Genomic DNA, 144179 nt, shown 5'->3' on the forward strand with positions numbered 1-144179 from the left:
TGCAAAGTAACTGTAAGTAATAATTCCCTACACTCCTCTACCAACTCGTCCTCCCAAACCCACAAGCGGCGTCGCCACTGCCACGCCCCCCCACCAACCTCCAAACCCAACTGGAACATGTTCCTAACCGTGACAACTTTGTTGACTGTCAAATCAAAAAGCCGTCTAAATCGCACACAAAACGGAACATTTCCACACCAACAATCACGCCAAAAGTCAGTCTCAGCACCGTCTCCCACCTGTCTCCTAACACCTGATGCAAACCAACCCTCTCATCCCTCTTCTATCCCATCCCTAATCCTCACTATCTCCCGCCACCAAGATGAACAACTCCGGCCCCCATCCTCCAAACCACCATCCGCCGCACCATACCTAGCCACTAACACCCTACGCCACAACCCATCTCTCTCTACTAACAACCTCCAACACCATTTTCCTAACAAAGCAATATTAAACTCCCTCAAACTCCTAACACCCATCCCTCCATACTCCTTCCTCAAACATAAAGAATTCCAACTAATCCACGTTATTTTTCTTTTATCCTCACTTCCCCCCCAAAAAAATTTATTTAACAAAGATTCAATGGAATAGATTATACCTGACGGAGCTTTGAAAAAGGAAAGAGCATAGACAGGTAGTGCAGTCAGGACAAATTTGAGAAGGATCAACCGGTCACCAAAAGAAAGGAACCGACTATGCCAACCAGACAATCTAGCTTTAATTCGTTTAACAATTGGCTCCCAAAACAATAACCGGCGCGGATCGCCCCCAATCGGAAGACCCAAATAGAGGAATGGTACTTTACCCACTTTGCAACCTAACACAGAAGCCGCTCCAGCCAACCAAGAAGCATTGATATTGATACCAACCAGAGAGCTTTTATGGAAATTTACTTTCAAACCGGACATAGCCTCAAACAGAACCAAACCAGCCCTCATTGCACGAACATTGGCCCAACTTTTATTACCAATTAACAGTGTATCATCAGCGAATTGTAAGTGAGACACCACCACAGAGTTAGCGCCACCCACATTGTAACCTGTAAACGTACCTGTTTCAACCAAAGCTTTCATCTATACATTCAGGCCTTCTGCTGCCAGTAAAAACAAAAAAGGCGATAGAGGATCGCCCTGACGTAAACCCCGTTCAAGAGGGAACTCGTCTGTAGGGCTGCCATTCACTAACACTGAAGCAGTAGCGGTACAAACACACTCTTTAATCCATTTTCTCCATAAGGTCGGAAAAGACATACTACCCATAACCTCATCAAGATACGTCCAATCTACGGAGTCATACGCCTTTTCAAAATCTACTTTAAACATTAAAAGCTCTTTCTTCGATTTTCGGGCCTCATCAACCACCTCATTTGCTATCAAGATTCCATCAAGAATTTGTCTATTCTTAACGAAAGCTGATTGAACTTCAGACACAACACTGCCAATAACTTGTCTCAACCTGTTCGCCAGAACTTTTGCCATAATTTTATAGAGGCATCCCACCAACGAAATGGGTCGAAAATCATTCAATGTCTGAGGACTGTCAACTTTAGGAATAAGAGCAATAAACGTAGAATTTATACCTTTTGACAATTTTCCATTCCTATGAAACTCTGAAGTGAACCGCAAGATGTCATCTTTCATCTCATGCCAAAAATTCTTGATAAACCCAAAGTTAATACCATCTGGACCCGGGCTCTTAAAACTATCACAATCCCACACTGCTGCCTTAACTTCATCCATGGAAAAAGGTTTTGTCAGTGTCCCCATTTCCCTGAATGAAAGCTTTCGGAACTGCATATTACCCAATGAAGGCCGTGCCCCCCTATCTGACAAAAAATGATTTTTAAAATGCGTGAAAACAGCTTGACGAACAGGATTAACGCCGTCTACCTCCTCCCCGTTTACCATAATCGAAGATAAAGAATTAAAACGTCTTCTACTTGCTAGAACATAGTGGAAATATTTTGAATTAGCATCGCCATCACGTAGCCAAATCAATCTCGATTGTTGCCAACAAATACTAGTATTGAGACGAGACAACGAATGAATGTCCGTCGAAATGCCATGCAATTCACCAAGCTCATCCGCCGACAACTCTTCTTCCTCCCCTTTACTATCTAGGGACGCCTGTCGTTCTTTCAAAGCTATAATTTTTGCCGGTAAATTACGAGTATTGGATTCGTGCCAATCCTTAAGAGCCATTTTGATTAGTTTCAATTTCTCTTTAAGAACAAATCCGCCCCATCCTTGAATCTGAAAAGAACTCCATTTTTCACGAACAAAATTATTGTAACCAGGCATGTCCTGCTAGCATTTCAACAACCGCAAAGGTCTCGGCCCCCAATTTTGTTCATCAACTGACAATAAAATAGGACAATGATCCGAGAGCCCCCTTAACTGAGCTACCTGAATACAATTAGGCCATAACTGACACCACTCTTCAGAGAGCAAAAACCTGTCCAAACGACTCATCGAACGCCCATCTCCTTTGTACCACGTGAACTTTCGACCACCCAGAGGTAAATCAACTAAAACACACTCATCAATAAAATCATTAAACGGTGCATAATCATCTGCAACCTGAGACCCTCGAACCGAACGCCGCTCCTCCGAGGATCGAACAGAATTAAAGTCTCCACACAAGCACACAATACAACTACCCAAGGACTGTAAACGCGCAGATAGTGATGTCCACAAAGTCTGTTTAGCTCTCTGATCACATGGAGCATACACATTTAATAAAAAAGATGTTTTAGTCCTTCACATTTTTCTCCGTTTGCCAAATAAATCCATCGGTGTTAAGTTTAACCCCAAATTTCTATAGTGGACAACATTAAGAGTGGTCCACCACTTATTAAATTTTTTAAGTTTAAACCGTTTGATCTATTTTTTTTAAAAGATGACCATTAGATTATGCGTGTCTATTTTAACTTACGGTGTACCAACAACAACTAATTTTTTCTTTCTTACTTCATCTCTCCATCACACAGCCACCAACAACAACAACAAACATCAACAACAAAAGCTTCAACATAAACATCAGATCATGAGCTAATGCAATTATAAACCAAACAAAGTTATAACCCTTTTTAATTAATTATTCATCTTCACAAAACCACAATCAGTTAGTGTCTTTACACAATACGAGCAGCTGCATAAATTCACAATCCCATAAATTACAGAATGAACAACAACAACAATTTGTGAAAGAGGGAGGAAAATAATGGAAATTGATCCATCTTCATCCCCAATTTTTTTCTTCAATCCCAAACACATGATTAACATATCTCTCTTCATCCCCAATCTTTCTTCAATTCCAGAAACAAACCATTCAAAATTCTAGATCGATTGAAAAAAAATTAAGAACCGAAAATTCCAGAAACCATTGAATCACTAAGTTGTTTATTCGGTGGAGAGTTAGGTTAAATCACCAAAAATTCAGAAACACGGGTTAAATCACGAAATCACTGAGTTGTTTATCTTCTTCTTTCAAATTCATACAGTCTCCAACAACTATTTTATTTCTGGGTTTAATTACAGTTGTTGTTGGTTTTGGGTTGACGAATTTATGGGTTTGGGAACAGAAGAGAGAAGGAAAAGAAGAAGGAAGGTGAAGAGAAGGAAAAAAAGATATAATTTTTTTTTTTGTATTTTTTAGGGGAATCTAATTTTTGTTGTTGTTGTTGTTTCAATTTTGGAAGAAGAAGAACACGTGAAGAAGAAAAGGAAGAAGATGAAACAAATTAAATAAAACTAAAAAGAATTTATCAATTTTCATATTATTTTGATATTATTCTAGAAAAAAAATGTGTTGTTTATGAGTGAGTGATGAAGATGATGTTGAATATATGAAGAAGAGGAAGGAAGAAGATGAAGAAAGAGAAATATAATCCAATGGTAGCCTTTTTTTTTTAATCCAATGGTAGTTGTTGTTGGATCATTGTAAGATAAAGTAGTCATTCAGAATCCAACGGTAACCTTTTTTTTAAAAGATCAAACGGTTAAAATTTAAAAAAATTAATGAAGTCTATGGTAGACCACTCTTAAGGTTGGTCCACCATAGACATTTGGGGTTAAACTTAACAGCCAAGGATTTATTTGGCAAACAGAGGAAAAGGTGAGGGACTAAAACGCCATTTTTATTAAATGTGGGATCAAAATGAAAACATGAAATTAAATAAGGGACCAAACGATCTAATAAGCCTATAATGTACTACACATATGTTAAACACATTTCAACTATAAAATCTTTGTAAAGACACCTTTTATACAAGTTTTGGGGCATTATAGAACATACAAACTATTGATGCGCTCTAAACCATACAACCAGTAGGTGCATGTTAGACACTATAAACTGTCGGTGCATTCGAGACCATGCATAAATACCTAAACTGTTTTACACATCTAGATTGTACAATCAGACTGTGTAGTTTATGAATTATTTATGTCTATGTTGCACAACCCTAATGTTTAAAACACATTTTTGGTTCTATAGGTTATATATGATTCCAAATTGCACAACTCAAATGTGTAATTTAAGCATTATGTACATCCATATGTGTTAAACACAGTAAATTCAAAATTGGAGTTACAAAACCAAAATGCATGATTTGTAATTAATCAAAATATCTTAATATTCAAAATTAGTTATACATTAAAAATAACCAAAGTATCATAATATGCAAAATATGATAACCAAAACAACCCTAATATGTCAAGTTACAAAATAGGCATACATCTTAATTATTAGGAGCAAGTATGTCAAAATAAAATATACAAAAGACAAAACTAAAATTTTTACTCTGTCTCTCCAAGAAATGGTAGTATGTTCATGCCTCTCCACAAAACTAGAAGAACCACTTATACATTTCTCAAGATCCAACACAAACACACCTCTAGAGTTGATTATTCTCCCCTTCTTTCTAGAATTGAGTATTATTTTCATCCTCTCCAAACAAATCTACTTTCAACATTTCAAGCCTATTGAAAGTATTAAGTGTTTAATATTCATGGAACATTTGAAAGATAAACAAGCCTAGGACCTCGATGGAACTCTTTTGCCAACAAAAATAATTATCGTCCAGGTTGCACTGTGAGGTTCAAGTTTAACATGAACAATTGTTACCTATGTCATGTATTTTGAATTTAGTATAAGATTCCATCTTATATAAATGAATATTTAAATTTATCCTTTTGTAATGTAATTTGTATTCCTAAGTAAGTAATGAGTACCATCAATTATGTTGTATCCATTATATATGTTCAGATTCGATGTGTTGGTTATTTTTTATTTAACGTAGGGTTAACTGCATAAACCAAATCGAATATAAAACATCGCTAATCCAAACAATATCACAATAATATTACAATACAAAACAAAACATTATTAAATAACACATAGTACATCACGTTACAATTACAAGTCATAATAAAGTTACCTAAAATATTACAAGTACAACACTACTTATTCAACAACAACGGCTACAAACACATCCCAAACAAGATAACAAATTCCAAATAATACATAAAAATTCAAACATCCCTCTCCAGAAATTTCACATAGCAGTTGAAAGGATTGTTGTTGTAAATTTGAAACAAAAGCCTATCACCATCTTCCACATTACATTTCTTAACAAAATCATTCCACCCTTGCCCTATGTACCTCTTCATCTTATCACCACCTTAAAAAAAACATCACAATTGATATCTTTAATACCCGTAGAACACCATTAAAAATTAAAAACGCTTAACACTATAATAAGCATACATTAACTAATTAAAAGAAACTTGATTGCACTCATTTTTTAATACATATGGAATAGATCACTTGAAATATATTCCTAGAATATGAAAACTTTGATGAGATTTCAATCTCAAAGTTGTTGATGTTGATTTGACCAACTTTGCAATGGCCAATAGAGAAAAATTTCACATAATGGAGAAGGTTATATATAACACAAATTTCAATCGGTCTCAAAGTTTTTTATTCTTTTTGACTAAGGAAAGATATACTTAAAATTGAGGTTTGTGTGTTTTCAGAAAAAGATACAATTTAGAGATTTAGATGATGCATAAGGATCGACTTATATTCTTCAATTATTGTTGGGGACTATATAATAGTCTATTGATTCAATCACATAATATATAGGCAATATCATGACATGATGGACTAACACGTTAGATGAAAACATTACATGTCAACAAAATAATAAAAAGACTTTAAAAATAAAAAATAAATTATAAAAATTCACATAATGGAAGTTCAATTAAGGACTAAACTGTCCCAATTTATTTATGTGAATGACTAAAAGTTGTATATTTTTATTACGAGAGACAAAAATCTGGAAATTTTTCTTTTGAAAGAACTGAAATCAGGACATTGTTTAAGCATCTTACTATAAGTTATATTGTAAGAGCATTTTTTATTATGAGAGACAAATTCAGGGAACAAAATGAATTTTCATTCCAAAAAGAATGAAAAATGTTAACAACGGTCGTCCAAACATTCTTTAAGCATCTTACAATAAGTTTTAAATTTAGAAGACCGAATTTAAGTTTTCCAAATATTAAACACACAATTTTTAAAATTATATTTCTCAAACACTCTTTAAAATAACTTACATACCAACCACATCTCTTTGAATCAATCAAAAACTTATATGCAAAAACTTTTTTAAAAGGAACAAAACAATTTTTTTAGAACCTAATAAATAAAAGGGTAGATATGTTTTGGTTCCCATAAAATTTTCAAGTTTCAAGTTTTATTTCCTATAAAAAATTTCGTCAATTTTTGGTCCCGCAGAAAATTTCCGTGACAACTTTTGATCCTTGCGTTAAAGTAAAATCATGCATATCCTTCGAAATTTTGTATTATTTTTTAAGGTCGTGTTTAGTGCTTTATATATATCTCTCTTTCAAAAGTTTAATTTTTTTAACAAGTGATGAATTAAATATAAATTTTTTAAAAGTTCATATTTTGTTAAAAAAATTCAATTTTTTTGTAGAAGAGATTGTTATTATAATATTATTATAAATATCTCTGTAAAAATTCATAAAAAAAATATAAAGTATACACATGATTTTATTTAAAAAACAGGAATCATAAGTATTGGTAGAAAATTTTTGAAGGACCAAAAAATTAATAAGAACTAATTTTTTATTTTTTTAAAGGAATATAAGAACTAAAACTTAAAATTTTGAAATTTTATAGGACAAAAAAACATATTTAAATTTAGATTAAAAAATTTATTATTATTTTAGTAGTTGTCTTCTCTCTTTGTACGCTGAAACTCGAACATAAGCTATGATGAACTCAATCGAGAAAACCCTAATCATTCAAGCCAATCCTTTTTCCCTCGCTTTCTTCTTCAATCGAGAATTGAATGCAATGCATGGAATACCCATATCGTGCTTTCTTCCTTCCATTGGCGGTTCTCAACAAAATTCAATCTTTCGTTTTCCTCATGGCTAGGTAAACTTCAAAATTTCATTTTTAATCTTAATTTCTTGCATCTTTGTTTCAATTCCTATTGCCAGAATGCATAAGTTAGTCATTTAACAATGCTACATTTACTATATGAATGTTCAATTGCTAGACATGAGCAATAGTATTGTTGTGTGAATTCATATTCCATTGTTGCTATTTAGGTAATAATTTCATGTAACAGTAGCTGATTAAAATGATTAAATCTTTATTGAAATTTCAGGGTCTAGCTAAAAATGGGAAATTTACATGTAAATTGTGATGGTTAGAGATTGAGAAGTTTAGAGTGTGTATAGAATTGTATTTTCGATATATAAGACATCTTTTTTCATTGGTTTCATTTTTTAACTTTGAAAGTTGCTGAGAAAACCGAAACCCAATGTGTTTTTGTCAACTGGTTGTGATTTGGTTGTTACTATTAAGAGTCTCACATTGGAAGTGATGTGTATAAAACTAGTTTATATTTAAGTTTGAAAGTTGCTGAGAAAACCGAAACCCAATGTGTTTTTGTCAATTGGTTGTGATTTGGTTGTTACTATTAAGAGTCTCACATTGGAAGTGATGTGTATAAAACTAGTTTATATAAGTGGGAGCAGTCGTCACCTCACAAACCGGTTTTGTGGAGTTGTGTTAGGCCGTATGAAGCACGGATGCAGACTGACACGCCGACACAACTAATAATTTAAAAAAATCACATAATTTAGTGTAATTACAAGTGTCGGTGTCGGACACATGTAATCAACTACAAGGAGTGTCCGTGCTTCATAGGTTAGGCCCAACTACAAATTCTAAGATGATATTAGGTTTTCGCTATGTTCTGGGCATGAAGAGGGGTGTTACAAGCCCCACATAGGAAGTGATACGTATAAAACAAGTATTTATAAGTGGGCGCAGTCCTCGCCTCACAAGCCGGTTTTGCGTGGTTGTATTAGGTCCAGCTACAAATTCTAAGAGTTAGATTGAAATGTGTAACTTAAATATCCTTCTAATCTCTATCTAAGTCAGTGTTGCTAAATAGATCGTTATAGTAGGGATATAACATAGCAGAATTTGAACAAATTGCCATTGTTCTGCAATACACTTTTTAGCTTTTTAGTACAAAGCATTGTCAAATAATGGCTATAGCATTGTTAGTTGTTACATAGTCGAATTTCAACAAACCCCTATTTTTCACAATCTGCGATTGATAACACTAATTTGAATAAATATTGACACCGGTGAAATGGCTCTTTCTTGATTTTATAATATCATTCTAAGGAAGGTAATTAATCATGGCCGAGAAAATGAAACGGAACTCTGCTAATGACAATTGATTTTTTAATATAAGACTGCAAATTGTCAACTTGGAAAAGGAATTGAGAAGAAACGGAACGAAATAATTCTAAGGAAGGAAAGTAATCATGACCGTGAAGGTGAAACGGAAAACTGCAAATAAAAATAATTTTTTTATTATGAGACTACAAATTGTCAACTTTGAAGAGGAATTGAGAAGAAACGCTCCGGTTTTGTCAATTTAGTCTTTGTTGAGTTTATTTTATTTCAGTACCGGGTATATAAACTCATTCGTGCTCAGTAAGTGAGGCTTGGTTCAGAACAGCCACTTTCTAGGGTTAACCTTTCTCTCCGAAATTTTTTCATTGTGAAAGTTAAACCTATTTTCAAATTTAAATCTGCAAGAAAGGAACAATGAGCTCTTCTTCTTCCAGAAAAATGAATAAGGTAGTTAATTAAATTTTTCCGCCTGTGCACTTTTTATGTTATAATGAGCTCTTCTCTAATTTTATTTCCTTTATCAAAATATTACTGAAATTTTTTGTGAGAAGATTAGTGGCTATGTTGATACTGATAAGCTTTTTACTTTTGGTTATACTTTTATTCTGTCATTTGAATTTGATTAAGAAAGATTCTCCCTCTGGCATAAACTGAGAAGTTTGCAATTAACCAATCGTTATTATATGATATCTATCACATAGATTACATTCAGCCTGATTTTTTTTATTTTTTTTGGTTTCTTCACACTGTTTTCACTCATCATTATATATTTTATATGAAATATTCTTTTCATAAATGGTTGCCTGTATAATTATCTTTGAATCGTTCAGGAGAAGCCGAGTTCGATTCCTGATGGAAACAATTCTTGGATAGGCTTTACTTACCTCCCGACCGAACATATCATTTTGTGCTGGTGTATAATATATAAGTAATAATAGATTACCTTTATTTGTGATTGGCTCATATGTTTTGGTTTTTCTATCTCAATGGCGACATGAGTTAATGAAGCACCGAAAAGAGACAGAGTGTATAACATCTATTTCAAACGTATGCATATAATTATGCGTGAGGGTTGGAGAAAATGAAAACTGAGAAAAATTATATTTTGAAAGTAAAGTAATTAGAAAAATCAGAGAAAGATGAACAGTGGTGTGATGAACATTTTTTTTAATGTAACTCCTAGTATAGACTTTAATAACATGGTTTAATTTGTAGGATGAGCAAGTGGCCCAACCTGAAGTTCACCAGCCAAAGTGGCTTCAGGATTTTTTGGGGAAAAAGTTTTTCAGGGCATGTTCTGCTCATTCAGATCGAAGGAATGAGTTGAATATATACTGTATAAATTGCAAAGAATCTGCTTGTCAGTATGGTCTATCATCAGGATTTCATCATGATCACCGGATACTTAAAATTTATAAATATATGCACAGGGATGTTGTCTGCCAAACTGCTATGCAGACATATATAAACTGCTCCAAGATTAAGGTATTATACTATATCTTAGCTTGACTTTAAATTTGTGAATAATAAATGTAATTGTTACAGTCAAAAGTTGTGCGATTCACTGCAAATTTCTGTGCTTTTTGTGACTTTGGTTGCTAACCATAAGTTCTTAAATTCACTTAGAGAACTTTGTAAAAGATCACTACAAGTCTCTATTGTGTGTTTCATGAAATGTAACAAGAAAGCATAGTAGGAAATTGATTTAAAAGCATTATTTGTTTTCCTTTTAGATGTGTTGTTGGGTGATACTCTTTTATAGATATTTCTTTCTGTTAAAGTGGTGGTAGGAAAAAATTTGATATAGTTTATGGACATTAGTGCAGCATTGGATTATCAATACATGTTTTGCTAACTGTTAACTGGTACTTCTACATATATTGTCTTGTAACATGAAACCCAATATCTACTTTAACTCTGTAAGTGGTGTGTATGTCTGCCTACCCATACACCTAAAAATTTCTTACTGCAATTATGCTTGCATGGAAGAGTAAATAAATAAATGGGTTTAAGTAATTCAATCTTTTTAATGAAGTTGTTTTAGTGTCTGTATTTGATTCCTCTTTGATCGCAGCAATACAAATGCAACAACCGGCAGGTTCTGCATCGTCTCCCACGATGTGGATCAACATTGGATGATACATCATCATGCAGCTTTGGCAGCAGAAACTCAAATGGAGCTAACTCATACCAGTACTGCTCCATTGCTTGCAAGGTGATGACTACAATTTGACAATCATAACCATTTATTGTTCCCGTTCATTACACTTGTGAGTTCTGACATATAGTTATTACTATCTTATCATTTTTTTATTTGAACTTCCAGTACAAAGATATGTCAAGAAAGTCTGAAGATTCAATTCCTACTCGGGAATCACAAGGGGAAACTTCTGAGCCTCAAAAAAGGAAACGAAAAGGAACACCACACAGAGCTCCTTTCTTCTGATCAAAGAAAGTGTAGCGATATATATCTTTGCTGTTGTGGAAATTGTAGGGTGATACTTTGTGTAAACATGCTTTCTCATAATTCTATTTCACCATATTGTTCAAATCATTTAATAGCTTTTTTACTTGAAGGAGTTTGAGTTAGTTGGGGGTTGGAATAATTGGTTGAATAATGCATTTTGCTTAAACATATTAAAAGGAGAAATAAATTGTCATTTGAGATTGAATCAGGTTCTTTGGTTATAGGATGGTGCAGATCCTTGAAGTTTTGCAGCATTCTATTTTACATTTATGGTTATTTCCTGTTATCTTTAGTAAAATATCAATTCGTCACAACTTTTATCAAAGCTGCTATGATCTTGGAGTTGTGGGGAATTATTTTTGAAAATGATTCAAACGTTTAATGAGTTGATTGGTGGGTGGTGTGATAAAAAAAAAAACCTCCCCATATATTTTCATTCAAGTCTAAAGTAAAATAGTTTTCTCTTTTGAAATTGACAGTTGATTCTCTCTAGATTTACGAGTCATTTTGACATAAGAGCAAAGTTCCTAAATTGGGATTTGAATTTGTATGAGTTAATCAGTGAAAAGTTTGAATGTTTTCTGGTGGTGTTGCAAGTGTAAGCGAGTTGTCACCCTCAACACTCAATTGTGTGGTCATTTGCTGGTTAAATTGACATTGTTGTGTATTTAGAAGGTCCAAAAACTTTACCGGAGGTTTTGATCATTAATAGAGTATTCACTCACTACCACATGCTTTACTAGATTTTTAGGTTACTCTTTGATTCGTTGGACTTCGACATGTTATCACAAATTAGAGGTTGAAGACTTCAAGACAATCACATTAGCTACCGTGTGTCACCATTCAACCATTTCACTTGTCCCACGTGTCAAACATAGCCATGTCACCTTCCATCAACACAATTTTTGAAAATTGGCGTATTTAAAAACCATATTAGAAATTGCAAAACCCTAAACTTTTAGTAAATTAATTTTGAACCTAATATTCTTCCAAATTTTCAGTTTGGCTATGTACTTCTCCCATATTTGCAACTCTTCCCCTATATTTCAAAAAATTGCTAATATACCCTTACTCGGAAAAAAATGTGAATTTTTCCCAAAACATTTTTCAAGTGCCCAATTTCTCATATGTTACATGATTTCAACTTAGTTTGATCTTCCAAATCAGGAAGAAAAAAAAAAACAACTATTGTAACTGGAAAGTAACTGTGGTATGTGAATGTGCATGTGTAAGCAAAATTTTAAGTAAGGAAAATTTGGTATTTAAGTGTGTCCATTAGAGAAGTACCTATCTTTCTTGAGAATTTACTTAGTGAGTTATTTACAGTCTGCAACTACTATTCTCATTTCGACTTTGAAAAAAATGCCTCTAAGAAAACAGCATTTACATGAGAAAGAAATAGAGCTGAGGAGACAAATCCAACTGCTACTAGAAACTTTAAACACACAACTATCCCTATTGGAAGACAACAAGTCCAATTAGAAATGATGAACACCACATAACAATTCAGGAATAAAGTCACAAGACATTCTTGACATGAATATTCACAATAAGGTTTAATTGACTCACAAATATTTTGCCTCAATTCCAAATTGCATTTTCATATGAATCTCTTCTCTCTCTCTCTCTCTCTCTCTCTCTCTCTCTCTCTCTCTCTCTCTCTCTCTCTCTCTCAAGTAAAACAAAGTTCTTAAAGAATACACTTATTCCTTCAACTGCAAAAGTAATACATTTTGCCAAAAACCAAAAATTTAAAAAATGAACATTACAGCATTTAATCAGCTACAGAAAATGAACATTTCAAAAAATTGTGTTTACAAATTTTTAAACCAACAACAAGGTAGTGTACTATATTATGTACTTAATGAATCATTCAATATCCATAATACTCTAACAAATGAGTAGGCTCAGGTGAAACAAGAAAAGAATCAGCACAATCGACCATACCAAAGCTGCTAGATTCAATCCTTGGTGGCATAAGTGAATCACAGCATCCAGAACAAACAAACAAAGGTGGAACTGTCTCAGAATCATCTATTCCACAACATCTTGTATGCTGCCACACTTCACAAATATCACAAGCCACCATTCTCTCACCATCATCATCTTGTGCTCCACACTCACACCTCACTTTCCAATTATCACTTCCTCCTTGATATTTCAATGGAGTACACAAATCAATGCCAATTCCCCTTACAGAAAGCTTCACACCAGATTCAATCTGTCCAAAAATCACTTCTTCATCTTCTACATCCATCAATTCTTTGATATCTGTCACTATGAGTCTTTCAGCTATGCAATATGTGTCCCTTAATGCAGCCTCAGCAGTTTGCTTTAAGTCTCTAACTGTTGCATGCAATGGAACAGTTACAATCTCACCACAAGATGGCCCTTTTAAATCAGACTTATTCTCAACGAAATTCGGTTTCAAATGGCAAATAAATGTCAAAACTTGTTCCATTTCATCTCTCAATTTCCACTCTTTCACAAAGTGTCTGCAGTCAAGAATTGTTTGAACTGCTAATTCCACTGCCTCTGAATCTGGATAACCCAACAACACATTCTTGTAAAGATAAACCACATCACTGTAAACATCATTACCAGGCACCGAAGATGATGATGATGATAACGTTGATGACTCGACTTGAGGTTTATCTGCAACTGTCAATACACCATGTTCCATTTCAGGTGCTTGGTGCCCTTTTCTGAGCTCATCAATTGTATATTCAAGGATCCTTGAGGAAGAGTTAACTGTGCGGCGAACTACATAGTTTCCAACAATCACATTGTTAAGTGATTTCAGCACATAATCAAGTAAACCAGTATCACCAATGTGAAGCCTAGCTGCATCCCTCACATCTTGTCTTGTCATTCCACTAGAGCCTGGTTTCATAGCTTTATCCTCTTTTAATGCTTCCACAATCACTTGAGCTGCAAACTCTAATCTCCTTGTTGGCCACCTACTATCCATGTTAGCTACTGCAGTGCTGAATTTCTTATACCTAGCTGATTTTTCCTTCATTGTGAAATTTGATCTGCTACTTGAAAGTACAGGTTTGGATGCATTTCTGGACATAAATGCTGAAGTAGAACAAGAAGGTGAATCAGTATCAGAAACAGCATTAGGAGAAGAAAAAGTGACTGTCATTTTTGACACTGGTCTACGGGACTTGATAGTGAGCATGAATCTTAGAAGCTCTCTTATTGTGATGATATGAGTTTCACTCATATCTCTATAGAAACGAATCATTTGCTTGACATCTTTGTGGTACTTTGTCTTACTCAAATCTCTTACAATATCATCAAGAACTAATGAACCAAGAATTTCAATAGCTTCATCATAGTTTTGTTGTGTCACACCAAAGCTTCCACGGCAAAAACCATAACCCCACCTACCAAACCAAGAGTGACCATAAGCAACTCCATGAAGTAAGCGAAGATCCATTGACCTTTTTCTTGAAGCATCTTCAACTGCAATGTACCTACATTAAACAATGTAGCCAGATAAACATCAACTCATAAATACAAGAAATGCAACTATATACTACATACTATATGCTATAACTAATATGAATGATTTTTATCACCTTGCTCTAAGATTGGTGCAAATTCTGTCCCATAGATCCATGATTTCTCTCCCACTAAGAAATTTGGAACCACCTTCAATGCCATTAAGACATACCAAATGGCCATAACCATTGCAATGAATCACACCATGTAATAGATGACTCTGATCATCAAGAGCTTCTTCATTTAAGGGTTTATGCCACCCATCATCCATTGGGATTATAAAATGGTACCTTCTCTTTGATACAAAATGTCCACTCCAACCTATCAATCATAAACATAACCAAATCATATACCATTATCAATATCAGCATAAACCCATTTCAGTTTCTAAATTAATAACAGATCCGAAAATCCAAATAACAAAATAAGTTAAAGTAGTACAAAACATACACTTTTAACTAACCCTTTTCATAACAAATTAACATTCTTGGACCATTTTCACACACAAATCACAAGTTAAATCTACATTATAATAGGAAGGGAAAAAAAATCGAAATTTGCATTTGGAATGTTTACCAAATGCAATTCAGAAATCAAACTGAAAAATCCAAAATTGGTATTTGGGAAACAATCAAATTATTATCAAAAACCCTTAATCAAGACAACAAAATACCATTTTTTTTCAAGAATCTGAAAAAGACCCAAAATTCAAGCATACCCTAATTCAGAAAACAAACTGAAAAATCAATTCTTTTGCAAAATTGAACCGATCCAATTCAAGAGAACCTGATAAAGAAGCAAAATTAAATCATGCGTAATTCAGAAAACAAACAGAAAAATCAAAGTTCATGCAAAAGTAAACAAACCCATTTCAAGAAGCACTAAAAAAACCAATCCCATGAAATAAAAATCAGAACTTGAAAACGAACCTACACAACGGCAATGATCACAGAAAGGATGAGAAGAGTTATAAACTTCTTCTTCAAGAGCATAGAAAGGAACCATTAGATTCTTCTTTTCATGAATCAGAAAAGTGCACCAAAGAGGATTTCCCATAACCGTATAATCTTCAAGCTCACCAGCTTCTTGAAGAAAGAGTCGAACGTTTTCACGGAACGGACCTGAAGGTGAAATTGGACAACCAGGGTCAGCGAACGATTGTAGCGGGAAAATCTTCGTCCATCGTTTTCGCTTCTTTGAAGCGTCGATGATGGAGAATGACATGGTGGGTTGTTGTTGTTGATGGAAAAAATTGAAGAATTGATCGATTCTCTCTCTTTCATGTGAAGCTTCCATTGTTGGAAACAGAGCTCAATGGAGAGAGAGAGAGAGAGAGAGAGTGAGAGAGAGAGAGAGAGAGAGAGAGAGAGAGAGAGAGAGAGAGAGAGATTTAACAGAAAACTGAAAATGAAACTGATTCGGTTAAGCTTGTTGAAGACTAATTGAAATTTTAGTTTTGCGCGCGTTGAAAACCGTTAGGGGTATAAGTGTCCTTTCGATATGTTTTGAAATATTGATTAATAGAGGGAAAATGGGAAATGGTTATTTCATTTTTCTTTTAAATTTTAAATTGGTAAGTAGAGATGAAAAAAAAAGGATGATTAAATTGGTAAGTAAAGATGAAAAAAAAAGGATGATTAACTTATTTTGGTCCCTACTACATGCTACCTCACACTAGATTATTTTGGTATTCCCTTTTCTAATTATATGAATAATATTGAAATGAAATCAGACTTTTTTCAATTTAGTAAAAAAATTATTTTGATCTTTATCTTAGGAAAATGCTAAATATAGCAAAAAAAAGCAATATTATGAAGTCATCATGATAACTGTTTTGAGTTAAATAACACCACTACTGGTATGTTTCCACCGAATTCGAAATTAAAGTCAATAAATAGTGTTGATATTGAGTTTTGTTTAACCCCAATATGTGCGCTTCATGAGATTTCACACAATATCATTCGTTGTAAATGACATGATTCTTGTTCCCCATTCAAACTAGACACTCTGCCAAGTCATATTGCAAATTATCGTTTTCTTATATTTATTTGAGTTATTCTTATTTTAAAATAACTTCATAAATACGATCTAGAATAGACTCATAAACTTAAAATTAATCGCAATAGTTTGGGAAAAAGCACTCTTAAGCCCAACACATAAACAATAACTAAGTTTTATCCAACGAAGTAGGGTCTAATCTTATAACCCAACACAACCATAAATAATACACATAAGCTCAAGAATATTAGATGAGAGATTATGGAAATAATCGCTTATCCATTATATATCATTGTATAGGCCATGAGCTTATCATTCAGGCACACTCAACCTATTACCAAACTTGGATATCTTTACTTGAATAAAGTGACCATGCTCATCACTAAAAGCAGCATCAACATTGTTTTTCAACATAACATGTGTGATTTACTAAAGTTGGAAAATGTAGCTACTATCAACGTATTATTGGATGAAAACAAGAAACTCATATTCCGAGTTTGAATTTTAAATCCGATTTACTAAAAAGTTGAAAATTGAGATGTCCAATCTTAATTCAATAGTATTGATTTCTTAACTACATGTAATAAGTGATTTTTAGCAACTAAGTGATTTTTGACCGCTTCTATCTTTACTTGTGATTGTAGGACAACCAAAACATTGTGACATACTATATTTGTAGGGCATGCAAGGGAAGGTTGAAATCACATGCTTGTAGGTCAATTTCAACAAAAACTTATTATGATGCAAAACCAACTCCTTTAGTCATGTATGCTATGTAGATTAAGCAAAAACTGAGCTTACTTGCCACTATGATCACCAACCTAATAAGGGTTAAATTAATCCCTATGAAAATGAAGTTGGAATGCATTTTTGGTCTGTTTCATCTGGAAATGCAAATGATCATAATAGAACTTGTCGACATGTTTCTTCATTTAACTTTGTTGTGTGTACACATAAAATATCGATTTAACTGATATGAATGTCCTTGTTCTATTTCAAAATTTTTAAAAATGAGTTGAATGTAAGTGATATATATTTAGATATATTCATGACTAAGTGACGTGAACAATAATTTGAAGTTAAAAATCAATTTTAGAAATAAAAACTACAAATTTTAAATTTTAATTAAAATCAGTGCTAATCATGTCAAAAGTAATTCTATAGAAAGGAAAAAAAAAGAGTAATTATGTCAAAAAGAAAACTGAAAATTAACTTTAGAGCACTAATCATGTCAAAAGTAATTCTATAATATAGGCCTATAAAAAGAGTAGAAGAAGAAAAAAGAGAGGAACAAATTGTGCAATCATAAAGTATAGAGTACATGAGAGAGAATTCAAAAGGTGTGTATTATAAGCCACTAAGGGATGTTAGAGATTGTACAACTTTGGAGAGTAGGTGCAAAATTGATTTGTCAAGGGATCAAAACAAAAATTTATTTAAAAGGGGTAGGTGAAATTTTCAAAATTCGAGTGTGTTTGAACACACCCTTAGTTATAAGTGAGTTTACCCCTAAAAATAAAATCAGACATACTCTTGTACCCAAAAAATAAAATCAAACACACTCATATATAGTGTTGGAACAATAGTGTTAAACTAGAAAATTTGACTGAAGCTAAAGTATTACGAATTGTTCGTTCAACTTGAATCTAAATTTGATTTTGGTATAGGCAGATCCAAGGCCCGGTGGCTAGCCTGAGCAGTTGTCTGGACTCTGATCCAAAACTTTTGCAATTTCTTATGTAAATTCATCTAAATTTCTTATATAAACCCCTATAAAATTTTATGTATATTTTTTGTTGGGCAATTTCAATAAATTTTTTATTATTTGCTTGTAATTTCTTATGTTAACCCCTCTCAAAGTTGATTATTTGCTGCAATACAATTTATTCCAAACCCAAAGAGTGAAAGAGGCCTACATCTCAAAATTTGCAGAGAAAAAAATGTGTTGCAATTTTTTTTTGCCGAGGCTTTATAATAATCCCAACTCCGCCACTGATTCTTGGGTGGAATAGTTAATGACCAAACTTTACTTATCTTTCTAACAAACTTCAGATTATTAGGGTTCATTTTCTCTAAAAACCGGAAAGGTTAAAGCCAAGAAAGAAATATTCAATTTTGTCATAAAAAATATTCTTAATATTTTGCTGGCTTTGTTGAATTTTCCACTCATATATAGTGTGTTCCAACAACTTTAAAACATATTCAGTCCCATCACTCATATCGTTGAAATTCTAAAAAAAAAAAAAAAAAAGATATTAGAAATTATTTTGATACACGAGTTTGACCGAGAGTGTGAGGAGTTTTCAACAACTTAGTCATCACAGAAGAAATTTCATACAAGTTGCTGCATACACGAGTTTTGAATCTCTTTAATTAAGGAGAAATTTCAATTCAACATGACTATTTTATACCTTTAACCTGCATTTTGATTATAAAACTAGAATATTCTTTTTCCTTTCACTTTTTTAAGTAGAAATTAGAAAAGCTTTTACTTATAGATGTAGAAAAATGAACTGCAATTATAGAAGTATAAAATTGAGAGGTTTAATAATTATGCACTAACATTTATCAAAAATAAATATATGTTGATGTATAGTGATTAAATTCAAAATGTGTAACACAAAAAAATAATTGAGTGCATGAATGTGGAAATATATAGAAAGTTGTCTCCTCTTATTGCTTCAATTATTTCTGTTTGACAACAACATGCAATGGTCAATTTCTTCCCAAGATGCAAGCACGAGGAATCTTCCATTTGACTACCTTGCTAAACACGTTAGAGACTTTTCATGAAAATAATTGTCCAAGTTATAAACTTCCACTATAAATTTAGTACTCTACCATAGTTAATTAAATGACCAAAAAAACTTAAATTCTATATCCACTTTGATAATTGAAATTAATTTTTCCATGAATATCATCAAACTAGGAGTACTTGTTTGCTCAAGTTTACCCTTATACTTGAGTTGCTTTGTGGAGTCCATAGCTCAACATTTTGATACTTCTCAATCACACTTCACTTCAACAAGCAAGGTAAATATGATGAACAAGGAGAAAGAAGATGCATCAACCATTGCTAATGTTGCAGCCCAAAATCACTTTCGACAAATTCAACACTTCTGCTAAGAGAGTCTTATTTGATTAAACTTTTTGGGGTAATATGTAATATTTAGTAATCATATCCTAATTTGTACTATAGCCTTTGGAAATTTGTTTTGTTGGAATACACAAAATGGAAACTCATAACTGTCCTAATTTCCTTATCTTTTTTTATATTTATTTGTTGTAACCAACCATATGTGCTTTCTGCAATTTCCTCAGTACAATATTGGCACCACTCTACATCCTTTGCCTTCTCATACTCTATATATACCCCCCATCTTATCATATTTTTGCAAAGGGAGAGTTTTTAATGAAAATATATACAAAAAAAAAAAAAAAAAAAAAAACATTTTCTCATCTTCAAGAGTTAAAAAAAGGGAGTTTTTTCATTAATACTGTGAAAAACAAAATAAAACACTAAATCATTCCTTTGTTTACATTTAATTATTTCTTCTTCTTTTATAACTTTGGTGATCCACATTGTGTGAGCCTTCGTATCGCTCTAACGCTTTATTTTTCATATCTACTTGTTTTTTTTTACAAAGTTTTGTTTTTTCGCTTGGTTCCCCGTTTTATTTTTGCTAGCTTTCGTCACTGTAATTGATGTTTAATTAATTGATGTTACTTTTCAAACTCCTAATTTGCTATTTGGTAAAGGAAAATGGAAAATCTACATTGTCAGGGTGATTTTGTAAAGTAAATTTCTTACATTTAATCTTTGCTTCGCAATTTGAATATTTCATGAGTTGATATTTGTTATGTCTTTGTTGGATAATGTAAAGAGAAATTATATTTGTAAAATTATTTTGTGATAACTTTTGAAACAACTTTATTTTTCTCTTTTTTTATTGACCAAAATAATAGAAAAAAAAAAAGGAATAGAGATAATAAAAACCTAATATGAGTATAAAAAGAATTGTTCAAAAGTCGTCGGTTATACAAATATCATTTCTCTAATATAAAATACTTCCCAGCTTAGTGATGGCTTTTTTCTTAATTACACTAATTTTTGTAAAAAAAATGATGATTGAAAAAAAATCAATCAGTCAAGAACATTGAGAAAATAAAGTTGTATCTCAAATCTCTTTTATGATCATAGAAAATATGTTTCACAGTCATGAGATACTGAATTTGTATGACACAGCTATCCATGTTGCTTATGTAAATACGGATTCATACTTATTTGGTCTCGACAGACTGAAAATCATCTTGCTTTGATAAACCATAGGACTATCCTCTCATTTTTTTAATTTTAGGATTCCAAGATATATGTCAATTTTTTTACTTTTGTTTGATTTTTATAATATTAGTTGATTGGTCGGTTACTGCTTTCGAGTATTTAATTTTATTTTGGATTTTTAATCAATGTCAATGATATGTGTTTATTCTTCGCGCACAAGAGTTCCTAGTTGAACTCTTCTATTGTTAGTCCAACTTACTTTTCTCATATTGAGAGATCTTTTTTTTTTTGTTATTCTATGACATAGGTCTTCAATATATTTTAGGCTTAATTGGATAGATTTGGTCCTTATTTAATTTCTAAGTTTTATTTTCGTCCTCTAATTAATAAAAGTTTAATTTTGATCCCTTAATTTCATTTTCGTTTGCTAGCTTGGTTTCATTTTGTTAATTTTAACTTAAAATAGAGAAATCAAAATTGTAGAAAAAAGAGATTTTAATTATAGAAATGTAAACTTGAAAAGTTCAATAAAAAAAATTATAAAAGAAATTTAGGGTGAGTTTAAGATTGAAACAATTATACGTTAATAATATAAAATTTTAAATTAGACATCTAATTAGATTTCACTAAAGTATCATGTCATAAAATTATACACATAGAGAAATGATATTTATACAATCATTTTCTATCAATTTTTAAGACAACTTTCTCTCATACTCACATTGAGTTTATACTTTCTTTCTTTTTTTTCTATTACTTTTGTCCAAAAAAAGATAGAAGAAATGGTTGTTACAAAAGTTGTCCAAAAAATAAATGTAAAAATATCATTCCTCTGAGAATTTTGTGTATAATATTTTTACAGCTTTTATTTATGTTGATGCACAATGATTAAAATTCAAAATTGAGTGCATAGTAGTGAAAACAGAATGTCTTAATATTAGCTTAATTATTTACCGTTGACATCACCTCACCACAATGGTCAATTACTTAACATGATATATGCAAGCACGGGAATTCTTCCATTTTGCTTCCTTGCTTAGCACGTTAGAGACTTTTTCATGGAAACAAATGTCCAAATTACAAACTACCCCTATAAATTTAGTACTCTGTCATGGTTAATGATATCACAAAAAATCTTAATTTCATCCATGAATATGTTCAAACTAGGAGTACTTGTTTCCTCATGCTTGCCTTTGTTGAGTTGCTTTGTGGGGTCCATAGTTCAACTTTTTTATACTTCTCAATCACATTTCACTTCAGCAACCAAGGTAAATATGTTGCATATGAAGAAAGAAGATGCATCAACCATTGCTAATGTTGCAGCCCAAAAGCACTTTCGACAAATTCAACACATATGCTAAGAGAGTCTTATTTGATTAACGTTTTTGGGGTAATATGTAATATTTAGGAATCATATCTAATTTTTGTTAAATGATCTTGTTGGTTTTTTGAAAATTTTGAAGGAATCTTCTCCGGTATATCAATTATGTTGACTGTTGGTGTTTATATAAGAAAAATCAGTACTAAAGTGATGCTGAAGTTCAGAATCAAGTGAAAATGGAATTATGGAAGTAAATATTATTCTAACATTTGTCATTGAAAAAAGAAAAAGCTGGCTATGCAGTTTATATTATCACTTTCACTTGGAGCCTGTTTGGTTTGGCGTTGGTATACTCTTTCGCGCGTTCCAATGTGGTTTCAATGTGTTTCGAAGCTACAAATTGTAGCATTAAAGTGGACGCACGTTTGCTAAGATTGCAACGTGAAAACAAGCATCCCACTTATCTTAAGTTTTTGAACGAAACAGGATCTAAATCTATAAAAAAAATATATAAAAAAAAAAATTGGATTTTGCTTTTGTAAGAGTTTCTGAATGAGCTCTTTCAAGAAAGTTTTCTAATGGATTTTATACTTTTAGTGAGAGAGCTCGCTCTATTAGCATCGAAAATTTTATTCTTGCCATGAAAAATCACAAGCTCATCATAGGAATTTAACCACGTGGGACATTTACCATAACATTAACAAGATCAAATAATGTGCTTATTTCTAGATAACAGCACATTACAAGGAGGCAAATTATTATATGGCTATAAAAGAGCCATAATATGAATGCCTAATGCGTTTCATTGACTAAATACAGCTTCTGATCATCCTTAATCATGCTAATGTCAATAATTTTACCAGCATCTTCTGATAATATACAAGCGTCGCTGGAAAATCCTATCTGTTCTGCCGCTGTTATGATTAGCTCTTGAATGGTGTGTGGAATCCATAATACTATTCCATTTCTTCTTTGTTCTTTTGGATCCCACGGATGGAAAGGGAACACTGTGCACTTCTTTGGATGTACTTTATCTGAAAAAATGGTAGATTGACTTAAATTTGAGTTTACAGCAATATATGATCTACATTCAAGAAAAGTAGAGAAAAATGAAAAGATAAAAAGTAATGATAAAAGAAGGCTATTGCAACATATCAGTACCTGTAATTTCTTGGGGAAAAGGGAATTCTGTCAATTGAGCTGATTTTGCATCTTCCAGTAGCTTTATCAGATTTTTGTTTCCACTCATCCGAGCTTCATCAAGCGGGGTATTTCCCCATCTGTTTTGTGTGAAATGAAAAAGAACGATAAGTTTTGGAATGAAAAAGAAAAAACAATAAGCAACTATAGCGTCGGGCGTCAGGATTATAGTTGTAGTAGACACACGCAAGTGAGGATGCACACACACACAAACCTAGCACACTAGTGAATTAGGCCAATTTTAATTTTTCAAGTGAAAACAAGTATGAAAAGGTTCCCCTTCTTGGAAACATTAGTCATGTTAGTCTGAACATGTAAAATAAGAATCAATTACAGTACCTGTCTTTGGTAAAAACACTAGCTCCGGCTTCTAATAACAACTTTGCCATGAAGATTAATCCTTCAGATGCAGCAACGTGTAGGGGGGTACGATAGTCATAATCTTTCAAGTTAGCATCCATTCCATTTGATAAAAGCCTTTTAAGATAATCCGAATCTCCTCTTGCAACTGCTGAGCATAAAAAACTACCACCATCATCTATCTTCAACGAGGCCCCTTCTCTAACAAGTAAAGAAGCAATCCGATCGTGTCCATTCTTAACTGCTTCAAGTAGCGGTGTGTTCCCAAAGTTATCTGTGAAATACCACATTAGTGATGTTTGCATTACCTAAAATTTAAGTTTGATCCTCGAGGAATATCTATAGGTTGCTCAATTACCTTTGACGTTCATGTCTACACGTTCATGAATAAGAAGAAGTGTGATATCTTCATATCCTCTGCATGCAGCAAGATGCTATAGGAAAAACAACAAAGGTTCTTATCAGGCAATCATTTTATAACAGCACTTGTAAATGGCATGGTCAATTAATCACCACATCGTAGATGAAGAGGATGGAATTTATTGATAACACGACATCATAGTAATACATTTCAAGCTCCTTACCAGAGGTGATCTTCCATCATAATCTGTCTTCTTGGGATCAGCTCCAGCTCGAATCAAACTTTTTAGCTGGTACAGATCGCCATCAAAAGCTGTTCTGTTGACCTTCAAAGCAAGTTCAGATTCTAGCTTTCCAATGTGGAATGTGATGTCTGACTCCAATTGCTTACCTCTGATAGACTCTTTTCCCTGTAAAATATGAGATATTAGGTGTCTCATGATCAGAAAATAATAAAACTGTATAATCCCAAAATGAGTAACTTGGTACATCCATGGCAAGTTCAACTAGAGAGTAGCATGATGCATTTTTAACTCATGGTAGATTTGAAAATGTTCAACTAGAGAGTAGCATAATGATTACCTCTAGAAGGTTGTCCAATACTTTCTTCCCATCATAAAAGTATATATCTAGGATATTTGAAAATGATTGTTTGTCAATCCGCAGGACCCTACATAGTTCACAAACACGAACAGTATGTGGCTGAGGAATGTTGCAAAGAATAGATATTTCTCCAAATGAGCTGTTGCGCTCTAGAAGTGCAACAGTTTCCTCGGACCCATCATCAGCTATGCCTACTTCCTCCTGCATTGAAACAGTTTTGGGCATTCAATAAACATAAATGAAACTCGTCTTCTATGAAAGACTTTCAATGAAGTAGTTCTAAAATTCATACTAAAGTTGTTTCCTCTGTTGACCTACTGAAGATATTATGAAGCACATTCATAAGACTCTCAGAGATGCTATTCTCTTAAACACTTTTACAAGGTAATACAATGTAAACTTTGTAAAGTAAGAAAATTCAGCATTATCCGGCATGTATCGGGTAATAAAAGGGTATGAATACTAGTAGGTCTAATTCCAGTTACTCAGAAGCTATGACTAAAATCAGAAACCTGGAATATGAGAGAACATAGAAATTGAGACATTGCGAAGTGGTTGTAGAAATATAAAATCTTACCAGCACACCATCACAGACAAAATATAGTTGATCTACAACGTAACCTTGTTGCATTATAACTTCCCCAGGAAGAAAGAATTCCTCATGGAGCCTAGTAACCTGAAAGAACATAAAATATTATCACCTGACATTACACGTGCAAGAAATGATAACGGACGAGCTAGAAACTCTCATTAAACAAAGGTATCACTAATCTTATTCAGTATGCAGAAGAAAGGCCCATACTACCAAGTTCTTTTTTATCAATCCAAAGTTCGACCTTGAAAGTAAAGGTGGCAGTATCAAAACAAAGTTTCTATACATATATGAAATATTACATATGTATATACACAAACATATATTATACAATCAAAATGTAAAAAAAAAATAAAAGTTAAATATATGCAGGCACACATACATAATTATATACTGAGTGGTGGTGGGGGAGAGAGGATAAAGATAAGTGAGAATATAGTTTATTGGTGTGAAAGGAGGGTGAAAACACAGTTATTGTTAAGTAGGAAATAAAGACTGTTATTTAGATAGTTTGTCTTTGAACAATAATCAGTCCTATACTCCTATTCCTACAGTTTGTTGAGTAACAAGTGTTTGGATTTGTGTCATGTTATGTTACTCATCGTTTGATTTGTCGTGATCTACAAACAAACATATTTAAATTAAACATTCAACCATTACCCTGACTTTTTGCAAATCAAACGGACCTTTGAATTCTTTCAAGGATAAAATTAGTGTAGAACATTTCAATAGCGTAGAAAACAATAAATGCAATGGACAAGGGCACATAAAAGTTGAAAGACATTTCCGGTTGACGAAAAGATCAATGTCATCAAAATATACTTGTTTCCTTGAGTCTAAATAACAAAATATTTCATGTCAAAGAAAAACCAGCTAGAAAGTGTTGATCCCCTTAGTTTTAAGGTTTTAGATCAAGTCCAAAAAGCAAAAGAGAGCTTCCAGCTTTAGCCACCAAAAGTATAGATAATACTAATGTCATTTCATATTGATATATGGCAGGAAATGGGGAAAATATTACTTACAATCTGATTGATGAATTCTGAAGAGCATCCACTAAAAAGAGAAACGTTTTTTATGTATGGCGAATACAATGATTCGGATATCTGCAAAAGTTAATTAGTCTGTTACACAATAATCTACAAACCAACCAGATGCTTTCATGGAAAATATGAACAGAAGATGGCCTAAAACTCCAGCAGAAATTTTTCGCCAAAGAACAAAGATGAATTTTCTGAAACATAAGACAAATTTGACAGATATAACCAATAGAGATGAAACGTGGGGAAATTTTACAAGTAAAACCAACAAAACATGATTCCAGTAAACAAATATAAACAAGCATTGGAAGCAGGTGGCAAAGCAAGATATTGTAGAAAATGAAACAAATAGGAACAATAACAATGAGGATTTCCATAAATGATGTTTAAGGACCTCTTCTTTCTCTTATTACCTTAGATCGAATAGAAATGGGAATATCCTGAAGGACTGCAGCGTCAGTGTAGCTGCTTTCAAACTGCAAACGCACGTGGCCCTTTATTTGTTCACGGATATCCTTATGAAGTTTATTTCTATTCATATATTTCATCAAATCTGTCATCCTGTCCCTAAACTTTTCAGTCTTTGATCCCTTGACTATCAAGGCTGTCATGTTACCGATCAAGTAAGCACCAAGAACCATGTCAAATGAAACATAAATCATTATGAATATCATCTCCCTCAAATTTACTGCATGTATATCTCCATATCCTGTGAAAGAAAAGAAAGTCGCAAGCATGATACATTCAGAATAACTTTCCAAGAGTGATAAGATAGTATACAAACAAAGTAACAGCTGTGTCATGAACAAGGTTCACATTTCAATTTGTGTTGATATGTCTCACCACACCAGGACAGTAATTTCATAACAGATGGTGTTGTGATTTGGTCTGTGTGAAAACAGTGGCTGAGTTTCTTCTGCTTTATTTTTCAAAGCACTGAAACTTGAGTTACTATGACATTCTTATCAGTAAAATTATGTGAATACTAATGACAAATAACAACATTCAAGACTTATGCTTAGCAAGTGGAGTTGGTTACAAGGATTAAATCATCATAATACAACTTGGTTCTAAGTCTACATAGACCAAATGTTCACTAAGTCTGTTTAAATAGTTTCTCCAACAATTTTCTTCAGACTATCTCCAATCCTTTATTCAGAGTTTCTTTCAATTGTTTCCCAAACAAAAAGAGTAGAGGAAGAATCATTGATCCATCACATTAAAGATATGTCTAAGTTCTAAAATTGGCTACCAATTACCAGCATACCCCTCTACTTTTATCTATGCTAGTGACCAGCTATTTAAATACTGAAAGCAGACCACTCCCACTACATAGGTTGGGTGAAGATAACTAATGCCAGATAAAATTAAAATCATTCTGCTTCTGCATTATGAATTAAATCTAATTAAATTTAAAAGAAAGAAACCTACCGACAGTAGCCATAGTAACAATAGCAAAATACAACGATGTCGTGTAGCGCTTCCAAATATCAATTTCTCTGAACTTTGAATAAGCATAGTCACCCAGTTTCAAACTTCCTATCCATGTGTAGCCCTCTTGGGATTCAGGTAGTGTAGTAGCCAAATAGTAGAATATGCAGGCTGCTGTGTGAGTGCAGTAGAGTTCAACAACTAAAAGTTTCACAATCCGAGCAATAATGTAATTGACACGTATATCTTTCTCCAAATTCCTGAAAAATTGCACAACTCTCTCTGCCCTATATAATCTGATCCATAATAGGTACCTCACTTCCTCTCTCCGTCCACAAGCCTGTTCATAAAAGGTTAACCTAATGGTTAAAGCAAGATCAATGAACTAGAAACTTTCAATAATAAAGAACTTGCTATAAAACCAGAAGTCATGACAAAAGGCTTTAACAAGTTATTATAACAAGTTTCGTTCTACGTCTGTACCCTCCATGTTTCAAAACCACAGCCAACATTAATCTTAACTTGTGCTTAGCTAAATAAATTGCGCAGGAAGACACACAAGTACAAAATTCTGCCTTTTAATAACAGGCTTCGCAACTTGTGCAACAAAGTGCTGTATGCAACATGACTAATGATTAATATATACATTCTTAAGTTTGTAAACTTGTGAACCAGCGAAACAGAAACACAACAAAAGAACCATGACACATGTGCCATTGCTATGAGGGGTTAAACTATATTTGTGACTATAGGACACAAAAGAAATGCCCAAAAAGTTCTATCACCCCAACATAAAGTATTGTGAGAGACTATCAACAAATAGTTGGCCAATTGAACTGGACATTTGACTCACCTAACTTTATATAGATGTTAAAATGATTTAAAATCAAATCTAATCCCAGTAAAATTTCAATGGAAAGTTAAAGAAAAAGTAAAATGAGGATAAAGTTTCCTCTAATTCTAATAGTTGACATTTCATTGCAAACTGGAAAATATGCTAAAAGCCTTGAACTGCTGTGAAAGAAGAACAGGCATTATATAAATCATTTTTGAAACAATGTTTAGGATCATAGTAAATTATAGAGGCAATTCCTCAAGTGAGAAATGTATTCTGGAAATTTAGGTTTATCTGCAAGAAGTAGAACCTTGTAGATGAGGTCCCAAGGCATACATCCAAGAAGATCAATGACAAAGGTGGATTTTAGATACCTACAGAAAAGAAACAGGGAAGCCATAAATCAAATGAAAACAATTCAATATGCTGACCAGCATCCCATTTCAGCATATATCAAATATCAGCTATACACCAATAGCGGGTGCGGGGCCATGTTCCAGACTAATCCTATCAAATGTGTGACTCTTAACAAGAAATACAGCATAAGGAGAAAATTTACCGCAGAGCAATAGGAGTACGCTTGTAAACCATGCGATAGGTCTGACTATCTCTATAAGCAACAAAGAACTGCAAAACAATGTCCACAAGAAAAGCTATTTGTCCTACGATATCCAGTATAAAGAGATTCTCTGGCAGGCCACGAAAAAACCCAAACTCCATTGGGGTGAAGAAAGATGAGTATACTGCCCATAACAATATAAATTTGAGCCATGCACGATACCACCTGCATTGTTCATTAATATCAGCATCAACCAATTTAAGTCTTCATATATTTGAGGCAAGACATTTATCAATACTTGAGGGACTAAAGCAAGAGAGTAAACAAACTCAAACCGCACTAACAAAAAAAAAAAAAAAAACTCAAACCGTATCAAACATAGAATACAGAGTGGTGTTTGAAACAAAGATAATTAAAACATGACCGAACATCAAACTGGTGTACTCGTTGGTTCAAGGTTTAATGGTTTAACCGAGGTCTTGAACCGGTAATAATTAAATAATATATTTTATTAATTTTTAATATCTTATGCCAAACAAAATACAAATATTAAACTAAAAATTGAATATTTATAATTTTAGAATATCAAAACTCAAAATTATAACTTTATTAATTCTATTTCTACTTAAAGAAAAAAGAGGTACCACTTAAAAAGGATTGGTACATGCTTGTACCACAACAAGCTCACAGCAGAGTATACCATCACTCCCACATCCCAAACAATGGCACCCAGCATCTTACCATTGCTAGTAAAATATGAAAGGCAACAAACTATACCACATATGTGTGAGCTGAATTATATATGCTTTTATGCAACCCGTGGTAGTTGAAGCTCACTAATGTTATGGATCCATGTTGGCATCAGTGTCTCAATCAAGTAATAAAGTGTAAGCCTTTCAATATATGCGTATGCTAATTCTGGATAAGTTTCCAGAATGTCCATCACTTGCTGCATGTGGGGACGTGGGGTGTTACTTTTCAATTTCTTCATATTAATGTGATAAGGGTCGTTATTGTTTGTTACCATGCACATTTATATTTAACTAACAATCGTCAAGACCATAACATGATATTATTATCATTTCTACGTGTTAAAGTCCCATTTTGCTTAAAAGAGATAATCAGTGGATGAGTTTTTCGCTATAAATAAAGACTTTCTATAGATTTTTTTTTTTTTGAGGGAACTTTCTATAGATATTTATCAACAAAGAAAATAAAAAGACTTTAGATTCCTAGTATTAGCTAAACAAGTGAAATATTTGTTCTACAACTCCTGCCACAATATTTCTTCTATACGAGTAAATAGGCAAATTTATCCTTATATTGTAGTTCATTGAATATATTTTCTGTAGACATCAATTAATATTATTTATATTATCAGAAAAATGGACACTAACGTGACTTGTCTATTTTTTTTCCCCATTGTATTTCATTGTATATATATTTTAATTTAATTTCTTTGATTCAATTTTATATAATTTATGTTATCTAAACTTATGTAAATTTATGATTCAATATATTTTTTTTAAAAAAATCATTTAATAATTAATACTGTATAATCGTGTTATATATATAATGTCATGAGTGCTATTAGCATCTCCCTTACTATTTTTTTCAGAAAATCACACATCTCTTAATTTATCAATCCAAATATGAAAAATACTTTTTTTTTTTTCTCCCTGAATGGGATAAATAAAAAAAGAATATGTTTTTCTTAGAATAATTAGGTGTGAAAAGAAGCACCCAAATTTCATTGGTGGATTTTCCAAAGGTGACGCTACTATGTATTTTGGGCCAAAAAAGAAAACGGAATGCTTCTCATTAACGAGGAGAATTGTTTTTCTGACCCCTTAATGTCTCTCTTAGACCTTTAAAAATGTTCAGTAGATAGATAATTCTTAAAGGATATTTCTTTTTTAGTTTTAACATTTTTGATAGAAAACTCTCAAAGCATTTTTCAGCCTAAAGATATATTGAGGGGCCAAAAAAGCAGTTATTATCCACGAGTTCACCAAGGTGTGTAATATTTTGTTTTAAGAAGAGCATATAACTTCTTTAACTTTTAAAAGAATGTTACTATTTTTTTGCTGTTCAATGCATCTCCCAATCGGATCCAAGAGACTAATCTTATGAAATTACAAAGATCTATTAGACTGACTGATGCTTCTCAATAGATACCCTTCTATATACATCGAACAGAAATCTAAATATATATTTAAATGACCATATATCATTATCAACTTTGCATCTTGAATACGAAACATTTTGATTTAAGAAAGAATCATGTAGATCAAGACAAGACTGAGACATCTTCTTATGGTATATATTAATTAAAATTCTATACATGTCAAGTCATGATTAACAACAAGTGTATAAATGTCAAAATGGCATGTGAGTATTGTCTTCAATAATTAGTGTTAATTTTTTATAAAATAAAAATAAAAAATTATAATTAATGAACTTTTTTTTTTAAAAAGACGAGATGACAAAATTATTATAAACTTACAAACAATTGAAGGTATCGGAGTTCGAACCTCAATCATAATATTCGGTCTAACAATTTTGACATTTTATCAACTAAGCTATCACTTGTGGATAAAAAACTTTAGACTTTTTATATCTCTAAGTTGAGTTCTGAATTGTAAATTTTATTTTCTATGAAAATTTGGAAGGTTAAAATTTTATGACAACTATAATAAAAAATAAACTTTATTAGGATACTTTTATTTTTATTCTTAAAAAATATTATTATATTTATACTTTCGAAATTATAAAAAAAAAAAAAAAAAAAAAAAAATTATTGTGTCAGTTTGTAGTTTAAAAAAAAGCCATTCCCTCAAATATATTCTCTATGAATTCAGTTCATATATCCTATCCTATGAATAATAGTTCTACACCGTCAATATATCACAAATTATTAAGACTTATTAATTACACCGAAAGCTATCAAAATTAAACTCTAAATTAAAAATAATTTTTTTTTCATATACATTGTCGCTAAATCATAATCGTTGGTTCCCGTGAGTTTAGCTTTAAGTGGTAAACATAATGGATAATATATACAAAATCTAATATTCGAACCATGAAAATCACTGAAACAAATCATAATCTTCGACTCGATAAAAATATCCTAATTGTTTTAGGAAAAAAGTATTCTTACATATACTAACATTTTTAAAAAAATGCATTAACATTAAACTCTCATTAACAATTACTCATAAGCTTCCACTTTCACGTTTTGTGGCTTGTAATGGTTCATTACTTGGCCTCTGATTATAAATATTAAAAACCAAAGATCATTACCGAGACAAGATACGCCTGATAAGCCTAGTCATAGGAGCGATGAAAAAACAACGCAAAACAAGCGATCACATCACATGAATTACGGATACAGCCAAAGAATAACAGCACATATGCCACGTATCCATGTACTGACCCTCTTTCATTCAAACTTGCCGCCATTTCAAATCCATAAACTACCACCCAACCAAAACATACCAAACACCACCACCTTCACCTGCGAACTACTTACAACACTGGACATAATACTGACACATAAAAACTAAACTAATTAACTATACACTAAATAAATTTTAATTTCAATCACCTTTATAAGTAATTCATTGTGGATGAGTATTTTAGAAATATTTAAAACTCTAATGATGATTGATATCTTCTGTTGATAGTATATACTAATGATTTAACGATACCGATTAGATATTAATACTCATTGTTTTAATCGTAAATACAAAAAGGTGATGAGTTTTTATTTGTGAATGGTATCCAACCTTATTAAAAAATTTGATTCACTCTAGACCACTTATAAATTTGTGTATCGAAGAACTCACCCTATATACACTATTTAAATTTCATCACAATCAATAATTAGCAATTACCACTACTACTAATTTTAGTTAATAAACTAAAAACAAAACGGAAAAGAAAAAAGAGAAGTTAAATAAAGTAATTAAACTAACCTGTTAAGAGGATTTATAACGAATTCATGAAGAAGAGTTCGACGACTGAACTTTCTCCAACCAATCTTTAACCCTAATTCTTTCTCTATCAGATTGAATCTGCTTCCTCGCGATGATTTCAATTTATCTCGAAGATCCTGCACTTGGTACTCTCTTTCATCTGAAGAAGACGAAGGTGTCAAAGAAGATGATCCCGAACACGTGGCAGTTTGATTATTAATCCTGTTTTTCTCACCTTCATCCTCTTCCTCCTTCATCTTCATCTTCTAAGGATAGGTTAATTAATTAATTTCTATATTTCTGAATCTGGATCAATCTACGATAAGAATGAATTAAGATCGTGTTACGATTATAATGTGTATAGGAGGAGGAAATAAACGGTTTTGGATAAGAGCTAAAAAAACGGAAATGAAAAAGGATGAGATTAATGAAGAAGATTAAAGAGAATCACGAGAAGGATTTCAAGAAAGGTCACGAGAGAGATGTGTGAAATGAATTGATTTAAGGGTTTATGATGTGTGTGGATGGGTTTATGATTGTGAAATGAAAAAGAGATTAAGATTGTTGGAGAGAAAATTAATCAGAAAAACTGTACTTGGATTTATTTCTCTCTGCTCGCAGATAGATAACTGATAACGGCACGGGATCCATTTTTATACCTATTTCGTTATTAATTTTTTTGTTTTAAGGATCCTATTTCGTTACGTTGTTAATAAATGCACCAAACATTTTTTTTTAGGGATAAAGGAGGCACCCAACTTGCAAATTAATTTTAGATTTAATTGCAATTTTGGACCCCTATCTTTTCAAAAGTTGCGGTTATAGACCTCTAATTAATTTAAATACAAAACAGCCCCTTATGTTTTGATTTTTTGGCAGTTTTGGACCCCCGAGGCAAAATAAAAATAAAATTTTTGACACGTGGCACCTCACTTAGGGTGCCACGTCAGCGTTGACCGAATCAACAATGGATTGGAGGTCCAAAACTGCCAAATAATCAAAACATAAGGGACTGTTTTGTATTTAAATTAGTTAGGGGTCCATAACCGTAACTTTTGAAAAAATAGGATCCAAAAGTGCAATTAAACCTTAATTTTATCTAGATAAATAATCATTTTCTTCCTTAAATATGTAACGTATAACCACAATAAAAAAAATCTCAATTGTGTATTATATTAGTCAAAGTAGTCTTTTGCATTAAAATATGGCATTAATATTGTTATATTTTTTTTGGGTCTTAATTAATATTGTTATATTAACCTCTCAATATACTTATTTATCTTCATATTAGTCCTTATAAATACTTATTTACTATCATATGAATTTTTATATGAAAAGAATTAATGTCATCATTGAAGAACTATATGTTAGAGACTATTTTAATTAACGAATTGTACAATCAAAAACTATCTTAAATTTTAATACATTAAAGAGTTACTCATTTTTATATTCAATGGGACTAGAAAAAAGACACAATATAAAACTAGGCTCCCCTTAAATCTTTATGAGTAAGAATAATATTTTTATTTTTTTAGCAAAATAAGAATATGTTGCTTATCCCGAGAAAGCATATAACGAAAACATCTCGATGGTAGTAAACTAAACACGCTCTTCCACCTTAACCATCCACCACACTTGTATTAGCATGTGAGCATCATTGACTTGTCTTAATGAATATTTTTAAAATATTAACTTTTTATAATTTTTTATATAATTAAATATATTAATAGTCAAAATTGTGTATTAGCATGTGAGCATGATTAACTGCAACATATATTTTGAATGGATGAAGGATATTTTTGATTGTTTCTCAATAATAATTAATACTTATATTTATAAAAACTATGGCCTAAAATGTGGCGAGCCGAGCAATGTAATATGTTGGCTGATAAACATGTGTGCATGTTGATATCATTATATGGACTACGACTCTACTAAATTTGAGGTTAAAAAAATATCTTTTTAAACCAAGGACCAATACTAATGTCCTAATATGATCAACATTTTCAACCCAAATATAAAATTTGTTGTCCCTTTTAATCATGAGTTGTCATAGTGATAGAATCAATTGTGCTGTTTTTTTTCCCAATGTCAACTTAATTCGTTTACTTTACTATATTTTTCAAAACAACTAATCATCAATGTGATACGTTTAACTCACGGAATTTGATATCCATGATTAAAATGCTAATCACAACTTACAGACAAAAAATTAAATTATATTCAAATCATTATAGTTTAAAAACATAGCTAGAGTTTTCATTTGGAATAGTGACACTTGTACATTAAAGATTGTTCGGGATATACTCTTAATTTTTGCTATTTGCTAAGGAGTGTTCTAAGGTATTGGTTAAATAATTCATTAAAAAAATTGTTTTGAAAAATACAAATAGTTACTTTTGTCAATACAATAATTACATCACTTATTAATAAAAAAAAATTGCTATTTTTAGTATTTTAACCAATGTTGTAAGGGTTTTGCTTTTATTTAGTATAGAGTATATTGAAAAATATAATGTTTTGTTAATATTTCGAATTGTATCTTTGTTGTGCTGTCAAGCTTGAGCTAGCTAATATAACATGTTTGTTTGTTTATTATACATTGTCAAATATATACCTTAAGCTTGAGAATGAGATGAGTTTAATGCATTGTCAAATGTCAAACATAATATAATTTATTTATTTATTTAACAAGTAAGTTAACTCTATTGGTGAGTTGAATACAAGAATTACTCAATACAGAGAATTAAAAGTACATAGAATATGTCAATATAAGATGCCAATACAAGCATAAGAGAGAAAAACAAATAACCACTATCCCTATCAGCACAAACAACACCTCTACAAAACTTCAAACCAAAGAGACAAAACTATGACCTCAAATTCAGCCAGAGAAACAAAATTAAGGGATTTTAAAATTGTTTTATATAAATTTATCAATCGACATAAATATTTGTTGAGTCTATTTGAAAGAACTTAATGAATTAATAGTATATAACATGTCAATAAGATTTTTTTTAGAGCAACATGTCTATAAGTTGTGTTTAGTTATTTTTTATTCATAACCTCGAAAAATAACTTATGAAAGTTATAGGAAAAATTATTCTAGTAATTCATTATCTTATTTATTTGTAACACTTTGATCTTTTATCGTTTTTTATTTTCATTTAGATCCTTTATTTTTTAGAAAGTACACAAGGTTATCAACAAGGTGCCACCCTCTACTTTCAACCTCAACGGAACATTGCTCCGGTACGGCCAACCTTCTTTGTCAATTCGGATCAATTGATGAGGTGGTCATTTAGAGAAATCAATTTAAAAGAATCAAGATAGTTGTAATCAATTTAAAAGAATGAATGTTATAATTTGTCCAAAAAACAAATGAATGTTATATATTTTCTTAAGACAGATATAGTCTCCAACTTTGATTTTATGCGTTACTCATAATAATTCAATACATATATAAAATCCTTGGTAAACATCTAAATCAATTTAAAAAAATGAGTAATGAATAGGTGTATATATGTAGCTGTAGGTGATGTAGTATGCTTGTTTTTATTATTGCTTTCGGGTGATATATTTTGTAATTTAAGATTGCTTGATGTTGATGGACTTGGAGGACTTGGTTTGTAGACTTGTAAAGTGTCTTCTAGCTTTTTTTATGCAAACTTTCATCACTTGGCATGCCCTTAGTGAGTATTAAGTATATAAATTACCCTTTTTACTTTTGAAAAAAAAAAAAAATAGCATTCATATTATTCATGTATACAGATGGACCAATGTAGTCTTATTGTTTAACTTTTTAAATAAACTTTATCGTTTATTATATTATATGGTGGTTTGTACGTATAAAGAGTATATACAATTCGTTTATAAGTCGTAGTTCAATTGACAAATATCAAAATTATTATATTTGACACTGTGACTCAAATTTAAATTTGAGATTTTTCATTTGTGTGTATTATTGTAACTTTGTCCATCTACTAAAAAAGAACTTGTGAGACTAATTATTTTCAATTATGAAATTAATTGAAGCAAACTAATTAAAGGAACTAACATAAATGTATTTGCATGCATAACTAAGACCACATATCTATATGTGACATTTATATATGTGCTTCGACAAATTAAGACAACATATCTATAATTCAAGGACCACATCTTCATGCGAAGATAAACTAATTAATCCACTTAGAGGATAAAGTTAAATTAATTGATTAATAGTCAAAAAGAGTACTTTATCAGCATTTTCCTTCTTATAGCATCCACAATAAAGACTCTCATCTTCGAGGTCTTAAATGAATCTCACATTGACACATCACTTTTTAATAATTTTTAATAATAGTACTTAATAGGTACTCAACCACTCCAATGGAGACCCTCTAACAAAAGGTCTAATTGGGTCCCACCAATATTATTTATTTAATACACTATCTATTTTAATACACTTTTTAATTATTATTTTAATAAAAAGGTGATGTGGATCCATTTAAGAATGAAGTTTTAATTTAGACCTTTCATATTTTAAGATCCTCAATTTTTTTCAACAATAGAAATACCTATTAGGTACCAGGTCTTAAATGTTTAAAACTCTTCCATCGTGGATGCTCTTACTATACTTGTTTTCTTAACTAATGTCTCTCTACTTATTAGTTAGCATTTTTTTAAAATATTGTCACTTTTGATTTCAAATATAATTTTTATTGATTTTTTTCTTTTAATTATACAGTCTAACTACTACCATTTACACCACTCTTAATATATTAAAAATACATAGTTATCAAGAATAATTTATTGAAATTAATATTCTCTCTTTTAACTTTAGTGAAAGGAGCAAATATGACATTTATTGTGGGACTGAGAAGTGAGCGAGTGTATTTGTATTCAAATGGAAAAGTTTAACATGTTGGAAGGTTTTAGAACCACTTAACAATAAAACAAATAACAAAACCATAATTATAGTTGTTTACGAAGGAAATTTAGGTATATCATCCACCATCCACCGTATTGACGTTGTTTATAGGGGCACACTACATTAGTGTCTTTGCCACTGAGGTATATGCACGTATTTTTGACTTAGTTTAATGATTTGCCTTTGCCATTTTATTACTTATAATGATTAATATTTATGTGGACTCTATTCATAGCTTTCTAACTTTACTCCCGCATTCCTTATAAACTCTTGATGTTTTAAGATTAGTGTACAGTGTGCACACATTTAATTTTGGATAATGCTAAATTGTGACTTAGGACAAGTTAATGAATCAAATATAGAAATAATTTATTGAAATGTATGTATTAAATTTAATATTTAACTTTTTAATGAATGGAATGCACAAAATTTAATAGAATACTTCTTTTTTAAAAAATTTTAACATGTATCTTAATGACACAAGTTAGCATTACCCTTAAATTTTTATCAAAAAAGTGCACTCACATTAAAAAAAAAAAAAGTTCTCTCCATCCAACTATGAATTATATTGTCACGTTATTACCTTCACCATAGACTAATGTTATTTTTAATTTCAAAATGTAATAATATTGAAAAATTATAAAATAAATGATTTTTACATGACATGATTTATTTAAGCTTCTAAAATGATAAACTTTATTGTGGATGTAATAAAAAAATAATCTTTAGGAATGGACTAAAGTATTCTTATTCAATCTCTTGATAGTTGTGTAACCAAAAAAAAAATCTCTTGATAGTTGCCATTAATTGTACTGCAGAATTTAAATTTCTTTCTCCGATTAAGAGTGTAATTAAAAGAAGAAGAAAAAAATCATTAATTAGATTTTGAATAGTTTTGAAACATAAACTAATTAAAGCCTAAAGTATCATTGATTCGAGAATGGAGGTTTTAATGGTAAAGGAAATTGACATGGTCAAATTTACTAGTATTTTTTTATTGGAACATGGCCACATTTTTTTAATAAGAAACATGGCCAAGTTTACAACATCTTGGATTAATCATAATAGTGGGGATGTCATTGGTCCTATATATAACTATAAAAAGGTAACATTATTTTGCTTTTGGGATGGACAAACTTGCTAAATCCACTTTTGTCTTTAAACTACTACTTTCATTTGTAAATTTTGGTCCTCCACTTTTGAAATTAGTGATTTGAATCTTTAATGTTTATTCTCTACTACAATTTAGTGGTGCACTTATTTTTTTTATAATATATTCAATGTTTATATGTATAAATTTTATTTTGCAATTATGTCTATGTATATAATTTAAGAATCAATCCACCATTCGTTCTTAAAAAATTTAAGAACAAGGAATTTGTGTCATTAAGATACATATTATTGAGACAAATTCCTTGTTCGTCAAAGGAATGTTTAACCTATTATATCTTTTGGCTTCTTCAAATATATTCTATCCAATGTGAAAATCATATTGCATATATCAAAATAACCGATTTTAAAAATAAAAAAAATCACATGAAAGAAAATTTAAAATTGCATTAATTTGTTTTAATTGCACAACACTCTTTCTTCTTTCTCAAATCTCCATTCAATTTTCTAATAAAAACTCAAACCCAATTAGATTTGAAACTCAACTTCATCTTTCCTTCATTTAAAAATCAACAAACAAGATGTATATAAAGTCTAACATCCAATTTTTAATGGTCCCCGTCTAAAAAATATGAAAGCTTTGTGTGTTATCATGAGCACATTTATTCCATGTTAGTATTTAACACATATATAACATATCATAATCAAATGCATGTCAATGTTATTATGCATGTTAATCACAATCTACTTCAACAATGTGGACCGAACTAACTTAGGTTGATGCCTTATCAGCTCATTACTCAATTTAACATGTAAGGTTGGTTACAATAAGACCTAAATTTTATCGAGAAATAAAGAAAGTGTCAGTATTTTAGATTTTACTTATTATAGAAATCAGGGTTGCTTTGCTCATTGTAAAGAACCAGAAAGTGTCAGTATTTTAATACTTGGTTGAGTGAGTTTTTGTGACCGTAATCAAAAGCAATTGGTGTTGGTGGATAAACACAGCACATATTATTATTATTTAATGAAACAACATAAACCTTAATCTATTGGTCATAGTCAGCAATATTTAGCCACTCAAAAACCTTAATCAATTAAATAGACCGTAAAAACAGTGGGTGACATGGAATTGACACATTCCTGCACAAAGATAAACATTTGTACCGTATAACTTAATCAAATGACAAATTCTATGGTACACCCAATATATTTGAGTGTACCGGTACACTCACTCTTTAAATTAATGGTTAAATGAGTTGTCTTTTGAAGAAAAATATTATTTTCTATCATTTATATTTATAATAACTAAATCTTATTCATCAAAAGTATTAACGAAATAAATTTAATTTTTTTGAATTTTTAACACTCATAATTGAGAATATTGATTATATTTTACGATAATATGTAAAAAAAATTACTATGATTCTTATAGACAATGAACTGGTATTTTTTCTTATGAAATGATGTTCTATAAAATATAAATATTGATAACTAGTTATTTATTTCATAAAAAATTATCGTTAATTTATAAAATTATGAAGAAAGGGTACCGGTACACCTCATTTTGTGAGTGTACCGTAGAAGTTTCCTAATCAAATACACAATATTTTGTTTATAAAAATATATAGGAATATTCTATTCTACACTCATCGTCAGAGGTAATGTGAATAAAATCAAATATATGCACTTGGCATAAAGAAATAAAAGATTCTATATATCTTGATATCTTTGGTGGCTGTGAATGAATGATATCCCAGAGAACAAAGTTTACTGAGAAAGGATTGGGATAAGAGAAGATTAGCATCTATTTGATTGATTTTACATTCTGTATTCTCTAATGTGACAACATTATATAACTTTGCACATGAGAATAGAGACATCTCATCAGGCATCAATTGAATGGTTAAACTTATCATGGATCATAAACATAGTCAAATACAAATGCATCGATTATTAGGTGCTAATGGACATAGATCATAATAGGAAGTTTATATTCCATCCCTTCAAAAAGAAATATATATTTCATATCAATAATAAAATGGAGAAGGAAAACCATAATATTATTATAGAATTAAGAACAAAAAAAATAGTCACAACAAGTGTCTAAAACATCTAACAATGCTATTAGACACATGATGTCATCTTATACATATATCACAATATACTCTCATAAATTTTTTGTTAGTGAATCTGCTAATGCAGAATAATCCACATAGGTCTAAATGCTAATAATATAACAAATGTAATTAGATATACCATAAATCTCAACAATAAAATATATTTCACGTGAGCTAAATAAAAAATGATCTACAATATTTGTAATCAATTTTTTGAAGAAGCTACGATATTTGTAGTCAATTAATATGAAATTTTATATATGGGTGCTCTTCAGTCTTGATATCTTATGTCAAAACCCTTCCATATCACACTAGTCACCACTGCATCAACCAGCAAAAGTCACTCTCAACCTACACGAGTCTACTCTCCCGAGGTGAGATAGACGGGTGGTGGGAGGGGTGTCTCGGGTGTGTGGTCATAATGTCGGGGGAGAGAAAGGAATAAGCGGAGAAGAAACCTTATTATCAATCATGCATGCATCTTAATAAAATTTCACATAGCATTAATAATCTCATAAAATATTTGGATGAAATTGAATTTTTGAGACTTTAACCTAATTGATAGATAAATAATTTCAATGAAAAATATAGAGATAAAGTTATCAATGTCACCCTATTCAATGTCATTGAAGTGGAACCCAACGCCGTAAACATTTAAGGAATTGAAAATGAAATTTATGATACATAAAGAGACAAAAGAATATTTTTTTTTATTGTATATTAAAGGTAGTTTTGATGCCAAAAAAACTTATTTATAGTAAAATCGTAGGAGCTAATATCTTGTTTCATTTTTACCAGGAGGTGTCCATGGCAAAGAATATAACCTACTAGATTTTGAGCAAGGCAGGTTGCCTTGTTTTTAGGAGATTATGTTGATCATTAAAAGCTAAGCCAAATGACAATGTCTACTGGACGATAAAACAAAGAATTTAATTTATACACTAACAAAGCAAATATGTAGTACAAAGAAAAATTCATCAAGGTTACCAGTTCATACTATAATGTTTTTTATTTGGTTGAAAGTAGCTACTGACATTGAGCTTATCCATTCCTGCTAGGAGAGGTAATGTATGCACAAAAATTTCAATATAATTGCACTCTGCCTGATCTGAATAAATGAACACAACAGCAGGAGGTCTACTGTTGCAAATATCGTAAGTGTAATTCATTTCTTAGCATTAACTAATTCAAAGTTCAAACCCTAACTTCTTTTTTTTTGGAACGACCATGATTCGACACATAACTACAAACTACAATTACGAAGTATCAAATCCTCCCTGATTGTTATCTAACAGCTATCTCTGCATCTGTTTACTATGTGGAATGGCCCAGAGTTGTCACTGTGTTGATCAATACTTCCATTACATGGTTGATTTAAAGGGAAACCAATGTGGTCACAGGCACAGCACCGAGTGGTGCTACTACAACCCACTGCCACCATGGTATAGAGTTTTGAAACTTCTCACAGCCACCATAGGATCCATTACATAGAAAAGCTTCTATTATTATAAATGATACAACCAAAATTCATTTTAACATATTCAACAAGTCTTTACATATTTTTACCAATAAAATTAGAATCAGACAACTCAGCTTACAAGTACCTCTCCATTTGCACAAGCATCTATCACATAACACAATCACATGGAAATCAAATCAGCATATTTAAATCAAAATCAAGTAATTATAAATAAACCTCGCGAACTTCTTCCTTCAACAATTTGATAAATGTCCCCAATTCCCAACTTTTTAATTCTATAATACGATTCCCGACAAGATAGACCAAAGAATCATGCTTTCATCGATCCCAAAATTCAAATAAAAAGATAACTCCAATACTAAGTTATGAATATTCACTAAAAGCCAAAGACCAAGTCAGTACCAGCGCAAAATGAGTAGAGGCAACTCAACTAAACCTTTGATATATAAATTGATGTAACACAGACACAATTTTTGTCCCATTTTACAAAGACAAAACTATTTTCCACAAAATAGAAAATAGAACTCAACCACAAGCATCTAACAAGAAGACAATGATTGCATAGATAACTAAAACACTTGTAGTGCAATTCCATTTACAATTACAAATTTCAAAAATGGCAAATTTCAAACAGCACACAAACCAACAAGGAATTAATTATCTAACTCTAGGTAAATGCAAGAGGCACATACCCTTCAATGGAATTGATAATACACTTTCATCTCTGTGCAAAAGGCAAGAAACTTATATCAATTCAAATCCAAGCACACAACCTACAAGAAGAAAATAAGGCTTTTCTAGTATAGAGACGAACGAGTGTGTAAAGAGAGCGAGGAGGAATTGCTTTACCTTATGACATTTATTGGATGAAATCTGAATAGGAGATTGATCTTGATCCGGAAGACGAAACTGAAGAGAGCTTCAGAGAGAGAGAGAGAGAGCAATCCGACAGTGTAGAGTTCTGATATTAGTAGTGTCATTTTTCAAATTTGCAAAGGGTAAATGAGTAATAAATAGTTTACTTAAATTTTCTTTTAAATCCCACAATTTGGGGGAACTCAAAAAATACATATAACGAGTTTTTTGTATGAATTTCCCCAATGTCTTTCCAGTTAATATAAAACTAACTCTCAAATGAGGAAGAGGCTAACCGTAAGCTTCCCCATTTCCTCCCTTTCTTTCCTGAAACCTCTCAAACACACTAAGAGGACATCGCAATTACATAAAACTTTCTAAGTTTACAATTAAATCCTCCTCCTATTATCAACTCGTGCTTTTTTTGATGTTGATCCAGCTTGTAGATGCTCACCACTGGATTGAATCTGGATTAACAAGAAGAAACTATTTCAAAGCTCAACACTATAAAATACGCCATATGATATTCTGAAGTAGGGAGCAATATTACCTTATCAAGCTTATCCCTGACAACCCTCACTGTTTGATTCATTGAATGGGAGGAAAAATAATCCTGTTTTATGCAACATGTTAGCATGGGGCAATAGATGAAATGCAATAAACATTCTTTCTTTGCAGACTACATCCTATATTCCTAGTTAAAGCAAAGTTTTATAAATTGAATATCATGGACATTATACTATCAGATCCAGCAACCCAGCCCCAAACAAAAAGCAACATAGTTTACAATTGTGAAAAATGAATTTCCATCATCAGAGATATGAAGATAGAGTCAGGTGCAGGCCCAATTAACAGAGCCCGCTTTAACGTAACTGATAGCCATTCAGTAGTTTTTATGTTGGTTATTTTGGGAGAGACTAGGGTCTCTAATTCCTAAAGGTTGGGGTATTTATTTCAGTTATCTCCTTTAATTTACAGCATTTGTAACTTGTAAGTTGTAACTATTCCTATTTCTTATAACCAACTCCGTAGAAGTTATTTCTCAGAGTGATTGTTGATGATATTACCCATTCTGTTCGTTACTTCTAAATATCTAATTTCCTGCACAGACAGACCAGATTTAAAAGTAACACTGATACCCATTCTGGTCATTATCCAATCACAATACAGACCAGATTTAACACTTATACCCATTTTGTTCATTATTTTATGTATATCCTATTAACACGCAGACCAGAATCCAGATCTATCAGACAGCAGAACAATTTAAAAAACAAAATAAAAACAAAACTATTCAATACTAATATAGGCTTCTTACAATTGATCTTGAGTACAAGGTTGACAAAAAAAAAAAACTTTACTTAACTAACATGGGAATGCTTTAACAAATATTCTAGCAACAATAATTTCAAGAGAGAATATTGTTAATCTGTTAGATACTGGTTCAGATGTGAATAAATACCGATGATAATTCAATGGTATTTGGGAGATTATTGCATAATAATAAGGGAATGATGTTATTATTGATACATGAAAGTAACTGCAGAAAAGTAACCAACCTCTAGAAATTAGAGAGCCTAGTCTCTCCCAAACCAACCCACATACAAATTACCCAATGCCCTCCCTTTTCCTCTGCATCTTTATTTATAATACTAACTCACTATAGCAGTTACATAGAAGTTCTGCAGATAGCAGTTACTATGCAACAGTTACTAATTAATATATTAAATAAACAACTAATATTCTAAAACTTATGGCCTTAGGAGTCCTATATCTAACATAATCCCCCAAAACAATTCTTCCAATTCAAAGGAGAAAATAAGCAGGAAAGAGTAAAATTCTTCTAATGCAAATGAGAAAATAAATAGAAAAGAGTAAAATTCTTCACATGTGTATATATTATTATAAAAAAAAATAAAAACAAACCTCGTTTGAGGAAACCGTTCTTTTTGGAAGATTACTGTTGTTTGACCTTACTTCAAATTCTTGACTACTACATTCAGGAAAAATTATCAATTATACACCTTATAGTTTTACACATTGCCTAAACATCAAATGGAAACAAGAACAGCAGAATTCATTCAGAAAATTAAATTACCTTTGATTAGGATCTAAATGTTCTGATTGGCAACTAGTGTTTGAGGTGATTAAGGGCCTGGAGCTTGAGGCTATAGTATCTTTGGGTCTTCTAGCTGAAGTTGATAAAAATGCCATTAGAGTAATTCGTGTAACAAGCATTTGTAAGTCTTGTATATAAGTGTTGTCAAATAGCAGTTATAGTGCTATAGTGTGACAGAAATGGAAAAAGTTTAAATTGCTCCGCTGTATGCTATTTAATACAAAGTGTTGTCAACAGTATTGTTAAATAGCAGCTATAGCGGTGCTATACATTATTTCTACATAGCATACCAGCATTTAATATAATAACCACGATAAACTTCTAGCTGAAGCTCAGGCTATAGTCTCTTTGGATCTTCTAGCTGAAGCTGATTAAAATGCCATTAGAGTAATTTATGCAACATGCATTTGTAAATCCTATATAGTAATATTGTCAAATAGTAGTTATAGTGGCGTAATAGTGTGACAGAATTGGAACAAATTGTTATTGTTCCGCTATACGCTATTTAATACAAAGTGTTGTCAAGAGTGTAGTTAAATAACAGCTATAGCAGCGCTATACCACTATAGTGTAGCGGAATTTGGACTAACTAATATAGTCCAATATTTGCCGCCATCCACGATTGACAATATTGGTTGTCAAATAGCAGTTATAGCCACTGTAGCATATCCGAATTTGAACAAATCAATATCTTCCGCAATTTGCAATCGATAATATTTCTATATAGCATGCCAATAATAAACATGGTAAGCTTTAAACTTACGGTTCAATCGAGCTAAAACCTCCTTTCGTCTTCCCTCCAACTTATCCTTTGTATCAGACAAACTCTCAAAATGGGGAGCATACGAAACCTGTAGTCGGTTTCCAAGGAAAACAAACTCATCTAATTTTCTTTTGGCAAACCTGAAAATCATAAATGCCAAATACTCCCTCAACCTCGACCTTCTCAAATTCACAATATAACTACTTCATTGAACAAAAAATAACCTGGCATTGCTGAAAAGATGGAATTTGATCCAATAAACATCGGTGAATTGCTCACAGTCTTCTGCATCCATTGGCTTACACCTAAAGAGATAACAAAAAAAAAAATTGACATAAAAATCAACAAGCTATACAAGAAAGAAGAAGAGGCACTAGGCGTGTTTTTGCAATTTCGAACAAAATGATGAAACTTACTCTTCAACTTCTCCGTAAGTTGAAAAAAGTTGCATCAAATCATTGCCACAGCCTAATGCTGGAACGTTCCTCACAATCAAATATCTGCATAATCAAAAATATATATAGAATTGAATAACGAAGTTTGAAGCATATACATAAATTAAAAGTGATCGATAAATAGAAAAAGCGATACCTTGATTCATCGCAGACGGTGTAGACGCGAACCGCCGGTGATTCGTCTTTGTAACGAGGCATCGACGAAAACGAAGTGGTAAGGGAACGAATTTTAGTATTTTTGTTTCTTTTTTGTTATTTTAAAAAATTTCAAAAAAAAAAAAAGAGGTAATAATTAATACTAATAATAAATGAAAATTTTAACAAAAAATAAATAAATGCATTTTTAATTAATTAATTTAAATACTTTCTTTTTCGTTTACAAAGTTAAAGGAACAAAGAGAAAATGGAAGAATGCCGGAATCAAGTTTTTGCAAATATGACGTATGATAAACCTGAAATCCCTAAATTTCAACAACCTTAATGATGATGTGGTAAACCCCCCATAACCAGCTCGGATTGGAAAACCAAGATAGTTCTACATTGATAATGGTGCAAACATGATTAAAAGAGTTCATCTGAACCCATCTATCCTCAAGACTAGCAGCCAACAAACTAGGAAAGCAAGAATTGAGAGTGACAAACAAATTGCGAACTTCAGTAAATTGTGATCTAAGCATTAGAAAGACAAGTAAAGTTTAAACTTCTCCAAAACCACCATACACCAACGGCGAAAACGTTGGAGCGGAGATAAGCGAGTCTGAGTTTGAACCATTTGAAAGAGTCATGATTAATGAAAAAATAAGTAAAAATGAATTCCAAAGAACGCTAAGTTTTTGAGGCCGTACGGCCTCTAATGCAACGGAGGAAATACAATAACAATCATTAATTATTTATATTAATGTATCATCAATTAAATATAGAAGTGTTGCTAATAATATCTGAGTTAAATATAAAAGTTTGTCAGAGATCCTCCTAAATAAGCATCTCACTTTATATCATCAAAATTCAACCTCAAATGCAACGGTGGAGAAAACTTTTAGACAGTTTGAAAATTGAGGGAGCTTTATTTAACTGTAGACTTGAAAATAAAGAGATCAAATTCGGGATAGAGTATGGGGAAACAAATATTATATTTAACTTTTTTTTTTTAACAAGATATTTAACTCTTTTTTTAATTTTAAACTACTTACATGCTTCAAAGTTTTTGAAAGTGCGTCTCATACTCTCATGACTAAAAGTATTGCTACATAGCATAAAATATTCTTTATTAAACGAAGGCAAGTAAAAGAAATATATAATGCATAATGCATATTAATACATTTTCAGCTGTAGTCAACATCTTTTATGAAAAGCTCTCGTACTAAAAAACATTTCCCTTGAATAAATAACTCTACTTTAATGAACAAAACCAAAATTATATGATAACAAATTGGTTTAGAAGTGAGACGAGCCTTATCCCAATAAAGTCAGTTAGCTAGCTGTTGTTTAGGAGAAAAGTATTCTCCAACTTACTTTGATTGGGAAAGACATGGTTCCTTTAACTTATAAAAAGATAACTTGACAAGAGAAAGTGAAACAAGAGAAATCTACAAAATGACAATTGGATGAAAATAAACACGTTATGTCCAATGGCTCTAAGCAAATTCAGAAATAGGGGAGTTAAAATAATTGCACTTTAGTTAGAAGTTAGACAAGACGATGATAATCAAAATCATTATACATGCATAATGTGATTGTGAATGTACAAATTATATATTCCATGTTGGAAATTCAACAAACAGCAAAATTTAGCAAGCATTCACAAGTGTTGTGCCCTCCAGTCCACAGCAAAGTTCTCACCACTTTCATCATCACTGGATGAATCTTCATGTCTGGCTTCCTTGGTTACAACCCCGGAAGATTTACTAAGCTTTGCTTTAGAAGCCTTTAGCTCCAATCTCTTCCTTTTCAACATTTCCACTTTCTCCTTTAAGTTCCTGTAGAAAACAACAATATCGAGATGGATGGAAGATGTTTAGGAGAATTGAACAAATTAAATTGGAAAAGAATGAAGCATAAGAAAGGTATGCATACCTTTGCTCAACAGATTCAGCTTCTTCTATCATTTCTGCAGCATCAATCTGCTCATAGTGACAAACATTTGATCAAATTTCATGTTTAAGGGTTGAAAGTTTAAGATTGAAAAATCAGCAGTACATAAATAATGATCATTACCTCTTCTTCTTCCATCCGATCATCCACCTCCTGCAAGTCTTCTTGAATCAACTTCTCAAATTCCTTGTACTCGTCCCTAAGAGAGCATTCAAAAGAAATCAATAGCATTCTATGTTTCAATACCTTTTATTTATTTGATTAAAAAGACTAAGCAAAAGGTTGATATACTATCAACTAGTGCAATTAATTATTCTTGTTCTAATTCTCTTTGGCGTACTTCAAAACTCATACTCAGTTTGGTGAGAATATTTATGGAGAATTTCACTATTCTCTTTGTCATTATTCATGTAAAATATTTTCTGCCACAACAGTCTGTAAATTTGTGTTCTCTTTACTTCCATTCCATGCAAACTAGATTCATGACAATTAAATGTGGTAGTAATGCATATGGATGCAGAAACAAACATAGATTAAGGACCTACTTGACATCTGGCTTAACGAGCTTAATGCCACGTGCCCGCAAATCAGCCTCTTTATTATCAAAAAAGCCTTCAGGCAGAGCTCCTTTTCCTTGCTTGATCTCTGCATCTATAGTCTTGACTGATGTCTGCTTAGTCTCCACTGTTGCTTGATTAACCTTTGACTGTGTAGGATTATTATTTCCGTGGAAGTGATCTTTCTCTTTTGAGTTTGACACCGAACTTTGAGCAGAAGCCCCCATGTTTCTACCTAAATCTGAGTCCACTAAATGGACAGAGTCCTTTTCTGGAAGCAAAAATATCAATGAAATAAAAGGGGAGTTAATATTGATGCAATCAATGTTATCCTCAAACATGTACTTATAAGAAGTTCAAAGTATGATAAAGCACCACGTGATATATCAAGTAAAGGTAATAAAAAATACACTGTTCGTTGTGATTTCATTATTACAAAAATAAACATACTCCCACTGCACCGTAACACCTATCAAAAAAGCTATAAAATAATATTTAAGCACATATGTATAAGTAGGAGGTGTGTCAGGTGAGAATGGGTACACTATTCCAAAAGACCAAAACAGTAATGAAGTTTAGGACAGGGCAAGAGTCCCCATCGAAAGTAAAACTACTCAGGGTATCCGCTAACCCAAAAGTAAAGGGGGGTAATTGGCATTCTGTGGAGTGGATCTAACTCTAAACATGAAGGACTAGACCCAAATTAATCTTAGTCACTGTACTCTTGACGATAGGTTTATAGAAAAGTCGCCAGCCAAGCTTAATTTTGGGTTTTGATAGGCCAGGCTCACCAATGGAATACAAACAGCGCCCCAACAACACTGTTATGATTTCTGCCTCGGCATACAGTAGAATGGGACAACAATGTAGATAATCATTTAACAACACCCATTAGAGTTGGACCTTGTATGTGTTATTGAGCATGTGGATATCTTGGAATGAATTGCACAATAATTTGAGGGATGTGAAAGTAGTCGGGAAACCTAGCGGAGTTAGCATGTCCGAGGGAAGAACTAAGAGATATTAGACTAATCGGATACACAGAGAGAAAAGCATTACTAGAAAACATAACTCATCAATATGGCTAAAATGATCATCAACCTATAGAACTAGTTGGAAAGTTGCATGACTAAAGATGAGATTCAATATGACCATTAGCGAAAAAATCCCATAAGCAAAGAAACTAAAACTTCTCCAAATGCAACAAGCACATTTAAACCACAAGAACTTTAGGGTATTAAAAAAAATATTGAAAATGGTGTTGGTTTATAATTCCATCCCAATCATGAATAACTCATCATAGCATGACTCATTCGTCGGGTAGGAGAAATCACCATTGGTATAATTTATAACGGGGGGCTGGTATTAATCACAGTTAATCAGTTCACCACTATAGTTGGGCCAAAGTGGGCCTGGGGATAGCCAAGGCCAAACAGAATTTGGGACAGCTGGGGTCAAACTATAACTTAGACATCCCAGAGTGCGAAGCTCGGCGGTGAGCTTGGGACGCACAGGAATTGGAGTATTGAGGTTAGGGGTTCAACCTCCTCCTTGCTACCCACCTTCGACTAACAAGGATTGACAATTGACCTAATACCATTTATTGTTAAAATAAAAACTGTAGCTAAGATAACCTAAGGTTTGTAGTAACTGAGACGAATTTATGTAGGGCTTTAGAGACGTGCAGAAGAATGGTAGATAGAAAGTAAATCCACAAACAAAGAGAGAGCATGAAGAAAGAAAAGATAGTAGGAATTTATGCACAATTGAAGATAAAATAATCATCATGGAGATAGTGACGTTATTACAGTAGAATTCCAAACCTTCGGGAACTCAACAACAAAATAGCGATGAGATGAGAAAGGTCATGGAAGATGATGATACCAATTTGAAACCATGTTGAACTTGTATGATTATAGTCTTGCCAAGGAATGAGGGAAGAGAAAGAAGAAATTTTTTGAATTGTGATTATGGTTTTATACATAAGACAAAGCGTTGATATTTTTTATTACTAGTACTAGATTTCTAATCCTAATTAAATAAGACAAGTAATAATGATAATTTCAAGACTCATAATCTTGATGAAAATGCAGAATGGGTTATGTATTGAGTCTGAATTTCCACTATGAATTACAAACACAAACACACACACACACAGAGATTAACAACCCAAGCTTGCTTAACATGACTCTGACAATAACTGTAACAAGCTTCTAATAAATTCTAACAGTTACTAACTGACTAGGAATGCTCTAGATTCTAACTGCCAGAAGCTTAACACAGCCACATAAACTACTGTAAACAAAGCTGACAGAAACAGCCCAGTACGGCAGAAGATAAAACTATAAAATAATGCAGTCAGTGCAGTTATCATAACCAATCACTCTATCAGTATCAATTCACTCTATCGGTATCAATATGAAAATCAATCCTAAGATATAACCTGAGATATATTTGAAATTGCTCTAAGATATTTTTTATATATTCTAACATTGTCCGCACCTAGGATCACAATTTGTTATGATTGGTGTCGGATGATAGAAACTGGTACCAAAGTACCGATTAATATTAATATTACAATAGATTCCCAAGAAATTCGAGAGTCCTGGATCCCTCCCTTCTCAAATGTTCGAGAGTTGGGTCTCTCTCAATCCTTTACCAAATAACCGATCCCCTCTTTCCTTTGTCCCATAAATTCCCTGTTTATAATACAAATAATAAATGCCACACATAACCATAACTATCCTAATTAAAACAATATACAACTACCCTCCTAATTAAAATAGGATATAACATAACTGCCTTATTTCAATAATCAGAACCATCTAATAGATCGCCATGTTGTAAACTCAAAATGGAGAATAATCAGCTAGAAGCAACCCATGACTTTTTCTTGTTATAACCAAAAACTAGTCCTATCTCACCCAATTAACTCTCGAAAATGTGTAAACAAACAAGCTAGATGTTAAACGCCTACACAGAAAATGTGTGGAACAAACATCATTGGCTGTGCCTATTGCCTAATGCCTATGGTGTGCAAGTGAAACTCCACAATATTAAATATACAAGAATGTAAACATATACAGCTTCGATTTTCTAAACCAAATACTTACCAGATCTTGTCTTCTTTGCATCATTGTTGTCAAAAAAATCTGGTGGAAGAACTGATGACGACTGAGGTTTAGGCACTTCTTGTGGACTCTTGGGAATTTTGAACTGTGAGCCCGAAGGCTGCTCGGGTTTAGCCTTGGGAATATCAGGTTTTGCATTGCTTTGCTTAGTTAACCCAGCAGCATTAGCTTTAAGATTAGTTATTGCCTGACAAAGATAGTAATTCTGTTAAGCTAAGCTTGTTTTGGGCTGAAACAAATGCAAATGGAAAAAATATCATACCCTCCAAAAAGATTTATAAGCGCGAGCAAAGAGATTTCAAACAAAAATTCCATAAAGAAAATAAAGGAGATTGTAAATATAATCACCTCACGATGCTTTCGAGAAACTTGATGTGCATCCCACAAGGACTCGGACTTCAAAACAACATCACAAACTCGGCAAACAGGCTGATCAAATTCATTATACCTGTATGCATATGCACAAAGAAATAACAACAAATCAAAACAACAATATAGCAATAAGAATAAGAAAACACATGCAGATCATCTTGTAAAATTAGAATTTTTTTTGCCAAACAAGAATGAGGCATTAAGCACTAACACAAACACAGACAGACACCGACACAACACTAACACGTAGACGCCATGATAATTTAGTAAAATTGAGAGGCACTGACGCAGACACCAACAAACACCGGACCCGCTTTCAATCTGAAGTGTCGGTGCTACGTAATGACAAGCACAAACAAGTAGCTAGCCATGTAGCACCGATCGAAGGCGTGTCTGCCACGCAGTGTACAACACAGACACATATCATTGTATTCAATTTTTCAAATAATACTCGGTGTTCATGTGTCAGTGTCGTATGCGGTGTATGTGTGTCAATGTCAGTGCTTCATAGGCAGCTAGTAGATACAATCAAATGCAATAATCATCAACATTAGACACAAAAATCAAGTAAATAAAATAAAAGGGCACAACTAAATTCATAAGCATAAAGCATTTAAGCACTAAAGTTTCAATCTTATATGAAGAATAACAAATAAAAGCATGTGGGGTTCGAGTTTGCAACTAAGACTGCATAATAAAAATAACAGTTCTATAAGTGAATCAAAGAACAATGAACGAACCTAACAAGGGGAGAATCTATGCGTTTGTCCTTCTTCTGGGCGTTCAATTTGGCACGAAACAATGCTTTTTTCTTTGCCTGCGCATCCATGGTTTTGATTTTTGGAACAAATTGGTAACGATTGAATCAAAAATCCAAATAGGGGTTCGCGAATAGCAAGCAACCAGGTAAGGTAATTAAAACCAGCCGGTTCAAATGAAAAAACCGGGTAGTTTAGTTTCCTTGTTTTTGAATAGAAACCATAGTTTTTAAAACCGGATCGGACCGGCCGGTTGAACCGGTCGGACCATGAACCGGTGGGGTGTCCGGTTCGATCTATTTATTGGATCGGCCATGCAATCAAACCGGCGTGGCTCGGCGGAAACCGGTAAAAACCGGTGAATCGGCCGGTTTACAAAACCGGACCGGTTCAACACTCAGATTTTAAAATAAAATAAAAAACAGAAAACAAGAAATAGAAGAGAAGAAAGGAATATGGTTCGATTATAAACTGTAAATGGAATGGGAATATGATTCGATTAAGCTGCAAAGAAGAAGCAGAGAACTCAAAGAGAAAAAAAAATTAACAACACTGTTCTTATGTGAGGCGGCTGATGTGTTTGGGAAGAAGCATACTTTCTTATGCTGATGTTGAACCTGTTAGTGGATATTTAGGGTTTGGGTTTGTGGTCTGATGGGCTTATCAAACATAGGCCCATTTTTAATGTTTCATGGATATAATTGCTCAATATACTCCCGTATCAACAAAAATAACAAAGCAATGTTTTTTTTCTTTTCTTTTACAACTATTAACAATTATGTTTTCTTTTTACAAATACCAACAAAAACTGTTTTATTAAGAATACCATTAATTTTTATTATGATAATTTGTTTAATCTTGATATTTTATGACTTCTTTTTTTATTGAGAGGTTGGTATTGTATGGCTTATAAAATAAAAATTAAATTGAGTATGATATTATTTTTAAATAATGTAATTTATTTTGAGACCGAAACATCTGATTCAATTCGGTTTAATGCTTATACAAGAAAATTATATGACCGAGTCATACAACCGAGTTATTTGGTTCAAACCGAGTTAGTCATGCGGTTCAACCAATGATCCAGTGGTTCGACCATTGACTCAGTGATCCGACGCCCTTACCGAGTCGATGACCGGTCCGGTTTTTAAAACTATGATAGAAACATCAATGGATCAATGGGCACGGTATGATTCGTCCTCGACCCGTATGATACGAGTATTCATGGATAACCGTAAATTTTAATTTTATTTATTTTTTGGTACAAAGAATAATGTTTTTTAATTACCAAAAAAACTTCTACTTTTAAAAATTCATTTAAATTTCATAAATCATATCATAATACATGCAAAATTAATGATTCTTACATAATTCATTTAAACTTCTTACATAATTCATATGTTAGAACGAACAAACAACATCAATGTAACTATATTTGGGAAAAAACACTAGTGACTATTCAAAGTTCATAAGGCACGCATACCTGGAATCAAAGTGATACTAAACAATTTCTCTAAGATATTTAACCATTGAAAATAACCTCTTTCAAAGCATGATTACATATCTTTGATATGAATTCACAACACCGCTCAAAGCTTATGATTACATAACCTCCAATTTTACAACCGTGGTCATAACAGTTTCGTTACAAAGATATTTAAATGTATAAAGACCACATTTTTAAAAAATGGTTTACTTGTTTGTCTATTGATGTTGAGACAATATTGGTGCTTGTTTTAACAAAACTACTAGAGGATGTGTTATTGTTCTTGATCCCACACAAAATTTAACTATGGAAATATCAAGATCAATGATTCTCAATGACGTTATGACGGATCCAATTTTTTGAGGAAACAATGAATCAATTGAACCCAATATCGTCGTCTCTGATTTACATGGTAATATATTTTCTGACATGCATATCAATGCTTGTTGGAAGGATGCACTAATACAGTAATATAGAAAAACTATATTCGAGACTAAAGAAATGAAATATAGCAAATTTAAATCATAATTTTATGACAGAAATTAAAGGCAATGTTGAGAATCATAAAGTATGATCGTTTAATTTTGCTTTATTCTTTTTTTTGGTCAAGATTTTGCTTTATTCTTAATGTAAATAGAAAACTTTTTTCGTAGATCATCTTATAAATGAAGTATTATTTTTGGACGATGTTTCCCCGTAATTTCATGGTTCCTGTCAAAATTGGTCCGACTACAATTGAGTTTATGTATTGAATTAGAGATCTTAGACCATCTATAATGCAACACCCTATTTGTGTGCTTAGATGAGTTCGACCGTTAATTGAGACTTCAACCCAACACTTCAAAACAATTATTAATTGAGTCCCAATAATAAATCTATATCATTAAATTTCAACGATAATTTCTATACTCATTCATAATTTATAATTTTAAAATATTGAAGTACTTTAATTATATCTTTGTCAGTTTTAATGTAAATTGGAGTTAATGTATTTATCAAGCAAAATGGGTCCGACGACAATGAAGTTAATGTAATGAATTAGAGATCTTAGACCATTTACAATGCAACACCTCGATTGGATGCTTAAATGGGTTTGATTGTTAATTGAGACTTCAATTCAATACTTCAAAACAATTATTAATTGGGTCCCAACAATAACTCTATATCATTAAATTTCAACGATAATTTATATACTCTTTCATAATTTGTAATTTTAAAATATTGAAGTACTTTAATTATAAATTATAAAAAACAAACATTTTTTTATTTTATTTTATTAATAACTCTATAATTAATATTTAATAAATCATTGTTTTTTTTTAAGAAATAAATCATTTTTGGTTCTTGGGGAAAAGAGACAAGAGGCAATAAACAATTTGATCTTATGGATAATATGACTTATATAATTTGAATTATTAATATTTTTCATAATTATGTTTTTCAAGCAGTTTTGAATCAATGATCGAAAGAATCAGAATATTTCGAAGGTGTTTTGTGGAGCATCGTTTGAATTTGAAGGATACTAGGAATGAGCGGAAGGATTCGGAGCATAATGAGTTTAGTGATGCTTCACTGTATGAGGAAAGGGAGTTTACTCTTAATCCGTCTGAAGATTTGCAACAAAGTCCACTTTTGTTTTAATGTTTAGATGTTAACTTATTATGTTTCAAAAAAATGCTAACTTTCTTGCCATTTTTTCACTTTGTTTTCACTTTAGCGAATATACCAATAAATTTAACAGTGTGATTTATGTGATCTTTTAGCCTTATCCTCAAGAAATTATATGATAGACAACAAGAAAGTGTATTATTGAATAATTCAAAAACATCAAGATGAACTTTAATATCCCCATATCAACAATCGTTGTAATTAAAAAACGTTAACATAAAACTACATTTGAACTAAAATTATATTATTTTTTTAACACAATCACAATACAACAAAATACTATCGTCTCGAATTCATACATACCATAAATATTTGTTGTACTTTTTTTAACTACAAAATACTATTGTCTCAAATCCATACATACCTAAATATTTGTTGGATATAATTTTTTTTCCTCTCATTCTTCTCAACACCCATAATCTCTCACTCTTATTTCTGATATTTTTTTTTTAGATCTCAGGTCTAATTACATATAGATTTGCATTTAAAAAAGTCAATATGGAGCATCGTTTGAATTTGAAGGGTACTAGGAGTGAGCGGAAGGATTCGGATCGTAGTGAGTTTAGTAATGCCTCACTGTATGAGAAATGGGAGTTTACTCTTAATCCGTCTGAAGATTTGCACTACATTTCAATTTCAAAATGGTATGATTTAAGTGTTATTTATTGAAAATACTGAGTTTATTCCCTATTTACGATATTCAGTATATTGCAATACTTCTGAACACTTAGTTGCACATTTGCAGGCGCATCCATTATATAAAAAAAAAATCGGGATTGAAACTACTCATTATGTTTGATGCAACAGAGGCAAATATAATCTTGGGTTAATTGCAGCAGTGCACCCCACTGTACCTTGAAAATTGCTTTACCTCAAGAATAATTTTGATTCTCCAGATATTTATTGAAGGCATCCACACGTGTTTCAGGCCGGAAATGATTTTGCGAATAGTCAATGGTCTGTTAAAATTATGTTTCAACTTCAATATATCACGTAAGTTTGGTTATATATATAATATTAGTCCTCAACTGATTTATGGGCACATATTTGACACTAATTTTTTTCTTCTTGACATATTTTAGCGATAAGCCTAATGCAGTTCATCCTTTACATAGTACCTTCATCATGGACGTATATTGGCTTGGGAAGCATATTATTGACAAAATATTTTATGATGTTTTAGAGACTACAAAGAAGACTTTTACATAGCACAGAGAGAAACCTGACTGAACAGGGTATATTTTAATTATAATATATATAAGTATTATGTTAGACGACTCTTACCGGTTTTTATCATAGTAATATTAATTAATATATGTGTAGCTATTTGAGCTATCTTAAAGAAATTAGAAAAATTGTAACTATAAACTAACAAATTTTTCATTTGATTTTGGCAGAGGTTTGACACAATGCATATGGAATAACAAACAAAAGTTTAATTTTTATTTAAGTTCTCTCTCCTATTTTAATTTTATAATCTATATTTTTTATTGTCTTTTGAATGTTGAAGGTTTGATTTTACTAGGCTCGTAAAATTATTGTTTTCTTATCAATAATATCATGAGTACTAGACTACAAAACTCTCAGTGTTGTTTTGACTTTTGTTTTAATGTTTAGATACTAAGTTATAATGTTTCAAAAAAATGCTAACTTTCGTGCAATTTTTTCACTTTGTTTTCACTTTAGCGAATATACCAATAAATTTAATAGTGTGATTTATGTGATCTTTTAGCCTTATCCTCAAGAAATTATATGATAGACAACAAGAAAGTGTACTATTGAATAATTCAAAAACATCAAGATGAACTTTAATATTCCCATATTATAATGGTTTACCTTTATGTTTTATAACATATCAACAATCGTTGTAATTAAAAAACGTTAACATGAAACTACATTTGGACCAAAATTATATTATTTTTTAACACAATCACAATACAACAAAATACTATCGTCTCGAATTCATACATACCATAAATATTTGTTGTACTTTTTTTAAGAATGTTGAAGGTTTGATTTTACTAGACTTGTAAAACTATTGTTTTCTTATCAATAATATCATGAGTACTAGACTATAGATCTTAGAGCCTGTTTGGTTCAGCTTTTCACCACTAAGACGTGATTCTACAACCCTCAAAAGTGAAAAGCTGAATTTTCAATGGTGTTTGGTTTGGCTTTTAAGAATTGATTCTATCCTCCAAAAGCAATTATCCATGAAGCTACAAATCCTAACTTTTGGCTTTTGTAGAATCAATTCTACATTAAACTATTATCAATTCCATAACTACCCTCTTAATTATCATCAATTTTTATCACCCTTTCTCCAACCATATTTGTTTTTCTCTACCTGGAACCTTAAATTCATTCGCTCCACTGTCTACTTTTCTCTAGCTAGAACTCAACCACCCTTCACAAATTTAATCTAAAAATTTATTGCTATTAGGTTATATAACAACACCACCTCCTGCTAGCAAATATCTACTCAAGAGAACAACAAAAAGGAAAAATTCTGCTCAAAAGATAACAATCAACAACAAGGTAATTTGGCATTTTTGAGTGATTTTTACTTTGATTTGCTTACTTGTTTGTATTAAATTTAACCTTTTTTCTTTGCTGCAATGCTTATAAAATTTGTTTGGTTGCATAGTATAACATCTCTTATGAATTTCTACAAACAAAAAATATTGCATTATATGTGTTTGATAAAATGTCTCTTAGAGCTTAAAGTGATTTTTTATGAAAATTATGCAGTTAGTAACTTAAATATTTATGCTAAAGTGTTTGAATGTAATTTTAAACACTAGTTTAAAATGAACACTTGTTATGTAAAATTTATATATTCATGCCATGATGTAAAATTTATACAATAAAAAGAAAGAATACTTGTTATGCATCTATAGAGGTAGTGTTGGCTCATTTTATCTTTTATTTTTCCTATCATACTTTGTGTACATAGCATTATGGCTAAACAAAAGAAAGTTTATGCGGATTGGTCGGATCTTAAAGTGAATGAAATATTCATCCAAACATGTTTGGATCAAGTTGTCAAGAATGAACGCGTTAGCACTAGCTTTACTAAGAAAGGGTGGAAAAACATTGTTTGCCAATTTCATGAATCAACCGGGAGAGATTATGACAAGATTCAATTGAAGAATAGGTATGATGCCTTGAAAAAGGAATGGAGAGTATAGTTTAACCTATTTGGAAAAGTTACCGGAATGGGGTGGGATAATGAGAGGAATACCTTTGATGCACCAGATGAGTGGTGGGAGAACAAACAATTGGTATGTGAAAAAACAAATATGTTGCTTAGTAATACTTAGATTTATATTTAGCATGTTAATTACATGATGATGGTTATGAAATGCAGGAAAATCCTCTCTATGGAAAATTTAGAGAGAAAGGACTTCCATTTGCTAATCAACTAATCACACTTTTTAAGGATGTGGTGGCTAACGGGAGCATGCTTGGGCACCTTCAAGTGGCATATTGCCCAACGAGGACTGTGGTACTGATGTTGGTCAAGACGTAAATAATATTGACTTGGATGTGGGAGAAGGATCAGGTGATAGTGAAGATGTGAGTATTGGAGCAACTGGAGAATTTGCAAATATTAATTTGAATATTTCACAAGGAGCTTCTAGCCAAATTAGTGGACAAAAGAGAAAGAGAGCTGGTGGTGTTGATAAGAAAACCAAGAAAAAGACAACTCCCGCATTGGCAATAGCTGAAGCTATGAAAGAGATTGCTGAGACATGTAAGACGAGAAATGATGTTTTAACTAATGCATCTATTGGTGATGTGATGGCTGAGCTCCATAGCATGGATGAAATTACAAGTGATGTAGACTTGTTCGCAAAATGTTGTCAACTAATGATGTTCAAGCCAGCTAGGGAGATGTTTGTTTCCTTTCAAGGCTTTAAGGATAGAAGGTTGAAATGGCTTAAGTATGCAACAGATAACCCTATGTCATTTATGAAGATGTAACTGTTTCGGACTCTCTTAAGTATCAGGACTTATCTTATATTAGGAGTAAGCTTAAGTTTTAGGAGTTATCTTATATTAGGAGTAAGCTTAAGTATGAATCTGCTATAAATATTAGGAGTAAGTTTAAGTATTAGGAGTGATCTTATATTAGGAGTTATCTTTAATGATGTGGATCCTTTTAGAACTTGCACTGTAACATATAATGTAACATGTAATATGTCTTTTGAAATTTGAATGAAGTGGATCCTATTATGTATTTTTCTATCATGTTTTTTGCTATAGTTTTGTGTACATATGAATATGCCCTATACTTATGAATTTGCTATAATTCTGCTGTACATAAATATTATAGAACTTACCTACTGTGCAGCCATAAAACATGTATATAGTTTTCTTCATGTTTTCTACTATGGTCTTTTCCATCCTTTCTCCATGTTTTTTACTATAGTTTTTTAATAACATTATTTTACAATAGGTGAAGGTAGACATGAACGATTGGAATGAGCAATCAGACCACATTAGAGATCAAGATGAAGAAGATGATGACATTTTCCAACAAGCTATTTTAGTGTCTGCACTAGTTGGTGAGTATGCAATAAACCATTTATGCAAAGAACCTTGTAGAACTAGTGAGCTAACAGGTCATTCTTGGGTTCAAGAAATATTGCAAGGTAATCCGACTCGTTGTTATGAGATGTTTCGAATGGAAAAACATGTATTTAATCTATTGTGCACTAAATTAGTTAAGCTTGGTTTAAAGTCATCTAATCGAACGACGGTTGAAGAAATGGTTGCAATGTTTTTAGTTGTTGTTGGCCACGGGGTAGGTAATAGAATGATTCAAGAAAGGTTTCAACACTCGGGTGAGACTGTTAGTAGATATTTTCATCGAGTACTTCATGTCGTCCTTAAGTTGTCTATCAAATATATTAAACCCGAAGATCCTACGTTTCATGATTGTCATTCCAAAATAAAAAATGATCAACGATACTGGCCCTTTTTTAAGAATGCTATAGGAGCAATTGATGGTACACATGTGTCATGCGTAGTTAGTGGCAGTGAGCAAACAAGGTTTATTGGAAGAAAGGGATATCCTACACAAAATGTAATGGCCGTATGTGATTGGAATATGTGTTTCACTTTTGTATTTGCTGGTTGGGAAGGTACTGCTCATGATGCTCGTGTTTTTGACCAAGCTTTAACAAATGCAAATCTTAATTTTCCACACCCTCCGCCAGGTTTGTTATTTAATATTACTCCAAATGATTTGTTATATTTAACTTAAGTTTAAATATTTTTTTCTTTCTTTCTAGGTAAGTATTATTTGGTAGATTCTGGCTATCCAACACCAATAGGGTACATTGGTCCATACAGACATGAACGGTATCATCTTCCTGAATTTAGGCGTTCTAACGGGTTTGCAAATCATAATGAAGTATTTAATTATTATCACTCAAGTTTAAGGTGCACAATAGAAAGAACTTTTGGGGTATGGAAGAACAGATTTGCAATCCTACGTCGCATGCCTAACTTTAAATTTGAGACACAAGTTCAAATAGTTGTCGCAACAATGGCTATACACAACTTTATCCGAAGGAAGCCAGAAATTGATATTGATTTTAATGTTTATGAAGATGAAAGCACGATCATTCACCATGATGATAGCTCATCTAACTTGGATCAATCCCATGTTTTAAATGTAGTTTCGTCGTCAGAGATGGATCGCGTTCGAAACATAATCCGCAATGAAATTATTGAGCACAGGCAAAATAATTAGTATTGTTTTTTAAATTATTATATCAATATTTTAGTACTATAATACACTTTAAATTAGTTTTGTAATAATATTAGTACTTTGTTGCAATTTAAATTCTATTATCTATTTGTAATTTTTATTTTCATGCTATTAGTATTGTAATAACTTATATTTTAACTATATTGCACTTAATTATCCTAATTTAGTAATTTCTATTTAGCTATGTCCATTTTAGTAATTATACATTCAAAAGCAATTTTGATAAAACTATCCAAACAACATTCAGTTTGTTTAATCGATTCTGCATTATTGTATCCAAACATAAATCAATTCTCTCATAATCAATTCTGTCAGAATCAATTCTATCTAAAGCTAAACCAAACACACACTTAGTGTTGTTTTGACTTTTGTTTTAATGTTTAGATACTAGCTTATAATGTTTCAAAAAAATGCTAACTTTCTTGCTATTTTTTCACTTTGTTTTCACTTTAACGAATACAACAATAAATTTAACAACTTGATTTATATGTTCTTTTAGCATTATCCTCAATAAATTATATGATAGATAACAAGAAAGCATATTATTGAATATTTTTTTTTAGGTGAACCGAGAGAGAGGACCGGCATCAAGGAGAAGCAACAACATCCAACTAGCGGACCGGTCCGCTTAAAAATTATGTTAAAAATCTGATACTTCAATAGCGATGCATTGATTAGAGACAAAATTAACAATAACATTCACCTCATTTCCCCAAAGAGCCCATAAGTTTGGTAACAAATATCCTTTATCATTCAGACAACTCTTAGTAACTCCAATACCAAGAAGGAACATGCGAGAAACTAATCATAGATTTAGTCAAGAAAATAAAAACATGTTTATGAGAAACATAAAGATTCTTAAAAAAATCAGGTTTATGCGAGAAACTAATCATAGGTTTATACTCCATGACATATTTTCTTAATAAAAAAAAAAAAAAAAAAAAGAAGACTCGACTGCTGTATGGCCCGACCCGACATATGTCCTACCCGAAACCCATTACACAACCACAAACCACCGAACAAGACAGCCTCCGATGTCTGGCCAACAAAATTAAAAGAAAATAAAAAACCTTGAAAACAAACAAAGATGGAGCGAAGCAAATGTTTGGTTTTGATTGGAGGTGGTGCTCTTTTAGGTTCTCTCTCCACTTTCTTTCTTCTCAAACTCCTTCAAACTCAAAAGTCAGTCACTTTTTCTTGAACCTTTAATCTTTGTTTTTTCTTTTCCTTTCAATTTTACTGAATGAGTGAATGCTGTGATGTGATTTTAATTTTTTGTTTTTTGCAGAAGAGGTTTACGGCAGCAATGTAACGAGAATGCGACTGCTGAATTGAATGGTTTGTGTACTTTCTTTTGTTTGATTCTATGTTTTATGATATTTGTATCTCAGTAGCAAGTAGTATCATACCATGATCTGTTTGGATAAACAACTTAATTAAGTGTTATAGTATGTATAATTACTTAATGTATAAGTGCTTGTGTATAAGTTATTTCTACGACAAATATAAAATGAAGTCAAACTGTTTTTATATAAGCTATAAGCTATTTTCGTAAGTTATGCTGAAGAGCTTATGTAAATGAGTTGAAAACAAGTTATGAATATGTCATAAAATGTTTCTGTAAACTCTCTCGAGTAGTCTCATGAGTGTTTATGCTAGCAGCTAAGGTTAAATAGGTAAATCCTAACAAACCCTAAATGTCAATGCTTAACTTATAAGAGCTTATTATGATTCAGAAAACTTTTTTGCTTTCATTTTCATTGATGTTTTCACCTTTAAAGATTCGAAATAGGAAACAAAGTGAAAATGAGGTGAATTTTGTAACTATAAATGAAGGCCAATTCTATAGTGCACAAGTGAGATAGGTCTTGCACAATGCACAAGCTTGTTTCAACCATCGGATCAATAAATTTCACGACTGGATCAAATGAAGTATGATGTGAGTGTGACTTATTGATCCGATGGTAGAAACAAACTTGTACATGGTGCAAGACCAACTTACTTACGCACATTAGAATAAACCAGAAATGAAAATGGAAAATGAAAACAAAAAGTGTTTTTTGTTACCGAACATACCCTAAAGCTGATATTTTGTAAATTGTGAATGTTTAAGTTCTATTTGGTTTCAGAAAAAGTTTTCCATTTTTACTTTTAATAATTGGCGCATTGGTTTCAATCTTTCAAAGTTTTGGACAAGAATTGTTTTTGTTGGTTCCTGAATTAATATGTGAAAACAGGGAACAGATTAAAAACAAAGTAGCTTCTCTACTTTGTAATTATAAATGAAAACATGAAATAGAAACAGAAAATATTTTATCAAATCAAACATTCCTACTATTTGGGTCCTAGGGGTGGGTGGAATATTGTAGAGTGAATCCGAATCGATAATGCAGCGAACCCTTTTGACGTGTTTCATTGTGATGTTTGCACTCTCTCTGATATAACTAGCAAATAAAAAACAGAGTGCATAGGATGGTTTCTTAAATTTAGTACTTTGAGTGCAGGTATTTGTATCAATGGCTAGAATGTTAGGTGTTCAAATGGTTCAAGGCACAGTTTGTTTGTTTATCATTTTTCTGTAGAATTGTTCACATATGCAAAGAAGACTGTTAATGTGTTGTCGATTATAAGCAACTTGTTATACAAGACTAATGCTTCTGTTGCCTCTAAGTTCTACTTTCACATCATAAAGTTAATAAGATTGCTGTTATGTGTATCCTTTTAAGTGTTGAATTTTGTCTCCTTCAGGTGTTGACAGATGCGCTATAGCTGGAAAGAAGAGTGGTAAGGTGGTTAGTGATGATCTTCTGAAAGACGAGATTGTTTCTGAACAGCTGACTAGGTATTGCAAGTTGTTGCCAATTATTTTGACATTTTCTCTGCACTAATTATTTCCGAATGTAAATGTTTTCGTGCTGCCGAATCAATTGGAAAAACATGCTCTAAGAACGTGCGATCTCATTTCTACGAGCTCCTTTATTTTTATAGGGAAATTTTAGCACCTGTAAATCAATTAATATACACAATCTTTATGTTTAGAGATAATTATATATAGTCAGGCTTGTCATGTTTTAGGCTGAACATGGCATGAAAGATTTTTACACTGTTTATCAATGCATGCATATACTTGTTGTCCCATCATCTTGGATATCTAATGGAATGTTATTGCCTCGATTCAATTTTACTGTGGGAGTTTGTTGGTTAGTTATTTCATAAGTTTTCTATTTCAAGGCTTTTTTATTTGAGTTAAAGGGGCATACACTGTTAGTGTAGATCTATTTTACAGGGACAACAAGTAAAAGTTCACTACTTTGCCACTTCATACAATCAAATTCAAAATGAACTTATGAAAGTGGGATGACGTGGGAAAATAGTGGACCATCATTGGATGTCAGTCTAACACTGGTTTACGTTACAGTGCACGTTTAACTATTTATATTTTGGGTGGCACTTTCCTTGATATATCTATCTTTTCTTTGGTTTCTAAACAAACTTTTTTTTTGGGTGGGTTGTTTCTGCTGTAACTAGGAACATTCAGTTTTTTGGCTTTGAATCACAACAGAAGGTGAGTGCATCATATGTTGTGGTCATTGGTCTTGGAGGGGTTGGAAGTCATGCTGCTTCTATGCTCTTGAGGTCAGGGATTGGAAAGCTTCTTCTTGTGGACTTTGACCAGGTTTTTACTCTCATTAATTCTCTTCTTGATGATGTTTAATTTTTCTTCTTTTATTCTTGGATGGCTTTTATGTGTTCTTTGTGGACTTTTCCTGCCTGGTTTTGTCGTTTTCAAATTTTAAGGTTACATTAACTGTATTTTTTATTGTCAATTTTAGCCTAGTCTTATCAATTATTTTACACTTTATAATGGAATTTTGCTTGTTAATCAAAGCTATTTCTTGGTTTGTGCAAAACAACCTTAAATTTGATGCCACTGATTACAAGAAAATACTGTTACACTGAATCACAAATGTCATATCCCATAATGTTATTTGGAGCTTGTTTTCTCTCCCAATGACGTTATTAGATAGAAGTTTTGGCTCTGTAAACGGTCATGGTTGAATATTTTGATGCCACTGACTATCGGAAGATTATGTTACACTGCGAATCACAAATTTTATGCATCTTAATCTTAATGCAATTTTGACCTTTCGCCAATTCGGCTGGAAATTCTATGAAATATTTAAGTGTTGGAATATATAAGTGATGCAAATTTTATCACTATTATAGCTTAAGAAAAGTAACAAATTGGAGTTTTGATTGGAAAGAACTGTTAGTTATATGATTCTTTTGCTTTTTAACTAACATGGATAGTATTTTAAGAATTATGAACATCTGTTGTTTTATTACTTACTGTAATGCATGATATTATAGGTTCAAGAATCTCAAACCTAAAAAACTTGTGGTCAATACTATTAAGCAGGATTTCGTAATGCAAAGGAAAAGAAAATAAAGTAGTTTTAACTTTGGTGTTTTGTTAGTCTAGCTTAGAATTTGTATAGACATTCCATACAATGTAAGTACTTATTTATTTATTAAATGAGAAGGTTTCTCTTTCATCACTAAATCGACACGCTGTTGCGACAAGAGCAGATGTTGGCATCTCAAAAGCTCAGTGCCTTAAGGAGCATTTCTCATCAATATTTCCAGAGTGTCAAATAGATGCAAAGGTGATGTTATATGACTCATCAACTGAAGAAGAAATTCTCTCAGGCCACCCTGACTTTGTTCTTGACTGTATTGATAACATCGATACGAAGGTATCCTCTAAATTTAACTCCTTATTTGATTACATTCTTTAAGTTTTTCTCTCTTGCTCCTTATCATCAGCAATAACACTCACTAAAATCTATGGTAGTTATAACTGTAAGTTTGAATTTTCAATTGCTTGATATGTTATGTGTAATAGGTGGCACTTCTTGCTGCATGTGTACGTAGGGGCTTGAAGGTTCTATCTGCCACTGGGGCTGGTGCTAGAGCTGATCCAACGAGAATACGCATTGCTGATCTAAGAGAGTCTACTAATGATCCATTGTCTCGATCGGTAATGTTTCCTCATATGACTCTTTTATTGTATTTTATAGATCTTAAACCATATCTCTTCTCTCGATTCCTTCTATAAAAGTACATCCTAAAACTCTTGGTTATCTTATAGAACACATAAAATCAAGATAACGAAATTGTAATACTGTGTATGGAAAAGGTTGAGCACAAAGGCTCTACAACGGTGGAATAACAGAAAAGAAAGAGATGAACCAGAGTGTGAATGCTCCTACCAGAGCACAATGCTCCTAACCAGAGAGAAACTCTCTTAACCAACTTCTAACAATATTTCTCCACGACTTACTCACTACATTTCCCTCCCTTTTATAATATTTATATTCCCGAAAATCAAGGAAAGTGCCAAATAACTTTCATTCCCTATGCTTCTATAATCTTCTAGATTGTGCCTTGCCTAGGTGTCCTATCATTTTCCATAAAGAACCCTGATGTATTGCCTTTCCACACCATGTTCTCTTGGTTTCTTCAATAAATGTGCTCTATTATTTGGTGAAATTTTATTTTCCCAGTCCCCAATATCCTCCACTCTTTAGTAATTTGAGCCATGCGATTTATCAATGTCCATCGTTTTTGAACTTCTTACACTCTTTTTTGAATGCTGCGATCCTATCTTGTGATTTGAAATTGGTCTGGTCTTGACATCAGAGACCTTATTAACCTTCCTCTTCGGCACATATTATTAGATTGGTTTATAGACTATGATAAATGATAAAGGTTCTGGTCTGATCTTTGCTCTATTAGTCTAAGCTAGACTGTTGAGTATGAATTATGCACATATTATTAAATTATTTTTATGTATATGTTAGATGTATAAACATTAATTTTGTAATAAGTAAACACTTGTAAGTACATACGATAAGTCTAAAGAGCTTCCACAAGTTTAAGAAGCCTCTCAAGTTTGACAACCATGAATGGAACTGCCATATTTATTGAGTCTATGGTGGTTTGACGAGTTTACACAGACTCTCTAGTTTTACAACTTTGCCTTGAAGTGGCGTCTTGCATACATGCCCTGGCTCGTAGTTCTCATCACGTTCGCACCCAATACATTAGCTCTTGTTGATCGTTATTTATGACTTGGCATCCGATAGACTTTTGAATCTTCATCCCATTGAGATTGTAGGATGAATATTTTCGCATGGAGTTTCTTGCATGTGTTTGAGCCTTGACTTGTTAGATTAAAAGAAAAATCATGCCTCAATTAACTTACAGCTTAATTCTTGTCTGGGCATCAAGAAGTGAACAACTGAAAGAGGAAGTCTATCAATCTAACTTTTCAGTTTATGAATTTTTCAAAAATGCAAAAATTTGTATGATAATCCATAAAGAATGAATATAAAAGTTGATGAAATTGTTATAGTTTTTTCTTTTAAAATGTCTTGTCAATAAACAATACTCCCTTAGGTATTTATTGTTTCTATTTATTTGTGACTTTTGTAGAATTTTTTTGTTTCTACTTACTTGTTTTCAAAGTTCAATGCAACATTAATTTTTGTTTTGTCAATAACACCTTTAAGTATTTATTGCAAAGAGAGAAAGGGCAATTCCATTTAACTTTAGATTAACTAGGCGATGGTTGTCAAATGTAAATTCATCTCTTCAAAAACCAACTGTAAATTCACTAAACATATCCCCATCCACCCCATGGAAGAAAAAACAAAATTGTTTCTTTTTCCATTTCTATCACAAACAGATCCAAGAAGGATTTTCAAATTTATAAAGATAGCATTAAAAAATTGCGAAGGTTGTGTTTTAGGGATAAGAATTGAAAAAATAGAGAGATAGAAGCTGAAGAACCCTTTCTATAGAGGGAGAAAGAAATCCGAAGAACCCTTTTGCAGATCGTGTTTTTTTTCTTCTTCTTTCAATTAAAGGGAGTGTTATGTTTTTGTCAAACAGGCAGAACCGGTAACTGGTATAGTATTTTAAAATAATTGTGGTGTGGACCAATGAGTGAGAGAGTGTTCAATAGACCGTGACAGAGAGTTTGTCCTTAGCATTGCTCTTATTAGTATTATGCATGTAAATCTTACTGCAATCATACCTAATTACCTATGCAGGTAAGACACCGTCTAAGGAAAGATCATGGCATTGATGGTGGTATCCCTGTTGTGTTTTCTTTAGAAAAACCCAAAGTTAAACTGCTTCCATTTAAGGGTTCAAGTGGAGAAGAGGAAAACCCTTCAGACTATCAGGTGATTTCATTTGTTTTTATCAATCATTCATTGACTGTACCACTATCTATTTTGTGACTGTTCGATAATGTAAAAACTATTTTAGAGCACGGTTTTTCAAAACTATTTTATAAAACAGTTTTTAAAAACCAAAACACAATCAAACAAGCCTAAGTGTAATTTTCTTACATTTTTGTCGAGCCATTGCACATTTGTTATCATAACATTTAGTCGCATTGGTTACACATTCTGACTTCTATGTCCTTTTGTCAGATTGTTCCAGGTTTTAGGGTCCGTATCATACCTGTTCTAGGCACCATCCCTGCCATATTTGGACAAGTCATGGCCTCCTATGTTTTGACGGATTTAGCAGGATTGCATGTTCAAACAGAACCTGTAGTAAATTTTGATATGGATCATTACCATATTCTTCATCAACGCCTTATTGAGCATGAGGAGACATTGTACGGAACTTCCATGCATGTGCAGGTATGAATCCTACACTGTTAACTTTTTGTTTAATTACAACTTCGCTGTTGTTAAGTGTTATATCTTAACCTTTTTAGAGGTTCTTTTAAAATAATTTAGGATAAATTGAATTATACTACTCTGATCTATTCATCCAATTGCACATTACCCCCAGCTTTATACAATTAAGAACATTCCTTCCAACAATTTTGAGGCACAAGTAAATAGAAAAATTTCACCCTTTCAAATTTGAAACTTCACCAAAATCATCACAGGAGACAAACTAATTGTCTGCGTAATTAGAAGATTTTGTTGAGTAACTTTGCTGTCAAAGAGTTATCTATTCTCTACACACTACTTGTATTTGTGAGGATTAAGAAATTGGATATTTGAAATATGATGTCAACACGTATACAATTTCAATATAAATACCGTACTAGACACTCATATTCTTCTTCTTTTTTGTTGACAAAAGACACTTAGATTCTTGATACATGATATCATGCTAGTTTGTACTTTCAGAATGAATAAACTAAAATTATTTAATCTCCAATTTTCCCCATGATCACGAGTAGCCTGAATATTTGTATCCAAGGTCTTATAAGTTATGATATTTTTTTTTTGAAGTATCATGAGCTGATTTATTATGTTTATACCTCTATCCTTATCTACTGGCAATTCGCTTAATTTTGTAAATCGGGTGAAGTGCAATTAGAGTGACAAGTCTGCATGGCATGGTTCAGACGAACTAAAAACTTATCTCTAATATAATCCATAAGTATGATCGACAGACCATACAAAAACATGGACCAAAACAAGCCCTGTGGTAGTCTCTTTGTATATAGTCCAGAGATTGAGCTTTTTATATAAAAAAATTTGCTGGTATATTGACATATTTTTGATTGTTGTATTTTGAATAAAAAATGAGATTGAAGTGCTTTTGTCTTTCGTTTTTGTTTCTATTTTTTTTATAGGTAGACGCTGAAGAAGTAAAGTATATTGCTAAAGAATTATGGCATGGAAGAAGTGCTAGAGAGCAGGTTGCGAAAGACGTTGGACGGGCAATGTGGCGATCAGTTAATGAATTGATGCTTGTGAGGTATGGGGTAGCTTTTGACTTGATTGTTTTTTATAGACAAAAACATAAAAAAAATACAATTAAGAAGATAAAATTTTCAACTCCAATGACATTTAACTATTTTTCCATTTTCAAGCTACTTCATCTTGTTACATTCTTTTTATGAATGTATATGCATAATGCATTCCTTCCAAAGCAGATAATTGCATATATTTAAACCTAAAATGGTTTTTCTTAATTTTCTTCTTGTATTGAAGTACTCTCAAAGCTTGTACTTCTATTTCTTTGCTTTTCAGTAAAGTTATACAAGTTTCAAAACATTACTGTTCTTGTAAAATTTGAGACTCTTTTGTGGGTCATATCATGTGCATAAATCAGAAGCAAAAGTTGTAGAATCTCACGATGCTTGCTGTTGAAATTTACATCTTTGAGTAATGTAGTTTGATTTATATATACTTTCATCTGCTATGTTATCTCGACTTGGATGATATATCACCTAAATTAGCATATGTGTTAGCGCAACATTCTTTCTCGATCTCTTTCATTTGGAATTTATCTAATTTAACTGTGCTTTTTCTCTTCTTTCTTTTTTTGTTCAGGTGGGACAGTACGAAACCGGCATCCATTTCTAATTTGATTCTTTTGAAATTCAACGAGGTAATTCAGTAACTCCATCATATTATGAAAAAGCTCATTTTGTCTTAAGAAATCTATTTGTTGTATGTAACTATGTCTATATATTTGCACTGTTAAATTGAAAAACTACTTGTGGGCATATCCTATATTTAGAACTAATCAGATTCAGCAAAATGTTACAAAATATTGCTATAAAATAAAATTTGGTGTGAACAGTCAAAGTTTGTTGGACAGAATAGTGAAAGAGCTTGTGAATCTGGTATATTATGTCACAAGTACATTTATTTGAGATATCACTTATTGTGCAAAAGAAGGTTGAGTGTTAACTTAGGTGATTCAAGCATGTGTAAAAGAAGACCTTTTGAAGAACTAACAAGGAGGCTAAATCATATAAAAGATATTACATTTATTAAAGGGAGATAGAGAAGATTTAGAAAAATTATGAGAAATGTTTTTTGGACACACAATTTGACCTCAACACTGTATTTTTATACTGTTTTTACATTGTTTATACTCTACAAAAATTTTATTTGTTTTCAGCTCCTAAAGAATACAAAAATTGTGTGCTTTCAGTCACAACCAAACACACCATTTTTGTTAAATATGGTACCAACAAGAAAATTTATCTATGGACCAAAATTAAATTTTCCTAATTTTATAGGGATGGAAAAATACATCTAACTCATCTTTATAGATCAATGTTTTGCCTTTTTTCCACTCCACCACCATAAGCAGATAATATATTTACTTTATAAGATAATAAATATCTATTTGTCTGCTCTATTAGGTGGATGAGCATGAGTCACGGACCTTGGATGATGTAAAAGAAAAGGAACCAGAGTTTTACAGTAGAGTGATTGCTGTGTTAAAACGAGCTGAAAATGACTTTGGATTATGACATTAGAGGACTATAACTATTCCACTCGGTGGTGTAGTGTTATATGTCTAATAGGTTGCTTTACTTTTTCTATTTTTGATTATAATGCAAGAGTCAATATCTTCTCAATAGTAACTATTCTGTTAATTTTTTTTGAAATTCTTGTGAGTTTCTCTATACCTTGTTATAACATTTTCTTGAAAGCATTATCTGCATTGCATAAGACAGATTTACTCTTGTAAAATTTATGTGCTTTTGTTTTGTTCTGTATGATAAGCTAAGCATATTAATTCATTGAAGTTGAAACATGATAAGAGTCATAGATAACGACTTGGTGCTTGCCTTGTTAGTGTGAAAGAAGAAAAATGGTATAGAAGAATAAGATTGAATATACTATTATTTTTATAAAATATACTTAACTATCAATTATAGGGAATAGATTCTCTCAAAATTCTCCATATTTTTCTTAATTACATCTACACCATTGAACATGAAAGAGATAAACAAGTATAAAAGAGTAATGATATTTGAACAACCATTTCAGATAACTTTTGTGACAATTTATTTTTTCTCTCTTTTCATTGGTTAAAAACAATGGAGAGAGAAAAAGAAAGAAAGAATAAAAAAATAATGTGAGTATGCGAGAGAAAGTTGTCAAAAAAATTGTCACAAATGGTTATACAAATATCATTTCTCAGAATAAAAACCTTAATCTAAGCCATTTTATGTAGAAGAGACAACAAATTTGCATTTTTTATAGTCTCTTGCCTGAACCATTTGTTCTTCTATTTTTGCCTTACCACCACCACCCTCTAAAAAAAAAGTTTTGTGATGACTAGATTCACACATCATCTACCAGGTTCTATTTGGGTGCACACAAATGCACCCTCTTTTGGTATTCAATTTTATATGACATTATATTAGTGGATAATTTTTTTAATAACTTAATTGGCACTTATTAGCATCTCTGTTTTTAATAAGTTGGTTCAAGTGTTTAAAATAAAATTGAGGGGTATATTAGATAGCTCTAGATGTGACTAGTGACTTACTTTTACTTAAAAATGAGATAACTTTTTATTTTTAAATATATTACTAATAAAAAATTAAGTAGGTAGGTGTTGTTGGATTATTAGAAAACTATCCAGAACCGTATCAGCTTTACTTTAGTGCTTATAAAAAACCAGTTTTGCTTAGGGAATGAAATAAGATGATTTTATATTTCAGCAAAGAGATTAAAAAAGATTATTAGACAAGAAAACACTGCTGAAATCCCGGTTGACCTGGGTCCACAATCCAATGATTGGGTTAATTTTTTAAGGTCTATGGTTTTTCATTAATTGTTGAGGACTAAATAAGTCTTGCTTACCAACCAATACCATGCATCTCACAGAGACATATATATACATTCTATATAATTATTCATCATATTTTTCTATGACTGCCACGTCACCGGATAAGAAAAATGTTATGTGAGGGTGTACATTTTGGAATTTGGATCATCTTATTTACCAAACAGTGATGATTCTGTCTTTTACTAACAAAAAAAAAAAACATTATGTAAGAAAGTTGTACACAAAGTTTACAATATGCGTACTAGTTTTGTCTCTCATTGTTTTTATTTTGTTACATGTCTATTAGTGTGTTTGGTTTCACTTTAGGAAAGCGATTTTAGACACATAAACTTGATTTTTGACATGTTTGAATAATATCAATTTTGTGTTGGATTTAAGTGCAAGTTTTAGATTATGAATAAATAAAATGTTGGATATATAAGATATGTGAATCGTATATTTAATACATTAAAGTTTTGGATAGAGATATGACATGTTCCTCTCATGGTTATGGAGCATTAACTTATTGTTTTCTACGCTCTCCTAAGCTTCTCAACAAATTGAAATTGATTATTATTATTATTATTTTTTTTATCTTTAATATTGTATCTAACAAGAAGCTATAGTTTGTAGCTTTCGCTCTAAACATGACTTTTACGCTCAAATTTATTATTCAACTAATTTTTTATTTCAATGCATCTAAATATAAATCATTTAACATTCAAATCACTTTTAATGTCTATAATCAGTTTTACAAAATTAATTAATTCAAAATCAATTTTCTTATTGCCAAACCAAACACACACTTATATTAAGTTAATTTTATCTCTCTCTCACACACATAGTAAAATCGTAAATATTGTATTTAATTATCTATTTCGGGTACGGATATTCATAAATACTCTTAGTTAGGCATCAAAAGAATTCAACTTAAAGTAGTTGAATTTTCTCAAAACATTACATTCCATCAAAACATTCCCCCATCCAAACACACTCATAGGCATGAACTTGTCCAATTCTAATTTTGTACACTCTCAAGATAAATTAGTAAGTACAACTAATAAAAGATATATTTGAAAAAGGTGATAACAATTTATAACTAAACTTTCCTAAAAAAAAAATTATAGTTAAACTTACATTTCTTAGAAACATTTCTTTTTCGACAAATATGTAGTATTTAAGAAAAACAAAATAAAGAGCCAAAGGATAAAAAACACAAAGCCAAAACGATAAATGAAATAATAAAACATGTAGGACTTAGCTTGCATGCGCAACTATATAAAATAGTCCATGCATAAAAACCAAACCAACTACAATACAAGACATTCATGGAACTTATTATGTCATGAAATATTCTCAATTTTATTTTCTTGCATATTTTTTGCCTACCCATTAATTGCTAGGGTCAGCAAAAATGTCGAGCTGATTTGACTCTCATTGTATGGTATCCTGTTTCAATCATGATGATGGCTATAATTTACAACATCAAATGCACATTTTTCTTCTTCAATTATTGCAAGGACGAATTTTCTTTGTTTAATCTACTATACTGTTCTGGGTACCAATATTCCATAGAAGCATGTTGACTAACCTAAGAAAAATAAAATCTTCTCAGTACAATTGCCTAGGAAGATCATTCAATCACCTCCCTAATTCTTTTTAGGCTTAAGTACATTTTCCTATTTTTCTTCTTCTTTTGATTTTACAGTTTTAGTTCTATTTTTAAATCTAAAAATATAATTCCCCCTTTAGAATATTATACTTTTTTTTTTTCTCCCCATCGAAATTGACCATATAACTGAGTTGATGTAGCAATGCATATCTTGATTAAATGCAAATGTTTTACAATACACATCATTATTAAAGTATTGTTTAAATAGATTAAAATAAATCAGATTTTTTAATTGAAAACCCTAAAAGTCATATTTTCTCTTAATTTGTAATCCCATTTTTCTCGATGAGATTTCCTCTAAGCTCTCATAAAAAAAATCTCTTTTCCAATATATATAATATGTGCTTTCTAAGACACTTTTTGCAGATTTGTTTATTCCTCAATATAAGACCACTTACAAACAGGGACGGATCCATAAATTTTAATATATGAGGTCAATATCGTTTATCATTATATGTAAATAAAAATATATAAATTCGAAACCAATAAAATGATGGGTTAAATATGTTTTTAATCCATGCAAAATCATAAGCTTTCAAATCCAATTCTATTTAAATTTTAATGATAATTTCTTGGTCGAGAAATTTTAGGGTGAGGGAATATGAATGGTGTCCTAGTCTGAGGCTGTGAAATTTTAATGATAATTTCAATCCTCCTTATAATATTGCAGTCTGTAACTCTGTGTGATACTTCCTATTTTGAAAACTTATTATAAAAAACTTATATTTTTAGTCCTCTAAATAGTCCTATAATAAGCAAATACATACTCAAACTGAATAATTTCTTGTTTTTTTTTGAAGGAAAACTGAATAATTTCTTTTAGAGACTGAACTTAAAAAACTCATAATTTTATAAAGACTAAAAATATATTTAACTTTAAGTGATAACATTGCTATCTTTTATGCAAAAAATTGGAGATAACAAAAAATACACCATTTTAAATCAAGAAATTGAACACCTTAATATCAAGGATCATAATTACTCTATTGTATGATTTTCTTCCCTCATGTATTTACACTAAACTTTTCATCTTCTACTTGCCACTTCCATTTTTTTTATTGGAGCATTTTCTTTTTGTTTTATAAACCAAAACACATACCTCAATTTTTGTTGTAATGCAACACGAGTGGAATAGTAGTAACTTGAAAACGAATATTATATTCTTAGTTTATATACTCCCTCCGGTCCTTATTATAAGAGACAATTAACTTTTTTGGTTCATTCTATAAGTGATATATCTAGTCTATATTTACAATAAGATATATTAATTATTTATGAACCTAAAAAGTCAACTTTTTCTTATAACAAGGACCGGAGGAAGTATTCTATTATGTATGCAATGTTTCAATTCATTCTTTCCTAAAAAAAAATGCACGCTTTTTAGTTTTCTGTTTTATGTATCAAGTGGTCATCCTTCAAAAAAAGTGTTATGTGGGGTCAACACAATTTTAAGTGTGGTAATCAAATGAAAATATACATTTTTTGTTATAAGAAAAACAATAGAGTGGGGTCAGCTGACCCCAATTAGCTTGCCGTGCATCCGTGTCTGCTTGCAAACTTATTAAAGAGAAATATGTAGAAAATGAAAATTAGACGACAAAGGACATAACACATTTTATTTGAGATAACAAATGATGAAAACACATACACCTCACACCATCTTCAGTCATTTAACGATCGAGAGAAAATCTCCTTGTACAATGACTTAATAAAATCTATGTTGTTTGTCTATCAAAAGACCATAGGAAATGCCCTCACAAAAGCCTTTTAACTAAGTAAAAAATATAAAACAAGCACGAAGATTAATTTATTTGAAGAAAACGTTTTTCTAGAGGATTATTAGAAGAAAATGTTAGTTCTATTTATATCTTATAATTTCTACATTTTTTATATAAGTTAAGCATTTGAAAATTTATTTTTTCTTCACTAAATTGCATTTCTAAGTTTGGTCTCCCTTAAACTTAATTCATGACTCCATCCATGATATATATCATTAATTGCAGGGATAATTGTGGGAAAATCATGAAGAAGTAACATATTTTTTTCTTCTTCAAACATACTGTTACATTACAACTACTATTTTTAATCTCTATGAGTAAAATTATCTATATGTATTTTTTTTTGTTTGAAAAAATCCACAGAATATATATGTAGGAAAGAAGCAAAGTTTGTTAGATATATAGTTGAGGAGTCAAGATAGTTTCAATTATTAAAAAATCTGCGGTCGTGTGCACCCCTTTCTTTCAACTTGTGTTGATAAATCACTTACGTAAGAAGCTAGGTTTGTTTGTTTGGTTGGTTGGTGGCTGGCTGCTTCCTGCTTCCTGCTTCTATACAATTGGGAACTTCATACATACAGCTGGATTGATTACAACATCCCTTCTCACTTAAATCAAAAATCGCATTTCAACTTACATCAAAATCTTTATTCAAAAACAAAACTTCTATCAAAATCTTACTTTGCATTGTTTGTCTTTATTTATATGTTTGTCGACATAGTATACTTGAGTTTGTTTAGAGTACACTGTAAAGATAAAGTTAAGTCTCTTTTTTTTTTACTCAAGATAAAGTTAAGTCTAAAACTAGATAATATGGTCTTATTGAAAGAAGCTTATATGTACAACTTTTGTTACATATAAATGAAGTCATAAAATTAATGAATTATATTATAAATGGGTGCTAATCAAGTTACTTCACAAATAATATTTAGGGTAGAGTTATTTTTTTTAATAACTTATTTACTTCATGATCAATTCTATTAACTTATAAGAGTAGCGTTATTTTCTTCTAATAAAAAACAGAGAGTAGAGTTACCTTGTTTAATAGCTCCATAAATATTAAAATCATTTGATAATTTATGATATAATTAATTTCATTCAAAGGTACGTATGACGATTCTTTTTACACAATTCTTCTTAGCGTAAAGCAACTCTTTCGGTTATTCTAGAATCACTTGGTTGAAAATCTAAGTACGTTTCAATCTTAGTGGTCAAGGTCATATACTTTGGCACACCAAAAATAAAGATTAAAACAACTCTTTTTAAACAACTCTTCTTAGAATAAATCAAATTGGATAAAATTCATGATTTATAATTGAATTAGTTTTAAGTAAACCAACTCATCTTAGAGTTAATCTTACATTATTCATCAAATGGATAAATATCTAAATGTTGCTATTTTTAAATAAAATTTTGAACGTATTTTAAAGAATAGAATGTTGCTATTCGAGTTTGAACCTGAGACTTCACATAAAATATTGTCGTATTCTTAGAGTTTGATGTTGGAAATTGTGATTAAATTGAAAGAGACTTCCCTAATCTCTATTTTTGTTAAAGCAAATGGCCATGACTATTCTTTCTAAAAAATCATTACTTGAAAATTTAAAAAATTAAAAGTAATAAAATCTAATATAATAACTGGTCCCCCTTAAGCACTTTCATTAATCAAACGTTAAGAACTATGTAGCATAGATAGATATAGGCAAAGGTTTTATAAAAAGAGATATAGTATAGGACTAATAATAATAATACCCAATAATGGAATAGAATCCCTTATGCTTTGTCAATTAACTCAACCAACACCTTCCACTTCCAAATCCAAATCCACATTCAAAATTCAAAATTGGGTGGCTAGATAAAGTGAAATTGAATGGCTAAGACAAACTTTAAGGGGCTATTACCATTACTATATCATTATCATTATGCATAATAAGGTAAGATATATAAAAGATAGTCTCACACTATTTTTCGGCAAAAAAGCTATAAGATACACCAACTCAACCAAATATAACGCGTCCTCATTTTGAGGCTCTAAAATGTTTTTTCCTTTGTCCTTTTCACATCACCATTCAATTTAATTTAATTTAATTTTAATTTTAATTTTTGTCTATATAAATATCAACCCTTAGCCACAAACCATACCTTGCCACTTACCTCATTCACAATTGATATTCTCAATCTTCCAAATATAATTTAAAACAAAACAAAAACAAAAAAACAAGAACAAGAAAAGAAAACAATAGTGTTCTGTTTTCCTCTGTTTTTCAATGGCTCTGTTTTCCTCTGTTTCACTATGCATGCTTCTTCTCTTATCATTCTTTTTCTTCACATGTTTCTCATCAAAACCTAATAATCACCATGTAAATGACTCATTCTCTCTTTCTTTCCCTCTAACATCTCTTCAAATCTCCACAAACTCCAAAACAAAAACCAACCAACAATTCACAACACTTTCATCTTCATCTTCTTCTTCCATAAATGTTAAATCATCTTTCAAATATTCTATGGCTCTTGTTGTGACTCTTCCCATTGGCACACCACCACAGCTTCAACAAATGGTTTTAGACACAGGAAGCCAACTTTCATGGATTCAATGTCACAACAAAAAAACACCACAAAAGAAACAACCTCCTACTACTTCATCGTTTGATCCTTCTCTTTCATCTTCTTTCTTTGTTCTCCCATGTAACCACCCACTTTGTAAACCTCGAGTTCCTGATTTTAGTCTTCCCACAGATTGTGATGCCAATAGTTTATGTCACTATTCTTATTTCTATGCTGATGGAACTTATGCTGAGGGTAATCTTGTAAGAGAAAAAATTGCTTTCTCTCCTTCCCAAACTACCCCTCCCATCATCCTCGGTTGCGCTACTCAATCAGATGATGCTAGGGGTATTTTGGGAATGAATCTTGGTCGTCTTGGTTTCCCTTCTCAAGCTAAAATAACAAAATTTTCCTATTGTGTCCCCACAAAACAAGCCCAACCCGCATCCGGTTCATTTTACCTTGGAAATAACCCAGCTTCATCGAGTTTTCGTTATGTTAATTTATTGACTTTTGGTCAAAGTCAACGCATGCCGAATTTGGATCCCTTAGCCTACACACTTCCATTGCAAGGGATTAGTATTGGTGGGAAGAAATTGAACATTCCACCTTCTGTTTTTAAACCAAACGCTGGTGGGTCAGGTCAAACCATGATTGATTCGGGATCAGAATTTACTTATCTCGTGGACGAAGCTTATAATGTAATAAGGGAGGAGTTGGTGAAAAAGGTGGGACCCAAGATTAAGAAGGGATACATGTACGGTGGAGTAGCTGACATTTGTTTTGATGGAGATGCAATTGAAATCGGACGGCTCGTAGGAGACATGGTGTTTGAGTTTGAGAAAGGAGTGCAAATAGTGATTCCAAAAGAGAGGGTTCTTGCCACGGTGGATGGTGGGGTCCATTGTTTGGGAATGGGAAGATCAGAAAGATTGGGTGCGGGTGGTAACATTATTGGCAACTTCCATCAACAAAATCTATGGGTAGAGTTTGATCTTGCCAATCGTAGAGTTGGCTTTGGTGAGGCTGATTGTAGCAAATTGGCTAAATAAAGCATCAAAAGGAAAAGAAAAAAAATTCATATAGTTGAGATATGGCAGCAGCATTCACGAATTGATAATCGTTGAATTCAGACCAGATAATATATTAAATACGCGACTAAACTGTCTGATTTTAATTCAACGATTACCAGTGTCCTAACCATATGAATGAAGGGTATCCCGATTATCCCGTCTATAAGAAGTCTTGATATATCCCTAGAAGGAGATGATGATGATAGTATATATGGATGCTAGCACATGTAACTATCATGACTAGGCATGAGTCGTTTTTTAACTTTATAGGTTCCACTACCCTATAAGAAGTATATTATTACATCATTACTGTACAGATGAAACATACAAGCATGAGTCGTGATTGATCAACACAATGATGTTTGTAATAGCAACCACAAGAGTGAGTGTGTGACAAAGAAAAGTAAGAAACAAGTCTTCCGTGTTGTAGGGGTAAACGTCAATGGTTTTGGATTGTGTCAAGTTGTGGGGTTGGTTACATTCATGCTATGCTAAAGAACGATGCGTCAAAGGCCATGATATAATCATGTATATATTAATCTGAATGTGACTTATGTATATATCATGTTAGAAGATATGTCAATCATGATGTATATGTGTATGGTTTGATATATTAAGATAAGCTTTGAAATGATGATTTACTATTATACTAATAATATGCTCCTCCTTCTTTGAACACGATAGTTTCACCCTCATGTTTATTTATTTATGATATTCTATCAATAAGTTTAAGAGTTTAATTATAATGGATGTGACCTTAATCATATCTCAAAATTTAGAGGAAAAATCAATGATAGATAGAAAACTTTTCATAAAATTTAATTACGAGGTCAAACGATACTTATGTGAAGTTGTTTTCTTAGGAGACTTATGTAAGGTTATTGCAGACATTTTTAAAGATTCAATTATTTCTCCCTAATAGAATGTGTAGTTGATCATTCTAGAATTAGATTAGACGAGTCATGATTGCTTTTGAAATTAGATGAATCACGTTTTCAGAATTAATCAAGCCAACCATCATACGAGTTTCTTTTGAATTTGAATTAGCAATACTTAACCTCCTTAAAATATCATATAAGATGTGACTAGATGGGTTTATAAATAGAAAAGAAAACAAAAATATAAATTTTCGACATCGCAAATTCTAATTTACTCATTAATAGAAGATGAATAACTCTATCTATGCTAAGTTGATATCAATCAATTTTTCTTTTTATCTTCTATTAGATGTCAACTCAACATTGGTAAAGTTACTAACATTTTTTTTGGGATGATCGAGTTACTAATATTTTATTGATGGCTAATGTATTTGTCATCTTTCTGTAGTATATGAATTTAAACAAAAATTTATCATATTTATTGTATCTAAAAGAACTTGAGGCTTTCTTTACCCGGTATAACAGGGCTCGGAAATTCGCAGCATTGCGGCAAACATTTCAATTGAGTGACTGTAACTTTCCCCCCTTTCTTCCCCTGTTCCGGAGATCGATAGAGCCCTCTCGAAACCTAGCTGTGTGAGTTTGGGGGCAAGCACCGAAAATCAAAGTTTATCAGAAGCTTGGTCTAAAATTCCTGAAAAATTAGCTTTTTAATTGTCCTCTGTTCTCAACTCGGGAAGGAAATAAATAAGCATGGATTCACCTACTGTGATTCGCCTAGCTGGGTGATACCTTTTGGAATAGATCCCACCCAGACTTACTATAAACCATTCTAAAGGCTTATAATCAAACGGACTCTCAAACCATAAGGCATGGGGTTCACTTGAAAGTTAAATTCATGAGCTTGTTAACGGTACCTGGGCACCTCTTGCTAGCTGTTCTACCGCCATCTTTGATGGCCTGTAGCTTGATTTCGAACAGAGAAATTGCTTCTTTCTATTAAAGGATAGACGAGCGACCGGGAGAAGCAAAACGAAATTAGGATTTGGCCGAAAAAGAGACTGAGGAAAGAAAGAAGAATGCACCAAAATGCAATTGGATAAAAAAATTATTTTTTTTCTTTGTTTGTATATATATAATAATAAGCGTTATAGGTTGTTGGGCGGCCGGAAGGTTGCCACGAGTCAGTCAGTTTGGGGGACCTAAGGCAGTTCTCCGTGCACCGGACACGTAGCTTACCGAATCAGTATTTACAGGTTCCCCAGGGAAATATGTTGGTCTAGCAGACCGTAAGCTCCCGGAGAGCTCTGACCGCGTGCCTGTTGAAGAATGAGCCCAGAAGGTAATTTTAATGTAGCCCCTCTTTTGCAATCAGTTTCGCTACAGCTTCCCTTTGTTCTTGCAAGAGATCAAGACTGGTAGGCAGGCTGCATTAAGTTCGAATAAGATATCAATCTATAATGAAGAAATGATAGTAGCTCGTTGTTTGTTCGCCGATTCAAGTGGTACGTGAGTTGGGTTTAGAACGTCGTCTATACAAGGGTTCAAGTTTCGATCGATATTTGCGGAGTTGATTATCCCTCTCGAAAACGAAGATTTGAAGTGGTTCAAAGTACCAAGCGGGCAAGAACGCACTGATCTGCCCGCTTGCCTGTAGAATCTGAAAAGCAAGCTCAAATCCCTGTCGAATCTTTCCTTTGGTTGCCTGCCGACCTATTGCATTAAAGACCGGCAATCGAATCTTTGCTTGGCCGGGAGGTTTCTTTCGTATCAAGAGTGTCTAAAAATTCAAGCACAACTAATAAATGTCGAAATTGTAAGATCGGACATCGTAACTCGAGTTTGAACTCAGAATCTCACAGTTATGTATGAGTTTAATTTCAGTAAATTAACACTGAAAAAATCAAATGGATAAACACAATAAAAGTATGGACCTAATAAAGACCTCAATTAAGATGTATCGATAAAAGAAAGCTTATGAGTAGATGAAGCTATGTTATTTTTTAAAATAATTATCGTAGGTTTTGAGAGCAATTGGCCCACCAAAATGATGAAAGTTTATCAATTCGAGATATACACGGCACAGCTTTAGCTTAAGGTGTATTATTAGTGGAAGAAGCACTGTACCCAACTTGGAGTTTCATAAACTCAACTCAAGTATCTTAATCAAAACAGTTACCGACTTAAATAAATTGTAGAGAGTAGTAGTGTTGAAGTATGTACATGCATGATTGAAGAAGACTCAATTCTAATTAAAAGATGCCACTTAGCTTTAAATGATTAGACTTTTTAACTAAGCTTAGCCTTAACAACAAACCCTTCATCACGAAAAGACATAAAATTCATTAAATAAAAGAAAAAAATTGAAGAGAATTGTTCAAAACTGAAAACGACATAAACCTTGTCAGCATCGACGGCGGTTGTACTATGTGGTCGTGGCACTAGATTTTGTGAAGTGGGGTCCACATAATGTTGAACTCGTGGACAGCAGAAAATGGATTGGTTCCATATAATTCCCGACAGTCGCATGGTTCACATGATTGTTAACAAAAAACACGTGTCATTTGATTTAGGGTAAACTTGCTTTTACTTTTGTTTTTCGTTCTTTTTTTACCTTACTACGTGGCTTTTCTTGATACCTCTATTACTTGTATTTTTCAACTTGTTTGTAAACTTTTTTTTGACAATAACTTCTTTGTGAATTACTTTCACTTCAATCAAAGTATATCTCTTTTTTGCTACCAGAAAACTAGAACCTTGCCCGTGAAGAGGTATAAAGATTTGTTTTTATTTTAATACTTTAATCCATGTCTAAAACACTTTGTTAACATTTTTCTTAATATAATGTTAGAGAAATAAAGTATATTATAGTTATTTTTAAAATAAAGTTATAAAATATGTTTATCGATAAATAATAAATTGATTCAAGTGGTAAGAAACTTAGATACTTTAATTAAATAGTTAATCGTTTGATTTTTGACTTTTTCTTATGGGAGAATTTAGTTGAGAGATGATAGTGCACCTTATTTTACCGTTAAAAGATGGTGGAAAATTCGTAGTAATAACAAGATTGTAAAAAAAAAGAATTTATGTGATGATTTGATGAGTTTTTAAGGGATGTTGGTGTAAACTAATTTCAACCGGTAATGCATCACCATTAATCATCTTACATATATTAAAAATGTTTTAAAATTCAAAGATATAAACTAATATTTTTACTACATATTTATCACTATTATAAATGTAAATTGAAGGATATTGAAATGAGAAAGATATATACACGCAGAATGGAGAAAATACAATCAATATCATTTTGAGAGCTGAAAATTACATGTTATTTATAAATGTAATTTGAAGGATATTGAAATGAGAAAGTTATACACACACAAAGGAGAAAATACAATTAATATCATTTTGAAAGCTGAAAATTACAGTTTTTTATGACATTTTTTTTTTTTAAAAATAAGTCAATTATTATTGAACAAAGGGAGTGTGTTTAAATACTATTCTCTTCGAATTTCAAATATAAGAGTAAAAATACATATTATTATCCTTATCTAAATATTTACTAATTATCTTATAAAAAATAAATATTTATTAAGAATGAATACAATATAACATCAAAAATAAATATTTACTAATTTCAAGTCATATTTTTAGAATATATACTCTCAATAGTAGTTTTTATTGCGGTGAAAATAAATTGTGAATTTAGACGTGCTTTTCGTTGTAGCAGTAGAAATCAAAATGTCAACTGATTTTGATGAATATATTTTCTTTTTGTTGAAGAATTTATTGAGTATTCTATATAACATCACCTTTCTTATTTTTATAATCAATCTCACAATATAAGATTTTTTTATAAGATTAACAATAAATGATTTATAGAAGTAAAATAGATTTTAAATTCTCAGGTTTGCACATCATATCAAAAGTTTTTTTTCCTCTATTGAGTATGACTCATATACAAGACATTGAAGAGGCAAGTTACGGTTGAAGGATAATATTGGAGTGAACCATCAAATTCGTCCCTGAATTTTTACACGTCGGCCAACTTCATCCTTCAATTATGCGAAATATCAACTTAATCTTTGAATTTGTCAGACGTCCATCAAAAAAGTCCCTCCGTCCAAGTCCTCCGTTAGCCTTGCTGATCTGTCACCTTGCATGCTGTGTTGTCTTGTACGAGTGGCAAGAAGGAAGCCACGTGTTCAGGGACTAATTTGATTGAATTGAAAAATGTTGAGTTTTCACTTTTCAGTTTATTTTTTCCCCTTTTCCCATTTTTTCCGTGCATTACCCATACCTCCTTCTTCACATTCCAGAACATCAAAAACGACCTTGACACTTCTTCTTCTCACTAAAACTTCCTCCATTTTCACCCCTCCAAAATCATCATCATCTCCGGCGATTTTGACATTTTTGAAGTTTGTGTGTTCGGTTGTGATTAAAGGTAACGCCTTTCCTGTTGTTTATCAAGTTTTTGTGTTCGTATTCACCCTTATTTTTGTCCGTTTTTGTGTGTTTTCGTTTTAAGTTTTGATCATGTTGTTTATTTTGTTTTTGTGATCGTTGATGTTCTGCCTTTTTTAGTTTATTTTGTATACATATGTTTCAAGGATCAATTTGATATCTAATTAAATAATTCAGGGACTTATTTGATCGTTTTTTATATAACGTAGGAATCTATTTGATAGATAGATAAATAATTTAGGGACTAATTTGATGGCAATATTATTATAGAAAGATCACATTTTTCAATCATCTTCAACCTCTTTTGATTAGTTAAACCAACCTTTGGCAGAGGGCAAGCATAGAATGGCCTTCCTAGATTTTTTGAAGTATTGGATTTTCTAATAACACAAATTGTAGGACACCAACATTCAAGCACTCTCACAACACCATTAAACTTGGAGCTTGACTTTCATAACCGTTTTTTCCCATATTCCCACCCCACATCATTTCAGATTCAATTTCGATAGTTTTGCTTCAAATTTTTTTGATGATTTTGGCTTTTAGATTCACTACGAAAAAAATTAGGGTTTGAAGTTTTTTGAATTGGGGCAGAACTGAACCACTTATTATTGGAGGAAATTTTCATGATTATAGAGTGTATATTGCAGATTGTGTAATCAGGGTTACAATTTTATACAATTGGGGAAGAAAGAGTTGTTGGTGAAGAAAATAGCCATTTGGGAAGAAAGCCAAAACATTTTCTGCAAATCAATCAATTTAGTCCTTAGAAATGTTTGTTATTATCGGCCAAATTAGTCCCTGCCTACGTAGCGTCTGACATGCGAGAGGTTAACGGCCACGTCAGCCTTGTTAACGCTCCGTTTGAACAGAAGGACTAACTTGATTGACATTTAACAAATTCAGGGATTAAATTGATATTTCGCATAATTAAGGGACGAAGTTGGCCGACCCGTAAAAATTCAGGGACGAAGTTGATGATCCACTCGATAATATTGTAAACTGAATTGTAGTACTAATACTATGTACATGTAACATTAAAACCCTAATTTGTTACTATAATACAGGCAGAATGATTGTGTCCATTATGTTTAACTTTCAATATTTTTTTAACCTTATGTTAGTGGTTGTTGTTCTATCATTTTCTTTCTTTTAACTAAACACAACAAAAGTTATATATATCATAAAAATACATGCACCCTATGAAGACATTGAACAGCTCAAACAAGATAAAAGAACGAAAGGATTGAAATGAATACTAATTGAGAGGTTACATCACAGTCCACAATAGCATTGTAGGAGGTTGGCAGGTGTCCACAAAAGCATTTATCATCAGATTGTCATTTTCAGGACTAAGCCCATTTCTGGTTTCAAGAGAAGGAGAAAGTTTCCAACATTTAAAGGTTCTGTCTTCATTGAAATATCACGAGATAGGTAGGGTGGGGGTGACCCTTATTCTCACTCAAAGTGACATTTTTTTGTTTGTCAAGAAGCCATTATTATTAAATTTTATTTTAGCAAGGTAATTCAGAAAAGGAAAAAATAAATACTCTCTTATACTAAATTGTTTTTCATTTTCAAGTGTCACCTTAAATTTCATTCTTTAAATATAAAAATGGTGTGATCCAATGATAGCTAGTTTTTTTTTTTTAATCAGCAAATATTATTAAACAGCTAAATTGCTACTCAAAACGAACAGAGACCGGTGAAATTGGAAATACAAATAAAAGGCGCCGTATATATGTGAAACACCCGAAAATAAACACCATAAAAACATCCCAAAGACAACACCCATCAAAATCCACCTAAAACAGATCTCTTCACGAAAGCGACCACTGTAAAAACGATATCCAATACCATCCATCGCCACTACTCACCCCTAAAGAAAAAACACCCCACAAAAACAAACTCCTAGACCTGAACACCAAAGCTGAGCCACATCCAACAAGCTCCTCCCTGAGAAATCATTCAGCTTCCACTATCTCTCGACCTCCGATCCACCGAAAGAAACCATAAAAAGCCCAAATCCAACCTCGAACCAAAGAACTAACTCCTGATCTCGAATCAAAAGTGATCGGCCCACCAGACTTTAGCACCAAAACAGAAGGACACCCCTCACCTTCGGTACACCAGAGAAACACCAAATCGCGCCAAACAAGATTGTAGCTAGATACCGACTCCCGATCTAGTTTGAGTTTGTTAAAGATTTGATCATGAATTTGACCTCTCACACGTACATATAAAAATTTATTATTTGAGAGAATAAATTCTGAAATGTACGTAAATTCAAGACAATACTTAGGTCTTTCATTAATTTTAAGTAACATTCTCAATTGAAAGTGAAAGTACTCAAAACAATTTTGAACAACTAAATAGACCAAGTTATACAATTTGACTATCAAATTTATTATCAAGTGTCGTTAAGTACTATGACTTCATTAGAATGGTCACAAAGGACCCCATCCTAAATTTCATTTGAAAGCATATGGCTATGATCCAGGGTTACTAGTTACTACAGCTGTAGCTTGGATGTAAAAAAATAGTATAGAGTGCAATTATCTACATTGAGATATAATATAAGTAGAAAGTAGAACAATATTTTTGAATTCAAACCGTAGGTTTTTTCATTTTCCAGATCATAGGTTTTGGTTATATATGCTATTTGGTGTTTACAAAAAGTTATTTCATACCTTTCCAACTTATGACAATTATAAAATGGAAGGGAAACACGGTTCATATCCTTTTTTTGTTGGTGAAACACGGTTCATATCTTCTCAGGCCACTACTACAGAATGGAGTTTTTACATCAGTTGGAAATGAGTTTTCACATCAGCTTACCACCGATGTAAGGTGTCATGATGTGGTAAGTCCACACCCTTTCACATCAGGTTGCGGCTGATGTGAAATATTGAATTTCTACATCAGTTCCGCTTCCACTGTTGTAATAGATCCACTTTGAAATTTACCACTGAAGTTAAATATGTATATTTCACATCAGTTTTCAAAATCACTGTAGTGAAACAAATTTTTTATTTTTTTTTTGGTTTAAATATTTCTATTAAATGGCTTATCAATTAAGCTTGACACCTGCTCTTTATTTTTTTTTAGTAACAAAATGAAAACAAATTATGGATAATTTTTATGCAAAAAAAAAAAGTTATATTATATAATTGGATATTACATAATCAATCCTCTATTTTCCACGCCAATATTCCAATCTATAAAAGAGGGATATGAATACAATATAGCTAGAAATAATCCAATAAAACAACTTTAGGCAGAAATTTCAAATAAAAAAAAAAAATCCACAGCAAAATCATCATTGTAAATATGCTAAGCTTCAGCTGCAAAAAGCATCTCATTTCATCTCAGACGTAAGCACCGACAATGTCTCATCTCAGCCACATCATAATCAATTTTCATCTACAAAAAACAAAATCAATTGAAAAAGTTATCTCAACTGCATAAACGCACTTGACACACCAAAACCACCACACATTAAGACAGATACAAGTCCGTTCAAAACATACCATGTAAATCCTACGTGTTATACAAGTCAAGAAAACAAGTTGCCCATTGGTTTCGCAAATCATATAAGTCATCTTCAGTTAATGCCGTTGGATCATTGAATACCTACAATGTGTAGGTTAATATAAGTAATTAATATTAATAAGGATATGTTTATATTTGGCAATACATATAGTATAAACATGTTATCATAAAATTAAAATACCTCCATCCAAGACTTAGTAATATTAGCAGAGATGATATCTAGCATATTCTTCATCACATAGTATCCACAATCATTGCCATTAGGTTGCTTTCTTGGCTACAAATGAATGACCATTTTTATATAGTGATTAGTTCATATAATAAAAAAAAATCATTTATTAACGTAAAAAAATGACAAAATCTACACCATACTTACTTTGGGACGAAACCATTTAGCCTTCTTTCTATTGCCCTGACAAAGTTGATGAACCTCTAAAGCTCTGTGTCAACCAAATTAAAAAAATCATCAAAGTTATACATTTTAGTGTTGTAGGAAGTAATATATCAAATACAACGTAAAATATACACTTACTTTGAAACAATCTTAATCATTCCTTCATTAAGATCTCGGTGCATTGAACAAAGGACAACTAAACTATTGTCCTTGGGACAAATAATTATTAACTGCCAGTGTCCTCTGCACACGTAGAAGAACAATTATTAAGGTTTAAGCTATCAAAGATAAATAAGAAAAATATTAATTTAAATATATACTTACTTAAATAGATATGGTGCTAAGTAACACACTTTGTTCAAATCACGCAACCTAGTTTGTATGTGTCCCTGAACTTTAGATTTAGTACTAGGATCAGCTGGATTAAAATCCAAGCATACTGGGTCCAAAATGCCAAACACTTTCGATCTATTTCTTGAGATACAAAGACGATGCATACACCTAGACAAATTTAAAATTAACACTTAAATATTGAATTGTGGATATACTACTAATCCATATTGATAATAGTAAAAAAGAAAAATGTACTTACGTGCACCACAGTTGTAGAATAGAAAAGTCAAGCCAAGCATTACCCACCAACAACTCTCTAATACACTTTGCTGGAATAAAAAACCTTGCGGTATTTGGCTCATGTTCTAATGGTATGCGTATATCTTCTTCACTTCTCAAAACCATGCATAGCAATTTTTGAACATTGTCGATGGTTAAGTCCTCCTTGTAATTTTCTTGTGCAGCGGTACAAGAACCTTTTGTGCTTCCATGCACATCAACTTTTTGAGGACTACTATGTTAAATTGGAAAATTATGTCACTTAAAATAATAATAATTTTCCCTTCTCCATTTTTTTTAAAAACAACTATTTTTGAAATGAAAATATAAAATAGTTATTTGAATCTAAGACATCTATTTTGAATTAAACTTTAATCATACTTAACCTTATAAATGTCAAATCTACTTGCAAATCACCAAGCTAACAAAGAAATCAAACCGAGACTTGATCACACTCTAAGTGGTTGTTTGGTTTGGCTGTGGGACCAAAATTATCACGTCACAATGACCATTTGACGTGATTTTTATGAAGTAGCTTCACAGAAAACGCACAAATATTGATGTACAAAAGCGAAAACAAACAAATGCTAAGTTTACAAGAAAGTCTGCACATTTGTTAGCTTTTTCGAAAGACATACTTAATCCTCACGATCCAATCCCCTTGCGAAATTTTTCTAACGCGTCTCACTCCGGGTCGATCCTCCACAACCAGTGATTTGAGTTGGTCTTAGGAAGGCATCATAAGTACAAAGGCTAACCCAATCCACCTCAAGAAGGTTGCACTTAATACTCCACATAGACCTATCTTTCAAAATGACATTGCAGGCAGTGGAGATAGCATGCACATAAAATGAGTGACGGTGCAAAATGATTTGTAATCACTATAATGTCACAATTCAAAAGAAGCAAAATATTGTCATTAATCATTTCTCCCTTTAATGTTGAAACAAATGTTGATCCCTTGCTTTGATTATGTATGGTAACTATGTAATTAACACAATATCAAACAATGTTATGTAATGACTGGCTGAATTTTGGAAGATATGTTGGAATTTGTAAGCTCTGAATAAGGAGCAGATATCTTCATTGAAGTAGCATCCATATAGAAAAACATGTTTCTTCTGTGTGTCCATCATCCTAAATCCAGCATTTTCCATCACAGAACTTTCTTTAACTAAGAATCAACTTTAGCACTTTACATTCATATCAGGTTTAGGACATCATTCTAGACGCAACTCAATCATCTTTGCTAGCTCATTGTTAGCTAGTTACTCTAACATTGGCTTCTGGCATTTACAATAGCAGTCAAGTAGCTTCTTCTATAAGGAAACCACTGAAGCCTAACACATAATCTCATCGCAGTTGAGTTTTCAGTTGCTATGAAGCACTAATAAAGACATGGACACCGAATACAACACCGGCACGTAGACATTTGGTAATAATTTGATAAACTAGAAGTGATTGCATGCAACTACATATGCCAGCGTTGTGCCAATGTCGGGCATTCATACACGTTTTCAATATGAAGTGTTGGCACTACATAGTTTAGTAGGAATCAACTCTTTAGACCATCTTTAGAAATTTTACTTGATTTATTGTGACGTGCAGTATATGCATAATCTGAAACAAGTCTTTTCTCACCATTAAATATGTTAAGATCAAGAGAGCTTCCATACTTGCAAGGACCATGTAGTAAAATATTAAATGTAACATCATTTGGAACCACTCCTAAATTAAGCATTACATCAAGCAAACATTTCAACATTTTTCTTCTGCAAAAACCATTCATTAGCTATGAAGCACGGGCTCCGACATGGACGGGCACAGACGCATCAACACGGCTGATTTTAAAATTATAGGACATTGACACTGATATATACATTTATTTATTATAGTTAAATAAATATGAACATCGTCTATAAAATATATAAATTGAGAGCTAATTTTTTTTTTTTTGATCTTAGCTAAAATATTATGTACATCCATCTACTACATAAAAGTAATATTTCTCTTAGTAAATATGACAATTTTTCATGTCATTCATCCATCTACTATACCGAAAAGTTAAAAACAAAGTTATAGAATTTAATGTCTTCAATCCCTTCATTGATAATCACTATTTCAACACATCTTTAAACCTCATAGAAATGTTGAGAAGTGTCTAAGGAGTGTAAAGGTGTGTCGAAGCAAAGAAAGAAAGAAAAAAATTAGGGACACTTTGTTTGATGAGTGTCGTTGGACAATAAAACATGCTTAATGTCATAGCGGTGTCTGTGCTTCAGAGTTCACTAGCGCATTATAATTGTCAATAACCATTGTATATGTTGGATCATCATGTTTGTAACCAGCACTCAACACATATATCCTCGACATCTTTTCCGCATCACGAACTCTTCATCTCTACAAAGTCCAGATACACACGGCCATAAACATATGTCTAATAATAGCTAACAATGGAATGAAATCCCTTGCTTGTCAATTAACTCAACCACACCATCCATATTTAAAATTCAAAAATGGGTGGCTAGATAAAGAGAAATTGAATGGCCAAGACACACATTAATTCGCCATTACCCTTACTGGTTACTATATCATACTATATCATCATCATGGTATATAATAAGGTAAGATATATAAAAGATAGACTCACATTATTTTTCGGCAAAGAATCTATAAGCTACACCAACTCAACCAAATACAATGGTTCCTCATTTTTAGGCTCTCAAAGTTTTCACATCACCATTCAATTTAGTTTTAATTTTTGTCATTACGACCCCTTAACCTCAAACTTTCCTCACACACAATTTTACAATCTTATTCTTCTAAACATAATCCAAAAAAAAAAACAAAAAAAACTATAGTCCGTTTTTCAATGGCTCTGTTTTCCTCTGTTTCACTCTGCATGCTTGTTTTCTTCTCTTTCTTTTTCTTCACATGTTTCTCATCAAAACATAATAAACACCACAATGTTAACGACTCTTTCTCCCTTTCTTTCCCTCTAACCCTTTCCATAAACTCAACAACAAAAACAAACCCAATTGTCCCAAGCATTTCACCTTACAAATATTCTATGGCCCTTGTTGTGACTCTTCCCATTGGAACACCACCACAGCTTCAACAAATGGTTTTGGATACAGGAAGCCAAGTTTCATGGATTCACTGTGACAACAAAAAAGGACCACAAAAGAAACAACCTCCTACGACTTCATCGTTTGATCCTTCTCTTTCCTCTTCTTTCTTTGCTCTCCCATGTAACCACCCACTTTGTAAACCTCAAGTTCCTGATATTAGCCTTCCCACGGATTGTGATGCCAATCGATTATGTCACTATTCTTTTTCCTATACTGATGGAACTGTAGTCGAGGGAAATCTTGTTAGAGAAAATATTGCTTTATCTCCTTCCCTAACTACCCCTCCTATTATCCTCGGTTGTGCTAATCAATCCGATGATGCTAGGGGTATTTTGGGAATGAATCTTGGTCGCCTCTCCTTCCCTAATCAAGCTAAAATAACCAAATTCTCTTATTTTGTCCCTGTAAAACAAACGCAGCCTGGATCCGGTTCTCTTTACCTTGGAAATAATCCAAATTCATCGTGTTTTCGTTATGTTAAATTGTTGACTTTTAGTAAAAGTCAAAGTCAACGCATGCCGAATCTGGATCCCTTGGCCTTCACGCTTCCAATGCAAGGGATTAGCATTGGTGGAAAAAAATTGAACATTCCGCCTTCTGTTTTCAAACCGGACACTACTGGGTTTGGCCAAACCATTATTGATTCTGGATCAGAATTCTCTTACATGGTAGACAAAGCTTATAATGTGATACGGAATGAGCTAGTTAAAAAGGTTGGGTCCAAGATTAAGAAGGACTACATATACGGTGGAGTAGCAGACATTTGTTTTGATGGAGATGCAACTGAAATCGGACGCCTTGTGGGAGACATGGTGTTTGAGTTCGAGAAAGGAGTGGAGATAGTGATTCCGAAAGAGAGAGTTCTCATTGAGGTGGACGGTGGAGTCCACTGTTTTGGAATTGGAAGGGCAGAAGGATTGGGTGGAGGGGGTAACATTATTGGCAACTTCTATCAACAAAATTTATGGGTAGAGTTTGATCTGGCCAAACATAGAGTTGGTTTCCGTGGGGCTAACTGTAGCAAATCAGCTAAATATAGCACGAGAAGGGTAAATGGACTCATGTAGTTGAGTTATCTTCACATTCACAGTTCACACATTGCTAACCGTTGAATTCAGACCAAACAATTTACTTAATATGTGATTTTTGTTCTAAGAAACCTAAAAAATCTTGTCCTAAATCTAAAATGTCTGGTCTAAATTCAACAATTACCAATGTGCTAACTGTGCATTGAGTATCCAGACTATAGGAAGTTTTGATCCTAGAAGTAGCTGATGATAGTAAGAATGCTGGCGCATGTAAATATCATGAGTAGGCATGAATAGTTTTTCTAACTTTATAGGTTCCACTACCTTATAAGAAGTATATTAGTGTTACATTGTTACTGTAGATATGAAACATATGGCTGTAGAACAAACTAAGAACTGAACACCACCGACAAGTACAAAGGCTCGTGAATGCTTCCATTAGTTTTCTTTTGAAAGATGACAATGATCCAGGTTACTACAGTTGTAACTTGCTTGTAAAAAAGTATAGAGAGCTTTTATCAACATTGAGATATATAAGTAGAAAGTAGAACAATGCATTTAAATTCACACCATATGATTTTTCTTTTTCCAGACCATAAGTTCTGGTTATATATGCTATTTGGTGTTCACAAAAAGTTATTTGATATGTTTTTAACTTGTGACAATTGTAAAATGGAAGGATTTAGTTCATATCTCTCAGGTACAGTTGGAAAATTGTCCTTGTGTAATTTTAATTCGAAAACTCATAACTATTTTTAAAATGAAATATAAAATAGTTATTTGAGTCTAGGACATCTATATTGAATGAAAATTTAATTACACTTAACCTTGTAAATGTCAAATCCACTTGCAAACCACCAAGCTAACAAGGAAATCAGATGATACTTGGAAAGTATTAGCAGGCAAAACCAGAGAAGTAGGAAGGGATCATGCACCACCAAAGTAGAAACTTGATAAGTTTGCAAGAAAGTCTGCACATTTGTTCGCTTTTCCAAAGACATACTTTATCCTCACAATCCAATCCCCTTCCGAAATTTTTATGACATGCTTCAGTAGCTTCTTTACCTGCTAGCACAATCTACAAAGCTATCCTTGACACAATTCACATCAATCTCAGAATCTAAACAAATCTTTAAAAGCTGAAATCCCCGGGCTTAACTCCAAACACCCTAGAGCAAGAGCTCAATTCATTAACCATTACTTTTCGTGAGAAGCCGCAAACCCAGACCCCATGCTCACTTCGGGTCGATCCTCCACAACCAGCAATCTGAGTTGGCCTCGGGAAGGAATCATCCGTACAATGGCTCACCCAATCCACCTCAGGAAAATTCCACTTAACATCCACATAGATCTTATCTTTAAATAGACACTACAGGCAGTGTAGATTTCATGCACATAATATGAGTGATGGCCCCAAATAATTTGTAATCACTTTAATGTCATAATTCAAAAGAAAAGTACTGTCAGAATAATTTCTCTTCATTGTTGAAACGAATGTTGATCCTTTACTTTGCTTATGTATGCTAACTATGTAACTAACAAAAAACAAGATCAACCAATGTATAGTGAGAACAGGTGAATTGGATTTGGCAGTATCGCGACCAAATCCTGTGAGAAACCTGATGTTTGGAAAAGAGATTGGAATTTGGAAGCTCTGATAAAGGAGCAGATTGCTCTATTGAAGTAACACCCATATAGACAAAACATGTTTCATCTGTATATGTCCATCCTAAATTTCGCAAAAGTCGTCACATAACTTACTTTAATTAAGAATTAACTTGAACACTCTGTACTCATATCACGTAGTTTAGGGCATCAATTTAGATGCAACTAAATCATCTTGGCTAGCTCATTGTGTTAGCTACTCACCTCAACTCTGGCTTCTGGCATTGAGAATAACAGCCAAAGTATCTTCTTTCATAAGGGATCTGTAATCTGTCGCTGGAAATATATTCACAATTCAGCTTTCAGCAGCTATGAAGCACTAATGCAGACACTCAATACAACACCGACACGTAGAAACTCGGTAAAAATTTGAGAAAATTGAAGTGATTGTATGCATGGCTAGCTCATTGTGTTAGCTACTCACCTCAACTCTGGCTTCTGGCATTGAGAATAACAGCCAAAGTATCTTCTTTCATAAGGGATCTGTAATCTGTCGCTGGAAATATATTCACAATTCAGCTTTCAGCAGCTATGAAGCACTAATGCAGACACTCAATACAACACCGACACGTAGAAACTCGGTAAAAATTTGAGAAAATTGAAGTGATTGTATGCAACTACACATGTCAGTGTTCTGCCGGTATTGAATACCGATATGCGTTGGACACTCAAGCACGCCTTCAATCTGAAGTGTCGGTGCTACATAGTTTAGTAGCAATTAACTCTTTAATTGATCTTTTGAAATTTTGATTGATTCATTGACAAGTGCCGTATATGAAGCATAATCTGAAACAAGTCCTTTCTCGCCATTAAATATCTTAAAATCAACAGAGCTTCCATGCTTGCAATGACCATCTAGTAAAATATTAAATGTAATATCATTTGGAACCACTTCCATATTAAGCATTGCATGAAGCAACATTTTAGCATTTTTCATCTGACCTTGTTTACAAAAACCGTTCATCAGCGCATTATAAGTGACGACTCCTGGTACACGTCCATCACGCTGCATCTCCTTTAGTAACTTGGCTCCCATCTTAACATCACCTTTCTTACAAAAGCAATCAATAACCATGGTATATGTTGGATCATCAGGTTTGTGACCGGCACTCAACATGTCCTTCAACATCCTCTCAGCATCGCGAACTCTTCCGTCTCTACATAGTCCAGATATTAGTGCAGTAAAAGCAACATCGTCAAGCTCGATCCCCTCCTCAACCATTCTATCCTTGATTTCTAATGCAGAATCCATATCTCCGTCCTTACAACATCCATCCATTAGAGTGGTGAAAGTGATCTTATCCGGCTTGAAACCATTCCCAATCATCTCATTCAAAAGCTTCCTAGCCTCCTTCAAATCTCCATCCCTACAAAGCCCATTGATCAACGCATTATAAGTAATCAAATCCGGTCTAATACCCCGATCCTTCATTATCTCAAAATTTCTCAATGCCAAATCAATCTTCCCATGTTTACATTGCCCGTCAATCAAAGTAGTAAACGTTACACCATTAGGAACCAAACCCATCTCACACATTTCATCAAACAAACCATTCGCCTCCTCCACCCTACTCTCCTTACACAACCCATTGATCAAAGCACTATAAGTAAAAACATCAGGAGATATTCTTTCACTCTCCATAACACTCTTTAACACAAAACCCTCCTCCACATTCTTACTTCTACAATATCCACTTATCAAAGTATTAAAACTAACAACACTAGGACGCAAACCCCGTCTAGAAATTTCATCAAACACCATCCGTGCATTCATAACATCACCAATTTTACAAAACCCATGCATCAAAATGTTAAAAAGATAAACATTTGGCGGATACCCATAATCCAAAACCTCCAAATAAAACTCCCAACAATGTCCAGGCTGTTGATTCAACTTCATCACACGACGAAGTAAATAATCACAACCACAAACCGGAATGGAAAAGTTATTCTTTTTAACCAATCTTAAACACTGAATTGCATCCTCAATGAATTCAGAATCAGTATAAGCAATAATCAAAGCATCAAAAACAAGAACAGAATGGTTATGGCGATGATGAGTTGGAACGGTTTGAATAAGGGAAGAGATGAGTGAAGTTGAAGAATGATGACCCATTTTGGAAATGATAAAAAGGAAAAGAGAATGTGTTTGTGAGAGAAGGTTGTGAGAAGAGAGGAAATGGGCCATGGTGGAGTAGTTATGGAGAGTGTGACGAAAGGGAGGGCGAGAAGCGAGGTAGTTGAAGAAAGAGAAGAGGGAGAGAGGTGGGAGAGAGAGAGGGTTGAGGTTGATGAGGTTTGTGATGTGGTGAGAAGTGAGAGATGGGAGAATGCGTTTGAGAGTTGGGTTGAGAGAGTAATCAGGGTTGGGATTGTTGTTGTGGATTGTGTTGATGGATTCTGAGATTGTGTAGAGGATGTCATGGTTTTTGTAGTGAGGTTTTGAAGAAAATGAGACAAGGTTGTGATGAAGATGAAAATGATGAGGTTTTGGTTTCATGGTTGATCGTGGATTATGGATATGTTGTGTCTTACATGTTGTTGATTCTTCTGTCTTTTATTTCTGGTGTCAATTTGAATTTCTGTTTGAACTTGGTGTTATGTGAGTGAGATGGTGACAGTGTGTGTTCTATTGTTTGTTACTGCTTTTGCTATGGGATAGATGATGGGACATGACACACTAATTGGGATGAAAATTGCTCCTCCCTCTCAGTTTTTGCTCATTCCTTTGATTCGGCATTTTATAACATGAGTTAACTGAGCGCTCACGTTGATATTTTTAACATCGATTTAATCACATTTTAAGTCGGTTCAACCAATCTTAAAAGTGTTTGTGTGAGTTAACTCACGCTGAATTAAGGGAATGAACAATTTTGAAAGGAAGAAAAATAATTTTCATTGAGATTCACAAGACCCGTTATTGTTTGTAGGTAAAACTTTGCGAGAATATCTTTTTCTATATTCTCTAATCTTCTTGCGCTCAATACTTCAAATTTTGTCTCTGTTCAAATTATACAATCAGAATAAAAATTATGTTTTAGATTATATAGTATGAAACATATCTATATATAAGTACAACTCGAACACTTCTCTCACTTCAACATTAATGATTTTTCGACATAACCCTTATCGAACGACCTTCCGAACAACCACACATTGTGTCATTCTAGAAGTGAAGTTGACCATGGCCAATAAATATTTAGTTTAGGATATTTTGCAAGATTTGGATTATCATATGTATGATATTTATGGTTTGATTTGTGTTGCAAAATCAATGTAAATTTTGATTTAATTAATGAAAATATTATCATACCTTATGTTTTGATTTTTGGTTTGGGTTATATAATCCGAACACATATTTTGTTTATCCAAATTCTATAATCTGAAATGTGTCAATAGTAAGACCACATTTATTGTTGCAACATGATCTGGTGGAGGGTTCAACATATTTCAAATTATATAATCTAAAATGTTTAGTTTGTTTTTCGTATTTGTTAATACCAAAAATAAAATACTTGGTCGAACTCATGATTATATTTCGACAAGCCATATGGGTTCTTTCGACATGCTCCAAAGTGCAAAGAGATACCGCAATTTCGACCAAGAACACACATACTTCGACACACCGCAATTTCGACCAAGTGACTTAATGTGTTGCATGCATATGGTTTTCGACCAAAGACAAGGAGAAATAATTTGAAGTTGCAATTGGAGCGCATAGCAGGAAACAAGGCTAAAGTGCATGAAAGTTATTTTCTAGTGTCTTGTAATTATGCCAAGTGTATGGCTCTAAGTATAGGAAGTTATTGGTAGTTTTTCATGTAAGGTATATATATATATATATAGTATATCAAGTGAGAGGAGTAACTTAAATGAGAGGTGAGAGGATATAATATTAGCCCTTGGATCAAAATTAGAATAATATATTGGCTAAGCAAATGAACTTATGAGTTTTTATAGGATTCAGAATATATAATCCAAAATTGTATAAAAGCAGTGGCGGTTCTAAGGCCCGGACTCCGGCCCAATTTTTTTACAATTTCTTATGTAAATTCCGTTGAATTTCTTATATAAACCTCTATAAATTGGACAATTTCTTTATATTTTTTATTATTTGTTTGTAATTTCTTATATAAACCCCTATAAATATATTGCAAATTTGTTTTGCCTAGACTTTATAATAATCATGACTCCGCCCCGTATAAAAGTGTAAGTGCCCCACATTATATAATTTGAAAATGGTAAAATGAAAAATTTGAAGTGCACGTGATAGATGATAAGTAGAGTGGAAAAAAGAAATTATCAAACTTTGCATGTGTGCAAATTTTAGAAGATTGAAATTTGCTTAAAAATGATTGAAATTTTAGGGATTTCACTTGTGTACAAGGTACCAATGATATATATCATTGGCCAATTAGAGTGTGTCATCTATCAATGTTACTTGATAAATGCTTTATTTGATATATTTTTTTAAAGGATGCGCCACGTGGCACATTCTAATTGGGCAATAGTATATACCATTATGGTACATAAGTGCTATCCAAATTTTAGGACTAAATATTATCATTTTAAACTTTTGCATTTTTGTGGGTCGAGTAATTTGGTCATTAAATTTACGAAATAGTAGGTAGATTAATTTCTTCAAATTGAATATTGTTAATTAATTTACTGTTTAGGAAGTCATTTCAAATGATTATATTTATGGATCGCAAGATTGTGATGAACAAAACTTCTAAACCAAATACTATATGAAAAAAACTTGCTACATATAAGCATATCCAAAACAACATATCAAATCATCGAAGTTTTGGCTCTTAAAAAAATCATAAAAGTTTGAATCAAGTAGATGATAGGGAGATTAATTGATTGACGAACTAATTTCAGATGTTAGTTCGTGACAAAAATGGAAAAATGGAACACAAGTTATGTAGATCTTTGATGTAAACACATTTTTTTCATTCTGAATACAATTTATATTTCCAATCTTGTATATTTTCTCGGCAACATTCAAGGCAATGTACGTTGCACCACCAACATACACACACATTGTTCTTCAAGAATTAACGACAACATGACGAAAAATCATAGGACAATCCTCCAATTATAATCCAGCTATAACAAAAGTTGGTAAAATATGTTATGTATATAAATAAAAAATGATTAAGAATTAAAAATATCAAAATAACCTTAAGCAAATTTATGTCTTTATTCTTTTAAAAAAATTGGCAAATAAAAATCAATATTAATAATGGTGATATCAATGATCATTTTACAACCGTCTCACATGAAAATTGAACTCATCTATTGAGGTTACAAAGTTAAATTTTTAGGGATTCGAGAGCTCTATTGAATAATGTCATGCATCGATCTTTAATTTTAGGGATTGTCATGCATAGCATATTAAATTCCTTTCTATATCTAAGCTACTTGGTCTACAATATAATCATATATATTTAACTCAAACTTTGAATGTATTTATCAACAAATATTCTACAATAACTAACAATAAAGTATAAGCAATCCCCTTAAAAAAAAAAAGTATAAGCAATTGAACCGGAAAAAGGAAAGAAAAAGTATAAGCAGTTAAAAGTATATGCCTAACCAAATAAAACTAGCTTAGAAAAAAGATCAAGGATTTTAAATACCGGGCATATTAATGGTTGCGATCCCCTTATAATCTTTGATATGTGAAAATCAAAGTGAAATACGGTGGATGCAACTTCAATCACATTGTTTTACAATTTTGGCAACATAAAAATTGTTATATTGTGATCTAGATTGCGATTGTGAACCTTTATTTATAACCCTTAGCAGAAGGTACACTCTTAGCTAATTGTCGACGACCATCCCTCGAAACACTAGTTGGATCAACCACATCTCCCAATCTTCCACATACAACACCATGCTTGTGGAAAAACCCTTTCCTTATCTTCTTCTTCTTTGTCCTTTTAACACCATCATCTACACTTGTACTAGCAATATTGTCGGTGCTATTAACAAGTTTATTAGACTCTATAAGTCGATTCAAGTGCCTTGAAATGCTTTGAACTTCATATGCATCAAGTAGAGATTTCTCCTTCTTGTGAATTTCTTCCTTTTCCATTGATCTCATTGCTTCTAATTTGTAACGAGAAGGTCTTGGTTCACGATGAATATTACTCCTTGTAACATAAAAATTACTTGAATTAGCTTCTCCTTCATTACATGATCCAGAACCACGTTGATGCCATGCCCATGCAGCTGCTTTCACTATGGCTATGTCTTCATTGATGTGATCATCTTTAATAGCATTATTTTGTTTCTTTCTTTGAGTGAGAGAGTTTAGAAATGAGAGCTTGGAAGCCATGAAATGAATGTGTGGGAAAATTATGTTCCACGCTATAAGGTTAGGGAAATTAGGTTAGGTATGTTTGTATATTATTTATTGTTGAACACGTCGTATGTTAAATATGTGATATCGATTTTGTTGAGATGCGGTTTACTTGGCTGCTAGTAGCTTGTTGAATATCAATGTTGTTGGAATTTAATAGGGTTATTTAATTTGAACATGAGTTGTGGGTCCCACATGGGGAGCCTTTCTTGGAGAATTAGTTTGTTCTAGCTAAGAAAAGTGTATTTTTTGGACTTGTCTACCCGAAAGATTATTATAACTTAGGAACTTATCAATCCACATTCATTTTCATTCGAATAATACATCAAAAGTTTGAGGTTTTTTTAGCTAAGAAATATGCGATTCGAATAATACATTCATTTACACTAAATAAAATGTTACTTTAAATACTCATCAATTATTTGTAAAAAAGACAAAAAAATACTCATCTATTAATGCATGTTTCGTTTTTCAATAATCTCTTCTTTTGTTTCTACTAATAATAATCTCTCTTTTTTCATATCAAAATTATCATGAAAAATATTTTGTGGGATATAACTATTTTTTTATACCCCACTAATTATATGCAGGGGTTGAAGGTTTGAATCCCGGACACCCCACCACTTGGTTTGAATTCCGAACACCCCACCACTTATTCACCGTGAATTCTAGCCACTACCCTACCTGACAAAAACAAAAATTATTTTTTTATACCAAAAATATCATTGAAATTACCGATCTACTATTCATTTTTTTTTTTTACAAGAATTACATACTATTCTTAAAACCAATGAATTATTTTAATAGAACAATAAGGAGGATTGAGTGGCTAAATCGACTTCAAGCAACAAGATACTAACAAAACAATTAACTACTAACATATGTCTAACTAATTTTAATAAAACCAAATAAACATAATCTCTTTGTTAAGAAACTCTACTAAGGACCCTTAACAATTGGATGAAACGGTAAGTGATATCTTTTAATTTGATCAGATATATTCAGTTTTGAATTCAGCCTTGATAATGCATTAGTATTAAATCTCTTAAATGAGAGTTTTATTATTCATTTTCGTCTTATCAAACTCAAAGAATTAGTCTACGTAGTTGTGTACATGATACATGATTCATACAAAAAATGAATCTCTATTAGGTAGCTCATATTGAGATGACAATTGGACTCAAACCATATATATATATATATATATATATATATATATATATTGAGCCATGAGATGGAGAGGGAATTTGACCAAATTAAGGTGGTCCATGACACGTGACTGGCTGAAGGATGAAAAACAATTAGGTTTCATCAATTATGAAAGGAGCCGAACAAAAGAGAATGGGTATGACGATAGCAACGCATCACGGATCACAAGCTGGGTGAAGAAGAAATGCTTACATATATTTTTCGTCTTTTATTTTTTTTATTAAAAATTTGATTTGATCCTTTATATATATATATATTTTTAAATCGTTTAGTTTATTATCTTTTTAAAAGGATGATATTTTAATTCTTTTGACATACCAGAATGAATAGAAATAAGGACTAAAAATCACACATTTAAAATGATAAAGGATTAAAACGATTTAGAAAAAATAAAAGACCAAAACAAATTTTTGATAAAAGATAAAGGATCAAAAGTATAGGCTTATTTACATGTTTAGTCCTTATAAATAGAGGTCATTTGAGTTTTGGTTCTTGAATCCATTAATCATAGACATGTCACTAATTTGCTGACTTGATAGTGTTAATTGGTTAAGTGACTTGATGAGTAAGCAATAGATAGTATGAATTGACGAAAATGCCATGGGAATTTCAGGCAAAAGTAAAATGATCAAAATGCCCTCAATGACTTCTTCTTCTCAAATTCTCTCCATCCACATCCCCAAATTCCTCTCTCCCTTCCAACCACCATCCACCTTTGCAGCCACACCCAACCTCATTTCGGACTCCTCTAGCTGTCTTAACACCACTTTTATGTTCATCTCATTCTTTTCTACAAAACCTACATTTCTCTTTCTCAATTTGGGCCACCACCTTTCCACATATTTGCTGGCCGCCGCGGGCTTCCACTAGAGAAACAAAATCCTCAAATCTCTTTCCCTTTAAATTTGAAATTCAAAAGCTCGATTTATATTTGAAACCCTTGCCCCTTTTACTTTAAATCTGAATAATGATTACTATAACTTTTGAACTCAATCTAATATAATTATTCAATCAACAATAACTTTAAACATATTGTATTATCTTATTATAATTTTAGAAACTAACGTTCATAAAACTTTTGATGATTACAAGTCACCAGGTTTTGAGTCAAGACATTTCCTTAACTACTTTGTTAATTTATAGAAGTATTAGACTCACAATTGTAAAAATTAAACGGAGTTACCAAATAAAAAGAAAAATAAAGGATGTAGTTGAGATGATCAATATAACTCTAATTTTACCAAAACAAACTCAAATATATGTTATACATATGCCCCTCATTTGTTAATTCCTTATTGGAATTAAGTTGTGTAGAAACAATCACTATAGATTACTTTAACAAATTTTTATCACACTTGCTAAAAATCCATCGGTGTGCGTCCTTCTAATGTGCCATTTGATTTGTGCAGTCAACCTCTTGAAAGTGAAAAAAAAAAAAATCAAGATTGTGTTTTCTTATAAGGACAATCTAACATTATTACTCCATTATTATTACTTTAAGCACAATCATTATTGTAACACTTACTTAAAACAAGACAATAAGGGAAAGAAGCAAAGTGACTCTCATAAAGCAATGGAAACCAAAGTCAAACAAGCCCATAATTAAACATCATGCGACTAAAAAGTCCTAAGGAAAAACAAGCAAATTAATAAAAGCAAAATATCACAACTTAGTACTAATATGTGCTGGTAATTCCAAGGTTGTTCATGGTTTCCAGAGGATGGTTGTCTCTGCTATCATGGATGTGACCACATACGGATTCATGTTAGATCCAGGCCTTCTGTCCTCAAAATATCCCTTCCCTGCTTTCTCAGTCTCCCTTCCTACCCTAACAGAAGCACCACGGTTCGCAACACCCTGCAACCACAGTTCAATTAATAAAACAAACTATAAGATCACTAACTCATCAATGTAAATGTTGATGGAGGTATAAAAATTGTTAGACTTTAATTACCATTCACCAACATAGGTTTTCTATTACATGGATATTTTTTTTGACAAAATTCTTTTACATAGATATTAAATAGCTTTCACCATGTAAATGTTTATTACGATACTTTAGGACATGATACAAATAATATGGCACCTTGATGAGACATTATTTATCATGTGTGTAAGACACTAAAACTATGTTACATGCAGACTTGTTAAACTCAAATGGTGCTTTATTAACTTATAAAATTTCTCATGTAGAACTTATACAGAGTTTATTCTATTTTCTCTCTAATTGTGACTAAACTTGATGCATAAGCTTTTATATGATGCATAAAAAACTAATCAAAAAAAAATATTGCAAAGGTAATGAATATTTTTTGGTTACCCATTTGAAGGTGTTGATGTCAGCAGTTTCATGACGTCCAGTCAAACGACGCTCATTGCCTTCTCCATAAGCAGCAATGTGCTCTTTGTGTCTCTTCTCTAAATTACCAATTGCTTTTTTAATCACTTCGTAGCCACCATTATTTCTCATTGTTTTGGTGCTGTAATTAACGTGAGCACCAGCACCATTCCAATCACCCTTAATTGGTTTAGGGTCAAAAGAAAGCACTGCCCCGGCAAGCTCACAAACCCTCTCCAAAAGGTAACGAGCAACCCAAACCTCATCACCAGCAGAGATGCCAACAACTGGACCTACTTGAAATTCCCACTACATATACCAATCAAATTAAATTAAAAATGTAACATAAATTGTGAATGTCAAAATTGTGGAACATCAAATGTTTAAACTTACATACCTGGCTAGGCATAACTTCTCCATTAACACCACTGATGTTAATGCCAGCATAAAGGCATGCTTTGTAATGTGCATCAACAATATCACGCCCTAATGCCTTTTCAGCACCAACACCACAATAGTATGGTCCCTATTCAGCAAACAAAAAGAGTAAATCTTTAGGGTTGAAACCCGGAATTCCACAATTCTACACACTTAGTGTGTGATTCTCTCCACCAAACTATTTGACAAAAAAAGAATGGAACACCAAACAAGTGTAAAAGAGTTTTCACCTGAGGTCCAGGAAAACCGCCCTTAGGCCATCCAAGAGGCCAGTGTGCATCTTTCTGCAACAAGGTGTATTCTTGCTCAATACCATACCTGTATGGAGATCATACACCAATCTATAGTAAACGATAAGATTGAATTAATCATGCAAAAACAAATCTCTAAAAATGGAAATGAGAGTAGTCACCATGGTTCTTCAGCAACAACATCAGGATGGCTGAAAATCTTAGCAGCAGCGTGTCTCTTGTTAGTGGGAATGGGTTCTCCAGCAGCAGTGTAGGCATCACACATAACCTAATGTCAATTAAATTGTTCAACTTTAACAAAGGTGTATCATATACAAATTACATAACATAGTAGACAAGAAGAAAAATGTACCAAGATATTCTTTCCCCTCCTGAATGGATCCTTGAAAATTGCTTGAGGACTGTTATAAAAACAATATCAATTAGAAAAGCTTATGAATGGTATTAATGCTAAATGAATCCAAGGTTAATGGTATCAATTTCAAAATGTACATAAAGTAGTGGTATGAAGTGGAAAAAGAGGCTCAATGTAATAAAAATTACAAAAAGTAAAGAGGCTTACTGCAAGATCACTTCACTATCATCTCCAGAAGCTTGACCAGTGCTGGAACCATCATAGTTCCACTTGGGAAGCTTTGAAGGGTCTTCAACAGGTCCAGGGAGAGTCTATATTTAAAACCATTTTATATATTTAAGTTTAAACGATCTATAAAAGTTTTCTAATAAAAATGGAAAATTTAGAAGCCATTTAAAAAATTGAGAAACTTCGTTGAGCTACCAGTAACGTTTAACTTAGAAGCCATTTAAAAAATTTATAATATTTACTAAATAAAAATAGATCTCGTTAACAAGTGCGCTAAATGCATTGTTTAAGTACCTAAAAAGCAAATTTTGTCTTGAACTTACAAATCAAACACATGAAAATAACAGTACACAATTTTCTATACAAAAAAAATGATTTTTGATTCCTTAAACAATGTGCTCAGAATATTTGTTAGCATTTTTTTTTTTAATTCATCACTTTTGGTTAAATATTGGTGAAGAAAATTACCCTTCCTTTGCTCCTCATGTCCATACCAGATCCACCGACCCTATATCATACAGGAAAATTTAAAAGGGGTAAGAGTTGTTACATTGTACAAAACAACAAAAACGTAAGTTATATGCATAGGTAAAAATAGCATTTCAATATCAATGTGTTTTGGTCAACGAAACATGGACACAAACATGAGTATAGGACATGACACACACTCATAATAAATTTTAAGAAAATGATATTACTCAATGTAATCATATGTATCGGTGTTGGACACGTGTCATGTGTCTCATAGATTGTGGAGTGTGATAATTCGGTAACCAAGCAGAGAACCACACAAGATACTAATGGTTGATAGCTCAACTTGTTTGAATAAAGTTTTAAATTGCGGTCACAATAGAAGAGTGATATATGTACAACCAAAAAATGACAACCCATGAACAACTTATACCATTTTTTGCGGGCCATGTATACTCTTTGTAAGCCCCCATCCCGAGCTTCATGTAAAAGTTGGAAAAATGTATATACATACGGTGTAGTGTGGTGACAACTTTGGTTTTCAATATAACATAATTCTTCCTAACATTGCAAATAATTATTATCAAAAGTGTTTCATGCAGCTTAAATTGTGATTGCATTGAAATCTTGATATTATCATGAAAAAACATGATACCAAAGATGCACAATGACTAGGTTTAAATCATGGTCACGACTCACGATGCTTTTTTGAAATCATTATCAAATAATCCCAGAAAGAAAATATCGAAGTAAGAAATACCATCAAAATCAAAACAATATTATCAAACCAATTGACCTAAAAAAATACCAAAATCTAAGTATGAATTTAAAATCTCCCAATAATCAAATCAACATTCACGTAAATAAAACCAATAAAAAGAAGAAAAACAAAATAAAAACAGGGAAATCAGAGCAATACATGGAACCAAAAGTGTAATATGAAAGAAAATAACTCCAACCAATTATAATAAGTTTCTAGAAACATAAATCCATGCAAACACAATCAAATATAGGATTGAAACCAATTGCATAATGCAATGTTTGTTTCAATAAACAGAGGAAGGGACTAACCATATGTATTCAGCGATCACCTTCTCGGTGGTTTCAGATAGGTTAAGGTTGATAAGATCTGAGAGTAGCGACGACATTTTCAAAAACAGATATTCTTAGGAACGATGGAGTTTCTCTTAGTTTGTTTTTTGTTCTACGGATTCGGGACGAGGTTGTGTGGTTTTTATAAGTGTGTTTTCTCCTTCATTAAAAAACAAAGATAGTCACAAATTTTGTTACTCTCGAAAAAAACAAAATTTTTCAAGTGTTATCCTGTAATTTAGGAACTTTTAATGGAGGAACGTTATGATCTTTTTTTGGATACACATTTCAGAGTTTGTTTTTTTGAAAATTAAATTTGTCAGCACACACAATTTCAAATTATTGTTACACGAACATTCCAGTCAAATTATGCATCTAGATATTTGTAAAGATATTTTAGAAACTAACCTAACAATGTATTGTTGAAAGAAATCAGCATAATTAGTTTCGGGGTCCCTTTAGTTACGGTGAATTTAAATTTAAAAAGGAATTGGATACTAAGGATAAATTTATCCAAAAATAAAAGTTTCGACCAAAATTTATTCAATGGTGTGCATCCACACGAAAAATATCAGTTATCGATAAGAGTTTAATTTATATATATCATCGGTGCAAAAAAGTTTTACATATATTTAATGATTTATTACCACCAAACCTGATTTTGGGGGAGTGCAAGGTGCTTAGCAGTTAAGTCTAATACACCCCCCCGTGAATACAAAAAAAAAATGTTACACGTTTGTAATTTTTTCTAGACTAGTTCTTCTTTTTGGATATAAATATAATGTTATCAAATCACCCTCTATTTGTAGAGTTTTTCTACTTGCACCCTAGTTAATCATGGTTGTACCCCAAAATGACAAGATTACCCTTTCATAAAATTTGATTTTCAAAAAGCCTATTCCTTCTTTTTTGGTTACACCCCAAAACCCTTCTTCCAAAACCATAATTTTCCAACCGATCGATTGTGTTCTGCGAAGATTTTCAAAACCATACTTTCTCACGTCCATTCATGATTTCAAAGAAAATTCGAAGCAAATCAGGTTAGCAAGTGTTGTTCTTCAATCAATTGTGTTTTTCTTGTTATGGGTTCTCAGTTCTGATTTTGTGTTTTCCTTGTTCTGCGATTCACAGTTCTGCGATTTTGTAAACTCAGTTTAAGTAGGTTCATGTAAACTCAGTTTAAGTAGGTTCATGTAAACTCAGTTTAAGTATGTTCATGTAAACTCAGTTTAAGTAGGTTCATGTTAACTCAATTTAAGTAGGTTCATGTAAACTCAGTTTAAGTAGGTTCATGTGTTTAAATGAACCTACTTAAACTGAATTTAAGTTAACCTTGCCAATGTAAATTAAAACCGTAATCGTACAGTGCATCAGTGCAGTTGAAGGAAAAAAATTGAAACTAGCAAATAGAAGAAGAAATTCACTTACTTATATCCAATTGAGTATGGATGAAAAATATTTTGATTCACTCTTTAATTTTCATGGAGATTGATATTGAACATCAAATTGTTTGATCTATCGCTTTATGGGATGAAAGAGGGTGAAACTCACTGACAATGAATAAAATTAGGGTTTTAAGAAAATTTATATAAAAGGGCAATTTTGATATTATAATTTTTTTTTAAGAAAATTTGGGTGTAACCAGAAAAACATAGGGTGTAAATAGAAAAACTCCTATTTGTATAATCACTTAATTAGTCAATTTAAAAAGTTATTTCATTGAAAGAATCCCAATAATCATTTCTTTTTCGCATAAACCATTTGCTTTTCCTTTTCCCACAACGGATGAGTGACAAATTCAAACGACATCGTTAAGTAAATTTCACCTCTCTTTCACTTATTTTTTTATATTTTGTTTCATGTTTAGAAGTTCTTTTGATTATGATCTTTTAATGAAGTTTAACTACACAAAAAGATTGCGTTTTTATTTTACTGAGACCTATTTTAAAAAGAGAGTCAAACCTCATATTTCATAGGAACGACCTTGATTACCACATCATATAATAAGTTAAAAAACATGATTTATCATACTTCACTAATCGATGTACAAACACATCGTTGAATGCAAGTATCATTTTTTTTTAAGGGGCAATTTATACAAATTAAACTCTTGAGATTAACTTATACATACATACATACATATATATATATATATATATATATATATATATATATATATATATATATATATATATATATGGTTTGCTAGAACACACCCACTAGTTTTTATGTGGGAGTGTCTTAGCAAAGCTATACCTTAAGTTTATTTAACTACTTTTTAGTTATTCACTTGCTAAAATACTCATTCTAAAAAATAAGTGGGTGCATTCTAGCAAATGCCTATTGGATTTGCTAGAACACACCCACTTGTTTTTTTAGAAGGTGTGTTATAACAACATACATCTTAAAGTGTATTTATTAACTTTTTAGTTATAACTTGCTAAAACACTCCCACATAAAAATTAGTGGGTATGTTCTAGCAAATTCTATATATATATATATATATATATATATATATATATATATATATATATATATATATATTTGTTAAGTAATCTAGGGAAGATTCGTGCATTTAGCTACCAATTGAGTTCACACTTACGGAACAAAAAAACTTTATTTTTTTTGTTAAATAATTTAGTAATTAGATTCACTTACTCTAAGGGTAAAGAATGAGAGAGAAATCAGACTTTTGAACTCTAGTCGCTGCAAATAATATCCATACTAACTACCTATTGTTTGTCTATTGAAATTTGAAATGATTTAGAGAGTTTAATGAAGACGTTTTTCACCGTAAAATATTTTTACATCAGGATCTCTGATGAAAATACTTTAATAATGCACGTCCCTTTTCTCTTTTATAAAATATAATATATTAACGTAAATTTTTTATAAGATATATATAATTTGATAAATTCAGAAATATACATTTGTCAAAATATATGGAAACTTCTTAAGACTCAAAAACCAAGAACTGTACTCTTGCTAATACTACGTTAAAGCATACCGTATCTTTTCGATTGATGCAAACTTCCATGGCTTTGGTTTGGGCAGAATTCTTAGAAAAACCGTATTGCTTTCGTTTTCTCATGCAGACGCGGTTTGTGAAAAGAAGCAAAAAAACAGATGCATAGTTGTGTTATGGGTTGAACCTAGGGTTCCATTTAATTTGGGAAAGGTTAGTTTTATCCCATCATGGGAAAGGTTTTTTTGACCATTAGATCAAATGAGGAACACATTTTTATCATACTCTCTCATCACTAGATTACCCTTTTCTTCCCTTTTTCATTCATTTTTTCATCCCACTCTCTCTCTTCTTTTTCTTTTCACGTTTTTTCTCTCTTCTCTCTCTTTATTTCTTTCTCTTCTCCGATGGGAGAGACAGTGGCCGGCGCGGTGGCCGGCCGATCAAGATGGCCGCGCCGCCGCGCCGGAGTGATTATATACCTGCAAGAAATCAACAAGTCCAGTAACACAAAAATTCCAAACACCATAATCACAACTCAAAAATCATTAATTCGACATCACCATCTTTTTCAAAATATAGATTCTTAAAAAACCCAAAACAATTCATTTTCATTATCTTTCTTCACATTCATAGATCAATGGGTGGTTATGAAAGTGTAGATCTGAGAATATATCAAAATAAAATTAGCTTCAATCGGTTTGTAGATCCATCACTTTTTTTCTGCTACTCATCAATTTGTAGATCTACGTAGATCTGTTGCAACTATTTTCCTCAAAGTGATGGAATTCCCTTCAACCAAATCGAGAAAAAAGAAGTGTTTTTGAAGGAGAGTGATGGAATTCATCTTCATATTCTTCCCCAAAAAAACCAATCTCCCATCGGAGAAGAGAAAGAAATAAAGAGAGAGAAGAGAGAGAAAACGTGAAAAGAAAAAGAAGAGAGAGAGTGGGATGAAAAAATGAATGAAAAAGGGAAGAAAAGGGTAATTTAGTGATGAGAGAGTATGATAAAAATGTGTTCCTCATTTGATCTAACGGTCAAAAAAACCTTTCCCATGGTGGGATAAAACTAACCTTTCCCAAATTAAATGGCACCTGAACCTAGATACTAAGGGTTCGTTTGGAAGTTCAAATGTGTAGAAATGGCCTAGTGGTAGGGCATAGCGTAACAAGTTTTTTTTTCTTCTTCTTCCGCATATAATACGGCCAAAATATTTCATATGTTCTCTATACTCTCTCTTCTCTCCTTTATTCACTTCACTCTTCAACCTATTAGAGTACATATTTATAAATAAATAAAAACACCATATAACTTTTTTCTTCTTCTTATTATTAGACCACTTGTAATTTTGGGCTTGTCGTATAAAATATCAGAGTTCTAAAAATAAACATTATGATTATTCTCAAAAAAATAAAACAAACAATATAAAGTTTTTTTTGGCTCTTTTAAAAAACGTACATTTTTTTATTATGACATCTTTACTATGAGAGTCGGACATCGAATTTATAGAGACTCCCTGTAAATGACTAGGAATAATTATAAATAGCCAAAACACCTTTTTTGTTAGATGGAAAATAAAACCTACATATATTCAAATTTAGATATAATGAGTGTTGGGCTGAGTCGAAAAGCAATAGTGCATTGCATGGATATCCTATCATGGCTTTTAGGCTTATTGAAATATGGTATAAGCAGTTTATAAAACTATGATAAGCTATTTTTATTTATTTACTTAAACACCTTTAAAAAGGCTTATGGGAGTAGATAAGCCCATATAAGCTCAAAATAAGTCAATCCAAGCGGACTTTGATATTTGTGGACAATTTTTTAAGGGTTTTTAAAGATTCTCAATTAAAAAATTCTTAAAAATAGTAATATTTACAATAATAATTAATAAATAAATAGTACTCACTTTTTATTAAAAAAAATATTACTAACCTTTTATATAGAAGAATATAGCTTTGTAGGATAATAGAGTACAACAAACTAAGAGCACCTCCAGCGGCTGACACAAAGTGACCGTCCGCCGGCTGGAGTGTTAAAAAATGCATCATTTTGACAAAATTATTGTTGGAGTGCGTCAGCTTGGAGGAACCATGCCATGCCTTCAGAAGGCAACGGTTCTTTTGATCAGAAAATAAATATAAAAGTAGCCCTTCTGCAATTCGGTGCAATTCTGTACGTTGTTTCTTTTCTTTTTTGGTTTGTTATTTTTATAAATTGCGTTCACTTGAGAAATTAGACTCATTTTTTCTCTTACAATTTTCTCTCTTTGCTCTTATTTTTACACAATTTCTCTCATATAATTTTAACTTCACAATTTTATCTGTTTGATTTATGTCAAACGTAAGCCCATTTCAAAATACCAGCAAGGCCCAGCTGCCTTTTTCTTCTGCTTCTTTCCACTACTTCCTGCACACACACACACATGCTCTTCGCACACCCCTGCTCCTTTTATTTTATCTTTTTTTTTATTAGTTTCTTTTCATGCATTTTTTATTTAGCATTTTAATTTATTGTTATTTATATGTTTATATTTTCGTCATTTATCTTATTACATTTTAGATTGTATAGTAGTGTTATACCCTGTTTTTGGACCTAAAAATACTGGACCCAATTTTATTTCAAACTTTGTCAATTATCAAATTTCAACTGCCTAGTTCAAATTGTCTCTGCCTCGCAGTATTTTCAATCACAATTTTACCTATGTTTTTCTTGCATAAAACCTTTCGAAATGTCTTTACTTGTCTTGTAAGTCATTCAAAAGTGTCTCTGAATCATTACATTGCTTTTTCTACAGTTTATTTCAAAATTTGCAAAAAGTCGTACAGAAGGGTATTTTGGTCATTTCCTGCAGTGGGACCCATTTTCATCCTTGTGACGGTCTCTGAGTCTTTTCAGATTGATTTTTAACATTTCATCAGTAAACCTTGTTAAATTCATTTCAAACTTGCATCTGAGTCAGTGTCAAGTCAATTTGAATCTGTTTAGGTCATTTTTAGCCCTAGGGGCATTTTGGTCATTTCACACAAAATTTCGGCATAGAGAGGTTACTTTGAAGTACCTCATTTAAGCCATTGGTTCGTTTTAGTCCGTTTTGTCAATTTTATTTTTTGTTTCGCTTTACGTTTGGTCAAATTACGTTTTTATTCAATTTTATTTTTAATTGCATTTTGGTCCCTCAATTGAGGTCCCAAAATTGCATTTTTTGTCCAAACAGTTTTTAATTCCATTTCAGTCCTTACTTTCATTTTTCAGTCCAGTCCATATATTTTTCAAATTTGCAAACAGGTCCTTCAAGGCAAATTACAGGGCAGCGCCCCTTTTTCAGTCCGATGCCACATGTCAGCTTTCTAATGGTCCAATCACTCACACATCAGCTATAAATACTGTTCACAGTGCCACATAATCCAGATCCATTAATCACAAGACACATCAACAAACAGAAATCCAATTTTCTCTCTCCATTCAGTTAGATCAAAAACAGAAAAATCACAGAAAATCATCAAGAACATTCACATAAACCCTAACCGAAAATCATCACAAATTCATCAAATTCATCATTTTTTGGTGCGATTCTCAGAGATTCTTCGTGAATCTTCATCACCGAACCGCCTCTGCTCTGCAATTCAAGTGCGAATTCGCTACCAAAAGCGGCGAATCCAAGCACGATCACAGAGAGAGAAGAAGAGGGAAAAAGCAACGAAACCGAATCCAGCAACAAATCCGCGCCAAGAACATCACCAAACAACAAGCACAAATTCGGTCAAAGAATCACGTGAAGAAGAAGAGAAGGAAGGAAGGAACATTCCAGATCCGGAAGAAAGCAAAGCTCTCTCCCTTACTCCACAACACATCACAAATAGGTAATAACTCTTCCTTTCCTCTTTCCTCCTTTTTTAAATTCAAAAATTTCCGAATCTTTGAAGTTAGATCTACTCCGATTGGGACTTTTTCTCAAAAAAATAAGTTTGGATTCGTGAATAGCATGAAAAAGGATATCTAAAAATGTAAAAATTTTCAAAATCGGAGGAGTTTGCTCAACTCCGGCGGCGGCGCCGCCACCTTTGGGTGGCCGGCCACCACGCCGGAGGAACAAGCTCCACCGGAGAAGATGAAGATCATCTTCAGTTTTCCAGTTTCCGGCGAGAGAGAGGGAAGAGAGAAGTGAGAGCTTCTCTCACTAGAGTGAGAGAAGAGAGAGAAGGAGAGGAAGAAAATATAAAAAAAACCGGTTTCCCCCCTTTATAAAGCCAGTGAACCGGACCGGTTTAGGACCGGTCCAACCTCCTTCATTCCTGGCCGTTGGATCCAGGGTTTCCTACCCTGGATCAATCCAACGTCTCCTGTGCAATCTGAGTTTTGTGTGTTGGGCTTTGGGTTGGGCTTAGGCTCCTTGTGCGTTTCTGCTCCTTTTCTTGCTATCTGCACCATTCTTTTTGCTATCTGAACCTGTTTCTTGCTCACTTTTTTTACAAAAAAATTCCAAAAAATTACTACATGTTTTTACCACTTTCTTGATGATTTTTAATGATATTTTGCTTGCAAATAACTGGTAAAAATATGTGCATAGGCCTCTTGTTCAATTTACTTCTCTAGTTAGCTTTTTCATGATTTTTAGGTTGATTCTTGTCCTAAGAATTTTGGTGCATATCATGGCTAATTAGAATGCATTTTCATGATAGATGTGATGATAATCCAATGATTGTGCCACTGTTTTCATTTGGTTTATACTTGTTCTTGCATTATAGGCCATTTGTTACACATTGTGCTTGATAAATTCTCATGTTTTTACCCCTTTTTATTGCATGTTCATTTGGTGCATTTTTCATCATTCCCATTATATTTTTTCTTGTTTCACTAACATTTTGTTCCTTATGTGACTTCACTCATAGCATTTCACTATCTCCTCCACTTTCTTTAGCTTAGCATTTATTTTTGCAAATTTTAATTCATTCGGTGATGTAATTTGTTATCATTGGTTTGTAGCTTGGCAAAGAGGCCATAGAATGTATTTAGGCAACTTTTGTAATATGGACTATGGACACTATGGCGCACCGGCACGCACACACTCACCCTAGATGTACGCCTAGGATTGCATGTGTAGATGTATGGCTAGGATTGCATGGTTAGATGAATGCTTAGGTTTAAACACTTAGAGAAAATCCATTTTTTTTTTCTCCCAAAAAATATGCAAACGAATTCGCTTCAAATATTTTTCATAAAAATGGAGTCAAAACTCCAACAATTTTTTCACCTTTTATTTTCTTAATAAAATTCTCAAATAAATCTAATCATCTAGACTTTTTGCAAAATCACTAAACAAACCCCCACTTTTTTCATACTCTAATGCTCATGAAGCCTCTCAATCCCCTTCTTCAAAATCATTTTCAAAATTTAAAATCAAACAATTAAAACAAAAAACAACAAGTCCTTTTAGCAAGAACTACGCCGGTTTTGATCCCGTAAAACGGTACGTAGGCAAGGGACTTTAACCCCTCCAAGCCGAAATAAAATCAAATTCTACTTCTTCTCACCCCCATTCTTCACTAATCACACCTTCTTTTTTTACAAGTAGGCAATAAAAATAAAGCGTAGAAATAAACTTAGAAGAACGGTTCTTATGGAGTACCATAATCGCTCCGGGTGCCTAACACCTTCCCTTAGCGAAAACGACCCCCGAATCTAGAACCTTTTAAGGGTTTTTCTCCTTTTACCCTTCCCAAGAAAAAAGAGAGATATCAACGGTCAAAAAGGTTCAAGTCCAATTAATGGCTTGGTACCCAAAAACCATGATAACAGAAATGGCGACTTCACTGGGGATTTTTTTAGCGGGTCACGCCTAGTTTTCCTTAGTTTATATTCACGCTTTGCTTTATTGCTTACATATGTGAATACTTGTTTACTTTCATTTGACGTGTGGGGTGAGAATATCAAAAGTCCTATACCCGGGCTGAGTGAACTTATGTTTAGGTAGAGATATAATCGACAATTCAATCCGGGGGTTGCCTCGTGTATTGGATTATGCGATCAATCTCACATAGCTGAGGCATTTTGAAGGTGATATTGTCGGCGTGTGTTGTCATGCTTAGGCACTTCACTTTCAATTGTTCGACGAAGCTATGAACCGTAGTTACCAAACCCATCCTAGCCTTTTTAGGACGTAGTGCGGTGGCTAAATTGAGTGTTGTCTCAAACTTTAGTCGTCACGCGATACTACACTCAAACTAGACCTTCTCACAAATAATCATGGAACGGGTGTCGTCCTGTACTACCATGATATATGTGAGAGAGGTTGCAGTTTGGGAACTGTGTTAGAACCTTGGTTACTACTATCCAAAGCCTTAGCTCACCGGACGCCGTGTCCATCCGTGGCCCTGTTACTTTGAATCTTAACCCACCTTGTTCTTTGTAACTAAACAACACAATCATGCATACATACATTCATGCATAAACATTTTTCATGCATTCATCGAAGGACTTAAACAAATGGAAATTTTTGTAGATAATCACAGGTATGAAGAAGACTAAGTGCTACAAGTTCAAGGAAGTGGATTTGGTCAGTTTAAGAGAGTTGGCACTCAAGGTCAAGAGTCAAACAGGGTTCCGACTCCGGTATGGGGGATTGCTTACTTTGCTCCGAACCGATGTGGAAGAGAAGCTAGTGCACACTCTAGTGCAATTTTATGATCCGAGCTTCCGTTGCTTTACTTTCCCGGACTTCCAGTTGGTTCCTACTCTCGAGGCTTACTCCAACCTAGTGGGTTTACCTATAGCCGAGAAGGCGCCTTTCACCGGTCCCGGGACTTCTCTTACTCCTCTGGTTATTGCTAAGGATCTCTACCTCAAGACGTCCGACGTCTCCAACCATCTTATTACCAAGTCTCACATCCGGGGGTTCACTTCGAAGTATCTTCTTGAGCAGGCTAATCTCAGTACTACTTGTCAGGATACACTCGAGGCTATTCTTGCTTTGCTTATCTACGGGCTCATTCTCTTTCCGAACCTCGACAACTTCGTGGACATGAATGCTATTGAGATCTTCCATTCCAAGAACCCGGTTCCTACTTTGCTAGCGGATACCTACCACGCCATTCATGACAGGACTCTCAAGGGCCGTGGGTATATTCTTTGCTGCATATCTCTTTTGTATAGGTGGTTTATTTCGCACCTTCCGAGTTCATTCCATGACAACTCGGAGAACTGGTCCTACTCGCAGCGGATTATGGCCCTCACTCCTAATGAGGTCGTCTGGCTCACTCCTGCCGCTCAGGTGAAGGAAATCATTATGGGTTGTGGGGACTTTCTCAATGTACCTCTTCTTGGTACTCGTGGAGGAATTAACTACAACCCCGAGCTTGCTATGAGACAGTTTGGTTTCCCTATGAAGTCGAAGCCCATCAATCTTGCTACATCTCCAGAGTTCTTCTTCTACACGAATGCTCCTACCGGACAAAGGAAAGCTTTCATGGATGCTTGGTCCAAGGTTCGAAGGAAGAGTGTGAAGCATCTAGGTGTGAGATCCGGTGTTGCTCATGAGGCCTATACTCAGTGGGTGATAGATCGAGCTGAGGAGATTGGTATGCCTTATCCAGCTATGAGATACGTGTCTTCATCTGCTCCATCTATGCCTCTACCTCTACTCCCCACGACTCAAGATATGTATCAGGAGCATCTAGCTATGGAGAGTCGTGAGAAGCAAGTGTGGAAAGCTCGGTACAATCAAGCTGAGAATCTAATCATGACTTTGGATGGTAGAGATGAGCAGAAGACTCATGAGAACCTGATGTTAAAGAAGGAACTAGCTAAGGCCCGGAGGGAATTGGAAGAGAAAGACGAGCTGCTTATGAGGGATTCCAAGAGAGCCAGAGGACGACGAGACTTCTTTGCCAGATACTGTGATTCAGATTCCGAGTCCGATGATTCTCCGACTACTTCCTATGTTTGAGGGCTTCATTTGTTTATCTTGCTGAAATTTCAAAGTCTTCCTTTTGAAAATACTATGTAGTTTTGATTATCTGCAAGATTTCTAATTTGTTTAAAAATCCTTCGATGAAAAAAGAAGTCTTTTGCATTTGCATTTGCATATCATGCATCATATGCATCATGCATTGGTCACAAAGGCTTCCAAGTGCTCACTACCTCCTGGTTCCTCTGTCACAGTTTGAAAAGTGGCTCGTGCTCAGAAGGTCTACGAACCTGATAGAGTTGATCGAACAAGAGAATACAGAAGAAAGAAAAAGGCTATGGAAGAAGAGAACACGCAGCTCCGTACCGAATTGGCATCTCTAAGGGAGGAATTGGCCAAAGCTCATGATGCTATGACTGCTCTGTTGGCTGCTCAAGAACAACCAACTCCTATAGTTTCTGCAGCTGCAAATGTGATTCCTACTGCAACAACTGATCCCCGCTTCACCATGCCATCCGGATATCCTTACGGACTTCCACCGTACTATACTGCTAATACAGGGGCAGGCACCTCTGGTACTACCAGCAATGGCCCAATCTCAGGGGCAAATTTGACTCCTGTTAGTACTTGACTCAAGCCGCAACAACTGTTACCGAGCCCATTGTGAATACGGTGCCTCAATTTGTCCATATTAATGCGCACCGCGGGAGTATTGCCACAACCGGAACTATGGAAGAGAGGATGGAAGAGCTTGCCAAAGAGCTCCGACGGGAAATTAAGGCCAACAGGGGAAACGGAGACTCCATTAAAACCCAGGATCTCTGCTTAGTATCGAAGGTAGATGTTCCAAAAAAGTTTAAAGTCCCGGAGTTCGACAAATATAACGGGCTGACTTGTCCTCAAAATCATATTGTCAAATATGTCCGGAAGATGGGCAACTACAAGGACAATGATTCCCTTATGATCCATTACTTCCAAGACAGTCTGATGGAAGATGCTGCAGAGTGGTATACTAGTCTGAGCAAAGATGATGTCCACACTTTTGATGAGCTAGCAGCCGCTTTCAAAAGCCATTATGGGTTCAATACAAGACTGAAGCCAAATAGGGAGTTTCTCAGGTCCCTATCTCAGAAGAAGGAGGAAAGTTTCCGTGAATACGCGCAAAGGTGGAGAGGGGCAGCTGCCCGTATCACTCCTGCTTTAGATGAAGAAGAAATGACTCAGACATTTCTGAAGACTCTCAAGAGGGATTATGTTGAAAGGATGATTATCGCAGCCCCAAACAATTTCTCAGAGATGGTTACCATGGGAACACGTCTGGAAGAAGCTGTTCGGGAAGGCATCATCGTGTTTGAGAAGATTGAGTCATCTGCAAATGCTGTGAAGAGATATGGTAATGGACATCACAAGAAGAAAGATACGGAGGTGGGAATGATAGCCGCTGGAACTAATCCATCCAAGGCTACTGTTGCTCCTATCAATGCTGCTCAGTTTCCCCCGTCCTACCCTTATGCACCGTACTCTCAGCATCCGTTCTTCCCACCGTTTTATCATCAGTACCCTTTGCCACCGGGCCAACCTCAGGTCCCTGTCAATGCCATCGCTCAACAGGTGCAACATCAACCGCCAGTTCAACAGCAGCAGCAACAATATGCTAGACCAACTTTTCCTCCTATACCAATGTTGTATGCAGAGCTTCTTCCAACTTTACTCCAGAGAGGACACTGCACGACTAGGCAGGGCAAGCCTCCACCGGACCCTTTACCTCCAAGGTTCCGCTCTGATCTTAAGTGTGACTTCCATCAAGGCGCTTTAGGGCATGATGTTGAGGGGTGCTATGCTCTAAAGTACATCGTCAAGAAGCTTATAGATCAAGGGAAGTTAACTTTTGAGAACAATGTGCCACATGTCCTCGATAATCCGCTCCCAAATCATGATGCCGTGAATATGATTGAGATATGTGAAGAGGTTCCCATGCTGGATGTCCGCAATGTTGCAACTCCTCTGGTGCCACTCCATATCAAGTTGTGCCAAGCTTTATTGTTTGAACATGATCATGCTGAGTGCCAAGAATGTTCCCGCAACCCTTTGGGCTGCCATGTCGTCCAAAACGATGTCCAGAGCTTGATGGACGGCAATTACCTTACTGTCAGTGATGTTTGCGTAATTGTGCCGGTCTTTCACGATCCACCTGTTAAGAGGGTGCCTTTGAGGGAGAGCGTTGAGCCGTTGGTGATAAGGTTGCCAGGACCAATTCCTTATGTTTCGGACAAGGCTGTTCCATACAAATACAATGCTACTATGATAGAAAATGGAGTGGAGGTGCCTCTAGCCTCCTTTGCCACAGTAAGCAATATTGCCGAAGGGACTTCTGCAGCGCTAAGAAGCGGGAAGGTCCGTCCGCCGTTATTTCAGAAGAAGGTAGCTACGCCAACCACTCCACCAGTTGAAGAAGCAACTCCAACCGTTGTTTCACCCATTGCTACAGATGTGAACCAGCCAGGCAAATCTATAGAGGATTCGAATTTAGATGAGATTCTGAGGATAATAAAGAGGAGCGATTACAAGATCGTTGATCAATTGCTGCAAACTCCTTCAAAGATATCTGTCTTGTCGTTACTCTTGAGCTCTGAGGCTCACATGAATACCTTGTTGAAAGTGCTGGAGCAGGCTTATGTTGACCACGAAGTCACGGTAGATCGTTTCGGTGGCATAGTGGGAAATATTACTGCTTGTAACAACCTCTGGTTTAGTGAGGAAGAGTTGCCGAAAGTGGGAAAGAGTCACAATCTGGCTTTGCACATCTCGGTGAATTGCAAATCAGACATGATATCAAATGTGTTGGTGGATACCGGTTCCTCCCTCAATGTAATGCCCAAGTCAACTCTAGATCAGTTGAGCTACCGAGGGATCCCTTTAAGGAGGAGTACTTTCTTGGTCAAAGCTTTTGACGGATCTCGAAAGAATGTGCTGGGGGAGATAGACTTGCCGATAACCATTGGCCCTGAGAATTTCTTGATTACCTTCCAAGTGATGGACGTTAATGCATCCTACAGTTGTCTGCTGGGAAGACCGTGGATACACGATGCGGGTGCGGTAACCTCCACCTTACATCAGAAGTTGAAGTTCATAAGGAATGGAAAGCTTGTTACCATTCATGGAGAGGAGGCATACCTGGTTAGCCAGCTATCATCTTTCTCTTGCATAGAAGCAGGGTCTGCAGAGGGGACCGCTTTTCAAGGATTAACTGTCGAAGGTACGGAGCCCAAGAGGGATGGAACTGCCATGGCTTCTTTGAAGGATGCACAGAGAGCCGTCCAAGAGGGTCAAGCTGCCGGCTGGGGCAAGTTAATACAGCTTCGTGAGAACAAGCATAAGGAAGGTCTTGGCTTTTCCCCAACTTCAGGAGTTTCCACCGGGGCATTCTGTAGTGCTGGGTTTGTCAACGCAATCACAGAAGAAGCAACTGGATTTGGCCCGAGGCCTGTATTTGTTATACCAGGAGGCATTGCGAGAGATTGGGATGCCATTGACATTCCCTCAATCATGCATGTTTCTGAGTAATATACCTTGTTGCTTAAGTATCTTGTTTTTTCAAAATAACAATCCTCTCGCTCTGTCCAAAGCGAGAGTGATATTTGCTGTAAGGGCATGTTTGTTTCGGCATTGCCGTTGATTAATAAAAATTTTGTCGTTTCTTCCACGACTGCTTTTTTTAGTACCTTTTTTTTCCTTGGAAATAATGGTAATGCCAGAAAAAACCAAAACATCTGTATTTTTCTTATTGATTTCAAAAATCTGCATAAAAACCCTCTTTCTAAAATCATCCAATCATTTTACGCAGATTGAACTATAATGAACCCGTTGGGCACAGTAATCCTGCATTCTCTCCGAATTTTGAATTCCCAGTGTATGAAGCCGAAGATGAGGAAGGTAATGATATACCATACGAGATCACCCGGCTACTTGAGCAAGAAAAGAAAGCCATTCAGCCTCACCAAGAAGAGATTGAGCTCATCAACATAGGTACCGAGGAGAACAAGCAAGAGATCAAGATCGGTGCTGCTCTAGAGGAAGGGGTTATAAAGAAGATCATCCAACTCCTCCGGGAATATCCGGATATTTTTGCATGGTCGTATGAAGATATGCCAGGTCTAGATCCTATGATTGTGGAACATCGGATCCCCACCAAGCCTGAATGTCCTCCCGTCAGGCAGAAATTGAGAAGGACTCATCCAGATATGGCTCTCAAGATTAAGAGCGAGGTTCAAAAACAGATTGATGCGGGTTTCCTCATGACAGTTGAGTACCCTGAATGGGTTGCTAATATTGTACCTGTGCCAAAGAAGGATGGTAAAGTCCGGATGTGTGTTGACTTCAGAGACCTGAACAAAGTCAGTCCAAAAGACAACTTTCCATTACCTCATATTGATGTGCTTGTTGATAATACTGCTCAGTCTAAGGTGTTCTCCTTCATGGACGGTTTCTCCGGTTACAATCAGATCAAAATGTCTCCTGAAGATAGAGAAAAGACGTCTTTTATCACTCCATGGGGTACTTTCTGCTACAAAGTGATGCCGTTCGGCCTAATAAATGCTGGTGCTACCTACCAAAGAGGGATGACTACTCTGTTTCATGACATGATTCACAAAGAAGTCGAAGTATATGTGGATGATATGATTGTAAAGTCAACAGATGAGGAGCAACATGTTGAATATTTGACAAAGATGTTTGAAAGGTTGAGAAAATACAAGCTTCGATTGAATCCCAACAAATGTACATTCGGCGTCAGATCCGGGAAGTTATTAGGCTTCATTGTCAGCCAAAAGGGCATTGAAGTCGATCCTGATAAAGTCCGGGCCATCCGAGAAATGCCAGCTCCACAGACCGAGAAGCAAGTCAGAGGTTTCCTCGGACGTTTGAATTACATCTCCCGATTCATATCTCACATGACCGCAACCTGCGGGCCGATCTTCAAGCTACTCAGAAAGAATCAGCCTGTTGTATGGAATGATGAATGCCAAGAAGCTTTTGATAGCATCAAGAATTACCTGCTGGAACCACCTATCCTTGTCCCACCCGTGGAAGGAAGGCCTTTGATTATGTATTTGGCAGTATTTGATGAATCCATGGGATGCGTACTTGGTCAACAAGATGAGACTGGAAAGAAAGAACATGCTATCTACTATCTAAGCAAGAAGTTCACCGATTGTGAAACTCGGTATACAATGCTTGAGAAGACTTGTTGTGCTCTGGCCTGGGCCGCTAAACGCCTGCGTCATTATTTGGTGAATCATACAACTTGGTTGATATCCAGAATGGATCCGATAAAGTATATCTTTGAGAAAGCTGCTGTTACTGGGAAGATTGCACGCTGGCAGATGCTTTTGTCTGAATATGATATTGTGTTCAAAACTCAAAAGGCAATCAAAGGTAGCATTCTTGCCGATCACCTTGCTTACCAACCTCTTGATGATTATCAACCAATTGAGTTCAATTTCCCCGATGAGGAGATCATGTATTTGAAATCAAAAGACTGCGAAGAACCGTTGATTGGTGAAGGTCCAGATCCCAATGGCAAGTGGGGTTTAGTCTTTGATGGTGCTGTCAATGCTTATGGTAAAGGAATTGGGGCAGTCATTGTATCCCCGCAGGGGTATCACATTCCTTTTACCGCCAGAATTCTATTCGAATGTACAAACAATATGGCTGAGTATGAAGCATGTATCTTCGGGATCGAGGAAGCAATTGACATGAGAATCAAACACCTCGACATCTATGGAGATTCTGCGCTCGTCATCAATCAGATAAAGGGTGAATGGGAGACCCACCATGCCAAGTTGGTTCCTTATCGTGATTATGCGAGACGTTTGCTGACATATTTTACAAAGGTTGAGCTGCACCATATTCCTCGTGACGAGAACAAAATGGCTGATGCTCTTGCTACTCTATCCTCCATGTTTCGAGTAAACCATTGGAATGATGTGCCACTAATCAAAGTGCAACGCCTTGAAAGACCTTCACATGTGTTTGCTATTGGGGATGTGATCGATCAGGCTGGCGAAAATGTGATTGACTATAAACCCTGGTACTACGACATCAAACAGTTCTTGCTGAGCCGTGAGTATCCGCCGGGTGCTTCCAAACAAGACAAGAAGACCTTGAGAAGATTGGCCAGTAGATTCCTGTTAGATGGAGATATTCTGTACAAGAGGAACTATGACATGGTATTGTTAAGATGTGTTGATGAACATGAAGCGGAGCAGTTAATGCATGATGTACATGACGGTACCTTCGGGACCCATGCTACAGGGCATACCATGTCAAGGAAGTTGTTACGGGCAGGTTACTACTGGATAGCCATGGAGCATGATTGCTACCAGCACGCCAGAAAGTGCCACAAATGTCAAATCTATGCTGATAAGATTCATGTGCCTCCGCACGCTCTCAATGTTATTTCATCCCCATGGCCGTTCTCAATGTGGGGCATCGACATGATTGGAAGAATTGAACCGAAGGCTTCAAATGGTCATCGTTTCATCTTAGTGGCAATTGACTACTTCACTAAGTGGGTTGAAGCAGCATCTTATACCAATGTGACCAAGCAAGTGGTAGCTAAGTTCATCAAGAACAATATCATATGTCGATATGGTGTTCCCAGCAAGATTATTACCGACAATGGTACCAACCTGAATAACAATGTGGTGCAAGCTCTTTGTGAAGAATTCAAAATTGAGCATCATAACTCTTCTCCTTATAGACCTCAGATGAATGGTGCAGTTGAGGCCGCCAACAAGAATATCAAGAGAATTGTCCAGAAGATGGTAACCACTTACAAGGACTGGCATGAGATGTTACCCTATGCTCTGCATGGCTACCGTACTACCGTGCGCAGTTCAACCGGGGCAACCCCTTTCTCTCTTGTATATGGTATGGAAGCAGTTCTTCCTTTGGAAGTGGAGATCCCATCTCTCCGTGTGATTATGGAAGCAAAGTTATCCGAGGCTGAATGGTGCCAAAGCCGGTATGATCAGTTGAATTTGATTGAGGAAAAACGTATGGATGCCATGGCTCGTGGACAGTCATATCAAGCAAGAATGAAGACTGCCTTTGACAAGAAAGTCCATCCTCGAGAATTCAAGGTAGGGGAACTTGTATTGAAAAGGAGGATAAGCCAGCAACCCGACCCAAGGGGCAAGTGGACGCCTAACTATGAAGGTCCTTATGTTGTCAAGAAGGCCTTCTCCGGTGGTGCTTTAATCCTTACACACATGGACGGTGTAGAGCTTCCAAATCCAGCGAATGCCGATATAGTCAAGAAATACTTTGCCTAGAAATATGAAAAGAACAGCGTGGTAGGTCGAAAACCCGAAAGGGCGGCCTAGGCAAAAATGCGCTTCCCGGTGGATCGAAAACCCGAAAGGGCGGTCCAGGCAAAAATAAGGGACAAAAAAAAAAAAACAAATATGAAAAGCTCGCTGAGATTGTACACAACTCAGGCAAGAATGAGCGTCTCGATGAATCGAAAACCCGAAAGGGCGGTTCATGCAAAAATGAGATTGAAACAAAAGGCAAGTAACTATATCTGGCTAACCACCGTCCCCCTTGGGGCATCTGCAGCTGTTAATGACCATCTTCATCTGAAGCTTCTGTACTTGTGAATTCAAAGTTTCTAAGAACTGTAGTGGTTACTGTGTTCAATGTACCACCAACCAATAAAATTACCATTTTCCAAGCTTTGTGAATCCGTGGAGTCATGCCTTTGGCTGACCACCACTCTTATACATCAATTTGAGCCTTTGCTTTTGTTTGAAAACTCCATTTTTTTTTCTACTTTCAAAGCTATATACAAAAACATTTTCTTTCTATTTTGATAATGACAATGCTTGAAACAAACATTTTGAAAATTGAAAACTTTTTGTCTATTTTTGAAAAAACAAACCTGAGCAACATGGTACATTCAAATGAAACATGCATGAGCGAGTGTGTGTTGGTGTCTATTTCAATATATGTTACAAGCAGGTTCTCCTCCAGGATAGTCTGTGGTCAATGGCAAGAATGAAAAAACAGAATGAAAATGCATGAGAATGAATAGGCTCGCTAAGTTGAAAACCCGGAAGGGCAGCTTAGGCAAAAATGAGCACCCCGCTGGATTGACAACCCGAAAGGGCAGTTCAGGCAAAAATGGGGCATTGAAAAGAATTTATTTCCCCGGTGGATCGAAAACCCGAAAGGGCGATCCAGGCAAAAATGGGGTGCAAAAAATGATGAATGAAAATTGAGAAAATAACATGCAAAAAGCATTGACCACAGATGCGACGTCCACGATACATCCGGCATTATTCCCAGTAGAGTCTCCCGATATTCTATCCCCAGCAAGTTGCATAGCTACCGGCCCTCCGCCTAGGTCCCGATACGTCTCCCAACGACGTCATCTCCAAAGAGGATTTCCAGGAATGTGTAATATAGCACGAGCCACTACGTGCCCAATACTCCAATGTCTTGTCTGTCTCTGCGAAACTGTGTCTACAAACTGCCAACAGTCATGCATTACAAGCATTCATACATGCATAATCATGCATATTACGTGCCCATACATTTAATGAAACTGTTATATCATTCATGCATGTTGCGTTTCCGATGTCAACATCAGTCTCAACTCAATACTCATGTCGGGTTCTCTGTCAAAACCTTGTGAGCCAATAATATTGGTCAATTTCTACCTTTCAAATCAAATCGACGTCAAGTCAATCTCAATCTATATTTTGTCAAAAAAAAAAAAAACTAATCCCCTGTGAATTTGTTTCTGTTCGGTCAAGTGGCTAGTTCAAGTCCAAGAACAGCTTGTACCTACCTATTTGCTTATGTTATCGGTCGAGTGCCCAGCTCAATCCAAGAGCAGCTTGTACCTGTCAATATGTTTCTGTTTGGTCAAGTTACCAGTTCGCATCCAAGAACGACTTGTACCCGTTTACTTTTCAATGTTATCGGTTGAGTAACCAGTTCGAATCCAAGAACAGCTCGTACCTGTCTATGTGTCTATGATTTTGGTCAAGTGGCTAGTTCAAGTCCAAGAACAACTTGTACCCGTCTATCTGTTTCTGTTCGCTCAAGTGGCTAGCTCGATCCAAGAACAGCTTGCGCCTGTCTATTTTGTCTTTGTCTCCGGTGGAGTAACCAGTTCGCATCCAAGAACAAGCTCGCACCTGTCTATTTGCCTTTGCTTTCAGTCGAGTGACCAGTTCGAATCAAGAACAACTCGTACCTGTCTACCTTTTCTATATCCCCAAGTGAGTTACCAGTTCGAATCCATAAGAACAACTCATGTTTGTCCAGTAACCTCTATCCCAGTTCGAATCCATAAGAACAACTCGCAGTTGTCTGTTTGTTTCATTCCCGGTCAAGTGGCTAGTTTGAATCCAAGAACAGCTTGTACCTGCCCAACTTGTTTCTAGTTTCCCGTTACTCTGCCATTCACTATCTTTGTCAATGTCTACCAATCCCGCAATGGATACGACATATTTTGTTAATTCCAATCCCCATGAGGTCTCGCATTCATAATCCAAATGATGCATGGCATACATATTATTTGAAAATGGGTAGGCGTATTTTTACGTCCAAACACAGTGCAAATGCTAATATTTAAGTATCTTCGTCCTGTCAAGCCAAAGACTCCGTCTCTTGACTCTCCAGACAAAGAAACTTAAATAGGGGCAGCTGTTATACCCTGTTTTTGGACCTAAAAATACTGGACCCAATTTCATTTCAAACTTTGTCAATTATCAAATTTCAACTGCCCAGTTCAAATTGTCTCTGCCTCGCAGTATTTTCAATCACAATTTTACCTATGTTTTTCTTGCATAAAACCTTTCGAAATGTCTTTACTTGTCTTGTAAGTCATTCAAAAGTGTCTCTGAATCATTACATTGCTTTTTCTACAGTTTATTTCAAAATTTGCAAAAAGTCGTGCAGAAGGGTATTTTGGTCATTTCCTGCAGTGGGACCCATTTTCATCCTTGTGACGGTCTCTGAGTCTTTTCAGATTGATTTTTAACATTTCATCAGTAAACCTTGTTAAATTCATTTCAAACTTGCATCTGAGTCAGTGTCAAGTCAATTTGAATCTGTTTAGGTCATTTTTAGCCCTAGGGGCATTTTGGTCATTTCACACAAAATTTCGGCATAGAGAGGTTACTTTGAAGTACCTCATTTAAGCCATTGGTTCGTTTTAGTCCGTTTTGTCAATTTTATTTTTTGTTTCGCTTTACGTTTGGTCAAATTACGTTTTTATTCAATTTTATTTTTAATTGCATTTTGGTCCCTCAATTGAGGTCCCAAAATTGCATTTTTTGTCCAAACAGTTTTTAATTCCATTTCAGTCCTTACTTTCATTTTTCAGTCCAGTCCATATATTTTTCAAATTTGCAAACAGGTCCTTCAAGGCAAATTACAGGGCAGCGCCCCTTTTTCAGTCCGATGCCACATGTCAGCTTTCTAATGGTCCAATCACTCACACATCAGCTATAAATACTGTTCACAGTGCCACATAATCCAGATCCATTAATCACAAGACACATCAACAAACAGAAATCCAATTTTCTCTCTCCATTTAGTTAGATCAAAAACAGAAAAATCACAGAAAATCATCAAGAACATTCACATAAACCCTAACCGAAAATCATCACAAATTCATCAAATTCATCATTTTTTGGTGCGATTCTCAGAGATTCTTCGTGAATCTTCATCACCGAACCGCCTCTGCTCTGCAATTCAAGTGCGAATTCGCCACCAAAAGCGGCGAATCCAAGCACGATCACAGAGAGAGAAGAAGAGGGAAAAAGCAACGAAACCGAATCCAGCAACAAATCCGCGCCAAGAACATCACCAAACAACAAGCACAAATTCGGTCAAAGAATCACGTGAAGAAGAAGAGAAGGAAGGAAGGAACATTCCAGATCCGGAAGAAAGCAAAGCTCTCTCCCTTGCTCCACAACACATCACAAATAGGTAATAACTCTTCCTTTCCTCTTTCCTCCTTTTTTAAATTCAAAAATTTCCGAATCTTTGAAGTTAGATCTACTCCGATTGGGACTTTTTCTCAAAAAAATAAGTTTGGATTCGTGAATAGCATGAAAAAGGATATCTAAAAATGTAAAAATTTTCAAAATCGGAGGAGTTTGCTCAACTCCGGCGGCGGCGCCGCCACCTTTGGGTGGCCGGCCACCACGCCGGAGGAACAAGCTCCACCGGAGAAGATGAAGATCATCTTCAGTTTTCCAGTTTCCGGCGAGAGAGAGGGAAGAGAGAAGTGAGAGCTTCTCTCACTAGAGTGAGAGAAGAGAGAGAAGGAGAGGAAGAAAATATAAAAAAAACCGGTTTCCCCCCTTTATAAAGCCAGTGAACCGGACCGGTCCAACCTCCTTCATTCCTGGCCGTTGGATCCAGGGTTTCCTACCCTGGATCAATCCAACGTCTCCTGTGCAATCTGAGTTTTGTGTGTTGGGCTTTGGGTTGGGCTTAGGCTCCTTGTGCGTTTCTGCTCCTTTTCTTGCTATCTGCACCATTCTTTTTGCTATCTGAACCTGTTTCTTGCTCACTTTTTTTACAAAAAAATTCCAAAAAATTACTACATGTTTTTACCACTTTCTTGATGATTTTTAATGATATTTTGCTTGCAAATAACTGGTAAAAATATGTGCATAGGCCTCTTGTTCAATTTACTTCTCTAGTTAGCTTTTTTATGATTTTTAGGTTGATTCTTGTCCTAAGAATTTTGGTGCATAGCATGGCTAATTAGAATGCATTTTCATGATAGATGTGATGATAATCCAATGATTGTGCCACTGTTTTCATTTGGTTTATACTTGTTCTTGCATTATAGGCCATTTGTTACACATTGTGCTTGATAAATTCTCATGTTTTTACCCCTTTTTATTGCATGTTCATTTGGTGCATTTTTCATCATTCCCATTATATTTTTTCTTGTTTCACTAACATTTTGTTCCTTATGTGACTTCACTCATAGCATTTCACTATCTCCTCCACTTTCTTTAGCTTAGCATTTATTTTTGCAAATTTTAATTCATTCGGTGATGTAATTTGTTATCATTGGTTTGTAGCTTGGCAAAGAGGCCATAGAATGTATTTAGGCAACTTTTGTAATATGGACTATGGACACTATGGCGCACCGGCACGCACACACTCACCCTAGATGTATGCCTAGGATTGCATGTGTAGATGTATGGCTAGGATTGCATGGTTAGATGAATGCTTAGGTTTAAACACTTAGAGAAAATCCATTTTTTTTTTCTCCCAAAAAATATGCAAACGAATTCGCTTCAAATATTTTTCATAAAAATGGAGTCAAAACTCCAACAATTTTTTCACCTTTTATTTTCTTAATAAAATTCTCAAATAAATCTAATCATCTAGATTTTTTGCAAAATCACTAAACAAACCCCCACTTTTTTCATACTCTAATGCTCATGAAGCCTCTCAATCCCCTTCTTCAAAATCATTTTCAAAATTTAAAATCAAACAATTAAAACAAAAAACAACAAGTCCTTTTAGCAAGAACTACGCCGGTTTTGATCCCGTAAAACGGTACGTAGGCAAGGGACTTTAACCCCTCCAAGCCGAAATAAAATCAAATTCTACTTCTTCTCACCCCCATTCTTCACTAATCACACCTTCTTTTTTTACAAGTAGGCAATAAAAATAAAGCGTAGAAATAAACTTAGAAGAACGGTTCTTATGGAGTACCATAATCGCTCCGGGTGCCTAACACCTTCCCTTAGCGAAAACGACCCCCGAATCTAGAACCTTTTAAGGGTTTTTCTCCTTTTACCCTTCCCAAGAAAAAAGAGAGATATCAACGGTCAAAAAGGTTCAAGTCCAATTAATGGCTTGGTACCCAAAAACCATGATAACAAGTAGGCTTTAATGTAATTCATGCATTTATATCATTTTACGTCTTAGGTTTATTTTTTTGGTCATTTATTTCATAGCACAAATTTTAGAATGTAAATTAGGTTTAAATGTAAATTATTTATTTCCGTCATTTACTTTCTCGCAGACCATAGCATGTATCATAGGTTTAATGTAATAGTTTTAGGTGCATGTCTGTGTGCGTGCGTGTATGCCTTTTATCTTGCTTCGAGTCTAGGTCAATGGTCTTTGTGGTGATCCAACGTCACCACAAAGTACCTACGTATTACTTTCTAGCTCCGTTAGTCATATCTGAAAACATCAAAAACATGCAAATAGTTCAAAACTCACAAAAAATATTTTTTACAATAAACCTTGATCCAAATCAAGTGATCGTCTTTTATTTTTTTTTTCTTAATCAATCTTCAATCAATCTAATCATACTTTGAGTCCATTTTCTTTAATATTAAAAAACACAAACAAATAATAAGCAAGTTATAACACATTCAATTAAATAAAGTCAAGAGGTTCCCGTAGAGTACTACAGACGTAAAGGGTGCTAATATCTTCCATTTATGTAACTAATCCCTGAACCCTAAATCTTTTCAAATAGGGGTAGTTTGAATTTTTTCCCCTTTTCCTTAAAAAATTAAATGTTCAGTCGTAAAATAATTAGTGAGTCAAAAGCTAATCAAATAGTTTTGATCTCCGAAAAATAACGCGACAGACCCACAAAATAACAATCTGTGAAGATTACCATTTGAGGTGCTCTGATAACGTGTGTGATTATTATGACCAAAAAAGGGAAAAGGTGAGTGAGGTCATTCCTAACTTAGCCCTTAGGAGGGAAAAATTAATTTTCCGTCCCGGAAGAAGCAAACCCAATAATATAATAATTCCAAATCATTATACTTTTTCAAACAAACTTTCAAATCTCATTATTTTCGTGACCAAATTGCCCTTAGAACGGAACATGGTGTTGGATACATTAGGAAAATGAAGGAACTCATATATAAAATAAAATTGGCTTGAACAATAGATAAATTGAAGTAAACTATCCTGCAACAAATTGAATAAACCGGACGATATGTGAGTTTTTTTTTTTTTTTTTTAACGGAAAGAAGCTTATAGCTTTTCATTATTGATCAAAGAAGAAATACAATGTGGAATGTTAAGATGAATGTGGAGACTAGCGTGGTGTAGTGCTTCCTTAGCTAAACTATGAGCAACACCATTGACTTGTCTCCTAATGAACTTCACATCAGAGTTCACTAAATCGGTACTCAACAAGTGTCTACAATCATTGATTATTGCCATGAAATCAGAGACACCCTCCTTGCCATATATGCTATCAGCCACAACTTTTGAGTCTGTTTCGAAGTCCATATGCACCATGTTTAACTCTTTTACCCACTTCAATGCAGCTAAAAGACCCATAGCCTCCCCCATATCGACATCAAGTAGAGGGGTAGTCCAAGCAGTTCTTGCTATCACAAAATTTCCTTCGGCATCACGAATACAAGCTCCAAATCCAACTTTGTTAAGGGTAGTGGAAAAGGGTGCGTCAACATTACACTTGAACCTCCCTGGACTCGGTTTTTCCCAAGTGTCAATCACACCATGTGTGTTTCTGTTGGTGTTCCGATTCCTCACGTCTTGAGCATTCTTCCAACTGCTCAAAAAATTCCCGGCGCGTTCACCTATTTGTCGAGCCGTTTCCGTGACGTTATTCCAAACTTTGTTATTTCTATGTTTCCATAGACTCCAGAGAATAACCGCGAACAACTGTTGTTGGGGAATATCAAGATGCTTGAGCAAAGTAAAAATCATGTCAGCGCAGGAAGATGTGGGTAACCGTACCTGTTGGATTGTATGCCAAAGACCAACCTGTTGCCAGCACACAACACTCTTGCTGCACTCGAAGAACAGATGTTTAGCATCTTCATCGCAAATATCGCAGATAGCACAGGAGGTAGGACAGTTCACCCCTTTTGTAATGAGACGCATCCGAGTTGGAAGACAATTTCTACAAACCCGCCATATGAAGTTCTTAACCTTTGGTGGGAGTTTAAGATTCCAAATAGAATTCCAATGCCCAGGTACTCTATGTTGCAGCATGACAATATCATTATTAACAATATTCCTGTATGCACTACGCACTGAATAAGTCCCATTCTTTTCAAAACGCCAGGTAGCTTTATCCACACGAACAGAAGGGAGAAGCGGTGTATTTAAAATTTAAGTAGCTATTCCTGTATCGAAAACATACCGGATGAAATTCTCATTCCATTCCTTCGTGTTTGGCTTGAAAAGGTGAGCAACCGTGAGAGCATCCCACATGACTTGAACTTCCGTTAAAGGTTGAAGACGAACAACATCTTGTAACCAAGGTTGGTTCCATACAGATATAGTTTCACTTGTTCCTATACTCCATCTGAGCCCTTGATTAATCACTTCTCTAGCATTCCATAAACTTCTCCATACATAACTAGGATTATGGCCTATGGAAGCACTAAAGTAATCACCATGTGGATAATATCTAGCTTTGAGTAATCTAGTGAGGAGTGAATCAGGATGAGTAACCAGTTTCCAAGCTTGTTTTCCAATCATGGCCAAATTGAAAGCTCGAAGGCTCTTGAAACCCATTCCTCCAAAGACTTTAGGAACTGAGAGACATTCCCAGGACATCCAATGCAAGCCTTTTGAGTTGTTCGAATTGTGTCCCCACCAGAATGTATTTAGCATTTTTTCAATTTCACTAATAAAAGTACCTGGCAGTAAGAAAACACTCATAACATACGAAGGTATAGATTGGAGGACTGATTTGATAAGAATCTCTCTTCCTGCTTGCGACAGACATCTGCTACTCCAAGAATTTATCCTATTCCAAATTCGATCTTTCACAAATTTAAAGGTCGCTTTTTTGCTTCTTCCAACCATTGATGGGAGGCCTAGGTATTTTCCTGTACCAATAACTTGCCTAACTCCAAGCACTTGTGCTATTCTCTCCTTACAATTTGTGTGCGTGTTCCTGCTACAATACATCTCAGATTTTTGCAGATTAATCGCTTGTCCCGACGCAGCTTCATAAGTGGTTAGAATGTTCTTCATTGCCATAGCTTCCTGCTCACAAGCTCTAAAGAATAGAAAACAATCATCTGCAAATAACAGATGTGATATTGCGGGAGCTCCTGTGCAAATACGCGTACCATTGAGAACACCCCTTCTTTCCGCATTAGAGATAAGTGCAGATAAGCCTTCAGCACATATAATAAAAAGATAGGGCGACAAAGGGTCACCTTGTCGTATTCCTCGACCCGGAACAAAAGGCCCAACCTGAGCACCGTTAACCAACACTGTGTAATCCACAGTCTCAACACATAACATAATCCATTGGACCCATCTATGTGAAAATCCCATCTTAAGCATAACATCCCGAAGATATTCCCAATCTAGTCTATCATATGCCTTGCTAATATCTAATTTGAGGGCTACATCACCTTGTGTTCCTTTTGCTTTAGCTTTCATATAATGAATTACTTCAATGGCCACAATTGCATTATCAAGGATAGAGCGGCCTAGTACAAAAGCAGATTGAGAAGTAGATATACATTTGTCTAGCACTCCTTTGAGCCTATTAGCTAGAACCTTTGCCACTATTTTATACACCACGTTGCATAGCGCAATGGGGCGCCAATCTTTCATGGATGCTTGAGACTCTCCTTTAGGAATTAGAGCAATATTTGTTGAGTTCAGATGAGGGGGAAACACACCATTAGCAAGCCATTCACAGCCTGCCTGGAAAACTTCTTTGCCACACATGTCCCAAAAATGATGATAAAAGCCAGGATTAAAACCATCCGGTCCCGGGCATTTATCCGCTTGCATAGAAAACGCAGCCTCTCGAAACTCATCAATTGTAAAATCTGCTGTTAGTGAAATATTGTCTTCATGATTGATCGAGGTGTGAACCTTTGAAACAACCGTGTCACGAGTGCTGGGAAATTTGGTGAACAGCTGCGTGAAGTAATCACGAGCAATGACCTGAAGCTCTTCCTCTTTACGGCATATCGTTCCATTGTTGTCTTCGAGATGCTCAATTCGATTTACCTTGCGTCTAGAAGTTGCGGCAGCATGAAAAAACTTGGTATTTAAATCCCCATCACGGTACCAAAAAGTTTTTGCCCTTTGTTTCCAAAACAAATCATCTTGCACAAGTAGCTTGTCTAACTTCCTTCTAAGAGAATTATAATAATTAACATTGGAGGCTGACACATGTGTTCTGACTCTTTCAAGCTTCTTCTGGACCTGATTTATTTGACCCCTTACCTTATTATTACTGCGGTTCCATTGGGCAAGGTCATGCGCACAATTGCTTAGCTTTTGCGTGATGTTGTCTTCTGTATAAGTCTGCCACTGTTGTTTTACCATTTGACTAAATTCTGGTTCAACAAGCCAAGAATTTTCGAACTTGAATCGGTGCGGGCTTCTTTGTACATTCATAGCTGGTTTGCAGGTGAGCAAAAGTGGGTAATGATCAGATGAGGTTGTTGTGAGGCATTCTACTCTTGCATCAGGAAATAAATGACACCAATCAGAATTTGCTAGTGCTCTGTCCAATTTTTCTTCAACAGCTCTAGGAGTCCCAAGGCTCTTAAACCAAGTGAAGGCATATCCACACATGTGTAGGTCAATCAACCCAGCATCTAATACTGCTTGACGGAAACCACGAATCAACCACGGTGCTCTTTCTTCTCTTCAGTTGACAATATATCGTTAAAATCACCAATGACACACCACGGTAGTGCGGAGGTGCGTGCCAGGCTTCTCAAAAAATTCCATGATTCTTTTCTTCTTCCAATTTCCGGCATTCCATAAAATCCAGTTAGACGCCAGTTTCCATGTAATTTATCTTCCACTTCGACATCAATATGATTTTGTGAGTAATTAGTAATTTTACAGTTAGCTGATTTTTTCCACAAAAAAGCCAATCCTCCTCCTCTACCAATTCGATCAACCATAAAGCAAGAATCAAAAGACAAAATATACTTCAAATCTTTAATTTTATTTAGAGCTGTCATTGTTTCAGACAGAAAAATCCCTTCCGGTTTGTAGGTCCGGACAAGGTACTTGAGGTTGGGAACTGTACTCGGGCTACCAAGACCCCGACAGTTCCACACTAAGAAACTCATTGTTCTGGGCGGGCCTGGTGTCCAGGTCCCGCCATTACATTAGCATTTGCTGCCGTAGCAGACTCATTCATTACAACATCGACAGACTCTATAACATGACTACTATCTGTCCTATTTATCTCGGCAGTCTCTGCAGCTTTCTGATTTTCTTCAGCACTTGTTTCACTTTCCTCCAACCTTAACCGCTTCAATTGCTTCGGACCATCAGGATTGTTGATCTGCAGCACTCCATTTATGTTCACTCGTGGTTCAGCACCCTTAGGCAGTCCTGTATGCAGAATCTAGGCTAGAGATGCTGCTAATTGAGAAATAGGTTGATGTTCAAGCACATTCTGTTCAGAACCTAAAGGATTATTCATTGCAGTCTCAATCATAACTGGATTCTTAAGCCTGGCCTCTTGTATCAAGCGCGCAATTCGCGCCTCATCTCCTTCTACCAGCTGAGTTTCACGTGTTGTAGGGCCTGCAATCTGCACACTGCTATTCAGAATTGTCCCTGAACCATTCGGTGGAGCAGCGTCTGGTGTATGACTAACACTCTCAACATTGAAGCGCACCCATTCATTAGAGTCATAGAGAGCACCAATGTGTCTATAAAAGACCAGTCCTCTAGTAATCATGTCTCTACCAATTTTAATTCTACCAAAAACACGGTGTACATTAGAACATTCAGCAGCACGACCTGAACCTCTCCTTCCTCTATTCCTACCATCATGCAGCCATGGATTCTCAATCATTCCTCCTTCTGGTCCAACATAATCAGACCTTAGATACGGTCCCCATTGTTGTTGTCCTTCCACAAAACCTTTCTCAAATCTTTTTGGGCAGGAACCATCTGTATGGCCTATCAAACCACATTCATAACAAAAATTCCCCGGTTTCTCATAGCGGAAATTCACCCTTATAACAGCACCGTCCTCCAAAACAAATTCAAAGCTCTTCTTTAATGGTTCTTTAGCCGACAAAGATACTCTCAGCCTCATGTATCTTCTCCAGTTACCATAGTTGTTATCATGATCGTATTTCACTAGTTTCCCAACATGATTGCCCAACAGAATTCCCATAGTCTCAGTCATGAAACCGAAGGGGAGATTATGGACTTGCATCCATAATTCAATTGAGTCTATGGGCATAGTGAACGGATCTTTTCCATCAGAAACCTTGCTCCAAATTAGCGGGTAGCTATCAAACAACCAAGGTCCTTGTTGGGTGACTCGTTCCATATCTGCATAGTTAAAGAACTGAAACATGAAACGGTTTGGTTCCATCAAGTAATATCAACCTGATGCTTTGGTTGCCATAGAGTTGACATACAGGTTTTGAAGTTTTGGAAACGGACAGGTTTGGTGGTTAAGAGTCTGCCAACAAGACAATAGTCAAGCGTATCTGGACTGTAGGGTGTTGGATGGCTATTTTCAGTGGAGTTGGTATTTTGAGCAGAGTTTGAGGATTGGGACATGATGACTAGCAATGCAAAGAAAATGTAACTCTTCTGTAATGTGTTGTAATGGGGGGTGTAAAGCATTTGGTGATGAGGAAAGACCTGCACATGCTTGCTATTTATAGGATTAGAGCCCTGAATAGATGTCAGCAAAAACTCATACGAATTAATGCATTTCGCAGCATAAGGAAATTCCTTGCAGAGAGAGTGGAGCCATAAAATCTCTTCAATGCAAATAGTCAAAATATTTCCATCTCTGAACCATATTTCACAGAACTCTGCATCAATTTTCCAGTGATTGAGGAGCCATAAATCGTGGTGCAGAGAGCAGCTTACTACCAGCTGGAGTTGTGCCATGTTACTTTCCAGAATAGAAAGAAAAATCAACTCATAAACATTCTGTATCAATTCCTTCCATATCTTTACCTTGGAATAAAAGGTACGCGTCCAGCATTTTAAAATCATGATTCTGAGATGATCTCTTAATTGAAAGGCTATTAATTTACAATTAAACAAAAAATAGAGGTGCCACCAATTACTCCTACCCCTTATACCTCCTTGCACTCTATTAATTGTTTTAGTGTAATTTTGCCAATAATTAAGGGGTTGCTTGAGATGCTGGTGTGGACTCGTGACACTGCCTATGATCATGGCATCAATATTGTGATCTGACAGGAAATAGAAACATAGGGAGCATACCTGCATACTGTCAGCATTGGAAGAGAGAATGTACCATAGAAAATAGAACAGATCCAATAATGAAAGCAGACTATCAGCTCCTATCAATATCACATTGGAAGAGTAGTATGTAGCATGTGCCAGCCCTTAAACAATCAATAAGACGCCAGATGATTTTAAGAGTAGAAAAATTGAGCCTCCAATCTCCCCTGTGCATCCAAACCTCCTTGCTCAATTTTTCCACAGAAAAAATCACTATTGTCCAAATACATTTTCCAAAGCTTTTTGTGCTTGCCTGGAATTCTATCCAGTGGTTGTGAATCATTGTAGAAAACTCATCAAAAGTAAATCTTCTAAATAATGAACTGTATAACATGTGAATAAAAGAAACAGCATGTTGTTTATAGGCAACTGCATTGCCTAGCGTATCCTTGACAGAATGAAAATGAAGCTGTCCCTTTGAAATCATAATATAAAACCTGCCATTCTATCATCATCATATATATTCATCATGGAAGAAATGGATATATATCATAATAGAAGGAGAACAAAAAACACCAGCTTTGACAAGATCAAAACGGTTGAAAAGACTCTCACAAAGGTTGAAGATAGAACAAATTAGGAAGAGGAGAAACCCTTAGGAGAGAAAAAAGATCATGTCTATGTAGAACTGACCCATGGAAAACTTCAGTGAAAACTGGCTGAGATCTTCACCGGAGACAGTTGACGGTGCCGGAAGAGAGATCTTTAATATTGTTCACCGACACTTTGATGATTGAAGTGGTAGTTTTATTTGTTTCAAGTTTTGGTTATTCCAAAATAGGATTGATGTGAGTAATATATATAATTGTAGAGAACTATTAGTAAAATAATAATAAACAATTGTCTTTAGGAGGGTACGAAGATGGGAGCACATGTAAATGAAGCGCATAAGTTGATTTTCCAAGGAACTTCAATTAATTAAAGGAGTTGAAAGGAATTATCCAATCAAAAGAAAAGTCTTCTGTTATTTGTCATATACTGACCCAACTCCCAACTCCCTCCTGAAGACCCAACATAATTAATTATTTAGAGTCTAGTTAATTATTATATTACCGTCTCTGGTTGAAGAGAAACAACAGAATTTGTTTCTAAAAAAAGAAAAAATGCCAAAGATGAAATTGAGAATGCGTGTAGCATTTGTTATAAGACACAACTGAACAGAACAACATAAATGGGTTCTCTTAGTTCCACTCCCCCATCGGTTGAGGCTGAGCCAAGGTATCATGTGTATCATTACGATAACGCCGATTTCAACCCGCCCACCACATCATTCCACCAGTCACAAGTGGCTCTTGCCGGTGGTGGTTGTGGTGGCGGTTCTGGTTTTCCCGGCGACCGTGGGAGTCGTCCTCTACTTCATCCGCCGCCGCCGTCTCCGCCACTCCAAGGTTATGATATTCCAAGGAACTAGAAAGGTATTAGCATCCTTTACGTCCGTAGTACTCTACGGGAACCTCTTGACTTTATTTAATTGAATGTGCTATAACTTGCTTATTATTTTTTGAAAAGAAGGAATTAAAATGGAAAAATAAAGACCTAATTATCTACATTTTTATGATTTGGAAGGACGAGTGTCCTTTGCCTACATACCCGTGAGGGATCAAAACCTCGTAGTTCGGGGGAAAAATTGGCTTTTGATTGGTTGAGTATTTTTTATTAGTTTTTGAAAAAAAAGTTTAAAAAACGAAAGAAAACCAAAGTGGCAAATGAGTATTTGTTTGTGTTTTTTAATATCAAAGGTAATGGACTCAAAGTATGATTAGATTGATTGAAGTTTGATTAAGAAAAAAATAATAAAAGACGATCACTTGATTTGGATCAAGGTTTATTGTAAAAAATATTTTTTGTGAGTTTTGAACTATTTGCATGTTTTTGATGTTTTCAGATATGACTAACGGAGCTAGAAAATAAAACGTAGGTACTTTGTGGTGACGTTGGATCACCACAAACACCATTGACCTAGACTAGAAGCAAGATAAAAGGCATACTCGCACGCACGCACACATGCACCTAAAACTATTACATTAAACCTATGATACATGCTATGGTCTGCGAGAAAGTAAATGACGGAAATAAATAATTTACATTTAAACCTAATTTACATTCTAAAATCTGTGCTATGAAATAAATGACCACAGAAATAAACCTAAGACGTAAAATGATAAAAATGCATGAATTACATTAAAGCCTACTATACAATCTAAAATGTAATAAGATAAACGACGAAAATATAAACATATAAATAACAACAAAATAAAATGCTAAATAAAAAATGCACGAAAAGAAACAAATAAAAAAAAAAAGATAAAATAAAAGGAGCAGGGGTGTGCGAAGAGCATGTGTGTGAGTGCAGGAAGTAGTGCAAAGAAGCAGCAGAAAAAGGCAACTGGGCCTTGCTGGTATTTCTTCTCCGGTGGGGGATGGGTGGTCGGAGGCCGGCGAGCCATCGCGGCTGCGCCGCGTTTTGGAGACAAAAGCTTCTCCTTTTTTTTTTCTATTTTTTTTCCGGCTTTCTCCCTCTCTTCCCTTCCTAGTTTCGATTTCAGTCTCAGAATGCTCAAAGAAATTAAACTGTACCCTAGATCTATAACAAAAAAATAAAAGAAAAAATATACCTTTTTGGATTAGGTTGCTTTGTGTTCGGACTCGGATTTTGTCACCTGTTTGCTGAGGAGGCCGAGTATTGGTGGACTAATGCTAAGGGAAGACAAGACTTGAGATTGATTGGTGGAGAGGTTGTGACTTGGGCTAAGTTCAAAGCTGAGTTTTTGAGGAAGTACTTTCCAGAGGGGGATCTGAGGACTAGAAAGGAAGCGGAGTTCTTGAACTTGAAGCAAGGGATCGGAGCATGTCAGTAGCTGAGTATGCGGCGAAGTTTGAGGAGCTTTCGAGGTTTTGTCCG

General features: G+C 33.8%; 14 protein-coding genes and 1 long non-coding RNA gene across 18 annotated transcripts; 6 read left to right on the forward strand and 9 right to left on the reverse strand.

Moving 5' to 3' along the window:
* The first annotated feature begins 7259 nt into the window (after positions 1-7259).
* On the forward strand, positions 7260-11429 carry LOC11423476 (uncharacterized protein At3g50808). The gene is made up of 4 exons (XM_039834095.1): positions 7260-7470; positions 9970-10239; positions 10829-10969; positions 11081-11429. The coding sequence occupies exons 2-4, from the start codon at positions 10177-10179 to the stop codon at positions 11198-11200; spliced, it is 324 nt and encodes a 107-aa protein (XP_039690029.1). The 5' UTR covers positions 7260-7470; positions 9970-10176; the 3' UTR covers positions 11201-11429.
* Positions 11430-13069: 1640 nt separating this feature from the next.
* Positions 13070-16042, reverse strand: LOC11436443 (PHD finger protein MALE MEIOCYTE DEATH 1). Its single transcript, XM_003616197.4, has 3 exons — positions 15661-16042; positions 14809-15052; positions 13070-14703 (listed from the first exon to the last, which is right to left on the reverse strand). The coding sequence occupies exons 1-3, from the start codon at positions 16025-16027 to the stop codon at positions 13095-13097; spliced, it is 2220 nt and encodes a 739-aa protein (XP_003616245.3). The 5' UTR covers positions 16028-16042; the 3' UTR covers positions 13070-13094.
* Positions 16043-22946: 6904 nt separating this feature from the next.
* LOC11431637 (potassium channel SKOR) lies at positions 22947-33919 on the reverse strand. 2 transcript variants are annotated; one of them, XM_003616199.4, is made up of 13 exons: positions 33287-33919; positions 29310-29534; positions 29061-29124; positions 27916-28255; positions 26898-27193; positions 26470-26550; positions 25433-25531; positions 24835-25056; positions 24477-24662; positions 24251-24326; positions 23872-24166; positions 23494-23612; positions 22947-23366 (listed from the first exon to the last, which is right to left on the reverse strand). In XM_003616199.4, the coding sequence occupies exons 1-13, from the start codon at positions 33547-33549 to the stop codon at positions 23125-23127; spliced, it is 2508 nt and encodes an 835-aa protein (XP_003616247.2). In that variant the 5' UTR covers positions 33550-33919; the 3' UTR covers positions 22947-23124. The 2 variants fall into 2 exon arrangements, with proteins under 2 accessions (XP_003616247.2, XP_024639639.1); XM_024783871.1 differs by lacking the exon at positions 33287-33919 and adding an exon at positions 29954-30102.
* An 8618-nt stretch (positions 33920-42537) lies between these two features.
* On the reverse strand, positions 42538-47373 carry LOC11435370 (RNA-binding protein 48). Of its 3 annotated transcripts, none has more exons than XM_024783896.2 (9): positions 47237-47373; positions 47062-47145; positions 46870-46950; positions 46646-46785; positions 45862-45955; positions 45690-45753; positions 44314-44376; positions 43758-44230; positions 42538-43632 (listed from the first exon to the last, which is right to left on the reverse strand). In XM_024783896.2, the coding sequence occupies exons 1-8, from the start codon at positions 47296-47298 to the stop codon at positions 44153-44155; spliced, it is 666 nt and encodes a 221-aa protein (XP_024639664.1). In that variant the 5' UTR covers positions 47299-47373; the 3' UTR covers positions 42538-43632; positions 43758-44152. The 3 variants fall into 3 exon arrangements, with proteins under 3 accessions (XP_024639664.1, XP_003616248.1, XP_024639663.1); XM_003616200.4 differs by having other exon boundaries at positions 45690-45756; XM_024783895.2 differs by having other exon boundaries at positions 42538-43681; positions 45690-45756.
* A 1362-nt stretch (positions 47374-48735) lies between these two features.
* LOC11442116 (zinc finger protein 830) lies at positions 48736-54550 on the reverse strand. Its single transcript, XM_003616202.4, has 7 exons — positions 53992-54550; positions 53228-53327; positions 52862-53066; positions 49737-50019; positions 49315-49390; positions 49174-49220; positions 48736-49076 (listed from the first exon to the last, which is right to left on the reverse strand). Exons 1-7 carry the CDS (start codon positions 54078-54080, stop codon positions 48899-48901), a joined length of 978 nt encoding a protein of 325 aa, XP_003616250.1. The 5' UTR covers positions 54081-54550; the 3' UTR covers positions 48736-48898.
* A 4738-nt stretch (positions 54551-59288) lies between these two features.
* Positions 59289-61387, forward strand: LOC120580531 (uncharacterized). The gene is made up of 3 exons (XR_005646264.1): positions 59289-59701; positions 60120-60447; positions 60534-61387. It is a non-coding gene; the product is annotated as an uncharacterized lncRNA (long non-coding RNA).
* A 250-nt stretch (positions 61388-61637) lies between these two features.
* On the forward strand, positions 61638-62927 carry LOC112422162 (uncharacterized). The gene is made up of 2 exons (XM_024784965.2): positions 61638-62388; positions 62464-62927. The coding sequence occupies exons 1-2, from the start codon at positions 61638-61640 to the stop codon at positions 62925-62927; spliced, it is 1215 nt and encodes a 404-aa protein (XP_024640733.1).
* A 1039-nt stretch (positions 62928-63966) lies between these two features.
* On the forward strand, positions 63967-73459 carry LOC11428715 (tRNA threonylcarbamoyladenosine dehydratase 2). Its single transcript, XM_003616205.4, has 11 exons — positions 63967-64127; positions 64234-64283; positions 65694-65787; positions 66474-66621; positions 67490-67702; positions 67852-67986; positions 70064-70198; positions 70451-70666; positions 71620-71744; positions 72323-72380; positions 73147-73459. Exons 1-11 carry the CDS (start codon positions 64033-64035, stop codon positions 73255-73257), a joined length of 1380 nt encoding a protein of 459 aa, XP_003616253.1. The 5' UTR covers positions 63967-64032; the 3' UTR covers positions 73258-73459.
* Positions 73460-80153: 6694 nt separating this feature from the next.
* LOC11432585 (aspartic proteinase PCS1) lies at positions 80154-82310 on the forward strand. Its single transcript, XM_003616206.4, has one exon. It carries the CDS (start codon positions 80285-80287, stop codon positions 81611-81613), a length of 1329 nt encoding a protein of 442 aa, XP_003616254.1. The 5' UTR covers positions 80154-80284; the 3' UTR covers positions 81614-82310.
* A 7837-nt stretch (positions 82311-90147) lies between these two features.
* On the reverse strand, positions 90148-91777 carry LOC11433655 (uncharacterized). Its single transcript, XM_003616210.4, has 7 exons — positions 91524-91777; positions 91256-91432; positions 91070-91174; positions 90914-90977; positions 90719-90814; positions 90516-90618; positions 90148-90408 (listed from the first exon to the last, which is right to left on the reverse strand). The coding sequence occupies exons 1-6, from the start codon at positions 91667-91669 to the stop codon at positions 90526-90528; spliced, it is 681 nt and encodes a 226-aa protein (XP_003616258.2). The 5' UTR covers positions 91670-91777; the 3' UTR covers positions 90148-90408; positions 90516-90525.
* Positions 91778-94256: 2479 nt separating this feature from the next.
* LOC11423477 (aspartic proteinase PCS1) lies at positions 94257-95960 on the forward strand. Its single transcript, XM_003616212.4, has one exon. It carries the CDS (start codon positions 94416-94418, stop codon positions 95739-95741), a length of 1326 nt encoding a protein of 441 aa, XP_003616260.1. The 5' UTR covers positions 94257-94415; the 3' UTR covers positions 95742-95960.
* A 407-nt stretch (positions 95961-96367) lies between these two features.
* Positions 96368-100022, reverse strand: LOC11432586 (putative pentatricopeptide repeat-containing protein At1g09680). The gene has a single exon (XM_024783893.2). The coding sequence runs from the start codon at positions 99865-99867 to the stop codon at positions 98086-98088; it is 1782 nt and encodes a 593-aa protein (XP_024639661.1). The 5' UTR covers positions 99868-100022; the 3' UTR covers positions 96368-98085.
* Positions 100023-102983: 2961 nt separating this feature from the next.
* LOC11428716 (uncharacterized) lies at positions 102984-103791 on the reverse strand. The gene has a single exon (XM_003616214.3). The coding sequence runs from the start codon at positions 103711-103713 to the stop codon at positions 103162-103164; it is 552 nt and encodes a 183-aa protein (XP_003616262.1). The 5' UTR covers positions 103714-103791; the 3' UTR covers positions 102984-103161.
* A 2703-nt stretch (positions 103792-106494) lies between these two features.
* On the reverse strand, positions 106495-110247 carry LOC11431638 (glutamine synthetase nodule isozyme). The gene is made up of 9 exons (XM_003616215.3): positions 110100-110247; positions 109026-109065; positions 108537-108640; positions 108327-108375; positions 108136-108242; positions 107954-108041; positions 107683-107811; positions 107268-107594; positions 106495-106804 (listed from the first exon to the last, which is right to left on the reverse strand). The coding sequence occupies exons 1-9, from the start codon at positions 110174-110176 to the stop codon at positions 106652-106654; spliced, it is 1074 nt and encodes a 357-aa protein (XP_003616263.1). The 5' UTR covers positions 110177-110247; the 3' UTR covers positions 106495-106651.
* Positions 110248-138986: 28739 nt separating this feature from the next.
* LOC112421814 (uncharacterized) lies at positions 138987-142055 on the reverse strand. Its single transcript, XM_024783658.2, has one exon. The coding sequence runs from the start codon at positions 140382-140384 to the stop codon at positions 139398-139400; it is 987 nt and encodes a 328-aa protein (XP_024639426.1). The 5' UTR covers positions 140385-142055; the 3' UTR covers positions 138987-139397.
* Between the last annotated feature and the right edge of the window lie 2124 nt (positions 142056-144179).

This window comes from Medicago truncatula, chromosome 5 (assembly GCF_003473485.1).
Source record: "Medicago truncatula cultivar Jemalong A17 chromosome 5, MtrunA17r5.0-ANR, whole genome shotgun sequence".
Taxonomy (NCBI): Eukaryota; Viridiplantae; Streptophyta; class Magnoliopsida; order Fabales; family Fabaceae; genus Medicago; species Medicago truncatula.

Coding starts and splice junctions, on each gene's coding strand:
- LOC11423476 (XM_039834095.1), top strand. CDS start 10,177: ATGCACAGGGATGTTGTCTGCCAAACTGCTATGCAGACATATATAAAC. Junction 10,240..10,828: donor TAAACTGCTCCAAGATTAAG/GTATTATACTAT, acceptor CTTTGATCGCAG/CAATACAAATGCAACAACCG. Junction 10,970..11,080: donor ACTGCTCCATTGCTTGCAAG/GTGATGACTACA, acceptor TTGAACTTCCAG/TACAAAGATATGTCAAGAAA.
- LOC11436443 (XM_003616197.4), bottom strand. CDS start 16,027: ATGGAAGCTTCACATGAAAGAGAGAGAATCGATCAATTCTTCAATTTT. Junction 15,053..15,660: donor TGATCATTGCCGTTGTGTAG/GTTCGTTTTCAA, acceptor TATGATTGATAG/GTTGGAGTGGACATTTTGTA. Junction 14,704..14,808: donor TGCACCAATCTTAGAGCAAG/GTGATAAAAATC, acceptor TGTTTAATGTAG/GTACATTGCAGTTGAAGATG.
- LOC11431637 (XM_003616199.4), bottom strand. CDS start 33,549: ATGAAGATGAAGGAGGAAGAGGATGAAGGTGAGAAAAACAGGATTAAT. Junction 29,535..33,286: donor GTTATAAATCCTCTTAACAG/GTTAGTTTAATT, acceptor TGAACAATGCAG/GTGGTATCGTGCATGGCTCA. Junction 24,663..24,834: donor TATTGGACAACCTTCTAGAG/GTAATCATTATG, acceptor CATATTTTACAG/GGAAAAGAGTCTATCAGAGG.
- LOC11435370 (XM_003616200.4), bottom strand. CDS start 47,298: ATGCCTCGTTACAAAGACGAATCACCGGCGGTTCGCGTCTACACCGTC. Junction 45,956..46,645: donor GGTTTTAGCTCGATTGAACC/GTAAGTTTAAAG, acceptor TATCAACTTCAG/CTAGAAGACCCAAAGATACT. Junction 44,231..44,313: donor TCAGGGATAAGCTTGATAAG/GTAATATTGCTC, acceptor TTGTTAATCCAG/ATTCAATCCAGTGGTGAGCA.
- LOC11442116 (XM_003616202.4), bottom strand. CDS start 54,080: ATGGATGCGCAGGCAAAGAAAAAAGCATTGTTTCGTGCCAAATTGAAC. Junction 50,020..52,861: donor TGCAAAGAAGACAAGATCTG/GTAAGTATTTGG, acceptor TTTTGCTTCCAG/AAAAGGACTCTGTCCATTTA. Junction 49,077..49,173: donor GCTGAATCTGTTGAGCAAAG/GTATGCATACCT, acceptor TGTTTTCTACAG/GAACTTAAAGGAGAAAGTGG.
- LOC112422162 (XM_024784965.2), top strand. CDS start 61,638: ATGAACGATTGGAATGAGCAATCAGACCACATTAGAGATCAAGATGAA. Junction 62,389..62,463: donor TTTTCCACACCCTCCGCCAG/GTTTGTTATTTA, acceptor CTTTCTTTCTAG/GTAAGTATTATTTGGTAGAT.
- LOC11428715 (XM_003616205.4), top strand. CDS start 64,033: ATGGAGCGAAGCAAATGTTTGGTTTTGATTGGAGGTGGTGCTCTTTTA. Junction 67,987..70,063: donor ATGATCCATTGTCTCGATCG/GTAATGTTTCCT, acceptor TTACCTATGCAG/GTAAGACACCGTCTAAGGAA. Junction 70,199..70,450: donor AAAACCCTTCAGACTATCAG/GTGATTTCATTT, acceptor TCCTTTTGTCAG/ATTGTTCCAGGTTTTAGGGT.
- LOC11432585 (XM_003616206.4), top strand. CDS start 80,285: ATGGCTCTGTTTTCCTCTGTTTCACTATGCATGCTTCTTCTCTTATCA.
- LOC11433655 (XM_003616210.4), bottom strand. CDS start 91,669: ATGGTTTTGAGAAGTGAAGAAGATATACGCATACCATTAGAACATGAG. Junction 91,433..91,523: donor ATTCTACAACTGTGGTGCAC/GTAAGTACATTT, acceptor AAATTTGTCTAG/GTGTATGCATCGTCTTTGTA. Junction 90,619..90,718: donor TTACTAAGTCTTGGATGGAG/GTATTTTAATTT, acceptor TACACATTGTAG/GTATTCAATGATCCAACGGC.
- LOC11423477 (XM_003616212.4), top strand. CDS start 94,416: ATGGCTCTGTTTTCCTCTGTTTCACTCTGCATGCTTGTTTTCTTCTCT.
- LOC11432586 (XM_024783893.2), bottom strand. CDS start 99,867: ATGAAACCAAAACCTCATCATTTTCATCTTCATCACAACCTTGTCTCA.
- LOC11428716 (XM_003616214.3), bottom strand. CDS start 103,713: ATGGCTTCCAAGCTCTCATTTCTAAACTCTCTCACTCAAAGAAAGAAA.
- LOC11431638 (XM_003616215.3), bottom strand. CDS start 110,176: ATGTCGTCGCTACTCTCAGATCTTATCAACCTTAACCTATCTGAAACC. Junction 109,066..110,099: donor GTGATCGCTGAATACATATG/GTTAGTCCCTTC, acceptor TGTATGATATAG/GGTCGGTGGATCTGGTATGG. Junction 108,376..108,536: donor GATAGTGAAGTGATCTTGCA/GTAAGCCTCTTT, acceptor TTTTTATAACAG/TCCTCAAGCAATTTTCAAGG.
- LOC112421814 (XM_024783658.2), bottom strand. CDS start 140,384: ATGGAACCAAACCGTTTCATGTTTCAGTTCTTTAACTATGCAGATATG.